The following is a 121,321-nucleotide window of genomic DNA, read 5'->3' as shown; positions in this document are numbered from 1 at the left end:
TTTCACCTTTTTTTTGTTTCTATTCCAACAAGTTATAGCTACAGGTGATGGTCTAATCTCACAGTTAAAAGCAACTTGCTCAACTGAAAAGGCAGCTTATTGGCAGCAAAATGAGCTTTCATGCTTAGAATCCTTAGTCTTAGCTTTTAGCAATAAAGATTTTGTCACATGAAAAGAAAAAAAAAAAGATGTTATTACTGCATTATACTTTGGGCAATGTTCTGATTGTCGAAACTGGAGTCTAAGTTTGTGCCAACTGTCTCAAGTTGTGAAAATATCCGAAGAGTTATAAGTGTCGTGCAAGCTTATCACTTGAGTACTAATACGTATGACTTGACATATAGCTTTTTTACTTATTATTATTATTTAATTTTTTATCACTTTATATTGTCTTTTGTTTGAATATATTGTGATGTTTATGGATCTATGCAATGAGATTCGGATCGTGATGAGATCATGATAATAAGTCCGATTCATCTTTAAACATAGATCCTAAATAATTCTGGTCATAAGTTAGTCGAGAGGGACATTAAGATGACTGGACAGATTAGTGTTCTGTATACCCGTACATATGATGGATGCAGCAAATCTCATAGCTGCTCGTGTGGGGATACTAGGGATACAATATAAATGCTCATTGGATAATGAGTTAACTGATTGATCTGCTTACGGAATGCTGGATGGTTGATGATGTCTTATTATCAGATAGTGATTCGGTAGTCCTAGTGGTATATCTGGTCCTTAGACTTGAGACACCAAAGATGTCCTGTATGAATATTTTATTCTTTGATACTAGACTTATAGATTTGGAGGTTCCAAATCTAGCACAATTGGTCATCGGGAGTGGTAGCCAATCCTATGAGGACTATTGAGTGTCGATAGAAGATCATCCACTTTTGGTATCATGAGAGGAATATCCCATATTTTCTTGCTCAAACAAATCTCTAGCTAGGGTTATTCTGATTAAGAGAGAAAGAGTTCTTCGGGAGAATCTGATTAAAGCTTGACTCGAGCAAAAACCGTATGAGTCTGACAACACTATGACCGGTATATGGTCTCTGAGATATTAGATGTATGAGGGACTATAGGTACACGGTAACTAAGGATAGACATGTCCAATGGATTGGATTCCCTTATATCGTTTGGGGACTACGGTGTAGTGGCCTAATATGTCCATAGTCGATGAGTCGAGCGAATTATTAAGGAGATAATAATTCAATAAGCCAGAAGGAGTTCTGATAGGTATGACTCATAGCCAGCTCGATATTGGGCCTAGAGGGTCACACACATATGGTAGGTATTGCGATGAGTAAATGTTCAAATATGAGATATCCATCGGAGCTCCTATCTTGTTAGATATCCAATATGCCCATGAATTATTGGATCCTATGAATGAGATCTAATAAGAGCCAATGAGAGATTATTTGATAGAGATCCATTAATATAAGAAACTTGGGTAGTTGGATGGAGATCCAATACCCAATAGGGTAAGATCCATTAGGGTTAAGCTGACAAGGAACCTCTATAAATATGAGGGAACTAATGGTGGTTCATAGGCTTGCTGTGTGGATCACCACTAGAGAGGAGGATACTTGACCTCCTTCACCCTATCCTAGATATCTATAGGGATTCAGGAATATACGATCTTCTTAGGTAACACAATCTTTCATATATATTATTTTATGTTTTACGATTTTTGCGGATCAATCTTCACACGACGACGTACACATCTTTGGAAAATTAAAAATTTTATTTTTAATATTCTTTTAGTGCGCATGTGATGTCGTCCTTAGATTTTCCTACATCCCTTTATAGTGGGTCATGGGGATCGTTACTCTCGAGATCGTCGATAATTATAAAGAATAATTTCATAAAGAATGAGTGTGAGACACACATTGATTGGATCGTTACTTTCGAGGTGTTGACGACGTGATTTCAAACTATTGATGTATCGAACACGTCGTCCACATAGCATTATGATGTTAGCTACATGTCGGGCATGTCACCTGCACGACACTATACTATCGACTACATGTCACTAGCAGGTGATCAATTTCATATCACAAGGTAAAAAAAATGTTTTAGAAAAAAATAGATTAATATCATATTTAAGAAATTATTTCTTGTGTGATTAGTAAATTTCGTATAAGATAGTATGAAAAGACTTTACGTCCAATTTGACCCCCCGGGATTCATGACATGCTTTTCATGATAGGAGATATGTAGGAGAAGAGTTGCAAGATAGACTTGCAATGAAGTTAGAATTTAGGTGTTAGGTTTGACTCCGAATGAGCATGCAATTCTGGCAATCACTGAAAAATGGGTTTGGATAGATAAACTTGATTTGAAATCGGACTTCAAATTGAAAGTCAATAGACTTGGATTAATTAGGTAGTGTAGCTTAAATCAGATAACTAAACGATGACTTTGAATTAAGAGATAGTCAAAATCAAGACTTGGATTTAGATTCCAAGTCTCACTAGTGGATGATCATGAGCGTGTATATTCATAAGATGATGTCACCAACCTTGACGACATCCATTAAACTCAGCTATCATCCAAAGGTATGTGGTTGATCTTATCCACTTTGAGTTTGGAATCCACATCCAAGAAAAAACTTGAGCTACCAGCAAACTATTGAGATTGATGAATGTAGAAAAGCGCAGTATACATCAAAGCCTTACACTTGTTAATTCAAACAAGGACAAGTTGGCCCTGTTCTAAAATTGACACAAGAAGAGAGCCATGAAAGCAACACGATACATAATTTTCCTTCTTTTTAAGTTTTTTCTCTCTATTTATTAGCTTTTCATTAATGATTTGTTGATGACGAAATAGATCTTGTTTTTATAGAAGACAAAATGATGTTAGAGACACTAATCTCACTTTTTTTTCCTATCATCTGAAGGTCTCCTCCGCATTACATAACATTGTACAACATATCGTGTTTATGAGAGTCTTATACGTTACGCTAAGGTATTTTATTTTTTAAAAGTATTCTTAATTTTTTTTTTCACTTTTTTACAATATTCATAATGCGATATTTTTATATATTTTATATTTTAAATATTGGTATCAGATTCATTATGAATTTAAAATCTTATCTAACATATTTTTGTACTTAAAATATTAGTTTAATAGTGATGTACCAAATTCATTGACCAAATGTTAAGGGTTCAAAACTTAATCTGACATATTTTTAAGATGCTGACTAGCCTTAGCTACTCAAGGCCTCGATCGATTATGATAAGGTCAAGTTTGAGTTGATAAAGAATTTGATAAATTATCGGAAGGTCTACTTATCTTTTATAAAAAAATATGTATAAAAATAATTCACATTATATATATATATATATATATATATATATATATATATATATCGTATTAAATTTTATTAAAAAATATAATAAATACTCTTTAGTAAATATCCCAAATGAGCATGATAAACATACTTAGAAACACTTTACATATAAACTTGGGATCTAGTGGAGCTATGTTGAGGGTAGTCAATACACACGATTATTTGGGGGAAACAAACATAGAAACTTAGAAAAAGAAGACATTATGAGGAGCGAACATCCGAAATTGATATTAAGATGAATGATCAACCCTTAGTGTGAGAGACACTACGAGGACAAATGAATTGGGTAAAACACAGTGCATAAAAGGTTGAGATGGTTGAGTTTGAACTATGACTTGATGTTGCTCAAGATAAACGAGGCGCTTAGCAAAGGATGAGACCGTGCAAGGTGGGATGAGTTACTCAACAATCAATAGAATTATATAAAACTCACAAAGGTGAGGAAAATTGCTAATTTAAAGAATCTGATACTAATGTAAGGGCTTGTATATGGACAATAGACTATCCGTGGTCATCCCAAAACGACCAAAACTCAACGCCGTGGAGCATTAAAACTTTTTTTTTTTAGTATGAAAAGGATACATCCGTATGAGGTTGAAGTGTGTAGCAACTTTAGCATATAACTAAGCTTTGAGAGATGCAACGAGGGTACTATATTGATGAAGAGTTGTAATCTAGCAAGTGCATTCATGAGAACAGAATAATACATAGTTTGTTCAGCAAGACAAAATAGTCTAAGGGGATGGTGATCTTTGAAACTTCTAGAGGGAAGGATGTGAAAAGAAAAGTTATTCCAATGAGAGATATCTAGGAGAGATAAGTCCTATTTATCTAGAGGAAGAACCATGTGTAATTGACTACATATGTTGAGGAAGAATACCTCAAGATAATAATTCCATAAAGCTCAATAAATTGAACGAACGAACAACGAGGAGTCATCGTATAATCTCATATGAGATAATACGATAATAGATGCATTATTAGATCAAGTAGGGAAGCGACGTAAGATAATACCAAATGAAGGTATACTTATAGTCGATATGGAGATCAGACTTAACGGAGGACGGACATATGGAATGGTGAGTGCAAGAGCCACCATCAACCGAATACAAATCAAGGAGTGGAGTAACTTCGATGAAATTTGTTGCAGTACACAAATTGTATGAAGGAGGTCAACATAAAAGAAAGAACATGGAGCAGAGGCATTTGATAGAGGAACTAAGCCAACTCAACTTGCAGAGGCAAAGTTACGGTTAGAATGCCTTGACACGGGCCAAGAGGATGTGAAGGCTGATACTCTTGAAAATTATGTCGTAGTGCTGTCATTTGAGTTGCCACGAAGAAAGTGATACGCAACGGAAATTGTGCTAAGAGGCAGAGGTATAAGATCCAAACAATTGCGCACAAATTTCAACGAAGTCAATAGATTTGGAGAGTTATTAGACAACAGACTATCATAGAGTTGTGCTTTATTCGGGTGTGACTCGATAGCGAGTGGACAAAAGTCAATTGTCAAAAAAAGCGAACACAAGAGGAGGTGGCAAAGGCCTGCAATGTGCTAGTAGAGGCAACATATGAAAAAATCGCAGTCCGAATTCATTCTACAAAGATCAAAATACAATAAAGATGTCATTAGGAGACAACATGATGCAGCGGATCATGATGGAATAGTTTGAGATAATGTGACACTATGATAAGAAGAACAACACCATGATAAGAAGAGTTATGGATTCAATGAGTAAATATCATGATATTATAGAGGTGGACTTCTGTACGTGCATCAAATTTTATATCAGATGAAAGTCTTATTCATTAGCATACGAGAGCTGTATATCACTAAGAAGAAATTTTGAGTGTAAATATGCTGGACAGAACGATTAGAGAGCTAGGCTGCTCCAAAACTTATATTTATTTTATAGAGTCCAACAAGTTAGAGGAGACAGTAAACCGATGTTATTACCACTGAAGCAAATCAACGTGAATCCTATAATATAAATAGCGATGGCCGAGTGAGTTATAACATGAAAACTGTTTGAATAACATGAAAGTACTGAAGTAGATGATTGAAAGGAACTCAACTATCCAAAATCAAACATTGAACTCGAAGAGATACTACTGATCTATCGATTCTGGAACTAGCGACGCAAGAACGATACAAATTCCCCAGTTCATTCTTCTTCGTTATAGTAAGAGTTTGCGATAACGCAAATAGATGTTCTTCCCTGAAAGTCGTTGCATTTTCGAGCTCGATCCCATCCCCCCTCTTTCTATTTCTTCGATCCCTCTGTTGGATTCCTTCCCATCTCCAAGAAAGTTCTCTTCTTCTCTTCTCTGTTTTAAACCCCTAATCTAGGCATTCGGCGGTTGGTCCGGTCCTCCCCTTCCAAATCGCTTTTTTTTCCGGCCTGGAATTTTGGTTCTTGTGGGACCGTTCGATGTCTTTCCACCACCCGCTGCCGGGCTCGGCGTCCGGATTGGCGTCGAGCTCCAGCTCCGGGCCCCACCACCTGAGTTCCCCTTTTGGGGACACGGACGTATAGGAAGGTCTTCGTGGGGGGCCTCGCGTGGGAGACGAAGAGCGAGACGCTGCGCCGCCACTTCGAGCAGTTCGGCGAGATCCTTGAGGCCGTCGTGATCGCCGACAAGAAGGCCGGGAGGTGGAAGGGTTATCGTTTCGTGAGTATTGCTCACCTTAGCGCTTCTTGCGGGTTCTTTGGTAGGATGGAGATTTTGAGGAGAGATTTGACTTGTCAGTGTTTTTCTCTGTTATGGCCGACTTCTACATTGGATGTGACGATGTTTATTTGCTTGGAGGAATTAGGTAACTTTTCGAGATCCGGAATCTGCAAGAAGAGCATGTGCAGACCCAAGCCCAGTTATCGATGGCAGACGGGCAAATTGTAACTTGGCTTCACTTGGGCGGCTTGGCACTTTTCCAACATTTGGTGGTATAACTCCGAATCTCTGATTATGGTAGTATTTCTGAAAGCTGCATTTCAATCTTTCCTTGAGATCTGTGATCTAAAAATCACTAAACGCCAAAAGACACCAAGGTCCAAAAATGTCCGAGGCGTAAGGCGCTCGCCCGAGCGAAGCGAGACGCTAAAATATAAAAATATATAATATAATTAATAAATATAATTATTTAAAATTTTAAATTAAAATATATTATTAAATTAAAAAAATCTATTAACAGTATTGAAAATTAATAATTTCAAATAAACCGAACAATATTAACAGTATACAGTATACTGTTAACAGAAGGAGAAGAAGGAAGTGTAAGGGGGTGCTGAGCCTGCTGACTGAGAAAAGAGGAAGCGGCGAGCGACGACAGCGGCGAGCAGTGGCAGCGGGAGTAGGAGCGGGAGCAAGAGCGGCGAGCAGCGGGAGGCGCGAGCGGCGACAGAGGCAGCGTTTGTGAGCAGCGACAGCGGCGAGCAACGACAGCAGGAGCAGGAGCGACGAGCAGCGAGATCGGGATCGGGATCGGGAGCGACAGCGGTAGCGGTGAGGGTTAGGGTTGGGTTCTCACTTATATCGATTTTAGTTGGTTCGATTGAACCAACTAACCATCAGAGACCGAACCAGGACCGAACCAGACCTAAAATCCTGGTTCGGTCGCCTTGGTTAACCCAGGCGCTCGCCCGAAGCGCCCAGCGCCTGGGCTCGGGCGAGCGCCCAGGCGGCGCCTGTTTGATGCGCGTCGCCTGGGAGATTAGCGAGGCGCTCGGGCCTCGCCTCGCCTCACCCGAGCGCCTAGGCGAGCGCTCGAGCGCCTTTTTAAATCACTGCTTGAGATTGATAAGTTGCATCTGAAAATCTGTTGAATTGCTCCATATAAGTTATCCAATTTATTGTTTCTCATCACTACTTGTTGCTGCCCTTAACGGCAGTAACAAGACTCTGGCCCTGGTTATGATGATATAGTAACCATGACCCAATGCATTGTTTTCTTTTCGCATTTGGCTGTTTATTATTGGATAATTTCATTAATGTGGAGGTGTCAACATATTTTGTCTTACAAAAGTGGTACCTCCTGCTCATATAATATATGTTGAGTACACCAAGTCACTTAATTGTGCTAATTAAGTCAATCATAAAGTCATTGGCTCTAGAGGGCACATCTTTTATATTAAGGTGGCATTTAATTTATTTTTGTGTGCCACAATCTTTTTTCAAGTTACATTGGAGTGTGCTGTCTGCTAATTCCACCTCTATCTTCTGTGACCTTTCCATGGTCCTAAAGTTCCTTTGCCCTAGGTCACTCGTTTAGTGATAGTCTCAGAGTGCATTATGGTAAGTATATCAAGCAAACTGGACTCATAATTTTTTTTCTTTTTCAATCGTCATCACCAGGTAAATCTACTCCATTTGGAAGAGGTCCTTGACCTGTCCAATCAAGATGCTCATGGAAGATATTACTGTATTCAATACTCTTGAGGGTGCAATTCTTGAGTTCATTAATATACATGTTGCTTTCGCACAGGTAAATATGATAGTAGGTTGACTAGCTTATGATCTGGGAAATGCTGAATGATGGTTCAAAACTATGCTATGGGAAATGCTGAATTATGTTTCAAAAATGAATTACATCATTCTTTATGTTTTCACTCTTCTTCCTTAGTCATATATGCATAACATGTTAGACACTTTTTAACATAAACATTGTTTTGTTTGTTGGATCTCTATTTTAGTGCGCCCAAGGTGAGACCTCTACATTGGAGCTGTCTCACTTCCATGCGGTTCATATGTTGGAAGCGCTGCTCCTCAACAGTCAGTTCCATTCAGCGACCATGAAGGGTTACCATATCTGCCATATAGGTTAGTTTATCTCCTTTGTGTTTTTTTTTAACAGTAGTTGTTTTTTGTTAAAGAAACAGAGTACTGAACCTTGGATTGGGTATCTACAACTGTTATCATATACCTAAGTTGATTTCTGTATCTGGGGAACTAATCACTTGGATGAATGAGCGCAAGAAGCACTGGAACTAAGAATTGTGGAACAGAAAATAAAAAATTCTGATCTTGTTGTCTGTTTGTAGTTTTGCATCTTAAATGATATGATCATAAAGCCCTAACCTTTTAGAAGAAATCCATCAGTGGGAGTTCTCTTCTGATTTACATTCTAACTTAAGATTTTGGCATACTCGAAAAGAAAGAAAGAAAGATTTATATTTTTTAGGTTTTTTGAAGTGTGTATGATGATACGGGTTATCCTAGAGCTACGTTTCGTCTGTGTGTGATCCGAGAGTGGATGGACGAATGTTAATTGCTAACGGAGTGAACACAATCAAAGATGACGGAGGTACTATAATATGCTGGCGAGGGTCACACATAGAGAGATCGTAGTCTGAGTTCATCCCACAAATATCATAATATAATAGAGATGTCACCAAGAGGTGATATAGTATAGTGGATTATGGTAGAATAGTTCGAGGTGATGTGAAACACACGAGGAAAGTCTTGTGAGGGACTTGATTATATAGAGGTATGATCAGGAACTACTGGTAGTTCCACTTCAGTGAAAATCATGATGACAAGAAGGACTATGGTTTCAAGGAGTGAATGTCATGGTTCCATAGAGGTGCATCTTCCATGCATGCACCAAATTTTACATTGGATGAAAGCTTTAGTCATAAGCATATGAGGGCTGTGTACTATGTACCACTGAGACGGATTTCGAATGTAAGTACCAATGAATCACATGGAGGAGACTCGATCATACAGAAATATGATCGAAGTAGTTGGAGAGTTAAACTTCTCCAGAGCTCATATTTGTTTGAGGGAGCTCGACAAGTCAGAGGACAAGGTCCTTATGGACCATAAGAGGTTTCAAGGAGGTTGGCCCCTTGTAGACGGACATGCAAGGGAGTCATACAACTTAGGTAATACAAGCTAAGTCCATTATAGGTCTTACTCCATGATTCTTGATGCCTTTCTGAACTAACTGAGATTGGAATTTGTTCTTTTCAATTGATACCCTCAACTTGCATCAGGACTAAGAACCACAGTGTTTCCATATTTTTGGCACACATTCTTGCCCTGAAAGTTATCATCTACACATTATAGTGGTTAGTTCTACTTAACATCCAATTATATATGTGATTCTCTTAATGAATTTCTTACTTATGATGTTTTATTCTTAGTGAGCATTGAGTAGTTGACGAAAAGGGTATATCCATGTAGCTTATCCTAATTGAGTAGTTTTGGATTTTAATTCTATATGCATGTGCACTCAAGGATTTGGTTGTTATTTACTGTTCCTATGCCAAGCAGTTAATAAGGAGGAAGACACAACATGTTGGCATGCATTGATGTGTTTGATTTAGCTGCTATGCATGTCTCTTCTACATGCTGATGTATCTTACATACAATCATTAGTTCTTTGAAGTAAACCGAGCTTTTAAAGTTTTATGATGTTTTAGTTATTTGTTATTTTAAAATCCTTCAACCATTTTGTCCCGTTCTGAACTGTTCTTTGATCTTTGAATTCTCAGTTTGATCTTCGTGCTCACGTCTATATAAGAGTTGAAACTTTTTTGTCTCTTTTTGTTTCCAGTCCTAAAATACATTCAAACCATGATCTTTGTGGAATGATAATTATCTTTCGTACAAGTCAAAAATATTTAGAAGCTTTTAAAGGATGGTTCACTATTTTGTTTGGAGATTCCCTCCAGATATTGCAGAATTGATTATTTGTAATATGACAAGTACCAGGAAGCAGGGTCATTTTTGGGGTTCCTACTTCAAGTTCTTGATCAAGTCATTGCAGCAAAAGTGATTCCTACTTCATAATCCCCTTGGTCTTGCTTTCATGCCAGTTTTTGGTGTTCATGCATCTAAAACTCATATCTTAAGTTCCTGAAAGTGTACTTAATGTATTCTGTGCTTTACACAAGGGATCTTGAGGGTTCCCTGTTTATGTTTGTTTGTATCAACATCAGGACTTGTTCTTGTATTAGCAAGACTGCATTTTCACTCCGAATAGGATATTCTATATAAATCAAGCATACTCATGTTGTTTCTTTCTATGCTTTGTTTTAATGTAAGAAAATCTGGTATTACAGATGCCATATTGCTGTTCTTTTTGTTGTTCATGATAATAGGATATCGGATTAAGAGATGGATCCTATTTTGCAGCTTGTTCTGGTTGTGGTCTATAAATTCTGTTTCTCCCATGGAGTGAGCTGAAAGCACAAGAGCTTGGATCACTCTTTGTTGCAGTGCGGTCTATAAATTCTGTTGCCCTGCTGGAATCTGCAGGTGCTTGTGGAACAAGAACAGATGGTAATCCCAAATCATGTCCAACAATCTGTAGGATAGATTATGGATGTCAGCATTGGAGTCCAACAACCCAAGTTGGGAAACTTAGTTGCAAGATGGGATTCAAATGAGGTGGATATATTCTGGCATTCCTATGGAAAGTTCATCGTCAATACAACAGTGGATATGCAGATTCACCACATCAGTTTCCGACAGAGTCCATCAGGTGGATCTAATGATATCAAACAGTATGCAGAGGCATGGAGACCTATCTATGTTCAGACTCATTTCTAATCTGCAAATATCATATCTTAAGTACAAGCAAGCATTTCAAGATCAGAGGTTTCTGATCATCTGCACGAGAGAATTATCACATGATCGTACATTCTTTGCCAAACCCCAAACCCTTGCGAGTGGGCATGTTGAGTTTAGCATATTCAAAACAAAAGGAGCTCAATTACTATACACCTGGTATGAGTTGTCTGCAGAGGCACACTAGCATCTCAATTACTATTCCCCTGGTATGAGTTGTCTCAACAACTTTTCAAGCTCATTCTTATCCAAAGATTTTAAATGGATGTATCGCCACAATGCAGCAAAGATGATCAATCATCCATGTTGAAGAAAAGGAAAAATAAAATCATACTTTGGAGTTGGAAAATTTGTGGCCATTGCTCTGTAAGATCCTCTCATATCAAGCAGGCTGCAATTCATAGATAACATGTACTCTGCAGTGGGTGGCAAGAATGAATAAGTTGTTGGCTGAACTATCTATTTCAGCAAACTAAACAACACCTGTTGAAAGCCAGAAGTCATGTCCAGAAAAAATACCACATCTGTGAGAAAAAGGTGTAGACTTCCCTCCTGTATCCCCTTATTACCAGCATTACTGACACATTCTCATCTAAGAAGTCCATGTACCTCCATGTAGGAGTAAGATGGTTGGTTCAAAGGAGGGAATGGCGACGGCGGGAGGCTGACAAGCCTTCTGCTGCCATCTAAGGTTCTGTTGCTCATGTTGTTGAATTCTCATTTGGTAGGATCAACTGAAATAAGGGAATTTGACTCTGATATCCACCAGGCCAACCTTTATGCAAGTTCAAGGAGGTATTTCTCTTTATTTTAGTAAATTTTATTGTGTTTTTTTATTGTGTCTTTCCTCTACTATGATTGATAATTTTGAATAATTGGTGCTTTAATGATTGCAGAGTCTTTGAAGGGTAATAAACAAATGGTCCTTATATGTATATATATCATATCCAAGTTTAGAAATGCTAATAGTCAATTGGCATAATTTAATTACCATAATATGAGAGTAAAATGTTGAATGTTATGGAGATATATACAGAACTTATATTGAAGGGGTTAAATATTAAAATCATTAGTTTTGAAGTGATATTTATGTGTGTGTGTGTGGAATTCAGCTTAAACAAATCATGGTCTTTTTCTTCTACAACAAGCAATCTACCAATATTCATCTACGAGTCTAAGGAAATGATGTGTTATGTAATCTTACTGGATCAAATAGTCAACAGATGGAATATCAAATTCAGTGACAGCTGTGTTCATTTATTGTGCCCAACAAGTAGATTTTTTTTCTTTCTCCTCTGAGCAGAGTGTCACTATCTTATTGTTAATTAAAGCTGCTTCTTAATGCTGGAAACTTGCACTTGCATGACTGCTTATGTATATGTACATAGTCTATCGAGTGCTGATCTCATCCAGACAAGGTGATATCTTGCAGTGTTGTCCCCAGGCAATCTCCCAAGCCTCCAGGAGTGGCAGCAGAGAAAAGTTCCATATCAAGCTTTGTAGGGTGATCATGGATGCCAAAAGATTAATAATCTTCATATTATGAATATTTTAAGAGGGGTATAGATACAAACCAAATTTGTCATGGATATGGGTTGAGATGGATTCTAGATAGGTATAGAAGTAATTGTTATTTGGATTTAAGATAATACCAAACTGATTAGAAGCTATGAAGCACAATGTTTAGGTAAGATAAATCAGACAATTCATCTATGTTCTTCTCAATTGTGTTTACTGCACAGGCAAGAACATTTCACATCAGACATGGACTATTTAGGTTTCCATAACAGTTGATAAGAAGGGTCCAGGTGCCTTCTCTCCTCTGAAAACGTCTTGTGAGCTAGACACATTTGGCTCCTCTGATCATTTGCTGGCGCTGACCATTCTTCATCTATTGCACTGACTCGTAGCTGATCCATCCAAGAAAGAAGAACCACCGATGAGGTTGGCAGCCATCGGCTGAAGACAAGTTCTACTCGACTGCAGGTAACTAAGCTTAAATTTCTCTGCCTGCTTGTTCCAGGAACAAACCGGAGAAGAAAAAGCCAAGTTATCAATCTTCGGCAGCGAAGACGACGGCCCTTCTCCCATTGGTTGAACCGTGGATCCGATCACGTCAGATGCCCCGCGCAGCGACGTCTTGGTGGGACGCATTCGAACACCCCACACGTGCGCTACTCGGGTACCGTGCTCGATGATTAGTGGGCGAGTCCATGTCTGTTGTTCGTGCCCTTTCCCCGGATCATGTCAGTACGTATTTATTTAGATATTGGAGATCTTCGGCATCTACCTCGGAATCTTGGTTTCGAGTTCCTCGCTTCGTGTTCGAACATGTCAACGGTGGGCTGTCATAACTGCTTCTCTTCTGCTGCTGTCGTGCCACTCTGACCGATCCTGAAGCTGGTGTCGTGTTCTTGGGACCGAGCAAGATGGCCTTGAAGGTGCTCACCGCGCTGGATCACGCGAGGACGCAGTACTACCACTTCAAGGCCATCATTATCGCCGGCATGGGGCTGTTCACCGATTCCTACGACCTCTTCTGCATCGCCCCCGTGATGAAGCTGATCGGCCGGATCTACTACGGCGACGCGCAGGCAGACAAGCCCGGCGTGACGCCGCCGGCGGTGGCCTCTGCGATGGTCGCGGTGGCGCTGGCGGGCACCGTCATCGGTCAGCTCGTCTTCGGCTTCCTCGGCGACCGCATCGGCCGGCGGCGCATGTACGGCCTTTCGCTGCTCCTGATGGTGGCCAGCTCCTTCGCCAGCGGATTCTCCATCTGCCGCACCCGCGGCTGCGTGCTGACCAGCCTCTGCCTCTTCCGCTTCCTGCTGGGCATCGGCATCGGGGGCGACTACCCACTGTCGGCCACCATCATGTCGGAGTTCGCCAACAAGCGGACGAGGGGTTCGTTCATCGCCGCCGTGTTCTCGATGCAGGGGTTCGGGATCCTCGCGAGCTCTGCGGTGACCATGGCGATAACGGCGGCGTTCAACAGGGCGACGGAGAGGGGCGACGCCGGGCCGCTGCAGACGCCGGAGTCGGCCGACTTGGCGTGGCGGATCATACTGATGGTGGGCGCCATTCCGGCAGGGTTGACGTTCTACTGGAGGATAGCGATGCCAGAGACGGCCAGGTATGAACACCCTCCCTCCGTGGTCACCATGGTAATCATACGATCACATCGACTCTTCCGCTGCAGATTCACAGCACTGGTAGAACAGAACGTGATGAAGGCGACCGCCGACATGGGGAAGGTGTTGGGGGGCTTGGACGTGCACAACTTCGCGGAAGACGCCGAAGCCCTGCGCAGGTCACCCCAGCCTCGTCCTCCCTCCTACGGCCTCCTCTCGCGGCAGTTCCTGCGCCGGCACGGCTGGAACCTCTTCGCCTGCGCCATGGCGTGGTTCCTCGTCGACATCCCCTACTACAGCAGCACCCTCTTCCAGTCCCAGATCTACCAGCCCTTCTTCCCCCGCCCCGAACACGTGAACGCCTACCAGGACGCCTACAACGTGGCCAAGTTCCAGGCCATCATCGCCGCGGCCTCCACCATCCCCGGCTACTTCGCCACCGTCTACTTCATCGAACGCGTCGGCAGGCGCAGGATTCAGATGATGGGGTTCTTCTTCATGGGCCTCTTCCTCTTCGCCTTGGCAGGCCCCTACGACAATTACTGGAACCACCACACCAACGCCGGCTACATCGTCCTCTACGCCCTGACCTTCTTCTTCTCAAACTTCGGACCCAACACCACGACCTTCATCGTGCCCGCCGAGCTGTTCCCGACGCGGTTCCGCTCCACGTGCCACGGCATCTCCGGGGCCGCCGGCAAGGTGGGCGCCATCATCGGAGCAATCGGATTCCTCTGGGCCTCTCAGGCGAGGAACAAAGAGGACGTGGCCAGCGGGTGGAAGCCGGGAATTGGAATGATGAACGCCTTAATAATCTTGGCTGGTGTTTGCATGATAGGAGCAGTACACACCTATCTCTTCACGCCGGAAACGAAGATGAGGTCTTTGGAGGAGAACGAGGGAGGGGGAAGCCAAGATGGAGACAGCCATGAGGACGTCGATGGAGAGGAGAACAAGTACAGTACACCAAGCCCTCTCAGTGTTCAACCTCTAGTCGGGCAATCTCCATTGCAGTCTCCTGGATAGTTACTGTGTATCAGATTAAGAATGTCATTTCCACACATCGAGATCAAAGAATTGGGTCATTTATAGGATCTGTGGCATAGGAGACAGTTTTATGTTCCTTTTTATATTGAAGACAACACTAGAGAACCTGTTTACTAAACAACAATAAAAATAAACTTAATGTATTGCCATCATGCTTGGCATCATTTGAGCATGTAATGGTTTGCATTGGGGCATGTACTTAAGTTCGTAAAATACGAAGGCTGTGATGATTAGAACATCAAAATGAAGGCTCCATACATTGGTTGGTGACGAGGATGACGAGGATAGTAATTATGATAAGACTCGACTGATGTCAGATGACGCCTCACGTAACAGCACCTGGTTAATGTAGACCGGAACATCGATCGAGGCGCATTAACATTCTGCCAAAGCTCAATTCTTCACGTCACGCTAACACAAACTCAGACGCTACCAACTTGCCCCCTGCAAGCGGGCAGCTTAGGAAGCAGTAAGCTTCCCTATAAATACTCTCTCGTTCATCAGAGAGAGGGGAGGAGAAACAGACACACAAAAACATTTCTTCATCTGAAACCCCCTCCACATATGCTAACTTGATCGTCGGAGGGGTCGGGCCAAGCGCCTCGGCTCGACCTTTGTGCAGGTGCGAAGCCGAAGGACCCCTCCGGACGTACAAGCAAGGAGTTCCTACCCGGAGGAGACGGCTACTCCGTCCCGATCAGACACCGCACCCGACCGCCTTAGCGGGCTCGAGGAATGCTCCAGGGAGGTCCCCGTCGTCCGGACCCGAACCGAGCCGCGTCGGTCCCGAGGCCACGACTCAAAGTTGTTTACATCAGTTGGTACATGAAGAACCTCAAGACAATAACGATGCATCCTCTCGACAACATAAAACCAAAGATTAATTATGTAAAATCAAATCAATTCCAACATACGCACTCATAAAATCATACCTGCAATTCCAGAATAAATGCATCTGAATTTTGGGTAGTGCAACTCTCACACTTGGTTTCAAGTTTCTCTCCCCACTTTTTTGCACGTATTATATATATATATATATATATATATATATATATATATATTCCAACTCTGCTGCCTCTTTTGTCAGACCTGAACACCCAACACTTCACCCCTCGTCATCTTCTTCCTTTCCTGCTTTCCATTCTATAAGAACTCGCCACAGTCCCATTGCCAGTGCACCAAAACAAGTTAACACCCCCCCCCTCTCTCTCTCTCTCTCGATGCCAAGCGCAAAGGCCCTATTGCCACAGCCGACGACGCTCTTGAGAGCAAGAAGGCCCAAGTCTATCGATGCAACCGCTGCGGCGAGGAGTTCCGGTCGTTCCAAGCTCTCGGCGGGCATCGCAACGCCACCGCAAGCTGAAGCTTCTGCTCGGCATGGCAAACGATGGGCCGCCGACCAACAGGGACAGTCCGCCCGCTGCAGAAGTCATCTTCCTCCCTCGTCAGTTCCACCATTCTGAAACCCTAGACGCGTGGACCATCATTAACGTGCATGCGGCAAAGGTTGAGGGAAAACGTAGCTGGCCGGCGGAGAAGGAAGCGGAGGCTGATCTCAAGTTGCAGCTGAACACTTATGGGACCGACGTGGTGCGGTCGAAGAATGAGAACGAGGAAGAAGACGAGGATGATCGATGGGTGCACGCCATAATTGTAGATCCGGAGCAGCAGTGTCCTCAAGTTCATCGACATGTTGCAGCTCCGGAGGAGGAGGATGATGATGAATGAACTCGACTTGACTCTTCACCTCTAAAAGAAGTTATAAATAAGTGATGTGTTTTCTAAAATAAAATTTTATAAAATAAAAAAATAGGATGAATTTTTTTTACTGAAAATAAGTATTTACCAACTAAGCTAATCAGCAGATGAGACTTCGAACCCTAAATATAAGTAAGAAGATCTAATAATACATTGTCACCAAATAAATTAAATATTATATAAAGTTAAAAGAAATATGCACAAGAATTAAATCCAAAACCTTTGGAATACAATGAAAAAGCATTTTATAATAAAAATTTAAGGTATTTCATCCTTTTATAACATAAACATTAATTAGTAGTTGAGGCTCTGCTTCCAGTTTTTCTTATTTGATCAGTTAGTTCCATCTGAATTCAATAACTATGAACATATGTATTTTCTAATTTGAATTCTTTCTTAATCCATCATATATATATATATATATATATATATATATATATATATATATATATATATATATATATATATATATATATATATAAGATTGCACATAAAAGAAAGAAAGACAGTTAATGGTTCAGAAGTAACCCTTTTGAATGCTCATCACACTCGTCTCTCCCAGATATCTTACTTTTCTTAGGAAATAATAATAATAATAATAATAACAATAATAATAATAATATGGGAAGAAGGCAAAAATTAGTCTCATATTACGAAAAGAGAAAAAAAAGAGGAAATATATAAATTAACAGCATATCTTTATACATAACATTAATCTAGTGGTTCTTTCTTTAGAAATCTAAATCCAAATCATTTGGTATACATTCTTACAAATCTTACGAAGAATATTTCCCAAGAATAATTCTTCGAAGGAAAATGTTCTCGATCAGAGAAAAAAGTGTTTCTTGACACCATGTGAATCAAACTCTCGGCCATTAGTGAACAGCAGAACCAGAAAACATTTCAGACATGCATTTCTGTTCACGACACGCATGAACGAGAGATTCTTCGACGGTCTACGAATAATCGATCAACGTAATACCACAACAAAATGAAAGGGTTTTAAGGATATGCTCAACTCGTCAACAACATCTCAAAAACGACCTGTATCAAGGGAACAAGATCCGATGTAACCTCTAAAGATGTCACAGGCTGAACAACCACTTATCTCTAATGAAACCTAAAAAGAAACTGCAATAATGGTTTTATTTAGAATCTAACACAACGAGATTTATAAATGGAAATCATCGAGGAGGAAAAAAGAAAAATCAACTGGCGAACTTTAGCGTCTCTTCTGCTGATCAGGCTTCAGCCTCCATATTAAGAAATTTGGATGCCGACTAAAGTGTCGACCAGTTGGCCATTCCTCAATGAACTACGAACCTGATTAAATCAGTTTTGTGACGATCCATGGTTTAGCCTTGATAAAGAAAACTAATTTTCTGCCTTCCTCTCATAGTGTGGCCTTTAATTTGGACTTCTGTTTCTTTAAGTCCAAAGAAGCCAAAGATGTCCCCAATCCAACAGGAACTTGATCTCCGTGATTTGATCCATTGGCAACACTGGCTCCAGCAGAGCCATCAGACACGGGCCCACTGCTGGGTTCCGTCTTGGGTTCATGTGCTTGATCACTGGTTGGAGCCACGGGCCCACTGCTGGGTTCCGTCTTGGGTTCATGTGCTTGATCACTGGTTGGAGCCTCGGGTGTAGAACCTGAATTGATGATGTTGAGAAGTTGTGACAGTGGGGGCAGCCGTTGGACAGGATTTACATTCTGGCGTACAAGAATGCCTCTGGCCACAGCTTTCTTACGCACTTCTGCCGCTGCTCGAGCTGCTCTCTCATCAACTCTCCTTCCACGAGGAAGGAGAGCCTCACCAGCAACAGATTTATTTATTGTTGTGCTCGCATTCCCAGATCTGGCTGCAACTTGGAAAGCTTGTAGCAGTTCAGGATATGCCTGTTGAAGCAAAAGAAAAGGTATGTTAAATTCCAAACTTTTTTGTGGTAGAGGTGCATCATTTATGTGGGGGCTGAATATTGAGACTAGGAAATGCATGAACTGCAGGAAAAAAAGAGAAGGTTCTAGCTCATCTTTTATAGCTTAAAGAAAACCAGTAGGAAGAAGCTTCGAGAAATGCAAATTACTGTCATTTAGGCATGCATCTATCACTTCATCGTTTACAAGCAACTAACCAACAGCATACCGATGGTCATCCATGGATCTCAATTGATCCGAAAAAGGCATCGTCTTCTACTGACTCAACAACAGTGTAGGTGCGGAATGGTGCAAATGTAGACAAGGAGCCATTATGAACCTACCTACTCTTAGAATCATAAAACAGAATGAGCTAATATTTACCAATTGTTGTTATTAAACTTTAAAACTGTTTGTAAAGACTGCATAAATATATAAGGAGATAATTGGTTTAATTCCTAAATTGCAGCACACTATGAAAAGATGCACTTAGGCAATTACAATATTGCCATAGGTTGTGCACTAACGGCGCTAGTCTTTTAACCTATATATTTATAGCATTACTTTCAAGAAAACTAATGCATCAATCAATAACACAGGCATGAAGCCCAAAGTACCTGCATTACTATCAGGACATTAAAGCAAAACAAGAGTAAACATGTCATTCAATAGGAAAGGGCTAGTTTGACATTTGGGCAGTTGCCTTATCCATATTTCCGCCTATTTATAAACTTGGCATACACATTATGAAGACAGGCGTACTTAAGATAGTCGTCTGTAACTAAAATGAAACATATAAAAAGAACACTGCAAAATCATATTGCTCTAACTCAAATGACTGACTAGAGATTTATCGAACAAATCTGAGCAAAAAAGCCAAGTATTCTGACGCATTTTTAGCACTGCAGAGCATAAAGTCTTGGTGGTAGATGATATTGTCTGCACTTCTCCATATCAGGGAACATATCGAATGGTGAAATAACTCAGCATAAGCATAATGTTTATAAAGAAACTCTAATATAGGAGATTAAAATTATATGGACCTTTAAAATATTAAAAGCCATTAGGGCAGAAGCTGAATCCAGAGCTTGTCTTTTTTGCTTTTGTGCATTCACCTGGCTCAAAAAAAGTGTTACAATCAAATCATCTAAACATGAGAGTGAAAATGCAACAGAATGTAAAGTAAACACTGAGTGGGTTCACATGCCGATCAAAACCTACCATAATCTTTGAAAGAACTGATGGTGATATTTAACAAAATATAGGTCTAAGAACACTTAACTGATCTAAACTGTTCCATAAACTTTAAATGTTCATTTATACTATTAGAAAAAGAATGGAGATTTACCTTGATCACTGCTAATTTCCCTATTTGCTAGGTCTTATAAGGGTTTGCTTCTAATTTCCCTACTTGCTAAGTGTCACAAGGATTTGCTTCACTAATAGAAGGGGCTAGAACCACCTCTCATGTCTTTGTTATTGTAAAGTTTCAACAACACAGAGAGGTAACCTCTCTTCTACTCCCTCTTTGGCATGCTAAGTTAGTGCCAGTCAAATAGTATGCTAACTTGAGGCCCACATCAAAAGCAATTTTTCATTGAATTGTGCAAAAGAAAAGGTAAACCTTCTAGCCAATACTATCTAAATATATAGATCCTAATTAGTATTCTCTCAGTTGTATAGTATTCTGATGCCGACCACTAGCAGCAGCAGTATTTTTTTACTCATGAAGCAGACAAGAAAATAATCATTACAGTATCACCGATGCATTGAAACTTGCATTTACCTGTCGCTGACGCAATTTAAATGTCTTTATCCAATTTTCTGAGTCTTGTGTTCTTGAGTCTTCCTCTCCAAGCTGCTTAACAAGTATACCATGAGTTTTCTTTTCATGCTGCCATCAGAAAAACCAGTTAGCAGCAAATACTAGCATCATCTTTTAAGCTAAATCAATGAGTATTTCTCAAGATACATGCCTGAACAGAAAGCTTGTAGGCACCCATAGAGTTAAATGCAATAGCAAGAGCATGATAACACACTGCAGTTTGAATATGTTCAGGACCGAGAAGCCGTTCATTCTTTTTAAGAGCTTCTTGTAAGTAACGGAGAGCGGTTTTCGTATTTCCAATATCCTGGTACATCATAGCAACATTTATGAAGGTTGCAGCAACATCAGGATGATCAGGACCAGATGATAAACTAAGTAGAAGCAGTGTTCGAGACATATGCCGCAGAGCAAGTTCTGTCTGATTTAGACCATGGTAGAAAAGGGCCATGTTACCATAGCTGAAATTCCCAAACACCAAACTATCAGTTTCAAATTGGGAGCAATGGTGAAGGACATTAATATATCAAATAAAACACCAAAGAAGACAAGTTAATACCTATGAGCAGTATCAGGGTGATCTAGACCAAGACATCGCTCATTTATGATCAGTTCCTTATGCTGCTGCACAATTGCTGCTGGCACATCACCTGCATGATATAGAACCATTGCAAGATACCTGAGAAAAAAAGAAACAAGCATCATCAAGAAGAGCATGTCATAAAAATTAACATACATCAAAAATAACAAACACAAATGCGGTTTAATTTCAGGATCAATGACTAACAGAGAATACATGGTAAAATATCGGATCATACCGGCAACAGCTAGCCACATCTTGGTGCAAAGGACCTGTAATCTGTAACATGTAACTAAAATTTAGAACTCCGAATGATAGTACAAGTAAGAAACATGAAAGAAAAGAGCCTACCTGCTGAAGTATGGAAAAGGCTTCAGAAAAAAGGGTGTAGGCCTCACTAAGCAGTCCCTGAAACAAAATAGCATCATTTGTTAGTTTAACAATGACAGTAGTACATCATAAATGCAAGCAAACACACAGAAAAAAGTTCTTTTTATTAGTGCCTCATGGTATGTACCTCAGCTAACCTAGCTTTCCCTGATTCCATGAGATTCTCTGCTTCTGAACATATTGGAACAGAATGCTTTACAACGGGTTGAAGATTCAATATATCTGAGGTTTGAAATGGAAGTGAAGCATCAAGATCATACTTTCGTGCTGCAATCGTTATCCCTACCTGTTGCAAGCACAAAAATCTGATAAATAATCTTGACATCCTATTACCATAGGCAATAGCAAGCATAGACAATTCAATAACACTAGTCTGCGACTAGTAAAGAACCACCACACAAACACCAAGGTTTATCATGAATAACTAAACTTAGTTGCTTTTATAAACATATACCTCATAGTAGACAACTAAGAAAAAATAGAGATTATTCTAATTGTATGCTTAAGAAAATTGTACAAATAAATAAAACCATAACAATTCATGAAATAGGCAAAAGATCAATCAATAAAGAACCAGAAAGTATATTGCCATCCCAATCGGACAACAAAAATATAAAAAAAAAATTCTTACTGAGCAGGTATATAGAAAAATATCTGTTTATAACAGGAGAAAAGATGTATAACCTTTAGGCACAGATTGCGAATAACTGCAATAGTTTTTACCCGGGTCCTTGCATCATCTGGTAATTCAAACTTCAAAAAGGACAAGTCAAAACTATTAGATCGACAATTTTAACTGTGAATAGAAATGGTGAGTGATTGATGATACCTGATATTTAAATCTTGCAAATTCCTGAATGCGGGACCATAGTCCTTCAGAGGTTAAACGCATATGTGCTAAGTGATCCTTTATAGAAAATTCTCCATGGCTCCAACTCATTTGACCCTTTATGAGCTTACGAGGAGATTGGTGGTTTTCTTCGGCCTGATGGAGATTATGTAGAAGGATAATGGAATTTAATCATAAACAAAACATTCTAGTATCAGAAAGGAATACTAAAATACAATCCCAAGGGTGCATTTCCTTTTGTTTGTAATAGGCATGGAAACAATATCATGACAAGTTGCATAAACAAAGAGTGTTTTCTGAAAATCTTAGAACCATAACCGAAACCAAGAATGACAAGTTTTTTTTTTAATTAGCATAACCGAAACCAAGTATAACTATAGAGCCTTTTATAATAATTAAGATATCCAATAAACCTCAAAGCACATGAACTGTAAGGTGGACTGACCCTACACCATTAGGCAAGAATGGTTCTCGCTTTCCCCAATTGTTGGAACTTTTTCCATCAGGAAAAGCCGCCACGACTCATGATAACATTTACAGAGGCAAGAAACAAGCTCGATAAGGAAATTACAGGTATCAAATTATCTATTTCGAGATTTAAACTCATGCAAAGGCTGAAAAGTGGAAGATTAAATGTTGTACAAATGGTTCACACTATAACAGGTTTCAAGCTGGATCGTGGAGAAGCCTACGTTACAGCCAAAACAACCTAGACACCTTAAAACATCTTCATGTTCAAGTTTCACTTTGTTTATGAAACACATTAGTGCACAAAGAATCAAATTTATAATATCTAGAAGAGAGATAAGTGCACAGGTAGTGGTGTGTATTAGCTAATTATCTAAATGTCCTCTTAACATTTTTCTACCATACCTCAATTTACAATCCAAAAGACATTAAACCTTCCAAGAGGCACAGGAATATTCAGTGGACTGAAAGAAATCAGAAAGAGGAGCTTTCAAATAATATATTTTTTCTTTAGAAATATCTACATTGGATCAGTCAATTGATATAGAGATTGCTGACACAAAGTATGCTAACAGATGATCATCATGGGGAATGCTTATGAGATTTGATGTTTGGTTTCAAGGATTGTCATATCATGTATCAGACCCATAATGGTTGTTGGCCGGACCAGTATGTACTGACACATGACACACCGGGACATACCAGTGTTTCAAAGACGAAGGAGAAGAGGAATGCACAATGGGGGAGGAGGAAGGTAGAGAAAAAAAGAAGCAAAAGAGGAAGGAGGCCGTGGAGCAAGAGAAGGGAAAAGGGGAGGAGGTGGTGGAAGAGGAAGAATGAGGGAAAAAAAGCAGTGGAGGAGAAGGAAGAAGAGGAGCGAGCATAGAAGAGAGATAGGTGGCATCGAACGACAATGGCGACGACAGCGATGGCATCAGTTCCACATGCCTCGCGAGAAGAGGAATCAACTCGATGCCATCTACATATTGAAACCTATTACTTTACTTCAATATGATGACAGTATATAGACATCCAAGTGCTTAAGAGATCAATAAGAATAGGCATAATAAAATGAAGGAAAAAACAAAAATATATCATGTATGAGAAGTACAATTTCAACAGAAAATTTTGCAATAGATGCAAACAAGAGGAGGTGGGATTTTTTGTACCTTCTTTTGGGCTTTTGACTGAATATTGTCTGAACTATCTTCTGCACCAACAGGTGAAACATGCCCAGTAAAACAATTAAAGAAATGTGTGATGGCTGGTCCAAGATCATGATCCTCAGACTCCCTTAGCAAATCCTACAAACAAAAGAAATAATAATTAATCCAGTGAACAAATGAGTGAATTAGCAATATATAATGAGGAAACATAGAAAAGTATTTTAGAATAAGAAACTTTATTTATTAGCATCATTCCTATGCAAGTAGCATGGGAGGCTCATTATATCAACACCTATTAGCAAACGAGGAATCAGCTAAAGAAATGATAGGTATCTAATGCCTATCATAACTCAAGTACTTGAAAACAGGATATTGTTCTTTATTAGACAAAACATATGACTAACATCTAATATCACCACTACAGGTATCTACAGTCAACAAACTATCAAGCTAATTGAACTGGAGAGCATCAAATGAATATCAAAATGCTTGCAAAAGTAGGGGAATATGAATACAAAGTATCCTGAAAGCCATAACTGCAACTACACTGGTAATCTCCAATAAAATAGACATAAACACATTAATACACATAAAGATAAAATATACACAGAATTTGTGCATTAACATGTGCATATTTAAGTATGACCAGCACAAATTCTGACTTTCCAGATTCCTCTTATGAGGGCCAGGACTAGGAACTAATTTCAATAAGATATGTTGTTGATTGCCCTATTTCTTAAAATAAGCAAAACAGAATAAGAACATAATTTTCTTTGGCACGATTAATAAATCAAAATCAGATATGTGCAACATCACTTAACTGCTGAATCATATTTGAAAATATTAGATTGTACTCTTAACATATTACTCATAACTGATAACATAAGGAATGCAGCATCTCCTCAAAGGTTTTGACCAAGGATTGAAATATCGTACCGTACCAAAGTTTCGACATTCGCTCGGTACTGTACGATACTGTATATCAAGCGGTATATATATATATATATATATATATATATATACCGTCCGGTAATGGACGGTCCGTGTACCGGTTTGCTAACAGACCGATACGTACTGCCCGTACCGAATGATATTATTCGAAATTGAAGACCTTGGTTTTGACTACACCATCCTTTAGAACTTCTATACATCCATGTAGCTTATGAATCAAGATATACAGAAAGAAATTAGATGGCACAAAAGAAAGTACCTTTAGGATGTGCTTTGTTGACCTAACAACAATCTCAGTGGAACACATATCCCATAGATGAGGCAAATGCTTTACCATATTAGCTACCTGGTCACCAAAACGGTGGGATTTAGCACATGAAAAGCTTGTGACAGACACAAACTATACAACGAAGCATACTTTTCCGAGATAGCGAATATTTATTCCGTGAGCATGAAATGCATCTGCTAAAGTTTTGCCATCCATGGGTGAGACCTCAAGAGAGCAAAGATCTTGAACAAATTTTGGGAGAACCACATCCACAAGATGAGAACCAGCTTTTCTAACAATTGCTTCATCTGCAGCAATTTCCTAATAATAGAAAGGAAAAAAAAAAGCAAGATATAGTTTATGCCAAGAAAAATAAGTATGATAAGACCTACAGTAAACTATCAGTTAAGCTAGATTACCTCTGGATTGCCTGCCAGTTTAAATTCAGTAAATACATTCGGATTCAAAAGTATTTCCTCAGATGAAATACTATGCACAGAAGGTGCAGAGGCACATTCTTCATCTGCTTTGATGTGGACATCTGTACTATCCTACAAAGATATAATTTTCCGGATTTAGAACCATAACAAGATCTTTTTCATCGTTTTCACATAAAAAATTAATAGAAATGTTTTCCTTGCAATAATAAAAATGATTTTCCTTGTCAGGACAACTGCAGTGCTGATGACCTGTCAAAATAGCACAGACAACATGCCTTGCCACAGGCGCATGTCACGGCTAATGCCTGGTATGTGCACCCAACATTGTATGTCAGTCCTATGCGCACACAATCAAGAACTTGGCATGATACACCTATTTATCTGGAATAATAGCATGTGGTGGCATAGCCAGTATGATCAATCCATGCTTTGTTTGTACATATAGTACTTGTGGTGCAAGGACCATTGAAGTGGACATTTTTATGACCTTACAACAGTTATCTCAACCAAATTTAGGCAAATATTTTTGAGCAAACAATAGGAGAAGTACCACAATAAAAACAGTGGCACTTCTCTCAGAAGAGAAAGCAGCCTACCCGTTTCTTAACTTTTTACTATACTGTAATTCTAAAAGTGAAGTGGTTTTTACCATAAACACAATTTTACAAGTAAATGGTCCCACAGGGCAATACTAGTGAATGCATTCTCATGCTAACAAAAATAAATGCCATGCACAGAATATATTCAACATGAAAAATTTACTCAACACAAATAATTTGTCACCACAGGGAAAAAAAGGTCTGATAGCACTAACTGTTACATCAGCACCAGTAGAATCTTGATTTGGTGCTTCTGGGACCTTTTCTGTGGTTCTAGCACTAGACTGTGACATCTCTGCTACTTCAGCCTGGATAATGTAAGTGATGATAGACTTGATAATGAATCTCTGCTTCCAATCATGAAAATTTTTTTTCTTAACGAAGATGATTTTACCTCACAAAATGAAGCAACAAGCTCCGGCCTCAAGACACAAAACCGGTGCACAGGGCCAATATAATTTACATCACGAGGAGTCACTCTCATCAAATCCAAAAGATAGTGCCTAAGGATATAGCAAAATATCATAGAAACAACATGAAATTTTAAATTTTAACTATGCTAGTCTAGTCTGAACTCCGCTGATCAATTCATATGACTATGCGAATTGATCAGTGTATTTTATCTCAACATTTAGTCTATGTAACCATAAACCTTCAAAACAATTCAAAGAATACAAAATAAATCAGCCTTTCATAAATATAAAACATATAATACACATCAATAATGAAGCATATGATAGTGGCAAAAGCCTTCCAATTTCACCTAGAAGACCTACCTTTTCATATTTAAGGCCTTCCAAGAACATACAATTGAATTTTTTTTGGTGAACTAAGAAGTTAACTAGCTAAAAAATATAAATGAACCACATTTTCACAACTCAAGAAACACCCTAAGACTCGTTAAAAGAAAAAAGTAGAGTAAAAGAAAAACATCTTCTAGCTTGTCTTTCCTAAGATTATTGCAAAATCCTAGTAGGTTGTTTTAGAAGTACTGCTTGGCCCACAAAAGACAAAAGAATGCAATGATGCAAAAAGAAAAAAATCATGTTAGATCTAGTGTGTCTTGAAAAACTTCAATCGGAAAATAAAATGAAACTAGACCAATCACTGTTAAAAACCATGTAGTCCAACAAAACAATCACAATGATTTGGTGAACCAGGGGATTTAAAAAATTGTGTATCCCATGTATCTTAATATAAAAGTTTGCAACGTTGCATGGTTAAAATGTAACAAAGTTCCAGAAATAAAGGCATAGAATTAGAAAGCCCAAGCATGCACACATAATGCAAAGCACAAGGGCATATCTTATCAAATACTTGAAAATACACATTTTTTTTCAAATGTATATAACTATTTACATGCATCAAATGCATCTATAAGGTGTACACTAAATGTATGTATTTGCTTTGTGCCTGTGTTTGTGTTTGTTCTATGCATGAGTGTCTCTAGAAATGTATACACACAAAAAAGATAAGAGGGTCCAATTTATACTCAAAATTTTTATAAAACTCCTAAAAAGAAAGAAATTGATATCTGCCATCCAGTTTTGGAAGGAAATGATCAAAAAACACTCCTTTTCTCAGTTTTGAAATATATATATATATATATATATATATATATATAATAAAATAAGGTGTGCTTGTATCAAAACCAGTATGGTAAATAATACTGCCAGAGTAACTAACTTCATTGAGATAAGCAAGAGGCCAAAATTTGTTACCTGTCATCACTACCTACAATACCCTTGCATTCTATTGGAGCAGCTAATTTGACAGCATTGCCAGAACCATCTAAGACTGTGTGTTCCTTCAAGTGGAGCCGTTTAGCCGCCTCTACAACCTACAAAACATCATTAAATGATAAGTCACAAGATTGTTCATGGAACAATGGTGTCAAGTGAAGTTAAATTAAGAGATGGAAATACTAAAAGAAACTAGTAGTTTGAGCAGACCACAAGAATACACAAACTATGCCAAAATCCTGTATATGTAACCATTACATCAGCGGCATCAACAACCTTATATCTTTAAGATATGCTTATGTTGTGAGAAGAATGAGGTAGACTGATGAAAATATCTATAGATCCTTATTATTCAAGAATACTATAATGAATTGCAAAAGTCCATCCCTCCATCAGGAACGTGCACTTATCTTGAACCAGGAGGTCCTTCTATTTTATCAAACCAACCTCACCTGTCACTATCTCAGGGGAGCTAAACTAGATAGCTAAGCAATTTGATATCTAAAAGTGCAGGAAAATGTAATTACAGAGTGACCTTAGCATCATGTGGTTGCTTTAGAAACTAAATGCAGGTAATAAGCTATCATTATAGAAGCCATAATTGCTGGGCATTGTTTTTCTAGTTGCCACAAAATTCTCTAAGCAAAAGGCCAGATTTTGAATTTTCATAAATTTGTTGGCAAGCAAATTGCAAATTATAAAAGAGACTAATTTGAGTAATCAAGTTCATAAAAAAAAAAAAAAAATATATGATGGTTGCCTTTGACTTCCACATGGAGTCAACAGGACGTCCAAAAAGTTTCAAAATCCAATGATACAAATAACAACATATTTATCACAAATTCAATAAAAAACAAAAAATAGGCCAAAAAGCAAAGAAATGTTATTATTCTAAGAAGCTATTACAAGTGACTCACCTTGGAATGAAATGACTCGTTCCAACAGATCTTCTTGCCGTTATCAACGGAACCATACAGTAGCGAATTTGATTTATCTCCTTGAAGGATACCAGGAATGATGCTCTGGAATAAGAGTGTATATAAGATCCAGAAAACACTGAGACTTACCCAATTTCCATTAAAAAAGATTCAAAACTTGGGTGCTGTTAAGAGTGATAAAACATTGATGACAATAGACAAAAGCATCTCAGGCAAACACTGTCGTCAATTATACCACTGAGAATCAGAATAAAAAACCTCCACCTTCATGCTATCTATGGGAGAAACTACATATGTTGGCATGCCAAGACTTTCCAATGAACCTAGATGTACAGTAAAACATGGAAAATATGAAGATTATAAGATCAATAACTCTCAATTCCCTTTGAACTTTCAGAAGGCACAGCATTATATTATGATGTAGTGCCTTTTATACACTTTGTTAGCCTGTGGCTCTTCTTTCTTAGATATAGACATCCTTCGGTTGATATTTTTCTTTAATTAAATGGTGAAGTAAAAGGCTCCTAAGGGATGAATTACTAGATGGACACACCACAACCAAGTTCAAAACTAGCAAAATAGTGCTTTGGAAACTTTCAGATGTATGAGCCAACCACCCAGAAAGAAAAGCAAAAGAAAACTCGTATCAATGATTTTCCCAGAATACCTGTCTATTCTACTATCATGAGCAATGAACTGATAAATTAACAAACAATGAACGGATAAACATCACAAGCAATTTGGACATGCAATACACAAATATTTTTCAGCAGTGAACTACAAATATAGCTAATACTAAGATGGTGAGTAAAGCCATCATATGCATTACAGTCCATTGAGAATTAACTTTCAAATAAAACAAAAAAGAGAATATTAAATAATGATTTTAAGATAAAGAGCTCCCAAGACAAAAAGGAGGAGCAAAAGGTGACTAATAAAAAAGAAGGGTCTCCAAGATCACCTGTGCTACCACCCTATGACCTCTGTAATCGATGATAGCCATTGCAAGATTATAAAGTCCAGGGACATCAGCTTCCTGGTAGGCTTTGGTTCCTTTCAGATCATTATTTGCTGAAGCATATGTGGCCTGCTCACTATCAGTAATCTGTACCTCAGCAGATGCATCAGTTGTAAGATCTGGAACATCTTGTTTTTGTTCCTTGTCTGAGTTTGTCGACGTACACAAACCAGAGTTTCCAGTGGCCCCAGGCAACTTATTGCTAGAGGTACTTCTTAAAGAATTACAGAGAACTTTGTCTTCACAGTTCCCAGCAGCATCTCGAGAGTTAGCCAGAAGATTTGGTTCTAGAGTTTTGGATATATATCCAAGGTCCGCATCCACAGCAAAACTAAAGAATATGTTATTATGCACGTACCTATAAAAGACAGAGCAGATGAGTTTGTTAAGAAAGACCTAGTGTTGTGTAGAAACATGTACAAGAAGATTTTACATGGGACATAGCACAAATATACAATTCCATGTAAATATGTAAAAATAAAGGAAAACTGGAGGATGTGTGTGATACAAGGAGCAAATGCTAAATGGCACACTTTGCAGCAAAAGACGGCATTCATCAGAAGGAAGACTAGCAAATGATATTTAAAAAATATTTTATTCGTTCAGGCACCACCAAGGTTGAGGAAAAGAAGTCATGCAGACCCTTTTTGAACATATGCTGGCATAGACATAACAAAACATTTGCACTTGAGAATTTATAATAATAATAATAGTAATAATAACACTGAGTCATGATCCCTAACTTCCCAGAAAATGGTAGGTCAGTACCAAAAAACTCCATGGTATAACCCAGTTACACAAAACACTGAAGGTTGACAACCAACACAATCTGATATATTAACTAAATGAACAATAAGAATGGGACAAGTATAAAGTTTCTCTCACCAAGTGAATCAGCTCCAATCCTGCTGACTACTTGCCAATACAACAGAAGTTCTAAGACATGCTATCACATAATAGCAGAAAATATCACAATATATCTAAAGGAACTCAAATGGTGGCAAATTCACATTAACCTTCAAAATCAGGTTAGATAGCCAATCCATGATCCTTGGGTTAATTATAGCCCAAACAGAGATTTCTCCATCTTCCATGTCGATCTAAAGGCCATCTATATATAGTTGTCTCTCCATCCATCTATCTATATATAAGGATTATATAAATTACTGCATAATTCCTCCATGTTATATTATATTAGTTGTTTGCCCATCATCTATCTACTAGTTATATTGCTTATCTACTGTAAAATAACTGCATCATTACTCCACATCACATTACATGCTCAGATTTGGTAGAGGAACAAACAACATCTGAAACACAACGTTTGAATCAGAAAATATTTTAAATATAATAAAGTGAACATATTTGTGCAAAAATGTAAAACTACATCTTCATGTCATCGAGTTTATCTTCAATCAAACTGCATTTGATCCACAATGCAAGTGCATCATGGTGATGTTTCATCTACAGATATATTTTTTTCCATAGAGATATTACTAATACTACCAAGTACTTATTGATCAACGACACACATTCACAAACTTACAAAACACATTAGCAATACATACTTCTCTAGTTTAACTTACATATGAAAACACTCTGGATCAGTTGGATTAATAGGGGGAATACATCTGCTAATGACTCCTATTGCACCTTTAATTGCTGCATCAATAAAATCACATGTCACTTTATAAAGAGCCCTTCCTCGCAATATCCTGAAACAAAATAGTAACTTTAAGTCAGAAAACTGTAACTTGTTATACGACTCCTTGGAAAAACAGTTCTCAGCAGAAGACTAACAAAAGAAGTTAGACAGCGGAAAGTGACGAAGAAATCAGGAAAGAGTTCAAACCTAATCACATATACAATTATAAAAACAAACCTTTCTTGGAGAGTCTTATGAGGAAACTCTCGACATGATTGTAATTCTTCATTCCAATCTCTCTGCATACCAATAAGCTCAGTTCCAAATGAAAGAGCAAGAGCATCCTCTGATCTAGCTGGGTCTCTCTTATGATCTGCAAAAAAATTATTGAGTTCATAAAAAAAAAATAAAGGGTAAAATTTAATCTACTGACTGAATATAGACAGCTGAGCATTTTGGAAGATAGAGGCACCAAAAGTTAAAACAATTTCTGATTCCCTTATGAAACCATGACATATGAAAGTATGAAGTCCGACAAAGAGGACATAAGTTTGACCGATTGAGAGTGAAAATGAAGCTAAGAACAAAGTTGTGCATGTTACATACAACTACAAAGTTTCAAATAAAGTTGTATATGATTAGGGGCCTCAAGGATGTATCTCTCAACAAATTGACCATATTTTAGTAGTAGCTTCACTGCTTCAGCAACTGAGAACTTGCTTTATTTTCCTATCTTTTACCAGAGTCTTTAAAAAGTTCCTAAATCTCCTTTTGACCTATGGTTTAATAAAATGAGTGTATCCTAGCTTTATTATATCTAAATAAGCAAGTTGCTAGCAGTTGCATTGGGAAACAACTCAAGGAGTCAGACTAATTACTAAAGATTCGAGATTATCCTAAGGGTGGTCAGAACAAGGTGCCAAGAAAGCAATAGCACCAGAATTTCTTTGAGAAAACAATTTAACATATAGGGAAAAAGAAAACTGCACAATAGCTGACGATCATGTATTAGGACACATGGTGACCAGGTTATATAAAAATATATGGAAAATGAGAACAAATTAATAATTGTCCTCATCTAGACATCAGAAAGCGGCTGGTCTCCCTTAAGCTCATGAGAACTGTAAAACACAAACCCTTAGTTGTCTGCTGATATGTAGCTAATTAACCAGGTGTAACAATGACTGTAAAATTAAATATCTGGAAGAAATACCGAACAATATATGTATATATATATGGTAAATATAGACATAAAAATCAATGCAGCCAATGATAGAGAAAAGCTGTAAAATGAATAGGAATTTAAACACTCAGTAACATAACACATTATTAATACCTGGAACAGGATATAATCCCAGCCATGTATTTGGTGGCAAAAGAGACTGGACACTTTCAAAAGGGTGTGCAGATGCTTTCTGTTCTAAAATTTCATGAAAACCTGCAACAATCTAGTTCAGTTGAGAATTGAGAACAATGAAAGAATATTATTTTAATGCTTCAACACAAACAAGTTAACAAAAATACAAAAACTTGAGCTACCTTGCTTGAACTTGGGGCTAATCTTTTGCAACAAACCAATTAGGGTGCTTGCCTCACGGGCAGGTTTAGATGGGCTTGGATCCAGACTACTTCTTGTGCTACAATTCACATAAAAGCCTCTAGTGGTTCCTGTGATGCAATACTTTTTTCCTTCTAGTGACACTACATCCATATAAATCAGATCTCCAACCAATCTACAAAACGTAGCAAAATGGATCGAGGTTATAAGTGGCGACAGATACATACTGAATATCTAATAGATATGATTAAAACAAGATTTCCATATTGCATAAAAGCAAAAACAAGCACACAATTCTTTACACGATCAACACCGCAGATGTATGAAAACGATAGTTTGTGCAACAGACAACAGGCCTGTCATATTAAATACAATAGACCTACGTATCTTGGGATACTATTCCTAAAGAGAGCCAACAGAATAAATCCATTTTCTCTTCTCAAAGATAGCCAACAAAACAAATCAATTATCTCTCATCTGCTCTTTTTGGTTAGTTGGTGAGAAATATGTATACAAGATGAAAATGGATCAACAGAAGCAAATAGCAGGGTGCAATTACTATCAATAGCTAGAGTATATCAAAGTGAAAGGCAACAGCACGCAACCAAGAATGGGAAGTTTTTTCTTATTATTGAAATGATAGAACATTCCCATCTTGCACCAGAGAATAAAACATATCTTGGCACACAACTAATGCATAAATCACCAGAATATAGCACAACAAATCTGAAATAATACATAGAAGCTAGGTAGTAAAATGAGTCCACTTATTTTTATTTAGATCTGTCTTTCTTATCTGTGCCTGAGAAGCATGAAATAGCATATGTACCCTTGAACTATGAGCTTAACTTATAATCCCATCATGAGTATACATTTAGAAATAAAATTTTTGAAGTTTGTATGTATGCCCTGAGAAAGCATATAAGATAGAGTTCAACTTTACGAAGGATTTGCATCTAGGTAACCTCACGTTTTGCAGGAAGTATAATGCAATTCTGGAATTTTTCCGGGGTTAAGAATGAAAATTTTGGTCTTTTGTCTTTTAATTCCTTTTAGATGGGAAGTTCATGAGACAGCATGAAATTACATCTTAAGAAGCAATTATCATGAGTTAAATTAACAACTAAGTAAAGATCAATGAACAATTAATACGGGGAGATTAAAAACAAATATCAGAAATACTGAAATAGAACAAAGAAATTTATACAAAAACATAATTTACCTCCTGTAACTTGGAGGTGGGTTAAAAGTGGAATAAACAATGCTTTCAACACATTTAATTTCCTGAGATGAAGGTGATGTCACTAAATCAGAAAGGGTGCCAGTAATATCCTCCATGAAACCTAATCCATCATGCTCTGCAGAATCCACTTTTACAGCATCTGTATAGTGGAGAATCCATAATCAGAATGCACGAGTAATGAAGAAAATGAAGCATGATTGCATTGCAAAAGACATCATTTGCACATAAGATATGCTAAAAAGTAACAAGCATAAAACAGATACTAAAATGTAAAAACATCAAACAAAACTAATTATGACAGAAACAACTATGGACTTCTTAGTATAGTAGTTAAACATGATGACCAGACATGTAGTGAAAAAACAACTGCTGGACAGCATGTAGCATAGAGAGACCTGCAGTTTTACGCTGTGCACTTTCATGCTGCAAAGCCAGAAATGTTGACAAGGATGTTTGCATATTTGAGAGGGATAGTAATTCCCGGCCACGGCGAATATGAGACCTGATAGATCTGTCATCATATAGTGCTGCAAAATAAAGTCAAATGTTGCTAATTAGGCTGATAAAATTCACAAAAACCAATAGATAAAAATCAGCAGTAACTAAGTCTACACACCTGCAACCATCTCTAAGGAGCAACCTCTAATAGTAATATCTGCAACTTCAGAAATTTCATTGTAGTCTTCTAAATGATAAACAGAACCATCTTTAGTATGCAGCCTCAAATCATAGCATGTAAAGAAACATGTCTCTGGAGCATCAAGAAGGAACTGTCTGATATCCATCACAGAATCCCCTGGGCTTAGCTGAAATTCAAAACCAAAACTGACACATGATTACTTGATTACAAACAAAAATTAATTTGCTATGCAATCGAAAAGGCTTATCAATAACTTGAACTTTATCATGGAAAGAAACTTAAGAGATTAAATGACATCAGCAAGGAAAACACAAGACTGAGAAACAATAACCTACTCTTGTTGCTACAATCATTCTGATGTAAAGACGCAGTGGAAAAGCTAAATGGCTGAGCCACAGGCCACTTTACATCTTCTATCAATTTCTGTAACAGAGGAGAGAAATATCCCACATAGACAACTACACAAGTCAAAAAACTGAGCAACACCCTATAGAGATTCAACAAACAGAGGTAGAGGGGAACCAACTAGACCAAGGGCAAGTGAGTTTTAAGACAGGTTAAATCAACTACACAAGACAATAAAGATTTAGCATAATCTCACAACTAGTGATGTCAAGCCTCTAATAGGTTCCAAATCCTTACCAAAACCGAGTACAGAAAGGAGCTTGCCATATCACCTGTACGACTAGTTTGAAAGTAGTACAATCTAACATCATTGTAGCAGTTGTGAGTTCATGTAAACATGCAAAAGATAACACCACAAGAACTTCATGTGTCTCGAAGTTCAAAGTTAAATTCAATTGAAACTGACATGGGAAAAATGAAAAAGGGGTCTCACTTGTTATAGCAAGAGCAAAGCCTCCACAAGCTATTTATCATAATGTACACATGTCCATGCCCAAAGGCAATGAGAAATCCAACCATGCACGTACAAGACTGAGAACATGAATGTTCATATGATTGTATGTGTAAAGTAACTACAAGTGTCAATTAGAATCCAAAGGCAGCAAAAAGAAGTGAAGTTGTATAGTAGATTAAAAGTTCCCTTCACTAATTCCATGCCATTCCAAAAATGTGATTATATAGCCACAGAAAAAAGGTGTCACCAGCATCTATATTTGAGCAACTAACCTGTAACTCCAGTTTCTCACCAGAAAGTGTCTTGACTGGGACAGGGTAGAGATGAAGCTCACCTGCTTAGCAGCAAAGAGAAAAGGAAGATAATGTTTGCTAGCTTTAGTTGCAAAGCTCCAACAAGAAATTAATTGCAGTAGCATTTAGATACCTTAAAAGACATATACAATACATGTTATGAATATTACAAACAAGCTCAATAACAAGGAGTATAGCAAGGATCAAAATCTTGCTCTTGTACAATATCAGCCGTGGTAAAGTATTGGCAATATATAGTGTACTGAGAGTTGGTACAAGTTGATACTGCTTGGTACCAAAGAATCTGCTACAAGTAGAGAAAGCAGAGAGTGAGCAACAGGAAGAGGAGGAGGGTATGATACTGTAGAATGGAGGAGAGACGGCAACCCAACCACATGAGGAGAGGGAGGAGGACGAGGAGCAATGACATTAATGTGGAGAAGACAATGCAGAAAGAGAATAAATAGCAATGGGAGAAGAGAAGAACAAGAGGAAAAAATAGATTTCAAAAAAGTATAATAGGTACTGGTACCAGATGATAAATACAGTTCAATGATGGTCAGCTTATCACCCAGAAAGTCAGTGCAGTAAGCTTACAAGGTAAACAGCTTTACTTTGGATAGAACCAAGTGAAATTGTCTAATTCGCATACTAGTTAGCCATCAGACTGGCACACACTGATCCATAACGACCAGGACAGTTGCAACTTAAATTCTTATACAATCATAAACTTTAATCCAAACTACAATGTTTGGCAATTAGAACACTTCTCTTCACAAAGGACATAAAGAAGCCAATCGAAACACAAATCCATTCAAGAAACAGAAATGAGAAAAAAAAGGAAAATTAATACAACAACAAGAGAACAATAAAGCAGGATATCTGATAAAAGGTCCAAGGATAAATGATTGGAGTGTTACGTGCAACAAAATCAATTGAGGATTTTGATTATATAACTTTTTTGTGGAGACGGCATTTAGTTTTTATTGAACCAACTACACTTTTTAGCTTGTAATAAGTCACGAGATGTCCAACATCGATGAGCAAAAAAATGAACATGCATAAATTGTTATTTTGGGGCAAAAACTCATTTGATTCCAAAAGAGGCAAACAAAGCATGATGGAAAGTACAACATCAAATGAAGGACAAGAAGTGCACCTTCTGCCTGATCGGTGGTTGTTGCTGGAGCATCTGAATTCTGTGCCTTGTCACCAGCACTCCTATCCGCTGCAGGAGATTTATTCCTTGCCTCTTCAACTCCATTGGCATTACCATTAGATACTTTTGCAGCTTCAGAACCATCGTTGGGTGATGTCAATGGATCAAGAGGCTTTGATTGTGATTCTGAGGAAGTAACAGGAGTGGAATTCAATGCTCTCCACTTGTTCTTTCCCTTGTTAGATTTTCCACCCATCTGTTAAAGATAATGTCATTTAAAGAATATACACTAGTTCAAGCACTAAAACTCCCACTCCATTGTGACTCTTTATAAGACAAAAAGGCAATAAAAAGCTTTGCCATGAAAATAAAAGTTCAATGCAACTCATTCAAAGAGTTTTAAACAGAATGAGAAAATAAAACTATAATTAAAAATTAACGAAAAAGGAAAGGAAAGAATTCACGACAACTTCTGCATCCATATGAAGGTAATGGCGACAGTACTACCATCGGTCATATTTCAGCATGCCGAAAGCAACAACAAATAGATCGAAACAAGAGAGAAGATAACACAGCAGCAGACGCTTTCACACAAAAAAAAGAAGAAGAAAGAAAACAGAGGCCAAAAGCGTTCTTGATCGAGATTTCATCAACAGAAACAACCGTTTGGCAATCACAACACCCCTTCACAAACGACACGAAGAAAGGAAAGATAAGAAATTAGCAAATAACAAGAGCACAATCCGGCTACCAATTCGCAAAAGCATATAGAAAGACCTTACGGAAATCGGAACTCTTCCGATTGAGCTACCAAGAGAACGATCGGCGAGGGAACCTCCTCGAGAAGAGAGAGGCGCCAAGGGGAGCGAGAGGATTACCAGAAACCCGAGGAGGCGGCGATCAGAAGGACGAAGGAATGGGAGAAAAAGGGACGGGGAGGAAGAAGCGGCGGCGCCCGAGTGAGAGACGATGATTGGAGAGGCCTTCCTCTACCTTTGGACGGTTTCGGAGTTTTAGCCCTCTTTTTTTTATTCTCGGCAAACAGCGAGTGGCTTTCCAAATTCGCAATAATATAAGTTGTTACAGAAGAAACCCACCACATAACTGAGCCAAGTTATGGCCCCACAGGCGGACCCGACGGGACCAAATTACTTTCGCCACTGAACTGTGGGATAAGCTATCTATGTATATTTGAAGGGGTGGGAGAAGTGTTGCAGGATATTTGTGTTATTTTTCTGCGAAGGGTTTTGTGTGTGTGGCCTTAGTGGCTGTGCGAGGGCATGCGTGGCGATAAAAATGCTATTTCGGTTTGACTGAATCACCCCTGAAACTTCCCCGAGCCGATGATGGGCCAGATCACCCCTGGAAACGCTGTGAGTTTGTGCAATTAATCTGCAGAGGTCTTTGAGCATTGAATGGAAGCACAAGTCTTTGAGCTTCTTGTGCCTGTTAGAGAAAGTTCATAAATCTTGATGTTGAGTCTAAGTACTAATGATGTACCAATCGAAAAGAAGAAGATATTAACAAAGTCAAAATAGGTTTAAAGTCAGACCGAAGGAAAATTCACTGGTTCAGATCATCTTTTTGATCCAACCGGTAAATAATACCCACTAGCATTGTGTATAATACACATATTTGGCTCATGAATTAGCTTTGCTCTCTTATCCCCATTGTGTTGAGCAAAAACTTCAAGCTAATGCACTCTTGGTTGAGCTTTTGTCCACTCTGATTCCAATTTAAACCCAACGAACTCAAAAGACTTGGATGCTAATGAAATGCCACATTCACATGATCATGCACTAATGGTTAATGGTTACCTCAGACACAATTGTATTAGAGGAATTATGTACTCAAATCCTCTGAATAGAAAGAAAAGGGGAAGAAATCGAGGGAACTAAACCTGGTTTTCATGTTTTCAGTTAGTTGGCAAAGGGTAACTTTTAAGTACATGGGTAAGACTAGAAACTGAGGTTGAGAAACATGACAATATGCAAATGAAACATGATCATTGAGTTCCTAGATCAATTCATCTTTAAGGAAGCAAATAGAAGGTGCCTCAAACATATAGAGAATGAAATACCTTACCAATGCTGGAATTCTGCTGCTGTAGACAAATGCAACAATTATGCATTTCTACCAAAAGAATTAAGTGTTTTTCCCAATCACATAGCATACCACACCAGAAAATTTGTTAGGATATGCCAACTCAAGTTCAATGAAATACAAATTGTAAGATACAAGTCGCATACAAGTGGGCTGAAGTTGAAGAACGAGGCAACTCAATTCTGAGCTGCTTGAACTCATCATATGAGAACAAATTACTCCAACCCATGCTAGAAGTTTACAGTTGATAGTGCATTTTGTGCAAGTTTAGTGATCTTATACTGAATTTGAAATTTTTTTTAAGCACTTTACATGACATTTTTCATGGAATCTCTATCAATCAACTATTTGCTTGGCTGATAAAAAAAAAGAAAAAAAAAAGGAAACCAAATCATTTAGCAAATGTATCAAAAATGAACTTGAGCAACTTCTCTTTTTTACCTTCTGAAAATTGAAACTCTATTTAGGTGGAATTCTCAAGACCAGACTTCCTGTTGAGGTTCTCCCCTGGCAACGGCTGCAACACACATCTTGGGAGGAAAGCAACAGCACAAAGTGTTAGTGTGATGGAAAGTCACTTCTACTTACAAGTATACAAGAAAATATTACAAAGGGCAGCAACACATTGCAAATCACTCACTCGTGTTCTAATTGGAAATAAAAATTATAGCACATCGTACATTTAGACCAATACATCATCAATCAGAAGTGTCCTTCAAACATATCACCAAGGGCCTGAGGCATCCCAATGTAGAAAACAAGCACAGAGTCATATGAACTTATGCCAGGAATGCCTGGAGGTCGATCCAAACACAAGAACAGGTTGCGTGTTCATGACAACTTAGTCTGATCCAATCCAGGTTCTAATTTCACAAGAGCTTATGGTCATATAACGCCATCTGAAGCTGCTTTACCAAGTTGAGCCAAGCACCGATGTTCTGCCCGTCAATGGTAACCCAGTCAACAGCTGTTGCTGCTGGTTGTTCCCACCATTCGTCGACCTGCAAAAAGAGTCCTTTATGAACACTTGTGCAATGAATCCATGCATAGATCAAGATCAATACACTGAACTCACATAGTTCAAGCAGTGCATAGTTGAAATGTTGAAAGCAATCTAAATGTGCAACATGAAAATTTTTCCAGTGTAATGTGATATCACCATATGGGATTAAATATCTTAAAAATATATGCTACCAACACAGGAGTAAAATAACAAATTTCAAAGTACGATCACTAACAAAGATTTACTACTTTCTACAGACACAATAGCACACAGCAAGTAGATGAATACGACAGTTGAGATCGTGAAAACATCAAGGAACAACCAAAAATGCAGATATCATGTGTCTGCAAATGTCAAGCTAAGAAGCACGGACATGGCGATACATCATTTAAAAAAAAAATTTAGGGCATGGACACGGTGAGAATATGTGTATTATATATGTGTGTGTGTATATATATATATATATATATATATTAGTTTATATAAGTTTTTTAGTACTAACACTAATAACATTCCTCATTATAAAGTTCAAGAATTCCATCCGAGCCTAACATCTCTGGAACAGAAAAAGAAAATAATAAAAGAACACAATAAAAAAATCAGAAATCAAACCATATAATATGAGCTCAGGAAAAATTGGACAAGGAAATGATCCCTACCATATGAAAACATATAACATCAAGTAAAGCATATGGTATGTGGTTTCTTGATAACAACAAAATACAATTACGAAATATATGCTCATAAAATCTGAACAATGTGTTAAACTGTAGTGGAAGTCTAAGTAGAACTAACAGTTCTTTAGGTGGATTAGTATGTTAATAAGAAGTCAGATACCATTGATATCAATATACCAAGACACTAGTGTGGAACAGAATCCAGAAAACCTTTAGGCATTCGTCTGTGTGAAAAATAAACCAGAATCTTGTTTTAGTTAAGAATTTGCAGAAAGCAAAGAGCTCAGACAATAGTTAAACCACAATCAAAGAATCTGCAGAAACCAAAGAATCAGTGCCCTCTAACTTCTTATTTATGAGAGGAACAGATTCTAAGCATCTTGCTTCTCAAATTTAGCACTATTCCATGTGAACCATACCGATGATTATTCACAGTTGAACCGGAAGACTTTTCTTATGAAAGAATTTGAGACCATCTTTGTTCTTCTGTGCACCCAAATTCATGCAGGGAAAGCAAAAACAAGTGACACCCGATCTCAAACCAGATAGTGTTACTTTCTAGATTCAAATTCCAAGGTGACCAAGAGGGCTTACAAAAGAAACCCTGCGATAAATCAAGATCCGGAAAGAAGAAGGGCGGGAAATCTGGAACCAAACCCAAAGATCAAACCAGAAATGGGAAATCTGGGTCCTCAGAAGCAGAAAGAGAGGATCGCACTGGGTTTGGTACAGTAGAAGCAGGTGAACTGTAAAGGATGGGTCAGCATGGTCCGTTGCGACGTAGCGGTAGAAGGTGAGGAAGAAGGCTTCGTTGGGCCCCGATGAGGTTGCGAGGGCCATGTCGTGGTGGTCTGATGGATGCAGGTAGGTTGAGGCGAGAGCAGAGCCTCTTCCACAGTCCACGCCAGTGAGGAAGAAGGCTTCGGGACACAGGTGGTGGAGGCAGGTGGTCGAGATTTAACGCCGACCGACAATCCTATTCATAACGTAACAAGCAAGAACTCCTCAAAGAATCCATCAACAAAGAGATTTCACGCATGCGATGCCGAGCCCAACAAAATAGATAAAAATAAATAAATAAGACAATTGGACACGCGTCCGGCCGTGTCAACAACGTATCCTTGTCCGACACATGTCCAACACAATGTGCTCGCAAGATCGGCATGTCAGTGCTTGATAGATGTCAAGTCCATTAACATATTGAAAACAAAGCCAAATAATTCCAATTCTAATTATGATCCAGCTAATAACTAAACATTGATAGGAAGTAGTTTCTTACCAAGCCTCTGACATGTTGGCAACTATCCAAGCATCTTTGTCCATCCAAGACAGCTTTTCTGAGTTCCGACAACCATCTCTCTGCAACAATTTTTTCGTGTTCACCAGCCAACTTTAAGCAATAATTAGCCATCCTGCAAGTTCTCGACCAAGAAATAGCAGTTCTGCATTATCCACATGCTCAATCCGCATAAAACTTACTCTAAATAGCATAAAGCCCTAAAGAAGTACTCTTGTAACTTCAAAAATTGAAACAAAAACAAAGAACACTATAATTCATGCTTTGACTAGCAGAGAGCTTATATCATGGAAGCTTCTATCTAGCAAAAATATAACAGAAGAACATTGTTCTAGTAAGGCTGATGTTAATTGATAAACTTTCTTTTTTCAAAGTTAATTGATACACTTGGAAACATTCCTTTGTATGGCAGATCTTCCAAAGTCTCAGGTATTCATGCATGTTCCATCCTTCTAATCTATATCCTGACATGTAAAGTGATTTTCAATTAGTCATTCATTGGATAGATTGTCGCAGAGTTGACTCGACAAACAAACTACTTGCTTTCCAATATTTAATGATATGTCTTGTTGGTTAGTTATGATCATCACTGATCCACCAAAAAAAGTCAAAAAGTAGGCAGAAGATAAGATCTAAGAGTGCAGAATAAATGTCTGATCCACCACAAACAAACCAAATTTCTTGTAAATACCTGAATTAAGGTGATAACCCAAATCTGTGGAACAAAAAGAGAGTTATAATTTGACATCATCTAGCATATTCCATCGTTCCACTAATGTTTACGACCTTTAAGGATTAAAATAATAAATCAGCAGAACTTTACCTTTCATAATCTCGTTGCACACGATGCGCATGATTTAGTAAAATGCGATCATTCTCAACGAGGTTCCGCCTAGTATGAACCAAATTAATTGCCTTGGACAAATCCTCCAATATGCTAGCTTCAGAACCCCGGAGCTTTAGACAGAACTCCAATGACTCCAAAACAGATGCTAAGCCAGCATCTAAATTTTCCACACCTATTTACAAATAGAAGTCATCAAACCAATAAATTGTAATTTCAAGTCAAAAACAAGATGAATATGATAAGGGCAAATAAAATTGAAGTTATAAAAAAGCTATAGCATACAAATATACTCCAATAAAGAAGTACATAGGTTGAACAACAAGAGAAACATATAGTTCTAATCAAGAGTACCAGACCCATATTGTTCCCAGGTTGAACTGGTACGTATCATTCGGTACCGGTGAATTGACACATGGTACATTCTGATGACTCGAAGAGGAAGGATGAGGAGAAGAGGATGGGCCTGTGGAGGAAGGAGGAGGAAGAGGAAAGAAGAAGTAAGACGAGAGGAGGAAGGGGCAGAAGGAGGAAGAAAAAGGAGATAGAGAAAGGGAGAAGAGGACGCAGTGGAGGAAGAGGAGGAAGATGAAGAAGGAAAGGAGTGGAGAAAAAGGAGGAAGAAGAGGAGGTGGTGGAGGAAGAGATGGAGGAGAAGAGGAGGAGGAGGAACCATACCGGACAGGTGGTGGACAGCAACGGACAGTAGCAAGAGGCAAGCGTGTCGAGGGCTCACGTTTAGGTGACCGGTGGCAGCTAAAGAGTATTAATTAAAAAAATCTTTCTTTTCATGGGTCGGAGCTACCACCCGAAACGGGGGCAGTCCGTGTATCAGTTCAACACCAGACTGGTATGTAACGCCTGTTTCATACCAAACCAGGCAAAACGGCAGCCCATGGTTCTAATTGCATATTACAAACTCAGAATGACAGGACCAAGAAACACAAAGGTTGTAACAACAAAAAATAATTATCTTTGTTACACAAAGAAACCTGCAAGTCATAATAGGAATGCTCTAAACGTGAAACATACATTGATTGATTGAGTAATATATTGATACATTACTACAAGTGTGTTGTGGTTTCTCTCCAAAAGTGTGAGCATTAATTGAGAAAAAAATTGATAAATAACTATAACTGTCCTGTAATTTCCCAAGCTAACAGTGAGACATAGGAAAAAACAGAAGATCTAGACAAGGAGCTTAAAGCTTATTCTCATGTATGAGACAGCATGAAGCCAGTGGTTACTATGTAGACCAAGATGTAAAATGGTGTAAATAACCATGCCTAAAAAATGAATGAAACACTAACAATGCAACTTCTGTCTACAAATTGACATGCACTAGATAAGTAAATGTGTTTTAAACAAAAACTGCATGACAGTAAGGTCACATTCTGATATCTGAGCCAGGACAAGGCTTAGTATCATTAGCCTCCAAGCCTTGCACTGGCAGACTAAAATGAACTTAAATGACCAGCCTTTCAGCCTCAGCCCTTCTTGGCTTCTATTTGACTGATCTCAAAATAGCCAGAGTCCTTTCAAAGTCAGCAAGTTTCCTTTAAACCAACTTGCCAGCATCGTCAGCGTTGCTGTCCCCCACACGATGGTAGCCTTGAGGGTCTGTCTATTTACTGTCTTTTATCTGTACTCCTATTAACAGTTGAGGTACTTGAAAACAACCACAATGATGTACAGAAGTCAGACTGGGCCAGGGACTTCTTCTATTTGGGTCAAGCTGCCAAGCTAGATACCTGGAGATTTTAAGATCAAGCTAAGATGAGCCTTAAAGCTAGTGAGGTCAACCCAGGCTTAGTGGCAATCATGCTTGGTTCGACCCATTAAAAACCTTACCATAGGACAAGCAATAGACCATGATGTGACAAGGTGTAAAAAAAGATATAAACTTCAACATCACATTCTTATGAAACATCAAGCAAATTTGTAACACTGTCATCTCTAAATTGACATGCATTTTAGTGGTTCTAATTTTAATGAATACTTCACCTTAGGCTGTGTGATAGTCCAAGATGTAGAAAAAGCAAGAAGCTGTAAGGTCCAATCTATTGAGGCCAGCTACATGAGTCTTTTCTGCCACTGAGTTTCATTGAGGATAGTATCATCAGCCAAAATCAGAGCCATCAACTATCTTATTTTTTCAAACAAATTCTTCTCGCTTTTCTCACATCACTAGTCCTAATACATCATCTGTCACTGCATCCAACAATCTATAACTCTCATTTGATTACATGATACTTAAATGATTTGTGTATTTTATCCCCGATTGAGACTAACCCACAGTTCATAAATGTGAATACTTCTTAATCTTTTCTAATAACCCCACACATTCATCTCAGACTCAGCATCGCAGCAGAACTTTTCTTTACTGCATATATGTAATTTCCAATCTACCTAACATTCTATTTAAAAAGTAGAGCTGGCCTTACAACTAATTGTTCTATGATAGTCCAAGATAGAGCATGGTCTAAGTAACCACAACTCCACAACTATATAAACCTTGGGAAACAACTGTTGTAAATTTAAATGCACTAAAGTAAATGATTATTTTTAATGACAATTGCATTGTTGGAGAAGTGTCTAACATAAGCCGGCTCGAGTCCACTAAAAGTGAAAAATGAACCACTCTGCAAATTATTAAAATTTACAACATTATAGCATACAAATCAACAGTCCAATTTGTAAAACCATGCTTCTTTCCAAAATTGTTGAGAACAGGCAATAAACTGGGAGGACAAAATTGGAAAACTTAACTGACAAAAAAACTGTGTTTGTTTATTGCAGGGTTTTTAATACCGTTCCGTACCACCTACTATGGGTGGTATGTACCGGTCTGCCAGCTGACCAGCACGCGGACCACCCGCTATCAGGCGGTAATGGCTTAGCTGTGACAAGGCGAGGCAAGGAAGAAGAGGGCATTTGAAGAAGAGGGAGAAGCATCAAAGAAGAAGGAGAAGCATCAAGAAAGAGGGAGAAGCGTTGAGAAAGAGTGTCGCGGAGGCACCAATGCACCGTCCCCGGCATCTCGATGAACCTGAGCCCGTCGGCGCAAACTTGTCTTCCACGCCCTTTCTTGATCCTGATCCGGTGCCGCCCTCCCTCGATGATCTCGATCTAGTAGGTAACGATGAGAAGAGTCGTACCTCTTTGGAGGGGGAGCTGGAGGCGCAAGGATCAAGGGAGGCGATAGTGAGAGCAACGAAAGAGGCGATTGCGAGGAAGGCAGCAAAGACCCCAGCCTTCTTAATCTCCAAACGGTCTCCTTCGTCCACTGTCGCCGCACGAAGAACCTTCCGATGTCGATGTTGTCTTTCTTCTCCCCAGCTCCTTGATGTCGAAGGCCGCAGACGAGGAGACAATGAGAACAAGAACGAGGCGACGAGACGACCGCTTAGTACGCCATCTTCTTTATATCTTTATATATTGATTTTTTTATTTTTATATCTTTTTTATATAAAAAAGATATATATTTTATATCTTTTTTATATATTAATTTTTATATATTTTTATATTTGTATATATTTAGTACCGCTCAGTATGCACTAACGTACCGTTGCTCAGTACAGTACAAAATTTCAATCCTTGGTTTATTGTCCAACTGCATAACTAAAAGTGAAAAATGAACCATTCTGCAATTATTACAACATTATAGCATACAAATCAATATTCCATTTTGTAAAACCGAGCTTGTTTCCAAAATGTTGAGAACAGGATGATAAACTGGGAGGACAAAATTGGAAAACTTTACTGATGATAAAAGAATAAGATGGCATTAGAAAGGCCATACAATATAATGTGGATAAATTGCAGCCCTATGGAAATGTTATATTCCTTTGGAAGAAGAAATTTAAACTATGCATAATATAATTCATAGAAATCCACAATTTATGTCAGTGTGCAGTATTTGCATAAAGCTGTCAGGGAAGATGTCTTTATTAAAGCTTACCAGAACGATACTGGAGAGCAGCAGAGACACGACATATGGATGGAATTGCAGATGGATCTCTAGCACCAGCTCGTGCTGTTAACATAGCAGCATTTTTTTCTGCAACTGCAAGTGCTTCTGGACCTATTGCACCAGGGGCACTGAAGCACTCCACAAGAGCCTGATCAAAGAGAAGAGAAAACTTCAACAAAAATGAGGAACAAAAGACTAAACACACAAACAGTAGATCTCTTTTTTTTTTGGCAACGGATTTATGCCAAAATACATAAATATCACAATGACCATAATGGTTAAAAAAAATTAATAGAATTAGCTTTATCATCTAATTCTAGGGATAGAAAAAAGCATATCACATTTTCAAAAACCACATATTTCTATTATCTGATTCTATGTAAAGTAAAATCTAGATGAAACATTCATCACTTAACAATAATTAATGCACCATTAACAACACAGAAGACTTCACAATAAGAAAACATATATCAACCTGAACTCATTATCACAGCAATGAAAATCTTCAAGATCACCAACCTGTGGGGTTGCAGGAAGCATGTAGATGGTATTGTCCAAACTTTGATAGAAGCAAGACAACTCTCTCTCTATGAGATCCTTCGCACTGTTTGAAATGTTCACTACAGTAGTGCATGCTGGAATAATTGTCCTTGCTGCATGTTCTCGAGCAGCCAATGGTTGTTGTTCCCAGAATGCTGATGCTTCCTAATGCATAGCAGAGATAAAAACAAATTAATTCTTTATACTGGTATATATGCACTTATTTAAGACCAAAGAACCACAACTTCCATGAGGGTTTAACAAAAAATGTAATCAGCTGTCATACATCAACAAATAACCATCTGGTGTTTATTATCAGAAAATATCAGAAATCATCTGGAGTACAATTGTAGCATGGTATTAAAAAGGTGCAGCAATTTAATGATGTCATTGTACTTTTTTCTGAATGATGTAAACATACAATAATTCAGTTTACTTCACTAAATGTTCGAAAGAACAAAATTAAAAATGAGTTTTTGGTCAGGTACATAGTTTATTACTGAGACTCGGTACCAAGCAAAAAAATGTCTTCGGAAGAAAATGTGCATACAAGTAATATATCAAGATTCTCAAGCATCCATAGAATGCCTGCATGTTCAGTGTAAGAATTAGTCATAACTAAAATTCACAAATACAACCAAATAGCTTGCACAAGAAATTCTGTTTATGGATGACTAATATATTCAGGAGTGTAAAATAGATTAAGCAAATTTGATGTATTGAAAGAACTGGAAATAAGACTGTTGACCGCTTAAATTGAGATTCACCAGATAATCATTTCCAACTAATTAACAGTTGGAACTTCAAAGCAATGGCATGTCAGCAACATAAAATATTAATATACCACTGTTGTTTGTTTGAATATTAAGTTATACCTTTTAATGACAAACAATATGCATCTTTCACTGTACATTTCTCAACCTAATTTGCATATGGAATATGTCTTCATATTACCAATTAAAACTTGAAATAGTTTACAATGATCCCACAAAATAATTGCTGTAAAAGATGCAAGAAGATGATGATTAAAATGCTTTTCTAACCAAGTTAGCCCTGAGAAGAGCAGTATAAATTGTCTCTAGTTCTGATCTACGGGTGTCAAACCCTTCTATTTTTTTCCATTTCTTCTTCAAAGAAACTTCTGCTTCTTTCCACTCTGCACACAACTTGTTTAAACGTTGCACCTCAGACGTCAACGTACTCAAGCTTGCTCGAAGTCCAGCAACTTCTCTTTCTCTGGATAAGACTTCTAACTGCGTAGTAACCAAAAAAACACAATGATGAGATAATAACAAAATTAATTGAAAAGCATAATCCAGTATCTATATGTGAATGACATTTGTAAAAATTAATGTGGAGCAGAAGAGAAGATAAACCAAGATAGCTCAAAATTGATGCTGGATGTTAAAAGAATATTGAGCAATCTGGGGCACATAATGATCCACCAGTAGAAAAGTACTACATTTACAGCTGTCTCATACAATTTCCCTGTTAATCTAAGGGGCATGCTATGATCATAAAGAACTCCTGATGTTTCTCTCCACCTTGACCATTACACATTAACTTAATAAATATTGTCTTTGTTAATATCTACAGTACTTTAAAAAGTTTGCTTCTAGGAACTTTTTGCCTAAAAATCTAAACTACATTCTCAATTTTTCTCGGCACTGCTTAAATTATACTTTGCATTTGGCTTTATACTACTTAGTAGATAAACCTTAGTTTCTAGCATTTGTCTCCATTGCTCAATCAAACCCTTAGCTTCAAATTAATTCTAACCAAAATCTTGTGAATCAAAATAATTTTTCATAGATTACTAGAAAGTTCATTTATAACTAAATTAATCAAGGACCCAGCAGACCTTTGAGCTAAACCTATAGCTATAAGAAACTCGATAGACACTCTTCTTATAGTCCTAAAACCATGGTTCTAAATACCACCTGAACCGATCCATACCAGGTGGTGTTACCACTATGATGGCACACAAGCATAGCCTTTTATAGGCAGTACAGTCCGGTTAAACCTTTATTCTTCTTTTTTTCTTGCTTTAGGGTTAAAAAACCTCTCTCTGATGTTCGGTAGCTGCCCAACACCCACCTACCCACCATCATTTCCTCCTCCTCTCCCACCATTGGTGTCAGCACTCCGGTATGAACCTGAACCAGATGCGTACTGGCTGCTGGCATACAGAAGTAATAGAAGTAATATACATGAGATGCTTCCTAGAACCTTACATTTCTAGTTTTCAAAAATAAGCATTCTCTAAAGGCATAACGCACTTTGCATATATAGAATATATCATACATGTGACATCAGCAAGACAAACATATAAAACATGGTGGTCACAATGCTTTAAAATATAAAACAATTATATACCATAACTGATATATATAACAAATAAAACCTTCGCATATGGTAAAACAATACAGTAACTCCACCAGTCACAAGGCCATCCAATTCTGTCTGCTAAAAACTTAACAAACAGATAAATGGAAAAGCAAGAATAGTAACAATGTTCAATATGATATCATAATTATAATTCATAAACAATTCAAGAACCTCAAAATGCCGTGTGCTTGCTACATTCTGTGAGGTATCTCCAGTAGGAAGCATCTGTAATGCACTCACATCACTGCTCCCAGGTAATCGTATTAGAAGCTTATGAGATAAGGCTTTAGCTTCTGCAGCCTTGTTTGATGCATCTTCAGTGGCCACAAATTGTTGTACATGTGCTTTCTGCAAGGCAAGAGAGCTGTCAGGTAATTTCGAGAAATGAAAAGGACTACCACTGAAATTTTCATAACAGTCTATCATGTAGGGGAAGGATCTGGTCTCACTCTTCATTAAACTTGTGATTAATATAAAAATACATCTTTTACAAAATCATAGAACTAATGCAATTTCTCCGAAGGAATGGCATTGCTAGTATTTCTACCTCACCATCACCAAGTCCTATCAAGATTTTAGTTATGTGTATTCATCTGAAGCTAGTGCAGATTTGTGTATCATAATTATTTATCAACAAGCTCCCCTCCGTTTAAGGCACAGTGTATCTCAAGATATATACTACAATTTTCTGCCCACCCAAATCAGCACTTTAGAAGGTCATGAGCATAATAACATCACTAATGTGCTGCATATGGATGAATACATACCATAATATAAATTGTTTTTGCTTACTTTAAACTGAATAACTTTTGGTTGCCAAGTAGATATCAGTACATTATGGGAACAAAAGACATCAACAGTATATATTTGGATCATGAGGAGTACCTGTCTTTCAAGAAGTTGATCATAATTTCCATTGCTGGATAATTCTGTTCCGGTCTTACCATTACCATATGCTTGATATGGAAAGGGTGAGCCTGAATCAGGAGAAGCAGCATCTGATACTTTGTCATTCTCATACTTGTATCTAAATAAAAAATCAGGTGACTTAGTTAAGCTGGCAATGTATAGACGAAAGCATAACAATGGAAGTGAAAGTGATTGAAGTACAAGGCTTCCAAAATTTATCAATATGATATGACACCAAAAGATATCAGGCATGGAGCCAATAAAAGTCTATATTTGTCGAAAGCATGAATCATTAAACATAATGACATAATCAATCAAAAGCATATACATGGCATACACTGAAGCAGTATACAGCGGCCAGAAAGTATCACATCTACCATCACAGACAGGTATCATGAAATGATGAAAAATTAAACTCTTTCATGATTGTGGTGCCAATAATTTGATAGCTAAACTAAGTCAACATAGTGATCCAATGAAAAATTTAAAAGAAAAAAAGAACTCAATGCAACTAAACAAACTGAAAGTTCACTAAAGCACCTCAAGGATTCTGCAACAGCTCTAATTTCAATCTTCTCGGTTTCTCTATGAATGAGTGCACTGCTCCGCAAAGCATATGTAGTAATTGACTGAAGCAGAAGGGGAGGATTTTTAAGTGCATCCCTTATGATTACTTTAATATCTTCTGGTATCTCGCCGTCTAAATCAAGGCTTAATTTGGCAGCATCTATCTGGGAATTCATGCTGATACCACTTCCTTCATATGCTGGAAAAGTAGTTTGGATCTTTTCAGTCATATGAGCAGCAAGAGTTTCACAAGCCTTCCGAGTATTTTTCTCTCTTGACATTTCAATGAGAACACTATCATCTGATGATCTGAGGCCCTTTATAGCTGAATAAACAGCTTTCTCACCAGGAGCATGGAGATCATCAACTACATCATTAGCACTACCAGTTATCAACCTGCGGATGTCCCTTGCTTGATCAACATACTGATGAATTCGTCTTTGGTACTCGGCAAATATCTTTGCTGCCTCATCACATTGTTGATCATATGCCTCCAAAATCACCTGCTTGTGCCTAACATATTGGAACATGGAAAATTGACAAGATAAATAAAGAATTTGGTCAAATTATAAATCTTTAAAGCTACTATTCTGTGAGTATACACAAACAACTAAGAGAAGTATGTGTTTGAATATATAGATGAATTTAAAAAAAAGAAGAAGAACGATAACCAAAAGAGGGGTTTCAGCAATCTGACCCCTTCTTTGCTTCAATTTCCACAGTTATCTTATGGAAAAAATTAAATAAGAAAGAATTGCCATTAATTCTTTCCAGTCTTTCCAAGTCTCTGACTCGTTGGAAATCTTCTTGTTTAGAAACAGAAAGCCAAGATGCAAAATTCCAGTAGTACATCTGATTTGTTAATTTCTCGATTCCAATTAAAGTTGTTTGCTAGTAAGATAAGAATGTAAGAAGGAAGGACAAGAAACACTGAACCAAAGACGACTTTCACCTTGCATTCGACCTCTCATCGAGCATTCTCTTCCGCTCCGATTCCTCCCGAGCGACCTCGACCATCCGAGCCTTCAACTCCTTCCGCTGCCGCCTCACCACGTTCCTCAATCTATCAGCCTCCTCCTCGGCTAATTCCCTCTCCCGAACAGCGACCTCCCTAGCCTCCGCGGAGGAACCATCCTTAAACGCCGCCCGCCCCTTCTCCTCCTCCCTCCGCCTACCCCTCCCCGCTTCCCCCGCCGCCACTCCGTGGACCATCATATTCCTCCGGACCGTCGCCACCGTCCGCTCCGACCGCACCCTCTGCAGGAGGAAGCTCCACACGGGCAACATGTTCCCGCGGCAGATCTTGCGAAGCTGGTCGGGGGACGGCGGCGGCGAAGGGTAGCCCATCTCCTTCTGGAGCCACTCCAGGATCGCCTCCGGCCGGGGGGCAGCACTCCCCTGGGCCTGCATTGCCACGACGGGATCTCGGCGGCCACCGCCGATCGTGGACGAGAAGATTCAGGACCCTCCCGCCCTCGATTCAGATCTCAATGGAACAAGGAAGAAGGTTCGGGTCCGGGGACCCGAGCGATGAGATCTCGCGGGCAGGACTAGGGTTCATGAACGAGAGGCGGAGAGAGGGAACATGGGGTTCTCTTCAACCGTGTCGTTCTTTGTACCGCGGTCGGGGTTTTAGTTAAACTGTTCCTTCTTAAAGTTAATTGACCACCAAAGGAAGTTAAAGAACAGAGCTGGTGTCGATGATGATGATGATGATGTGTAACCTTTTACAACGGAGCTCGATAACAACAGGACAATAATGGTAATAATAATATTATTATTAAGATAAATTTTTGAAAAAAAAATAGTTTTCATCCGCAGTAAATCCTCATATTTTTTTTCAAAAAAAAATTAATTTGTCACTACCCTCGTCTCACATATCATTTGGGCTGATGGGATAAATAAAATATTAAATAGGTAAAATTATCACAACTTGATGATTAATTCATTAATTTTATCGAAACTATTTGTTCAAAATATTTAAATTAAATTATTGATAAATCCATTTTATTACACTCTTTCTCACTTAGACGTTTATGTATCAACTCAAATGTGGTGTTACAGAAATTCTTTAAGGTAAATATTCAAAATAAGAAAAAAAGCATGAGATCGAGCCAACAAAATATTCGATTCTTGTTCCAACTCAATTCGACCGAATCCGGTTCGATATGGACCGATTCATAGTCCAATCGGACCAAACCGGAACTAGAGCGGGCCGGACCGGTTACTTGTGGGCGCTGGTGTTTAAAGACTCCACGCAGGCCATCTCTGCGGAGGACTCGCAGCCTATCGTTCCCTCCTATTCTGTCTCACTCCGTCTCTCTGTCGCCGCTCTCGTGCCCGAAAAACTAACTCTTGCAAAACCCTAAGTTTCCTTTGCCGTTAGATTTATAATTTAATCCTTGCATTAGATATCGTCTGGTTCTCAAAAGTTGCAGTCTTTTCGGATTCACAAATTCTATTTTTACCTGTTTATCGCCTGTTTCTCGGTTGAAGATGGCGATTTGATTGTACGATTCGTTAGGGGAAGACAAAGGTTCTGTCTTTCTTGCTTGATTTGCGCGTGCAAGGTCAATAAATCTGGAAAAGGTTGTTTTCTATGCCTGCCCGCAATCTGTTTGTTGTTTTGTTCTATGGACACATGACGGTCTGATGAGTTTTGTGATTCATCTTTGACTTCTGCCTGCAACGAAATATAGGATTCCTTTTCAAGGGGATAGGAAGATAGGAAGGGATCATGCTATCTGTTCATACCATTCGTCGAATTTGTGCTGCGATTGATGCCTTTAGTGTGACTTTTATAGCTGCCACTCTCTCGAGGTCAAGAAAGAAAACCGATCTTTCAGTTTTGGCTAACGAGTCTAACAATCCTGAAAATTTCCCTACTATCGCTGCTTGCAAAGCTGCCGTTTTGAATAAGCATCACAAGCTGAAGCCTCAAGTCGAGATAGAGTCCTCGTCAACCAACACTGTTTCTGATCCCTTACCCATCAGTGAGCCTGCCATCGTGAAGCTTAAGGCAGAGAAGGATCCAGAGAAGCTCTTCCACCTCTTCAAATCAAATGCACATAACCGTCTTGTAGTCGAAAATCGTTTTGCATTTGAGGACACAGTATCCCGCCTTGCTGGAGCTCGCCGATATGACCTCATCGAACACTTGCTCGAGCACCAGAAGACTCTTCCCCAGGGTCTTCGCGAAGGATTCAATGTTCGGATCATAATGCTATATGGGAAAGCTGGTATGCCTGATCACGCCTTGCAGACATTCCATCAAATGCATCTATTTGGATGTCCCCGCACCGTCAAATCATTCAATGCCACACTTCAGGTCCTGTCACAAGCCCGCAGATTTGACGATGTCCATACGTTTTTCATTCAGTGTGCTAACAAGTATGGGATTGTGCTCGATGAGATTTCATATAATATTGTCATCAAGTCAATGTGTGAAATGGGTCGTTTGGATTCTGCTTACTTGGTAATGGTGGAGATGGAGAAGGCTGGGCTGAAACCAGATGTTGTCACATACACGACGCTGATGTCTGCATTCTACAAGCATGGACGTCGTGAGATTGGTGATGGGTTATGGAATCTCATGGTGCTTCGGGGTTGTTCACCGAATTTAGCTACTTTTAATGTTAGAATACAGTTCTTGATCAACCGAAGGAGGGCTTGGAAAGGCAATGACTTAACACACTTAATGTGTAATGCTGGTATACAACCAGATGAAATGACATATAACTTGATCATCAAAGGTTTTTGCATGATTGGTGAGCTTGAGATGGCCAAGCGGGTTTTCTATGCTATGCATGGAAGAGGATGCAAACCAAACAGTAAAATTTATCAAACCATGGTTCATTACCTCTGTGAAGGAGGGAACTTTGATTTGGCATTCAGGTTGTGTAAGGATAGCATGGAAAAGAATTGGTTTCCAAGTGTTGGCACCATTGATAAGCTGCTAAAAGGCCTTATGAGTACCTCAAAAGACCGAAATGCCAGGGAAATCATGAAGTTGGTTAAGGCAAGAATACCTTCATATTCAATTAATGAAATTAAAAATTTTCAAGGCATATTGTATCAAAGTAGGTAACAAGCCAATGAAGATTTGGAATAATGTTGATGTCACACGTTGGTTAGAAGACCATGGTTTCTTTTCAACCTATTTATTTAATTTATAACTGGACAGCAGAAATCATCCTGGATTGGCTGCTGAGGCTTGGGCTCTTTGGGTTCAGTGTCAGAATCATCTGATTGTGAGAATGCCAGACGGTTGAATTTCAGGTTACTGCTAGTTATAATGAACTTTCTCATGAATTATTTGTATTTTTCATTTAAAAATTTGTTACTTGGCACAACAGGTTAATGGAAGTAAATCTTTCTTGTTGTTACTTTCATTACTGACTGATTTTTTTTTACATTCTAGTCCCATGGATAAATTTTGAAATTTGTTGTTCTTGACTTCTGATTATTCTCGGAAGATCTGCAATGTTTTCTTTGTATCAGCAACTTAGGAGCAAGTAGGGAGTAGTATACTTCATTAATGTATTCTTTTTTTTCTGGTCCCTTTAAACATTCAACATATCAGTTTGAGTCTGTGAATAGGGCAAATAATTTCATCTACTCTAAATTTGTGTTAATAGGTTATTTGTCACGATCTACTAATTTGGTGAGTCAATGCAAGATTCTCATCACAAAATAGTGTCAGTTGAGCTTGGATCATGATACGAATGGAATCAAGTGTGGTTTCCATGTCACAAGATCCATGACTTCCTCAAGAAGCACAGGAAACTTCAGACTCAAGTAGAAAAATAAAAACTGGACAGCTTATACTTATGCATACATGTCAATATATCATGCAGCAAGAGTAAAGAAGAATTTTTGGCAAAAAGTGATAAAAATTGAGAAAAGCATCTTACATGAGATCACTTCTGCTGAAAAATGGTCACAGATGTGCAATATTTTAAAATTAAAAAATCTTGTATTATGCATCTTACTTGAGTTTTATTAAAATGTTGTAGCTGCCCCATAAAGTCTCCCACATAAGAATCTTTTAGTTTGTCACACAAGCAATTTTTTAATTAAAAATGGAAAGTTCATTCTGTGATATGATGGTGGAAGAATCATTTTCCTGTATGATTTCTTGTTGGTTTCTTTTTATTTGTTATTTTTGTTGGTCGAATATATTATTAGACTCGTTTTACACTCTCAAGGTGGCAACTGTGAAAATTCTCCAGTAGGCTTCTTTCATTTTCCAATGCTTGCAAGTTTGGCCTGAGTTAAGTAGATAATGCTGATATAATCTGCTTAGCTAAGGTCGTCTGTTTGTTGCTTTATGGGCACATTAAGGTGAGTTGAAATTGTTGTTCCTTATATAAATCAAGGTTCGCAATACCGTATCGTACCAGTATTTCGACCTGGGCTCGGTACCGGTACGGTACGGTATACCGAGTGGTATACCCAGGTGTACCGAGCGGTACACTCAGGTGTGCCGAGTACTGTAGCACTGCTACAGTGCAACAGTGCACTCGGACCGGTAACAGGCGGTCCGCGTACCGGCAACCTGTCGGACCGGTACGTACCGCCCATACCGGGCGGTACAGTTCGGTACTGCAGACCCTGATATAAATCATTATCATGATCCTTAACTCTTAGCTTGAGTTAACATGGTTATTCAGGTGACCTGAATGGTCAGGAACAAGTTTTTAGTTACTTCAGGTAATTGGATCAAATAGGTCTCTCTTCTTGACAGAGTTGTTTGACAGGGTCTGATGTGTAGCATGTTGTCAAGAATCTTTTACCATAATTCTTGTTCAATGATCGGGAGAAATATCTTACCAGCAGGGTGGGGTTGTATCACTTCAAAGAGACCTAGTGCAACTGCAACCTATAAATACTTTTGTTGGTAGCCAACTGAGGCTGGTTCACTACTTACGGTCATACAATTGGGTTCTATTGAAATGCAGATAAGGGTTCATAGTCATCTCACCATCCATTGATTGAAATAGACCTCCAATAGATCATTTTTAAAAACAAGGAAGAATTATTGAAAAATTGCATGACTATTTTCCGGATTAAGAATGTAGCATTCTAGGATTCATTACCTGGCGGAAGGCACAAGTAGTAGATGTCGCTGCATCTAAAGCACATTGTCCCTGATCCTGCTGCCTCTCGCCACTGGGTGCATGGTTGCATGCCACATTCACAGCTCATTCCTAAGTCAGGCACTAAGTCATGGTATCTAGCATTTCTGTTTCTTGATACCACATGATTCAAAGATCCACAAAATGCATTTTTTAAAAGTGAGATTTTTTACGTAAGTACTTCAAGTAGGCAGTACTTTCATAATATTCTTCATGACAATGATTCTTTGGTTATAAAATTGAGTAGTTGAATCTTGTTATATGAAATTGAGAAGCTACACCATGTCCTTTTCAAAGTTAGTTCTGCAATTTAAGGTGCTATATATTTAGGCAATTCATGAAAGTATGTCTTATTGCTATGAGTATGACTGAATTGATGCCATGCGGGCCAATGTTGAGCAGTTCAAGAATTGCTTTGTTTAACTAATACATTTAGCCTTTCACCTACCACAATCTTGATCATTTACATGAAGGGACACATTCATGTTATTTTCTGTGTAAAGTGTCTCTTTAAGTAATAATTCTTAAATTCACACATATAATAGGTACGGGCAACAGTTTAAGACAATTTACATGCAAATATATGGATCAGATGTGCTTTTGAATTTATGAGAGGTTCTTGGAGCATTTACAAGCAATAGATTCTTGTTTAATAAATTAGGTTATCTTATGCTGAAAGGTGTTATGTTACAAATTTACAATATGTAAACCTTCATCCTATGTTATTAATCTTAAAAACTAGGTGACTCTTTAGCAAAGTCTTGGCTTTGGAAATGATGTTTGGACTTGAAGTGCATGAACTTTAAGATAAGAATATTCTTCCAAGAAAAAGATGACCACACATAAATTACACGAGTTGCATTAGATGCGAGATGAATGTCTTTGTTGGACTATAACTTTCATGTACTAGTTTATAAAATGGTATCTGTTCGCTTCTTTTATGTGACTGATGATGTTAGTTTTGCATCTCTGTTGAGGTATATGTTGTGCATTTGTATCAAGCATAATTGCTCGTCAATTTCTTTTGTCGCTACCACCACGGTTTCTAGGGTATAGATATAGATATTGATATGTAATTCCACCAATACTAGAAGGATCGAGTTATTATTTTGAAACCTAATTAATAGGATCAGGTTCAAGGTCCTTTAATTTCCATAGCCCCTGTGGTATTTAGCTTCCGTTGCTCACCGATTTATGCAAGACTTACTGTTTTGTGATATCATCTAATTCTAATATGCTCTGGATGAAACATTATGGTATAATAAGAAAAAGGCCTCTTCTATTACACTGTTTTCAGGATTTAGTTCTTGTTGCTGCTTTTGTGGCTTACAAAATCTTTTATTTCTCTTTATCACCCCTCACTGCCATCTGTTCTATTTCACAGGTCTCGAGATGAAACAGAGAGGTTCGCTGTTGAACAGATTAAATAGCAAGATTTGTGCATCCAGTTGCTGAAAGAAATTCATGAGTGTCATTCAGTTAATTAACCAGATGGTGTATCTTACAGAAGGTGACTTCTCAAAATTCTCCTTACAGGATGATTCCTTCAATTGCATTCCTTGCAAATGATTGCAAGGAACTGAGAGAAAGTCTGAGAATGGTAGAGCCACTGCATTTAATTGCACTGGTAGTATTCTGCAGCACGCCCGATCGAAAATGTCTTCTGGATTAGGAATCAACCAGCTTCATATGGTCCATGAGGGTTAGCAACAACCTGGAGGCCGAAATGTTCGTCTTCATGACTTCAAAAATTGCCCCTTGGTTACAATTCTAATATGGTCCAGAAAATGATCTTGTCACAAATTGGAATGTTTTTGCCACTATGGAAGCAGGAGCCAGAGGGACAGAAACCAATTAAATAGACATGTAGTATCTCAATGCTCCTCATGTCCAAGTCTAAATTTTTATCAGTTAGGTTTTACTTGAGATGTTTTGGACTTGGATTTAGGATACTTTAAGAGATTTCTCTTCATTGTAGTTTATTTTTCTCACATGAATAATCTGGACTTTTCTTTATGGATATAGATAAAGGGGATCGAACTATCATGTAAATCTTGGGTGGACTTTTTGGGTTTGTGAATTTTCTTATTGATTCTGGTGACTATTCTTTTGATATCATGGCCTTCTTCCCCATGTGGAAGAATAAAGTGACCTGGAATTACAGCGAACTGCCGCTGGCTTCAAGATTATAGGGTTTAAAAGGAGCAACCAAATCAACAAAGATTGGACTCATCAGGATTTAGTCGAGAGAAGAATGAGCTTTAAAATAAACTGGTTGGAGAATAATACCTTATTGCATCTGAAAGGAATGTGAATCAACATCAATTTTTCTCTTCAACACAAATATTAGCTTTCCTGTCACTGACAATAAGAGGGCATGATTTGCTTACATGCAAAGATTATGAGAGTTTACACAAAGCCAGTAAACCCGGAACGGGTGAGAGATCGGTCTTTGTCGCAGATTCTTACAGCACTGAACAAATTATCAGCAACTCTTTCTCAACTATGCTAGATTTCATCAATAGCAAAGCATCTGTGCACAGCATAAGCTGATTTTTTTGATCAAGATATAAAGGTTGGATATGGATCATAAACAACAATGTGTATGACAGACTTGTACAAGATGTTTGTTCCAACTTCCAACTATGCCGAGAACAACAGAGAGCCTGCCTTCTAATGTTGGATTCGACATGTGTTACAGATAAAATCTAATTTTGAAAACCAAACATCATATTTTTGTTTCCAATGCTCCTCAACGAAGAAATCGTATTGAAGTAGGCCAGAATTTGAAGGAACCAATGGGTCCCCCTTCAAGTGTAAAAGAAGAGGCATAATATTCTCGCATTGCGTCTAAATTTATACATAGTAATAACAGGTGGAAAGAGACAATATGAAACCCAAAATTTTTTCAGAATATATGTTATTTGTGATATGCTTCCTTTTCCCTTTCCTCTTTCTACACCCTCTTCCCCTGATTTGATGCCATAAACAATCTGCTCATAACAATTCGCATGCAGTTTAGTCAAAGTAAAAGAAAAGAAAACGTGAAGAATGGTAGAAAGCATTCTCTTTGCTGCAGACCTTATAAATGTTTCATCGATGTACAGCTATTCTTCTTCAGATATCAACAAAATTTCCCCTGCAAAGAAATAGAAAGTCAAGCTCGTTAGGATTAGTTTTAGTTTTCTGCCAAATAGCCAATACCAGAACTGCAATTTCACTAGTAACAAAATTTTAACTGCAAAACACACAGACTGACAAAGTATTCAAAGTGATGGATATTGAAATCCTGTTGTAGTAAATAGAGTATTATGCCTATACCAAAGAGCAAAGTTGAATGACAACTTATAAAGGTAATGCATATCTTACTCCACAGAAATCGATCAGTTTCAATCAAGGATATTTCTCTATTATAAAAATGACTAAGAATAAAGTTTGACCAAGTAGCTAAGATTGTAATAATGAAAAATCAAAAGAGAATATCTGTATTCTCAAATATGGAGCTTGCCGGATGAATCCTAGTCATAACCACAACACATCAGGTCACTGCAGGATCATCATGTTCTGTCCCACAGTCCCACCATATGATCAAATAGTCTCCTTCCAAGCTTGTGGATTCTTCCTTTTCGGGTATCAACGCAGTTGTAGCTCTTCATTCAATACCAATTTAACATCTTACAACTTCTCTGATCTTACCAGAATTGGCATGACTTCCAACTTCATGAAAGAAATCATTTCTCTTGTTTCTCTTCTTACAGTGTCACTTATCTGTCCCATTCTTCTTATCCCAATTGCAGTCATTTCTTGAATATGTCAATCTTATATATAGCACATGATCCATTACGTATCATCAGAATTCTACACAAGGAACAGCACTGTTCAGATTTCACACAGAACACCAAATACACTTGCTGTTTTAACCATCTCGCCCCTTCTTCATAAGAAATATCTCTTAGACTAACAAATCTAATATGCCCTTGATTTTATCTTTTAGTACTTTCTGATAAAATGTTTTAAATATCTCCACTGCTCATCTTAATTTCACTAAAATAATGAATTAATGATAACAAAAACTGTCAAATATCGATGCAAGTATATTGGAACTTGGAAGCAAGGAGACTCCAGCAATTTTAACTTGACAGACGAACAGGATGTCAAGTTTCTGAGAAATCCAAAAATATATTAAGATGCTTGACTTGTGAGATCCAAGCATAATGATTCATTGTGTGTACTTATCTTACCAATAGTTTGCTTTACCAACAAGACCAGCATTCATACGCTCAAAGTACTCTCAAGAAATAAAAGAAGAATTCGGGCAAGATGATCTAAACAAAACTAGAAAATTAAATTGACAGTTGAATAATTTGAACCGTACTACATATCTAAGAAACTCCAAATTTGATGTCTTGTAAGCTGTTTTCACTAAAATGAAAAAAGGAAATTAGATCTACATATTAAAGCTGAAGCATTTAGCAGAAAGAAGCCATGCAAACTCACCAGAAGCAATAATGAGATTCACTTTTTGAAAAAAAAATTAAAATCATCTAAGTTTTTCTAAAGAAAAATGGATTTGAGGTATTAACAAAAAGTTAGGAATTTTGCCAACTGCATAAAGTATTTTTAGCACAAACTTCATATGAATTATTTCCTCTAGTCTGCTTTTAGCTTACCCTAATATTGGAGTCTTTTAGGGCTTCCAAGGTTGCTTCGATCTCTGTTTGCTTCATCACAGCCGCTTGCAGTACCTGATGATGAAAATGATATTAAAACAAAGTGTAAAAGACACAAGAAATCAAGTTCATTTGGAAATACAAGCATAAGGAAACAGAAAGTTTAGATATTGCGTGGTAGAGCAGGCAATGCCTGCATGTGATCCAGACATATATTGACTAGAAAAAAAAATGTTGCTGGGTTGATCAAAGTCTGTTAGCAGCCATAGCTGATTTTTCTCTAAAACTAAAACAGCATTTACGTATTTAAAGATTAACAACAGGACAATATACAAAAAGATAACAAAGAAAGGCATAAAAAGTATTGTTTGATGAGGGAAACAAATCAGTTTTAACTTTTAACAACCCAAACCTAATAAAGATTTTATAGAAATGAAGGTCACTCTCCCAGGCCTGATTGATTATGCCATCTGTGACTTGACATAATGTTTTAACAGCAGATAGATTATGTGCTTTTGACCGGCCTAGTACTTGCACTATAGCATTGAAAGCATCTAGTGAACTTCATGAATCAAGATTTTCAGAAAATTACAAGCACTCATCCAAAATGCTTAGAGTAATGTGCAAAACCAAACTATATCCGATTGAATCACCAGAAAACATATGTGGTTATCTCACATAACCAAAACATTCTGATGGAATTACCATATAGTATTATCTGTGGTCATCATCTGACATGAGAGAAGACTTACTTTATTTGTCTTGTGAAGATCATACTCTACACACTTTATCCTGTCTATTGAATCCAGGATCATGTGTTCTTTTTCTTGAGGAATCTCTGCAGGCTTGTTGCTAAGCTCATTCATGATCAACTCAAGCTTTTGAAGACGTTCCACGTAAGAAGTGATGCAGTTTTCATTGATGGTTTCCATAGTTGAATTATTATTGTATGTCAAGTCCAATGCATCTGATGGATGAACATTCTCTAACCTCCTATCTTGTCTAGACCGTAAGATACGCAAGAAGGATAGCATTTTTACAAGGAACGATACCAATGCTCTTGCAAAAGAACGCAACTTTCCTTCTCCTGCATCTTTTCCGATGTTACTGTGCCTATCAGCAACAGGGTAACCTGAAACCATCAAGGTGAAACAAATTTTGACCATTATAAAATATTACAAAGCACAAACAAATAGGACTATCTTGATCATAAAAGAAACATCTGATACACATTTTGGTGCAAGTTATCACTAAATCCTTGGCAAACAAGTAGCACATTTATTTCTTCAATATAAGGCAATGCTCCTGAAATTGTAGTTTGAGGGGAAAACAACCATATTAAAAAACAGCCAACTTTTCCTTTTTTTGGTAGCTTGAATGCCAACAGAGTCTGCAGCATGACCAAAATGGAACCGTCACAGAGAGATCTTTGCTCTTCTTAGTGTCACCATGGTAAACTACTCTTTCCTTATCAGGAGAACCTAATACAGAGATAAACCATTTTTTCCTGTAATTTTAACCTTCAAATTTTCAACAACGAGCACTTAGGCTACAGCCTGCATGGATTGAAAATTGAAATGGCAAATGAAGAAATTATGGAGCAACTAACTGGATAATTCTATTATTCAAGGAGAATTTGCATTGGGAATTGAAGAATGAGAAATTAATTTATATGAGACTGAAGAAATGGCCACAACCACTGTGTATTTGATCCAAGTGGACAAAAGCTAAAAAGAAGACTAAGGTAGCAAACTTTTGATGTTGTCTTTAACAGTTCGAAGTTCAAACATATATAAGCGAATAAAGAGAAATAACGCTAGCTTAATTCACCATGGAGTTCAAAAGTAAAAGAAATTGCCCTTGGATGTAGCAAAACAAAATTGCAACTTATTGAAGTACAAAAGGATTCCAATAAAGTTTAGCAAAACAATGCAGAAGAGTTGAAACCATGGTTCTGGTTCTTAAGATGTATCACATCAAAGTCATCATTGTCCTGTCTATTACCAGTGACAAGTTAATCAACCATTGAACTATTCTGTCTTTTGTGCTCTTATTTGCATAGTGATATGTCTGTAGTTCTACCAGACTACAAAGCTCACAAAACACAGATCATGATAAATGCCATGTATAAGTGCCAAGAATTTCTGATTTATCAACAAGAGCATATCCAGGTGATTAGAAGAAGATTGCCCTAAAAGCACAACAGCTCATCAGGATTTCACCAGCAGTACACATGATTCCCTTTTCATGACAAGTACCACAACCAGAAAGACTCATCAATTAAGAGGCCTGTAATGCTGCAGTTGAATATATTAAATGTCATACCAAGCGAATGCAATGCTGCAGTTGAGGAGGCAAGGTCAGGATCTTTTAGTTCTTCGGTTGTCCTAACAGAAAACCTGGATCCTCTTCTGCCAATATCAACATCTTTATCAACCATTACAAAATGGTCATCATGCGGTGTAAAATCTGCTGCTCCGACCTGCCAATTTGATGATGTAGAATGAGTTGCAGAAAGTTTTTCTAGTAAGGGTTTACTTGCACTTTACAGTTCGATTGTTGTTATTAACAACTTTCAACCATCAAGATACATCATCACAAAGGAATTATGAAAGTTCTGACAATGGAATGATCCAAACCGGCAGATAGAACTAAAGCATAAGTAAAGAAATTTTTGTAATAAGCATAGACAGTATACTATTGATGTAGGCCAGACATTTTTCATTTATTTTGCAATTAGATGTGGAACTTAGTGGTCGGATTCATAGGTTTTTTTTTAATTATTCATTGGCTTTTTATTATTCTCGACAGTTCAATGATATATTGTGGATTTTCAGACAATGAGCTCCGGTCTCTTTGTTATACTGATAATAACCGATATGGCAACCAGAAAACTTACGAGCACTCAATATCTGAGAATATATCATTTTTTTGTGAGCTTATTCATTTCATTAGTTACGAATTAAATGATAATACCACACTATAAGAAAATGATCTACAAAGTAATGTGGTGCCCTGTAGATGGGATTGATACCATGTTATGATATAGCTTTCTACATATTCTGTTTTCTGCTATCCAATTAAAATTAAAATAATTATACTTAGCACCATACATCTGTGAGCATCACTAAAGCATAACCCCTACTCAAGAACATAAGCTAAGAAAATTTGAAAAATAATAATATGAGGTACTGTTGTTAGGATTCCTTAATTTTAAGGATTTGATATTAATTTTATTTTTTTATTTAGTTTTTCTTAGTTATGGTAGGAATCCTTTGATATAGCAAATTGGGAATTGTTATTTTTATTTTTGTTAGAAATCCTAGGCCTAGTTGGCTAAGGATTAATAACTCTCTCTATATATAATGCCTTTGGCTACTTTTCTTAAGCAATCAAATATAACTCAAAGCCTTTGGCCAACTTGGAGGTTGATCGTCTCGAAGCGATCAAAAAGAGATTGATCCCCTTGAAGCGATCAAATCGCTATCTACTTTCTTAGATAAAATCCTAGGGTTTTATTATCTAGTATCAGAGTAGCATGTCCTTGGCCTTCATAAAGTTATTGCGGTGTGTCCTTGGCGTTTCCTTAGTGTTCCTAAAGTTCTTGCGGTGCTTCTTCAGCGTTCCCTCAATCTCCTCTCCGATGCTGCCACAAGCCCCGACGTCCACATCGCCAACAGCGACTTCACCTTCAACGCCAAGTAAGCAGTGCTCATGCCCTTGACCCGAAATAAAAAACAAAACTTAGGAATTACATATCTACAATCATACGCAATGACTACTAACAATTCTATAAAAGCCCAATTTGAAGCATTGGAAGCAAAAATTAAGAGCAGGTTAGAAGAAACTCTCAATGATTTCAAAATGAGTTTGTTTGAGAGTTTTAGCAAAATTCAACAAGATGGAAGTTCGACTTCTACAAGTAAACAAACATCGATCTGAATTCACAGGAAGAGGTTACCAAGAGCATGATAATGGCTACTCTTGCATGAAAGTAGAATTTCCTAGATGGGAAGATGGAGATCTGACCAGCTGGATTTTTAGAGCAGAAAATGTTTTCGCTTTCATAATACTCAAGAAGATTCTAAAGTGGAAAAAGCTTCCATTTAACTAGATGGGGATACTATTCAATCGTATGATTGATATGAAACCTGCCATGGAGTTTTCTCATGGGAGCAGTTCAAAAAATGGTTTCTTGTTCGTTTTGGATCATCCGAATATAAGAATGTTGATAAGCAGCTTGCCAAGATTTGCCAGACTTCTACTGTGCTAAAGTATCAAAGTCGATTTGAACGACTATCAAATCAAGCTCAAGATTGATCTAAAAGACAATGGGTGGTAACATTCATTAAAGGTCTTAATCCAGACATTCGTTGTGAAGTTAAGGCTCGCCAACCTCGCACTATGACAACTGCAATTTCTTTTGCTCGATTACATGAAGAAAAAATTAATACGGAAAATCACTGAACCAAGAGTGTTAATAAACAGGTGACTAGCAGGTCAACTACTCCAACTATTCCTAATTGAAATCCTAATATTAGAAGACTGACCCAAGAGAAACTCAAAGAACGAATAACAAAGGGTTTGTGCTGGCATTGTGATGAAATGTGGAGTAGGGAGCATCGATACAAGCAAGAAAAACTTTTGATGATTGAATCAATTGAGGAGGAACCAGAGGATAAGGCTATAGACTCTGATCATGAAGGTACTGATAATGATGAGATTATTAAACTTGTCACACATACTGTTCATGCATTAGTTGGCTACTCTAATCCTTAAACTATGTAAGTTGAAGGGCTTTTGAAACATCAGTCTATTACTATTTTAATTGATATTGGTAGCACCAACAATTTTATGGATAATAAGGTTGCTGCACGATTGACCTATCGCATTGAACATTATGATACGTTCGAGGTAAAGGTTGCTGATAGGCGAATTTTAATTTGCGATAGTAAGTGTTCCAAAGTAAAGTTTGTTATGCAAGGTCAAGAATTGTTCGTAGATTTTTTCTTACTACCATTGGAGGACTATGAGATTATGCTTGGAATTAAGTGGTTATTAACTCTGGGCGATATCTCTTGAAATTTTTCTAAATTAATTATGAATTTTTTTATCAATGGAAAGCAAGTGATCCTAAAGGGAAAGCATGGTAGTAGGGTCACAACCGTTACTAGCCATAGAATGGAAATGGTTCTTCGAAAGGCACACCATGGATTTTTGGTATAATTACGGAGCATTAATGAGGAAGCTGCAGTACCTGAACAAGATGAAAATGTTCACTCATTACTCGAAGAATTTATGAATATATTTGCAGAACCACAAGAACTTCCACCTCTTCGATCACATGATCACCAAATTTCTTTACTGCTTGGGAGTGCACTAACTAATGTTCGGTCCTATTGATATCCACACTTTCAAAAGACAAAGATAAAGAAAATCGTTAAAGAGATGCTTGAAGCAAGGGTCATAAAGGCTAGTGTTAGTCCATACTCCTCTCCAATCTTATTAGTAAGAAAGAAAGATGGTTCTTGATATATGTGTGTAGATTATTGAGCACTCGATAATATTACAGTGAAAGACAAGTATCCTATTCCAATGGTGGATGAGTTACTTGACGAATTGGGAGGTGCACAAGTTTTCACTGAACTGGATTTACGGTTGGGCTATCACCAAATTCGTGTGGATGAAGATGATATTCAAAAAACCGCTTTAGAAAGCATGATGATCACTATGAATTTTTAGTAATGCATTTTGGGTTAACCAATTGGGAGGTGCACAAGTTTTCACTAAACTGGATTTACGATCGGGCTATCACCAAATTTATGTGGATGAAGATGATATTCAAAAAACCGCTTTTAGAAAGCATGATGGTCACTATGAATTTCTGGTAATGCATTTTGGATTAATCAATGCGTTGTCTACTTTTCAGAGTCTAATGAATGATATCGTTCGAGTTCATCTTCGTAAGTTTGTTCTGATTTTATTTGATGATATTTTGATATATAGTCCATCTTCAGAAAGTCATTTATTATATTTGCGGGTTGTTTTTACCCTTCTTCATGAGCATTGTCTTTTTGTTAAGAAATCGAAATGCAGTTTTGCATACTCAGAGATAGAGTATCTTGGCCATGTTGTTTCTCGAGAGGGCGTTGCAATTGATCTTTCCAAAATCCAGACAATGAAAGATTGGCCAATTCCAAAATCAATTAAGGCTCTGTGAGAATTCTTGGGATTCATTAATTACTGTTGAAACTCGAAAGTTTGTGAAGAACTATGGCAAAATCAGTGCTCCTTTGACATCACTTTTAAAGAAAAATACATTTAAGTGAACAGAAAAAGCTACTTAAGCTTTTATTTCTCTAAAGTATGCAATAACTACTATGCTAGTTCTCGTTTTACCATATTTTAACTAGTTATTCGTGATTAAATCTGATGCTTTTGGAGCGAGTATTGGAGTTGTACTAATGCAAGAAGACCGTCTAATTGCTTATACTAGTAAGACATTTTTCCCATCTCATTTAAGTTTATCTGTTTATGACAAGGAGATGTTGGCCATTGTTCATGCAGTTACTCAACGGAGACCTCATTGAATTGGTCGACGGTTTCAAATACGCACCGATCACAAAAGCTTGAAATATTTTTTTGTGCAAAAAGTTTCTTCTTTAGAACAACAAAAATGAGTCACTAAGCTATTGGGTTTTGACTGTGAGATTATTTTTCTCACCTTTTAAAACAAGTTAAACTTATTAGGAGTGAATGGTTATATCATCCTGAAATTCAAGTTGTTATTAAAAAGCTAAAAGAAGATCCAACTTCTATTCCTAATTATAGTTGGGATCTCATAGATTTGCGCTACAAGAGCAAAATTGTCTTGGCACCAAATTCTTTTTGCCAGAATATAATTTTGAAGGAGTTTCATTCATCACCAACTGCGGGTCATTCTGGATTTCTTCGTACATATAAATGCATTTGTCAACTTTTTTATTAGAAGGATATGAAGAAAGCCATCAAGAAGTTTGTTACAGAACGTGATGTTTGCCAATGCCACAAAGGTGAGACAATTGCTACCCCTAGTTTGCTTCAGCCTCTTCCTATTCCTGATGATGCTTGGACCGATATATCCATGGATTTTATTGACGGACTTCCACCATCTTAAGGTAAAACCACCATCTTTGTGGTTGTGGATCGCCTTATAAAATATGCTCATTTTTGTATGTTGTACGACATCCTTATATTGCTACAAGTGTTGCTCGCACTTTTGTTAAGAATATAGTGAAGTTGCATGGAATTCCACGTTCCATTGTTAGTGATCGAGATAAAGTTTTTACTAGCACCTTTTGAAAGTAGCTCTTTTGCTTGCAGTGTATCTAATTAAATATAAGTACTGCTTATCACCCGCAAACAGATGGGCAAACTGAAGTGGTGAACAGATGTCTAGAAAACTATCTCAGATATTTTACCAGTGATAAACCAAAGGAGTGGATGAAATGGCTTTCTTGGGCAGCAGAATGGTGGTATAGTGCCACTTATCACTCTTCTACTAAAATGACTCCTTTTGAAGCGATTCATGGTCAACCTCCTCCCATGATTACAAAATGCATGCTTGGTTCTTCTAAGATTGATCAAGTAGATAAGAAATTGCTTAACAAGAATAAGATTATTTAACTTCTAAGAGATAATCTTGCAGTCTCACAAGCTAGAATGAAGCAACAAACAGATAAGCATCGTAGTGAGCGAGAATTTGCAATGGATGATTGGGTTTTTCTTTAACTTCAGCCTTACAAGCAAACTTGTATAAAGGTTCAATCTTCTATGAAGCTATCTCCTCGATTCTTTGGGCCTTATAAGGTGTTGGAATGTATTGGCCCAGTTGCTTATCGCTTAGACTTGCCGACAAGCTCTAAGATACATCCAATTTTTCATGTTTCTTGCCTTACAAAGAAATTAGGTGAGGATGATGTGGTGTAACACCAGCTAGATATTTCTTTTAGTGTTGAGGTTCAAATCCTACCTCAAGCCATACTTGATCGACGTGTTGTGATGCATCATAGATATCCTATCACTAAGGTGCTTGTTCAACGGGCCAACTTACTAATTAAAGATGCCACCTGGGATTCTTGCAAAACATTGAAGGAGAAGTTTCCAGAATTCGTTGTTGCTCAGCTTTGAGGACAAGGCTATTTTACAGAGGCGAGAAATGTTAGGATTCCTTAATTTTAGGGATTTGATATTAATCTTTATTTTCCTATTTAGTTTTTCCTAGTTATGGTAGGAGTTTTTAAGTTTTAGGAGCCCTTTGATATAGCAAATTAGGAATTAATATTTTTATTTTTGTTAGAAATCCTAGTATTAGTTGGCTAATAATTATTAACTCAATATATATGTAATGCCTTTGGTTACTTTTCTCAAACAATCAAATACAATTCAAAGCCTTTGGCCAACTTGGAGGTTGATCTCCTCGGAACAAACAAAAAGAAGTTGATCCCCTCAAAACGATCAAATCCCTATCTACTTTCTTAGATAAAACCCTAGGGTTTTATCAACTGTATTCAGGTATTAGGAACTTACTTCTTTATGTATTGGAGACAGAGGAGCATACTCGGCAATGGACGGCTCGGGAGAATAAAGGTCATCAGCATCTGATACTGATTCAGCTGCAGATGTGTCACAACTTCTTCCCTGCCATCGAAAGAAGCAAAGTAAAATGAAAATTTGGGAGAGAACATTTGTAATCAACTAGGTCAAAAGGTTTGAGTGTTAAGAATCTTGCCTTCGACAAGTACAGTCTAGCACAAGAGTGACCTCTTTTTTCTCCATCTATTACATACCCACTCTCCCCTAGGAATGCTGCATCAACACCTTGTACTAGCTGTAGGTCAAAATGACATCATTAATCACTATATCTTCCTCAATTGATAAAGACATTGCCATTAGTTGACCATAGCTTGAGTAAGTTTTAATAGATCTTGCCCAATTAGACATGAGATGTATACCTTCATGATGACTGGGTCATTCCAAGGTCCTTTATTAGATCTAAGACAACCTCCCTCATGATAGCATGCACATGAACCACCAAGGAAATCTGGTAGTTGGCTGTGGATGTGGACAAATGCATATTACTAAGATGAGGAATGAACCCATATAAAGTAGAGGAAGAAAATATAAGACATTGTATGCCGGATAAAGGAATACACACAAACCTTGAGTCTATTGCCTCCAGAAGTCTACTCTGATATTTTGTTCCAAGAACCTGCACAAAACTTCATGACATCGTCCATAGTTGGGAATCAAGAAACAAAAAATCATGGTATTTCTTGTATGGCTATCTTACTTACATGTATCTTTGAAGTAGTTTTGGGATCCAGAAATCCTTTTACAGTGTTCCAGAGAAGCTTAAAACCATGGCCAGCATTAACTATAAACAATTGATGTAGTGTCTGTCCAAACAAAAAAAAGTTCAAAAAAAATCTGAGCACCAAGAGCCACACGAGAAATATCTTAGACAATTGTACCTCGGGGTAATAATCACCATCTATTTTCTGCATATTGAGCAACAGGTCCCTTGCTGTCTTGCCGAAATTCTTCAAGCCCTGCATTTGAGATGATGATGTCAACCTTCAATGCATGCTACTGACAATTTGCGAAAAAATATCAAACCCAGAATATAGCAGGGTTAATAAGAAATTATAAATTGTGCTTCTATGTGCATCATAATGTGTCAATGTGACAGAAGCAAGCAAAATACCACGCCTTGTACATCCAATATTGTAGTGGATGAACCAATATGTCTTTTGGAAGCAATGGAGCATGCAGGAAATTTCTCATTCAGGGCTCTCTCAAATTCTTGTACATGGTACTTCAAATAGCGCTCTATCGTAGTTATGTTCATAAGCTTATTTGGCTCAGCTTTCCCAAGCCTCTCGATGTAGACTGGCCTTCCCTCCTTGTCAACTCCATGGTAACCTTGGGGATAATAGTGCACAACATCCTCCAGTTCATCGAATTCAAAGTCCTACAGTCAATGGATTATATCGTCATGGTATGTCATATACCATCCATTAAAAATGTATTTGAATTAAAGAAAATAACAATTCTTTGATATCCGACCATGACAACAGCTGACAATAGACATTCACAACTAATCAGTCTGTCCCATGCCAAACACCTCCGTAGATTACATGGAGAAGTACACAGATCATGGAATTCTACATGGAACACCATTGAAATCCATGACATGCTACATATGATTCAATAATTCAAAGATTTTGACATAATCATTCTTACTGAAAAACAAATTGATTGAAAGAATTGAAATATAGCAATTAAGTCAAGTTGAATGGTAGATTGCATTTTCAATGATAGGAAAAGGCATTTGATAGATGGTCTGACATTATATCTTTCATATCCACTGCAAATTTAGAACACTGATTTACTTTGTGGGCAGATAGGGTATGCGGCATTTCAGTTAGGTATTAAAGTAATTGCTTTCTACTGATTACTTGGATGATGACTAGGATTATATAGACAACATAAAGCTAATGTTTGAGTGTTACTTGTGAATGGAAAATAGTAAAAAAAAAATTTTATGAGATGAATAATAAATGCAAAGATAATATAATGTAGGAAGCTTGAAGTGTAAGTGAAACAATATCAAAAGGGAACTAGCGCAATTAGACTCAAAGTGCAGTAAATATTGAGCATTGAGGTTTTGATTAATCTTTATAAAAGTTTGACTTCTCAAACTGCAGGGTGTTAAAACCAAAATTGGCCACATATTGACCGATACAACTAGTTAAAGTACCATGTTTGTCTTCCATAAAGGCTTCAGGACAAAAACTAACTAAAGTCTCCATCTATTTCTCTGGTTATTCAAGGTACACCAGGTGACCTGATCCTAGGTATTGCTTTTCCATGTGTCGGATTGCAGCATGAAATTTAACAATGAACTTACCTCCATAATTGTATCTGTCCCAAATTCTTTTCTCCACTGAAGCATCTCAGCCCACATCTGGGTTGCTCTCTCGAAGTCGAACTTTCTAGCCTTGAGGAATCTGATTGAAGTAAACAAAGTTTAGCAAATCCCGTCTAGCCCAATGATAAGAATGTGAAGTCAATGCTCGTACAGGAATGCCGAAGCTATTGGATCAAAATAAGAGCAAATTTCCATTTCATTCTAACCTGAGCAACGTGTGATAGTCATCATGTTTGTTAGGCAACAATTTCTTTGCAATGAGCTGTTGCCGAAATGAATAGACTGCTCGCTCCTCATCAGCATCCCTGAAATCCTCTATTGAAAGAGGAGGAACCCTGAAATCTACCCTACTTCCTCGTTTCCTTAAAGAGTGGGTAAATCTAGTGGAAGCATTCAACGCTTTTTTCTTGAGAGATCCGATTCTTGTTCTTCTTCGCTCGTCCTCAGAGTTCTCCACTTCAGATCTCCTTTCCTTTCTCTCCTCATAATTGAATGACCCTTCAAGACCTTCTCCATGGAACACTGCTATGACGCGTTGCATCATTACGGAAGTTAGAAAGAAAAAACAATCAATGCCACATTTTCGTTTTGTTGGTCTTGTGAGAATCAAGCATACTAGTATACAACTACCTGACATTTTTCTTCCAAGGCACAAGAAGAACTTTTGCCAGGACCTCAGGTGTCAAAAGCGACAAGCTGCGACTGGCACCAGCAATAAGAAACCAGATAAATTCATCTACCCATCTACATTCTCGATATCCAGAAGAAAGACACAAGAGAGACTAAACTCACCTGAACGAGCGATCCCGGAATGCAGCAGCAAAGATCCACAGAACTCAACAACCGAAGGAGATTCCAGCAAACTGATGAAGGCCAAAGAGGAATTTTTAAACATCAAGTTTTTCTCTTCGAATCATCTTCTTTACAGCTAAAAACAAGTTGTCTTTTCTGAGTCGTCCTCTTTTCAGCTCAACAGTCTAACCCCAAAACCATCGCGGCTAACTTCTAAATATAATATATCCAAGAAAAAGGGAAAAAAAAACATAGAATCTAAGATCGCAATACACACGAAAAAAACGTAATATTTGCTAAGATAGGACTTCCAGGACCTGCATTGGTTCAGTTGGTTTCCTTTTGATGAAAAGAGGTTATGCCTCGAACCAACAGATGGTTCAACATTTATCGAATCCCATCAATAAAATTCCCCACTCCAAACGAAATCCGTCATCAAAAAGATCGATTATTGGTCACCCCTCTATTTTCGAGAACAAATCTTCCCAAAAAAATAAACAACATTCTTTTCGAGAGACCCATCCAATAAAAGCGAGGACTTCAAAATCCAATCCTGCAAAGCCCAAACCCGAACGAAGCAATCAAAACCGGAACACCAGGAAACAGAAGGGAACCAACTCCGCGAAACCGAGACCGCAGCTCAAATCACCAAACCAACGAGGGCAACACGGCGAAATCCAGCATCTACCTCGTCCAACCCCTCAACAAGCCGCGATCCGGGAGCTAACGCCGGGAGAAAGCGTGAGGAACCCTGCGTGTTACCGTCAACAGCGACGAATGACGAAGATTTCGGATCGATTCTTCGGCGTCTCCTTCTCTTCCGTGCTTCGTTTTGCTGTTTATAATGGGTTTCGTCTTCTGTGGTGTCCTTCTTTTTGCTTCGAAGATAGGGAAGATGGAAATCAGAGGATTCGAGGAAGGTAGAGAAGTCGAGCGCTGCGACGCTCGCCTCTCTCTTTCACGCTTTCTTCACTGCACTGCTACTTCTCCTCCTCTACGTATTCTTTTTTTCCCTCTCTTAATATTTTGGGTGGCTATATACATATGTATATATATATATATATATATATATATATATATATATATATATATATATATATATATATATATATATATATATACACACACACCTTTTTAAAGGATTTATACATATATACTATATATATATATATATATATATATATCCCTTAAAAAGGAGTTATATATTCTTTGAAGGTTCTATATTTTAATATAACATATATAAATCTTTGAATTATTATATTTAAACCCTTCATAAATTATAATGCTGTAAGCATCCATCTGATAAAATTCATCACTAATAAGTGTAGCTACCAATGAATTTTAAATACCTAAAATGTCTCATATTAATTTAATTCATTATTAGATTTTTTATTTCCTAAGCCTAAGAATTATTATTTTAGGGGTATATATATGCACTATAATTAGTGTATTAACTTAATTAAAAAAATTAATGACCATTGTCATATTTGTAAGTTATGCATATATAACAACTGCAAAAATCATAACTTTAAAGGAATATACATATAATTTTAGAAATTAAGATAAATTAGTTGAGTTTTAAAATGCCTAAAATATTATTAATAATCCTACCTTCATAAATGGTTATAATAAAATTAATGTTAATTAAAGCTGCAAGTAACGGTCAAATAAAAGTCAGGTTGGTCGAACAATTTAAATTTAGATGAATAAATACTTACACAATTTGGAGCGATATGCATTTAATTTTACTTGATTTGTGAGTATTTTATGTGTAGATATATAAATAATAATATTTACTGTTTCAAGTTCTCTAAAAATACAAGTGTTCACAAAACATTAATACGTTCTCTTTTCGGAGACGGGCGGACGTCACGTGATTTGAGAACGGGGGCCGCACAGATTGGACGGTGCTCACGAGGCGGTCTGTCGATCCTACGGCTGCGGGCGGGGGCGCAAGTTAGTTGTCCGCCCCGAGCGCGTTAATAGTCGCGCCGCCTATTTGGCGCCGCCCTCGCAAACGCACATACTGCCCGCTACGTGTCGACCTCGGAGCCGTCGTAACATCTTAGGGCCTTCACCGATTCCATCGCGGGGCCGAATGCTTTGGGATGCACGTAGATCCTTGATCGCGGCCGCCAAGATTCGTGCCGCAGAGGATTTGGAGTCCACTTCAGCTTCCGTGAGCTGCGTTATGACTCAGAGCTCTGATGACATGGCGACAGCAACAGCTTTTTCGACTATATATGGGTTATTAATATGTAGAAGGGCAACCACGTAATTTCAAAAAGGTTTGCGATAATAGAAGGGCAACCCGTGGTAAAACTGTGATTACCTGGAAGATGTAGGGGTAAGTACGGATCGCCCGCTCTCTAGCCTTAGCGACTGCCAAGAAGAGCTCGTGCCTTGTGTCGTGTCCTTGCAAGACTTTAACAAAGTTCAAAAAAGCATATAAATAACATTGTAAGAATAATGGTTATATTAATAGTGAAAGAGAATGATAAGAATAGAACAAATATGTGGAGAGGATGAAAGAGTTAGAGCTATAAGAAGAGTTTTCTTCCTTTTCATTCTGACAATGAGAAGATTTAGATTTCCGAGAAAAATAAATAAGATGAGCGTGGTTTAAATTTTCTTGATTCAGATGAAGTTTGGTGCCTGAAAACAGTGGGAATGATCAAAGAGAGCATACTGATAAAGAGATTTCATCTGCATCTCACTACATAATTGAGAGGTGGAGCCAAGAAAAGGGGTGAGGGAGACACCTTCAGCAAGCTTACAAAACAAAGTTAATCATGCGGTGAGCAGTCCATCCTTATCATAATAAATGGTCAGTGTACTTACTCATCAGTTCCCTTCAGGCACTTACAGGTACAAACCATACAGGCCAGCTCTGATATTCTTGGTGCAGAGTCCCCAACATTCCTCAAGTGGACAATCATCAAAGGGGATGGATGAGAGCTTGTCACTCAGCAGTGGCTTACTTTAGGGCACAAAACCATGTCAACAGCTCATTGCTCCACCAGAGGGATCCCGGAGACAGATGGTTGATGGAACAAATGCTATTATGTCATTTCCACTGCCCATACTGTCTGTACATTATGAATTCTTAAATTCATAGAGAAATCAGATAGTAGAATGTGAAATTTGTCACTCAGACATGACTTACTTTTGGGTACAAAACCATGTTCAGAGCACATTGCTCAACAAATACTAGCTGTCATGTCCAATGTCCATATTCCATACATTATTAATTCTTCTATCCATGATGAAAAGCCAGAGAAAACAATATGAAGGAAGATAGGCCTCCTGCTCCATCAAAAGGTGATTCATGTCACAGACCCAAATGGTCAGTAGGTTACCTTTTTTTTACCTTTAGCCTGGCTTTTAAAGGTGTTGGGAAGTGGGAAAGAGATGGGAAATGGCCATTGAGAAGGAGCACAGAGGTTGCAACAGAGGGTACATTGGGGTGCAGTAAAAAGCAGGTGGCATGAGCTAGTATGCAAACAGTGTAGGGTACATGGAAAGATGGAAATTGACACTTACCATACGGTCCTATAAACAAATGACTCACATCTGTTGAACAAAATATAAACTTCCCTGGCTCTTTGGCACCACATGAATCAATAAAGTATGTGAGATACTATTTGTCTCACATTTGGCCCCTAGGAACATGAGGGCTCACATGTATGCCCCCCCTGCACCTACAACCACCATTTAGGAAGGTCAGATTGTTGAGGTGCTTGCAATTCCACATAGATAGAGAGAGAGAGAGAGAGAGAGAGAGAGAGAGAGAGAGTGCCACACTTCATTTGTTGTATGCAGTGCTTTTTAATTCCACATGGGGAGAGCACAATGGCAACTTGTCACTCTTTTATTTATTGTGTGTAATGCTTTCAGTTCAAAGTGGAGAGAGCCCAATGGCCTCTTGTCAAGCTTCATTAATTGTATGTTGGCCAACTCAAGCTTCTTGCCTAACTCAAACTTTTCCTGTGAACCCCTGAGAGGTGGGGACAGAACAACAGTAACTACAACACTGTGAGAGCATGAAGAGGATGTAGATTGCCTCCATCATGTGTTTCATCCCTTTTCTCCTTTAAGAAGTTATGTCCCGCATGAGACAGAAAACTTTAAATGCTTGTCTCGGGTAGAATAGTATATCTACTTCTTGAAAGGGTCAAAGCTCCTCTAAAGATTTGTTGGGATTGGAGAAATTTTGTAGTACTTTGTGGCACATGGGTGCCAGTGCCAACATTTGGTAACAAGGACTCTTGGGAAGAGTGAGTAGCAGGCTTGTGCTTGCACAATTTACCCACTTGATGTGACAAGTTATAGAGAGGCCCCAACCTGTATAAACAGGTGGAGAGAGAGAGAGAGAATAAAAATAAAATTTATGGGACAAAGGAAAACAGTGGGTTTGTTCTTCTATAGGGTTGGGGGAATTATAACTTGCTGATTACCAGGAATGTGGTGTCGGAATGACATGTAATTATTATGAATATGACTTGTATCTTTGACTGATGGATATTGCAGAGAAGGCAAAGGCAACATTATCATGATGGTTGGGATCATAGTGTGTACCTTTGGACAACCACCTCATTGTGTTCAGAGCTTAAGTGACATCCAGTATTGACACACCTGCAGAGATTAGGTAGGTCTGAGATGAAACATGTCCATTATGCATTTATATTCTCCACTCAAATGATTAATGACAGTATATTTAAATCTAAAATGTACATATAGTTGATGCTAAACAAAATGTTCTAGAGAACCATAGCAGATAGAGTGACTATCATCTCAGGATCAGTGTCAGTCAATTTAAACTTAAAATATTTTCCCTCCAAAACTTTGTTGACCTATTTATATCGTAAAAATGTAAAAAACTAATTACAATTAGTATACATTAAGTTCGTTCTGGTGATTTTATGGACAAGAAATCTAAATACATGTTAATGGAAAATATCTTGGTGTAGCAAAGTAGTGTTGCTTACCCAACTATGAGTTGCAGGATGTACCTATTGGCAGTTTCTTATGGCCAGCTCTATTTTCTTGCAAGAATTTGGAGATGCATAACAGTGACAGTGTCATCATGAGAAGAATAAGCAAAATGGAAAAACATTTTTAGTTTTGTTTGACATGCAAAGCTAAATGTTGAAAAATATACATATTGACTGATTTCTCTTCTAGATGAATATGACTGTTTAACAAGCAGGATGTACCTGTGGGCAGTTTCTTATGGCCAGCTCTATTTTCTTGCAAGAATTTGGAGATGCATAATAGTGACAAAGTGACATCATGAGAAGAATAAGCAAAATGGAAAAACATTTTTAGTTTTGTTTGACATGCAAAGCTAAATGTTGAAAAATATATATATTGACTAAGTTCTCTTCTAGATGAATATGACTATTTAACAAGCAGGATGTACCTGTGGGAAGTTTCTTATGGCCAGCTCTATTTTGTTGCAAGAATTTGGAGAGAAGATGCATAACAGTGACAGTGTCATCATGAGAAGAATAAGCAAAATGGAAAAACATTTTTAGTTTTGTTTGACATGCAAAGCTAAATGTTGAAATATATATATATATATATATATTGATTGATTTCTCTTCTAGATGAATATGACTGTTTAACAAAATAGTTGGCATCCAATTTAGAGACTCCAGATGGTCAAATTGATCATGGAGTGAGTGCCAGTTCCAACTGCACAGTTGAGAGGGCTTAAGGTATGAGGAAAGTAGTTTACCACAGAAATGAAGGCTCCTTCTATCCTTGTTTCATCCACATGAGAGAAGGGAAAAAGTACAGAGATTAAATTAGATACCAAAGCAAAACGAAACATGGTCAGCTCAATGAAAGACTTAATTCCATCTCGATCATTAATCCAATCTGGCTTCTTGTTTCGGTGCTTCAATTCCACCATCCTATTTATTGCCTATGAATAATTTTCTTTTTATCTTTTGTTTTGTTTACAATGTCATCATTTTTCCTGCTCTTATTCCTCCCTACTGTTGCTCATGAACTATTCTACTCTCAACTCACGAAAACAAGAGGGGTAACACAAAAATGACCCATAATAACAATTCTTATTTTGTTTACTCGGGATCTGCTTTCAACTAGAATGGTCTACAGATACAACAGTCAGCCTTTACATAATCTAGTAAAAGATAGATCAAAATGTATACTCTCGGAAAAGCAAGGAGCATTTCATGATAACAACAGTGGGAGATTACAAATGTAATTTTCTCTAAAGATTTTTCAATGCTTGGTTGTCACCTCAGTATCCCACACAGGAATATAAAACAAGTTCAAAATCTTGCACACTTATTTGTACTTGAAGTGTGCCAAGAAAAAATTCAAAGGGGTTGCTTAAATATAGAATTTCCTTAATACTAGAAAAAAAAAAGGCATAAAAAGAGTACAAGAAAGAAAGAACCAAACACATCAGCTTGACCAAACAACAGGCCTGATAACCTTGATGATACCTTTAAAATGTCTGTACTGAGACTCCCACGAACATCGCTGGATTTTAAGCATGTAAAGCCCCCAGTGCTAACTGAACCGAAATGACAAGAAAATGATTGTTCGCAAAGCATCATCAGCAAAAAGACAAAACGTAAATTTGGCAGAACTTGATTGATTAATATATAAAGTAGACATCAAGAATTATCATACACTCTGCCAACACGAATCAAAAGGTAGCATAGCATAAGGTAATATGTGGACTCATGCTGGCAACCTCAACATATGGTTAGGACAATTTTTTTTGTCTCTGCCAACTAGTAGTTTGACATGAGATCATATAGTGCCAGAAACTAATTGGCACACCCTCATGCCACAACATGACAATACTTGGTAGACATGCCAAACTTAGCGCAAATCTAATCTTCATTTATTATGTCAAAAGCAACGGATAAAGGACTATTCGGGTTAGAAAATATAGCAGCTAGCTCAAAGTCCAATTGCAAATTAGTCAAACTAAGTCTATACATGTTCAGAACTATCTAATTATCACTCAATTCCTTTATAATGAATCCTGACACAACAATGGATTTATATGTTCCTCGTAATATGAAAAGATTTACTCTAAATAAAAACCACAAGGTCAAGGTTTTAGCCATAACCTTCTCTTATTTAGCTCATCTCACTAATCATTCTCCAAGTATCGATGAGCATTTAATAACACAGCTAGAGCTTGTTGTCTTATGTTGTCTTCTTACATAGTGTCATCTTATATGAAGACGAAGTGGCTTTTATAATTCAATGACATGTTAAAATGCTCGCCAGATCTGTCTTCTTTTGTGATAAGCACATTCTGAATATGATGAACCTGAGGCAGTCTTTTCAGGCCTGTAGTAGCCGTTTGTTCATTTCTCCATCTTGTGAATTCTAACAAAGCTAATCTTTATCCAGAAACAAAGAAAGAGCTCTAGCTGATAACAAAAACACATAGTAATTCTGATATCAGACACGGCAAAGAAAGACAAAGTCATATTTCTAAAGAGCTAACTTTTGAGAAGAAGAACATATTTCTGAAAAGGAAAAACAAAGTCATTAAGGCAATGATCAAAAAACTAGTGCTTGCAATAGACAAGTTTCTTCAGAAGGACAGAGTCCTTGTAAAACAAGTATAGTGACCGAAGCACGGAAGAGCATAAACCACAACAACACAATCAAATTAGCACCTTTGAACATTCTATGAAGATCACGATAACCTAAAGAAAATAGAAATAATTATAATGCTTCCAAAGGGAAGTTTAGCATCTTCTTTCATAGGAGAAAAGGTCGAATAAAGCATGTCGTCCTCTCCAATAAACCAAAAATAGGTTTCCTTTCGATAGAGAAACAACAGTACAAAAGAATCCTAATCGACTTCAACAAATGATTCCTACAACACGCTAATAATCAAACTCAAGATTGCGTGACACTTTCCCTACCCACGAAGAAGAAACAAAGGTCAAAACTTGGATAATTTACCGTCTTCATGCCCTAAGAAGGGCCAAATTCTCCAGGAAGGCCCGAGGCGAGCACGATCGGGTACGCAAATCAGAGTCCTATGGAACAAAAGCAAAATCGTTCGCAATTAGACGGAAAACGAAGCAATTTTAACCTACGAGTCGATGTTCCCTCCAAACTTGTGCGGCGAATCGAGTGAACTCGTCGACTACCGCGGCTTCGCTTCGCCCGTCGTGCATACTACATGGTTGCGATACAACCGAGTATAATTGGTAGGAAAACGAAACCAATCCGGTCTGCAATCGAACCGGACCAGATCAAATCATGCTCTTCTCCCTTGTCATTTAATGTGAAAATAACATTTAATGTAATATCAATAAGAAAAATAAAAATGTACAACGAGTTTGGCATTTGAGTTTGGTGATAGTTGAAATTTAATGTCTTAGCTATCTGTGTCTATAGAGACAAGAATCCATCTTATTTCTAAGGCGAATTCCTTGAATTCATCAAGATAGGAGTTTTCATCTGGACACAATATGAGAAAATGATAGAACTTATTTCTGGATAATAATTAGACTCCAAAAAAGATGAAGCCTAAGCAATTTAATGTGCAATCACATGAATCTCAACCCAAAGCAATGTGGTTGAGCCACAACAAGAAGCTTCAGCATTCACCTCTACAGAGGACACTGCAGAAGAGCCATTAAAGGTAGCCTGGCAGAGTGAACTGTGATTTCTCTGTCTTGGACTCTCTTTTATTACGGCTTGCTATAAATACTTCGCCTTGTGTTGTTGTCACTGTGCTCTCTCTCCCCTCCTCGCCCACTCTACCAGCCGATCCTGGACCGCCGCAGGGCATCGAGATCGCGCCGGGATCCCTGTCGCCGAAGACCCGAACCTGGCCGGAATCCGCTGCCGATCGCGCCGGAACCATGGCTTCCGGCAGATACATGGCCTACTCCCCTTCCCCCTCCACCGCCCCGCACTCCCCTCACATCCCTGGCATCCGCTCCGCCCTCGGCGCCCTCGCTGAGCAGGAGAAGTAAGACGCCCCGTTTCCCTCTCAAAAACCTGATTTTTGTTGGAAATGATTGATTCTGGCGTTCTTCGATCTCCGACCGTCTTGCTTCTCTTTGTTTCGTTTGAATATCGATCTAAGACGCCTCGCTTTCCTATCAAAACCCGACTTTTGTAGGAAATGGTTGATTCTGGCGTTCTTGGATCTCCGACCGTCTTACTTCTCTTTGTTTCATTTGAATATCGATCTAAAGTCTCGAACTTGCGCTCTTTTTGACTGTACTTATTCTTCTGGACGATTGGATGCTGGTTCGGTTTGTGTGTTACTCCTATATGTCGACTATTTTCCAGGTTTCTTCGATGTAAAGTTTAGATTTTTCGGATCTTTTCGTCCTCTGCTTGTTGGATGGATTTGGGATTAGTGTCAAATCTGATATGTGACCTGTTCTATTTTCCTAGAGTTATTGTTGTGACCATCAGTACGTGGGTTGTTCTGTCTGCGAAACTTGGAGTATTGGAACTCCAAGATTGTCATAAAGGATAATTGTTTTGCAGGTATCTCTCGGAGTTACTGGCTGAGCGTCACAAGCTGAGTCCTTTTATGCCTGTCCTTCCACATTGTTATCGTCTACTGAACCAGGGTGAGATTCGGATGTACTTGTAATTGAGTTAATTCTGATGCATTATCATGTTGGATTTGTCCATTGAGAGACCTTCCATACTTGTTTCAATAGTGCCTTGCTTTGTGCTACTAAAAGGATTCTAACCTAATATTCTTTTTGAGGATGATGTCTCTCCTATGCACAAATGCTTAGGTCTCTCTATTTTCTTGCCCTGATTCAAGGAGAGCATGAGCTTTTCTTGCCCTCTATTTTCTATTGTCATATTGATCATTGTTGTACTTTACAAGCCATGGTAAAACCCTTGAAACACGTACATCTACTGTTTGGTGAAAGCTCTGTGGCAAATATACTTCCTAGAGATTTCTCCTTTTCTGGGTTTGGTTCATTATGTCATTTGAGTTTGTGGCATTAAACGAGACATATTTTGCACTGATCTTTATCTTAGCAAATAAACATGCAACTTTAAGCGGCCAGCAGACAAGTTTCAGCCTAAGTATTTCCGGGCACGCAAAGATACGAAGGTCAGGCATTCACTTTTGAGATAAAAATCAAGAATGGTAGTTGCTACACAGCAATAAAAGAAAAGAAATTCTTGACATCCAAAACCTTCACCTTTGAGATAAAAATTAGGAATAGTAGTTGTGATACAACAATAAAAGAAAAAAAAAATTCTTGACATTCAAAACCTGCTTTGCTTTACTCTAACTCTGCATGCGTAACTCATGTCATTTGACAAAAATAAAAGGTGGAAGCATAAAAGAAGACCAGCTTAAGTATCGACCCTTTATTCAAATAAATGAGATGGCTTTAATCATCTCAGTTTGTTGACAAAAATAAAAGGAGGAAGAATAAAAGACTAGCTTAACCATCAATCCTTTGTTCCAATTATTGGATTCCTTTACTAATTGTATTTTGTAATTCTTCTTAATGTTTCTGTAATTGACACTACATGTTGGCTTGTCTTATGGAGCCTTTTAACAAAAACTTATGGTAACTTACGTGGAGTAACTTGTACTTGTCTAATACTAAGAATTTGTTACATGAAACTGATTTTATTGTTCCAATGACATACTGATTGAAACTGATTGTTGGTTTGACCCATATCTGTGTTTTTACTGATTGCTAATTTCTTAATGAATGCTAACCTGTACATTTTATGTTTGAAATTGAAATTTGAAACAGAGATAATACGTGTTACAATGCTCTTGGGAAATGCATCTCTTTTAGATCAAAGTGAACATGGTAGCCCGATGACTACTGGAGGAATATTTCCGAATGGAGGAGCAATTGACATGAATGGTTGGGCATTGGCGTCTCAATCTGAAGTATGGATACTAACCATTAACATAATTCCTCCTTTTGACTAAATTTACTGTTCAAAGAAGCATTTTTAATGTTTCATGCTAACTTGAACTTATAGTTTGACTTTTAAATCCTGACTTCTAGTTTGACTTTTACATTCTGATCTGTTCTAGCAATTTATGCTAAAATTTAATGCCTGTTTTTGGTTCTTTGTCTCTTCCAGAGCCATATTTACATTTTTTGTGTTTTGACTGTTGCAAACTTGTGTGACTACCATGACCCCACCACATTATGTGTCTTGATGCTTTCTCACTTTAGGATTGCTAATTCGGAAGCAAGTTGAATTTGTTTGCCTAATGTTGCTTTGGATTGTCATTTACTTAATGATGCTAGAATTGATCAATAGCCTAAACTCTTAAGCATCCTGAGTTTTCATAATGCATAATGGATGCTCCTGATCGATAATCTCCATAGTATGCTTAAGGCTTTTTTATTTTACGTCAATGGCAATTGCATGGTTCATAATTTTACATTTATGTTAGTTTCATACTTCCTAAACTGCATTTAGTAGAAAAATTTTCAACAGGGAGGAACTCTAATCTGCATTTGTTTGTTTTGTGCTAGACCTTATAGAAGTAGAAGTTTCCATTTGAATTTGAACATCTTTTTATCTGTAACTTTGATTTTCATGCCTGTCCATCTCAAAATCTTTCAATGTAAAATAAAATTTCTAAATACACAATGCATCTCAAAATCTGTTATTTCATGTTTATTATAATTTCTTTCACTAAAACAATTAGCTGTTATATGCAGAGGTTGGGATCAATGCAGCCTTCATCTACGCATGGTTGGCTTGGCTCTCAAAGTAGCTCTTCAGGTCTCATTGTTAAAAAAACTATCAGGGTTGATATTCCTATAGACAAATTCCCTAATGTAAGTTCTTGCTCTTTGTTTAAGTCTGAGCTTTATTACTACTCAGACTCACAAGGTAGTTTTATTTAATTCTTCTGTTGATATAGTATAATTTTGTTGGCCGGCTTCTTGGTCCTCGAGGAAACTCCCTAAAGCGAGTGGAGGCAAATACCGACTGCCACATACTAATAAGAGGGAGGGGAAGCATCAAAGATTCAGCCAAGGTAAACTTCATGCTTTGCTGATCTTGCAATCATCCATGTGTACAAAAATTTATGGGTATACCTCATCAACTTATCAAAGTCCAACCATATGAAAAGGGAAAATCCATGTATGAAAAAGATTTCCCTAGTCAGTTTTGACTTGGAGATCATGTTTAATTATTCTTTCAGATTATTCGTGTAATTATTGTCTCCAAACAAGTTTATGTAGTATTGGTTATTTCAGAGCTCTGGCTGATTCACTCATCATATGTGGTGAATACTAAAATTAGATTCCATATGATTTAACTTCCAGAGGTTAATTGCACATTTGCAGCTTTATCTGGTGACCTTTTATTCCTTATCTTTTGCCGCTGTTTGTCACAGAGATTGAGATGCTACACCACATTCTGCATCCTCTTAATCTGCTCTAATATCAATTTCAAGTTTGTCTGTATACTCTTTTATTCTGGCTATACCAATTACCTTGGACTCAGTATCTCCTGTATGGTCAAGGTCATGTCCTTGCAAATTTGAAGCAACTTGAATTTTGACACGACTGTCAAGTTTTTTGTTTTTTTTTTTTCTACTCTTCTGGTGATGATTTTCTGTAAGAGAAGGTGAAGAGCAGGAAAACAGCATAAGGATAGTTGAATGTCTCCTTGAATCTGGAATTTGCAAAACTTGACTGTGCAGCTTTCCGTGTACCTTTTGCAGGAGGAGATGATGAGAGGGAAACCAGGGTACGAACACTTGAATGAACCACTTCATATACTGGTAGAGGCTGAACTGCCAGTTGAAATTGTTGATGCTCGTCTGATGCAAGTTCGTGAGATCCTTGAAGATATGCTCAAACCTGTGGTATCTTGTTCCCCTTTCAAATCCCAAGATTTTTGACATTCTAAGTTCATGTCTCTCATCCTTTCGTTCATTCAGGAGGAATCACAAGATTTCTTTAAGAAGCAGCAGCTTCGAGAGCTTGCCATGATCAATGGCACACTCCGTGAGGATGGGGCACATATGTCCGGTTCTGTCTCCCCCTTCCATAATAGTCTCAGTATGAAGAGAGCCAAGACAAGGGAGTGAAGTGTTTGCCGGTTTAATAGGCCCGCCATCAAAGCCGACACTTGATCTGCCTGTGGCAGCTACATATACATTGGAATCGCTTGCCAGCAGCCAATGCATCACAATGGGAGTGCTGGCACCAACAACAGTCCCATTTCACTTTGTCGGTGTACTTTTCTTGAATCAGTGGATATGGTGATGTTATGCAAATTCCTAATGCGAGATCATGTCTCTTAACAAGCTGGAGAACTAGGGTATGAGCATGTGTTTTTCTGCTGTTCTTCAATAATTAAGGGGTGTTTCAGAAAGATACTCTTGTAGTATTCTGTATGCTTGGATTTTATTCTATTTAGGACTCTGGTGATGACATTATATATTCTTTTGGTGGAAAACTTGTCTTAGTTTGAATATATGATATTCAATACTATGTTGGCTTGATCTATCATCGATAGATAGAGCAAGTCCACATTAAGAATCTCTCTCTAAAAAACAAAAAAAGTTTGTTTCATTTGATTATTTGCCCAAGTGTTAGAGATCATTGTCATAAACATGTAGTGTATGTTTGCAGGAATCTGATGCCCATTGGGGTCCATATTGTTTTGACCATTTAATCATGAACACCATTGTTCAACAAATGGAAGGTTCCACAGATGCATAACATCATTACATGAATTATGCTATGCATGGTTTTAGTTTAGATTAATATTTTATGCCTGCTACATTCAGTTTATGATTTTTGAAGAATGCAATTAAATTGAAATTATTCAACCTCAGCACAGTTCAGAGCAATCAAAGCCCATAATCAACCATATATATATATATATATATATATATTAGATACAAAGACATATTTAGAAAATTAAAAACCATGGTAAATCATTAAATAAAATTTTGGGTAAAGAATATATAATATCACATTGTGGAGATTAATCAAATAAAAAAGGGAAAATTACAAATACATCCCCTGAAACAAGTGATTTTTGCATATATTCCTCTAAATTTTTATGTACCACACATATCCTTGCAAAATCTAAAATCCTGGATATATACACCATACAATTTGACTTTTAATTGAGACCCTAAATAACATTAATATAATGTAAAAAATCATTATGATTTTAAAAACATTAGAAACTATTTTAGGTATTTAAATATTTTTAATTCAAATTAATCATTCACTATAGCTAGACATGTTAAATCTGATTTTTTTTTTATTTTTATGGATGTTAAAAATAGGAAATATATGTGAAAATTATTAATATTTGAAGTCATATATATATATATATATATATATATATATGTAAAAGGGAAAAAAATTAACGGATAAATATATTAAAACAGCTCAGAAGAATTCCACACAAATTAATCAACGGTTCGGATTCTCTGATTTCTTCACCAATCATCCAATCCGCCAAAATCGGACGGTGGAGGAGAGGAGGAACAGAAGCGTTGCTTGCTTGTACCCACGCTCGAGGGTTTGAACACCCGCTTCCACGAGCTTGGCCATTCGCTTCTTTTGGAGCCCTAACTCGCTGTTCTCTTCCGCTCTGTGGCATCGCCATCTCCTCGATCCAGGATGAAGCTCGTCAGGTGATCGATCTATTCCCCTCCATCCCGCTTCCTCTTTCTCGTCGCTGTTGCTTATCTGATGCTGACGCATCTGCTTGTGAAAACTCTTCTTCTAGGTTCTTGATGAAGCTTAACAACGAGACCGTCTCGATCGAGCTCAAGAACGGCACCGTCGTCCATGGAACCATCACAGGTATGCCTCTCCCGTTCTGGTTTGAACCAGGGTTTTGGTGAAATCCAAGCTGTGCGTGGATGTTCTGCCTTCGGTTTAGGGTTTTTATATCATGTGATCTTGTAGTTTTCTCCTCCGGTAGGGAGAGGGGGATTTATGAGTCATACGAGTTTCTCTTGTGACGTTGAATCTGGGATGCTTAAGACTGGCGTGTTCAGTTTTTGCTGTGGTGGCTGAATGGGTCCAAATCTTGGTGTTATTTGCATGATTACGGAGGAATTCATCTATACACATTGTGGATGGCTGATTTGGAATTCACATGGGATAAATGATCACTGATCTATGCTCATGATGCTTGTGGCTTTTCCTTCTGAAAAGGGGTGATACTGAAGTGGAAACAGTTATGTTTTGACTTGGACATTCTTCTGATTGTCCTCAGAAACTGATCTTCCTCTTCTCCCCAGAGGGCGAAGAATCTAGTTGTTTTTTTTTTTAATTCTTGTCATATGAATGCAGTGGGTGGTAGCGCATGGAAAGAATCTTGATTCAGGTGCCACAATTGTGGATTTTCCCGGTTTATGAGTAGGCATCAATTACAAGTATATTGTTATTATTCAAGATTCAGTTAATTTCAACTTGGATTTTGCTGCTTCTGTCCCTTTTCTTAAAGATAAATTTAGGAACTAAAATTGGAGTTGGCATATGCCAAGTCAACCTATAAGGTTTTCTGGGAACAAATCTGGAGGCTACAAGAGGTAGTTTCTTAGATTGGATTATGAACCTTAGGAGGTCGAGTTTGACTTTTTAGTTTACATTCACTTAGCAGTTCTTATCCTAGTTATGTATTTTTGGAGAATAATTGTATCATTAGTGGTTAGTCAACCTTGTGAGTTATGTGACCACCTGGCACGGGAAGCCTGTAATATGTTGGTCTCATGACTACCATGTTGAGTTGGTTCTTGACAAGAAGATTCTTTCCCAGTTGACTTATGATCTTTTTTTCCTTAGATTGATAACATCTGCTATTCTTCCCTTTGAATTTGCATTGTGATTTATGGAAAGACAGTCGAGAAATCACAATTTCATTTAAGATTGGAAGTGTACCAATTTAATGGTTGTTGGGGGTATATGAAGTAAGAAAATTGGATACACTGGAATTTGGAGGCAATTTGTCATTATTGTTGAAATAGTAAGTGAATTAACTGCTGGAGTACATAAAATGCTGCCCAATCCTATCCATTTTTTGCTGCCTTATCTTTTTGGCATCTGTGCAGTTGTTGTTTTGTAACCATCCTGCATATTCTTAAAGCTGCTGAAGTGCTTAAGACCACTTCACAAGTCTAAAATCTAGAAATATAAAACTTATTACCACTTCCAAACTTGTTCATTTTTGTTATAGGGGCTACATATGAGTGAGTATTTTGCATGTTATTACACTTTTGTGGGAGTTTGCTGTCCTTTTAAAGCTTGTCTAATGTTAATAGCCTTGTCACTTCTAATTTCATGTATTCATTCTTTCCTCTTAACTCTCTACAGTCTCTTAACCATACTCATCTGAACGTGCCATGGTCCCCCACTTTTACTTCGGCTATGAACCTTGTTTCTCTTTAACGAGGACATCTAATTGGAGCAAGAATTTGTATTGCGCTTGATAGATTTAATGAATGCTTAAATAGACTACTGGGTAGTGTATCTGGTGCATATGTTTTTTTATGTTTGTCATTCTTGTTATTGGTTTACTACCTTGTTGTCCCAAAGTTAAAGAATAAACACCAAAGACAAATAAACCTGAGGAGGAAATGTACATTTTAGGTTGTTAGGTTGACTCGAAGACTCCTTTACGAAAGGTTGGTAGGGAACATAAAAAAAATGGTAAAGCATTTAATTGTTGGCAACAAAATCAAAGTTAATTGTTTTTGGTTCAAATATAGTATTCAAAAGTGAATTTTATGTTCTAATACATCGGCACCAGTGGTCAAATTCCAAGTATTGCTTCTGTTGATTCTTTTATGTAGATGTTTGATACTTGTATGTGATGTTTTTCCATTTTCCTTGAGAATAATTTTCTGAGAGGTATTGTTTAAGTTTTGTATATTTTTCGAATCTTATGACTGTGCATGCAAGGATTAATTCCTATCCTGAGGCACAAAGTTGACTTCACGAGATGTTACATTTTTGTCACAGACAAAGCCCTGAACTATGTGGTTGATATGATTACTGTAGCATGATCGTATCTAGAAAGCTATTTATTACTTGAATTAAGATATTTTAGGTATAGCAGATGGTTAATCGTATGACTGATAGATGCAAATTCCTAATCTGGTTGCTTTGCTGTCTTGATTGTTGATTTTATTTTTGCGATCCAGCCTACCTAATGCCTTGGTGGTTCTTAATAGGTGTGGATATTAGCATGAACACACACTTGAAGACCGTGAAACTTACCGTGAAAGGGAAAAATCCAGTTACCCTTGATCACCTAAGCGTGAGAGGTAACAATATACGGTATTACATCTTGCCGGACAGCTTGAACCTTGAGACATTATTGGTCGAGGAAACACCTCGGGTAAAGCCCAAAAAGCCTACTGCAGGTATGTTATAATTTTTACCTGTTACCTGCATAATCAATCTGTCATCAAATCCATGGTCAAACTTTTATTTTAATGTGCTTTGTTGATCTCAAACAGGGAGACCAGTGGGACGTGGTCGTGGACGCGGCCGTGGTCGTGGACGAGGTCGGGGCCGTTAACAATGTCATGCTCATGGTAATTTTTGCATCATCTGTTTTTGTACAAATAGCCTGCTCTTACTCTTGAGTAGTTTCGTTTGAAAGCTTGTCTTCTCAAAACAGCAAGCAGGACTATCTGTTTTTAGCTTAAATAGCATAAGTGTTATCATCTGCGATGAAGCTTTAGAAGCAACTAAAAGAAATACTGGCTTATGTTATCATTTCTTGTTGTTGTCTGAGTGTTGTCTAGTGGGGGTCCTGCATTAGAATTACTTCTATTCCTGCTTCTTTAGTTCATCGCGGTTGTTGATAAACTGAGATTTCTCTTTTTGCTTCAATTTTTCTTCACTCAAATTTTGTCCATCTTCTAAAATTCTAGAAGTCATTCTAGACAAAAGTGTTTGTAATTTAGACAAAATCACATGGCTAAAATGAAAACGGAGAGCCATGATGACGAAGTATGCAGACCTTTAGAACTAGAACCTCGTTCTTCTGTCCCTAATAGATCCCGTAGCAACATTTTTTAATAATAATCTTGATGTTTTCGTGTTGTGCATTCATCTAAACAGCAAAATGTCATTTTTGTTTGCCAATAAGAACGTTGTATTAATGAATACATGCACAATCTCAAGTTTATGCCTCGTCTTTGGTTCTTTGTTACACGATCATGTCCTTTTGTTGTCAATAAAACCGTCGTTCAATGACTTTATGCTTGGAAGAGTGGCAATAATTGGTGTGCAGGTGTTTGGCGCACAGGGAAAGCCATCCTTCATGTGTTATATAGGAGGGTCCAAACTAACGGGTACGAGGCACTTATGCTGCCTTTAATCCCTCGCCTTGCATTACTAACGAGAAGTGTCATTGGAGTAGGACGCCAACCAATCCTTGCAATGCTAACCAAAAGACCATATCTTATTCCTTTCTCTCCAAACTTCTCCTTCAAGATTGAAGAAGATGAGAAGGAACAAAACAAAAGCCAACTCAGTATAATTCACATAAAACATGCCAGGATGTGCATCTGCGTGTCACGTGCTGCCCTGATGAGACCAACATCCAGCCCAATTCTATAAACCATACATACTTCCACTCTTCCCCTCTGCATTCTGTTTCTTGCTTTTTTCTTCCTTCCCCCTTCCCCCTCTGTTACTTGACTACAAGATCCAAAGACTTCTCATCCATCTATCTGCAGGCAGCCGCAGGCGATGTGCTGCCCTACGCGGTTGTGCTGCCTGTGCCTCCTGCTGCTCGCGGCGGTGATCGCCGTCGGGTTCATCTTCGGTTTTGGCGTCTTCACCCATGGCTTCCACAAGCTCAAGGACACCTTGCGCTTGGAACCCTCCCCTCCTTAGTGATGCCCACCTTGCATACAAGAATCGAGAGGTTCCTCTCCTTCTCTGAAGTTTTAGGTTGTGTGGTGAGGTGTCTTTTGCATTCCAGAAGGCATTTTGGAACTTGAGGTACATTATATACAAATTAAATGTTAGGAATTCTGTTTGTTATGTAACATCTGAATGAAATGAGGAAATTCTTTAGGAAAATTAACTAATCCAGCGTTGTTATTAAGCTGCTTTTGGTGGTTTATAAATAACTAATGTTGGGTTCTTGTGGGAGCATTTTAGCCTCCTCCCATTGGTCTAAGAGCATCTTAACACAGAAAAAGTTAGAAGGAATCAAACCAGTCACCTCTTTAAACAGCATATAATGGATACAATGAACATCGAACAGAGAATAATGGGTCAAAATTATATGCTTTTCGTTGATAGAAATCCAACTACAAGCCACCAATGAATGCTAAAGCCATTTATGATGCATATTTGTGTCTTAGAATGGGTGCACAAGTAATAATAGATTGATATAAATACCACCAAAACTAATCAAAATGATAGTCACCAAACTGATGAACGAGTGGAGCAATGAAATCAAGGCAACAGTTCAAATATCTCAATGAGAATAAATGAGCAGAATTTAAGTGCTACCCCGGAGGATGTACAAAAGTATGTACAAATGTATTTAAAAGACTATACATTGTATCTACTTTTGTGCATGCCGTAATTCTACACCTAGGAACTGGATGTTAGATGACATGATGAGATTAACACTGGGAATGAGAATTAGGGAACAGTAGCAGAAGGCTCTTCTGTGGTTGTAGCTCAGCTACAGCAAGAATCATATCTAGAAGAAGAGAGACTCCTTTCCCCACATGGATGTTGTGTTCCTCCCTCGCCAATTTTGATTCCACAAGACTGCAAGAACCATGAAAGGAACCAGACAATGTCAGAAACCACACTTTCCTGGTAAAGAAACTTAATGAGGAGCGGTTTCATCAATTGGAATTTATGAGGGACAAGCGCTAAATTTGACTGGGAATGTTGTCCTAGAAAGAGCTTAATGACTATCCATGAAGTTAGTTGACCCCAAATAGTTGGTAAAATATAAGAGATATAAGACATCATATCTTGTGACAGCAAGAAATCCGAGAGTATCTGTTGATGGAAGTATGCTTTCTTCTCTTTTCAGATTAGTTTTCATGTGTATATATATATATATATCTATCTTCTTCCATGGAGCTTAGATTCAAATCAACAGAAAATACCTCATTTGAAACATCATATTGTCCATCCCGGATTCTCTTGTATATTATTTCTGCAGTGCTAAGAAATGCCTGACATAAACAGAAAATAGTATAAGCAGAACATAGAACTCAAAACAATTAGCAGAACAACAACAACGCCGCAGTCACTCACCTCCTCAACATTCTCTCCACTCCTTGCAGAGGCTTCCATGAACATCAAGCCATGATCTTTGGCAAACTGTTCTCCTTCCTCAGTGCTGACTGCTCTTTTTCGAGCCAGGTCACTTTTGTTGCCAATCAGCATAATTGTCATATCAGCATTGGCATGTCGCCTTGCATCTTCCAGCCAGTCCGCGAGATGGTCAAATGTCCTCCTTCTGATGAACCCACAAATGATCTAAGCACCTCAAATCCCTATCATAGATTAGGACATCAAAAGTTCGAATCAGTACCTTGTGATGTCATAAACAAGCAGGGCAGCAACAGCACCTCTGTAGTAGGATCTCGTAATCGACCTGAAAGTTTCTTGGCCAGCCTGAGATGTTCCAAAAAGCTTTGCATCAGATGCATTGTCATCGTGAGTGGCATTGCACTCGAACATGAAAAGGGGGCAACTTAAACAGAACCCTTCTTGGATTTCTGTCCATACTATAAATCTATCCTGTTCCATTTATTTACAAGGATGATGGCACCAATCCAAGAATTAATTGGATTGTTGAAACTACACATTCATCTTGTGCACACTCATGTCTGCCCAGGATGTCAACCTCAGCACCCATTCTACAAACAATGCTAAATGCAGGTTGACCTAGTTCCCAAAGAGATGCCTGCTGTCACTAGTGCCAAAGGGAGCTTAACCATTGAGCTCTATGACCTTTCATTTGGCTAGTAGGATTGCATCAGTTACTAGACATGACATGCAAAACAAGATTTATGCATTAGTTGTACACATTTCATGTGGAAAACCACAATATTGGTGAGAGAAAACACAAAGAAGACTCACAGTGTCCCATATGCACAGCTTGATTAGCTTGTCCTCGATGCTTATCATTTTAGCTCCATAATCCACACCAATAGTCAGGTCATGGATAGCTTGGAAACGCTTGTCAGTGAACTGCAAAAGAATGCATGACTTCCCCACACCTTCTCAGGATCAAAGCATCATTTTTGGTGGCGCCATCCATCACCAGCATCAATAGAACAAACCAAATTTAGTGATGCATACATACATCTTCATCATCAAAACAAACAATGGAAAGAACTAATGCTTTGGTGTTCATCAAGTTATCGAAAGTACTCAGAGGAGATCATACTACCAAAGGAAATATAAGACTCTCCAAGCATCAATGTTCAAGTAATATCGAGCAAAAATAGCGTTCAGAAATCTATCCAGGTTCGATGTAGTTGACAGCATGTGGCATTAAAATGACTCCAGAAATAGCTTGCAAAGAAGCTTCGCGGGTGCAGTATGCTCCAACGAGAAGCAAACTTTAACTTGAATGCCACAAACAAAACATCGAACAGATCATCGACGCTCGGAACGTTTTGCTAGCAATCAAGCCCTAGGGAGACGGGAAGCAGATCCAAAGACGGTGGAGACTTACATGTGTCACCGATGATGATGTACTTGAAGAGGTAGTCGTACGACATCCTCGCTAGGACCTAAAGACACGGGAGAGGGGCGACAAAGAGGCAGAGGAATCTGTGTTCGCGGCGTAATCTGCTCTGGGATGGGTATTTATTTAAGGCCGATGACTAAATAGGAGACGGATTAATCTCGATCAGCGCGCTCGGAGGCTTCTACCAAACACGAACTCCTTCCAAGTCTCCAGCTTTTTCCATATCTGACTCGACATGCGTATGTAGCTGGAAGCGGCAGATGATGTTCTACTCCCACCAGTCGTCGTGGGATCCAACACGTCCCCCCGGCTCTCCCACTGCCGCTCTCGTCTCGGAAGCCGGTGGCGGCGAAGCGGAGAAGATTCACTTACTAAGGCGGAGAGGGGGAGCAGAACCCTAGAGATAAGGAAACCAGTGGAGGAATCTGGACCCGAATCAGAGTAGAATCTTTGCGATGGGATTGGGAGGGAGGAAGAGCGCGCGCGCGAACGAAGAAAGCGGAGGTCGATAGAGACGTAGAAGCGTTGGAGTTTTACGTACTGCTCTTCTTATACTTTTACATATTTATCATTATAACATTCGAAAATTACGTTTATGTCTTTGCCAAATATTTGTTCTTTTACAAATATATATATATATATATATATATGATTTTTCCAAATTAATTTGTACTATTTATAGTAAAATACTTGTTTTTCTTATTTATTCTTATAGAACACACACGTTATGTTCTAAAAACCTCGTTCTCTCATACCTTTGATATTCGAGTTTAAGTGTTTGATTCCTATTTCTCCTAATTTGATTCATCGTTATTTTTATCATCATCTTTCTTCTTTTTTTCATCGAGGTGCTTTGAAAAAAATTAGAGATGTTTTATGAGAATAAAATAGAAAAGGACGGTATGTGATAAAAATAAAAACAAAGATTTTTTTTTAGAAATATACCCTATAAAAAGTATATATTACTTCAATAAATGTATACTAATCAAAAGCATAAAAAAAAAAGTAATAGCCTGTTTTACATATGGCAACAAAATTATTTTTACACAGGTAGATTTTATGATTATAAAACAAACAAGCTTGAAATCAATCACATGAATGAATGGATTGCTATAGGATTGTATGTTATTGTGGGAAAGAGCAACTAAATTACAGCATCAGATTCCAGTGTATTTGTTCTACAATTTCATTTAATAGCTTCCCATGCTAAATTGTCTTCTCTCTTCACATAATAAGAATCTATAGTACCCCTCATGTCAAGATCCATTTCCTCATTTGTGCCTCATCCTCCATAATTCTACTTCTTTTGACACCCACAAAATATTTCAAGAAAAAAAGAAAAAGAAGAAATAACTCAGGTTAACTTGTAATTCCCAAGTATTTAATTTAATTTAATTTAATTTAATTTTATCTATTTCCTGAAATTAAATTTCTATAGTTAGAATTTGACCATCATAGGTTGAACTGATACCATTGCATGTGCAACCTAATCAGGAGAATTAACTAGTAACCAAAATATATTACCTGGTATGTGTAGGTAAGCTAGGAATAAAATAAATACAAATTAAAATTATTTCCTTCCTTTGAAGGAAACCTCTCTCTCTCTCTCTCTCTCTCTCTCTCTCTCTCTCTCTGTGTGTGCTTTTCTGTTTAATGATGAGCAGACCCCTCTTGGAAGGTGATTGGTTCTCCCTTTTTTCTCCTTGTTATTTTATTTATTATTTTTTGAATAATAGTTTTATAGTCTCGCGGTCTCATAATTATTTATAATTGGTGTATGATTTCTAGTATTAAAAACTATGTTATTCATGCATGATTTTGAATATTAAATTTCTAGGATTAAATTTGTATGATTTCTAGTATTAAAAACTAAGCCAGTTTGAATTTGTTTCAAGTGGGTTGTAGTTGAATGTCTAATTGATTAAGGTCAAATAAACTAACTTAACTCCGAGTCAATTATGAGTGATAGTGATATTTACACCTCATGATTTTGAGATTTTTTGAATTTAAAATATTTACATGACACCTTTGGAGTGACATTTGTATGAAATTAATGAAATTTTAAGTTTCGATAGTTTATATGACTAGAATAAATAATATGATGATGAGATAATGTACGATGATTTTGTTTTCCTATCAACGACAAGTAGACAAGTATCCATAAGGTGATTTTGTTCGAGGGTTAACGAACTATCGAATACGATGACTAGCTAGTTTTTGTATTAGTTATTAGGAATAACGTATTTTGAGCTGATATTAAGTTCTCTTTATTTATTTTTTTAAATAAAATGAATAATATTTCTCCAATTTGTCATTGGGTGAGTACACCATCGATTTGACCTATGCCATCGTATGAGGGTTAAGATAACCATGATAGTCATATATAGTATGATTCGACTGATACATACTTATGTTCAATCGGATTTGAGATTTCTACTCAGTATGTTTTGTTGATACGTTTGTCATTTTTCTTGCAGCGTTAAATCTATTCTTACATGGAAAAAACATTTCTTTATTGCTACTTAGCGATTTCATTCTGATTTGGAGTTTTAATTAATAAATAAAAGAAATATGAAGTTTTAATGATTAAAAAAAATGTTAATTCTTATATTTGCATTGTGTTGCGTTGTAAAAAAAAAAAAGAGATGTGACATAATTACTATTAACTATAGTTTAAATTGAGAATTGGATCAAAAAATACAAAGAAAAGTCTCAAAATTGCTAAGTTTGCTTTAAAGATCTAATAAAGTCCAAGTTACATATTAACAATGTCATATGTGCATTTTTAGGTTTGACAAAAATTTATATGCCAAATAGAACGATTTTGATGGAAAAGTCTCTTATTTATTTATTTATAATTATTTTGCAGAAAATCTGTCTCTTCCAATTTAAAGCCTCTTTTCTAAAATATCACCAAAGAGAAAGATATATTATTCATTCATTCCCCTTTTTTCAATCCATCATTTCCCTTCACTTTCTTTAGTTTGTCTCTTATTCCCTTCACTTTCTTTAGTTTGTCTCTTAGTTTTTAGATGTGTTAGAGAAAACAATTCGTTTCGCATATTTTGTATAAATTATTGATATATTTTTGTTCTGAAAAAAAAACATAACTCTCTGATGTAAATCAATTATATAATAACATACTAAAATATGGTACATTCCACAAGTCAACACAAACATGTTCTAGAAATAATATGTAATTAACCACATCTTTAAATGTGTAGTCACCAACAAGCACCGAACAAAAGGATTTACATGAGATCCAAAGCAGGTATTTCATCAGATTCTCTCTAGGGAATATGTATAGTTACATAAAAGTCATTCCCAAATATTGATTGAATGTTCAGCTTAATGCTGGGCAATGTCAATTATGCTGTCTGGCTCAAAATGCCGGCTTTGAATTGCCTGGCACAAGTTCGAAACACAAAAAGAGGCCGGCGGGGAGTTACTCCTCGATCTCCACTTCAACTCTTCGTCAAAATCACCTTGTGTGTTCTCAAGTGAGAATGCACCTGAAAGTAAGATTGATTCTAACAGAATCTGCTTTCATGCGCTTGGGCACCGAATGAACCCAATCTCGTTGGGTGTAGCCTTTCATCAGTAACAAAGATCCATGCTTTAGAACAAAAGCATGCTGTTCTGTATTGCCCTTGTGTTGTTTCCCATTTGATTGATGTGCACTTCTGGAGGCTGGCACACGCATTACAACAAAGTGAAATGGTCGCTGCAGTCAATCAGGATATAATTTTTCTTTTAAATGAATACTGGAAACAGCTAAATTGTTTCTTTGATTCTCAGCTGCTGAATACCTGGTTTTTTTGAAGGTTTCTTTCGCAGCAAGAATTCCCGTTCACATCCAAATGATACAGAAGCTATCTCTGGAGTTGAGCCATACAACTTATCCTCATCCGAGTGCCATGCCACATAGTCTGAGCCACTTTTATATCTATTCAACAGCACAGTATTAAATTTACTCCCAGGAAGTGCTTCATAAACCTAAAGCAAATAAAAATCAACATTTAACCATGTGGAATGATAAATCAGCATTATGCAACACAAGAAAATTAGAAGATGCATATCCTTAATATGATGATAATGAAACCCATTTTATTTTAGCATGGGCTGACTATCATACCACACTGGAAGTAGGAACTACCATGCTATACTTTCGATATATAACTTTTTCACATATACACTGGATAAAAGGTAAAAAAGCAACATTGCAAGGGTATAAATGCAAAAAATCCTTTATACGGAGGACGTTTTCAGTACATGTAAACTTGCATGTGTACGGTTCTTACTGCCTTCAAGATGTCTTTGATGATAAGGTAATCATCCCAAGAATATACATGTAAACCTGCATGTGTATGGTTCTTACTGCCTTCAAGATGTCTTTGAGGATAGGGTAATCATCCCAAGAATATGCATTTGGCTGATACCCACTGTACCGCATAGCTGCTAGCCCTTCATCTGCAATATAGCATGTCTCCCTTGGCTGCAGAAAAGAGTAATATTCAAATTAAGATATCGCATTCTGCTATTAGCTTTATCCATAAGTAAACCTTTGAGGTAGCAACATATTGTGCATGTATAAATTCTAAAAATTATTTACTTGTTCAATAGCTTAGATGAAGGGTGATTCTACTTCAACTTTCTTGCCTAGTTGCATTGCTAAAGCAGATCATCATACATCACTTCCTCATTTGAAACCTTAAAAGAGTTAGTAGGTATTAACTGTACAATAGGAAGCAACCCCAATCCCCATATATCTTGAAATGTATCAACCATGTTCTCCTATCCAGTTTTATGAAAAACATTGAAATATTACAAAATGATGAATATTTGGAATACTAGTACATTACATTAATGAAAAATGGACACACCAACAGCACTTGTCATCTAGCTTTTACAAATCAAGTGAAACAGTGCTCGCTACTACCACATCGCATTAAGAATGCCAGAATCTCATGATCATAGAGTCACTAAGGGTATGGTAAAAGCCCAGGGATATGCTTCTGAGGCTACAACTAACCACAACCCCATGGCCTTTTGCAAAGGTGCTTATATATCTAATAAATAAGTGACCCTAGACATGAACCATGGTACTTCTAAAAATTACTCTTTAATTCACAGAGGAATTTAGGTCTGAAATCAGAATACAAAGGTCCATCTGGTGAACAAAGATTTTATCCGTGGATGACCTAGAATTAGTTGGAAGATCCTTTTCAAGAGGTAGTAACTACGGAAGAATTAAGGCCTCAGGCGGGATCCTCAAATATTTCTGACATGCCAAGTTCTCATCCTAGGTGATTTATGCTTAAAAAGAAAGGAAGCAATCACATGTTCAAATCAACTCATTCTTTTGACCCCACTCCATTACTTAAAAAGAAAAATGCCACACGCACTGTTAACCATTTGATAGACAGTGCCTTTCAGCATAAGATCCTAGCTAGTTACATCTATGTTGCTCCAGAAGTAGCAGTTGACATATCAGCAACAAAGAACCAATTGAAAAACGAGAACTTCAATGGAGTTTTGTGGTAGTTTGACACTAGCCAACAAAAGGTGGTTCCAGATTCCTCGGGGAAAATTTAGGCAATAGATAAATAAACCCTATTAGAGTTTAGCTCTTGTGATCAGGGAGTTAATCCTTCAAGCTTGACCTGAACATGTTTCAAATATAAAAAAGTGATACAACAATATAACGTAGATTTTTCAGGTATATTTCAAAAACACATTTAACATCATTATGGAATATAACATCATTGTCATAAGGTAATACGAGCTTAAATTTTAGAAAGGTTAAACCTAGGCTGTTTAGGTCAAAACACGTTGGGTACAAGGTTGCAGAAGCAAGTAGTTTTATTTAATCCTTTCAGGCTTAGAGAAAAGGTTGAGTTAGTCATTTTGTGGATCTTAAATTAGCAAAGAACCATGAGAAGATGACACAGATCATCTGTATATTCAACAGATAACAAACTTGATCAATCATATTGAAACAAGAACACTAAGACAATTTTTGAAATGTAACTTCTTGGTTTTGGAGGATCATAAATAGAGGTTTCTTCAACTAGAATTTGTATCCGTGTTTCCAATTGCATAATATATAGATTAAAGTTTCTTCAACTAGAATTCAGATCCATGTTTCCAATTACATCCATGCTTCCAATTACATAATATATAGATTAAAGCAACAAACAGAGCGACTCAGACCAATCAACACGGATGCCTAGGCCATAATAAATTTTACCAACACGAAAAGCTTTGGGATTTCACCTATAAGTCATGTTGTACTCAAAAGGGTTCCTCCATCATGGAGCTAAATAACCCAGTCATACCAAAACTCGAGAAGCTATCCACAGAATATTCCAGTTTAAATTGTCTAAGACAAGAAATTACAACGATTCTTAAACGTTATCACCACACACTCGCTCATTCTCAATTATAACACCTAATTTAAGGATAAACAAATCAACGACAAGGGAGCCAACCGGCAACACTGAAGAAGTTGAAGTGCTAAAAAATCAAAACTTTATAAACAAGAACGACACGTCAGATAACAAAAGATCAGAGATAAAGTAACCCAATCGGCAAAAGAATCGAATTTTTCTAGAGATTGAAAGAAAAAAAAAAGAAGATGGAGCGGGTATACCTGGAGGCAAGACCTCCCAAAGACGTGGATCGAGGGTCTCGTCCACGGGATCTCTTTGTCGAGATACTCGCACCATTCCCACGCCTGATCGCGGGAAATAAATCGAGGTATGTAGACGACCTCGCTGCCGTCGCCGAGATCGATCACTTGCTTATCTCTGCTACCGCTAGGGTTAGGGTTAGCGTCCGCGATTTCGACGAATCGAATCCTCGAACTCATGGCGAGATAAAAGCGGAAATTTTTCTGCAGAGTAGAAAGATTTAGGGCACATGAAAAATGCAAGCGGCTATTGAAGGTCAAGAGAAAAAGGAAATCTTAAATATAATTAGTGATAACAATATTAATATTTTTTAGTTAATTTTAAAATATTTTTAAAATTAATATTAATAATTATTATTGTTAATTCAATATTATGGAGGAGAGGCTCGTTTTAATGTCACATCCAACCAAGTGTTGTAAAGCTTAAGTCGGCATGATCGATCTATATAGAGTGCAATTTGTGTTTGTGTGAGATAGATTAGTGTGGTAAAGCTTGAGACCTTTTATACTTTAGTAGCACGGAAAGATCTAATTTAAGTGGAAGAGAATTAGAAAATATTATTATTATTATTATTCCTTTCAGAGTTCATAAATTCTAAAACAGATATAGAATATTTTGTTGGTCAATATAAATGCTTCAAAGTTATTTTCATGTTTCAATACTTCAATTTCTTTACAAAAAGATTTGCTTATCTCATTTCTCACCATAATTACCTCATCTTTTTGTACCTCTATAATTACCTCTACATCATTGCTCATTGCTTATGGAATGAAACTTCATCACCAACAGGCTCTTTAACAAAATATGACACACTGCAACACAAAATTTTGGCATATTAATTCTCCAATATATAGCTAGCAGATGGCATGATTAAGGATTTGGACATTCCTGACTGAAAAATAAGATTTAGACCAATTACTGTAATTCTGCAACCTTAGCAGAATGTATATTTAGAACAATTGTGCTTCATAATTGTATGGCAAACCTTTGGCTACAACCAATCACTCAATTCTGAAAAAAGATCTAAAACAAACACTTTTGTCAATTGTGATTCATACATAATAGCAAGTTCACTTGTCAAACAAGAGAGAATGATCTCCATTGTCAGATACAACATGCATGTCATAAATGAAGCATTTTGTCAATCCTGCATGAAAAACAAGACTTAATCTGTCATTGCAACTAAGCAACCTCATAAAAATATAATTGCAATTGTCACTTTCAGTTTTGTGGTTACATCTGGAACCTCTGAGGTATATACATATACATACATGCATATATATCCTACTAATTGCTGAATATTGTGCTTCCTCTTTGACAATAGCAGTTTGGCAGAGTAGATGAAGTGCAGGGACTCACTCTTACAAGTAGACAGTGTAACAGTGTGATACTGTCTAGCCAGGCAAGTTAACACCATCATGTAACCAAATTTTGTGCAAATGATAAGCTCAATATCTTTAGACTTGTTCAATTGAAACTTAGAGAAAACTTTGCATGTATAGAAATATAAAGGACAGGCAGATAAAAACTATTTCGGCACCTTTAACAGTGATATAAACTATTAAGATCCATGGAATATAGCAAAAAAGCATTAGGCAGGAAGAAATGATAGTTGATAATTCTAATGAAATAGTAACTGCCCTAAAGTGACAGCAAGTGATTCTCAAATGAGAGTGTCAGAAGTAAAAAAAAACATAACTAGAAGACATTAGTGGTACATATATTATTCATAAACTACATCACGGCACATGTTAGAAGAATTATTCATTTCCATAATAGTAACATAATAACATTTTTCACAAGATGAAAAAAGATTAGTTCCTGCGCATAGGCAAGCAGGCTCTGCAATTTTTTTGCAGGTTAATGAACTGATGAAACAAGCAAGCAATGAGTTGAACAAACATAGCTAGACAAATAACAGGAATGGGAGAGACAATTAATCAAGTCAATATCAACTTTGACAGTAAAATGAAAGATGACATTGTTGAATTATGCCTCATGTCACATCCAATAACGGCCCTTCAAGTGGATGAGTTTTACGTTCTTTTAACAAGCAGAACATGTATATGTGTGAATCAGATCATCTTGTAAGACTAGAAGCTAGTGCAATTACTGATGATTAAGTCTACATATCTCATCTTCACAACAAAGTAAAGCAGAATGCAATATCACTGAAGGACAAAAATAATGGTCTTCTAGGCCATAATTTACAACTCGAAAATAGATTGCTAGAGTAAACACAAATCCTATGTTTACATCTGATGATCTAGTTTGATTAAAAGGCTTAGTACCTATACCGCTGCTATGTTTATTATCAAAGTGTTCCTACCAATTCTGAAAGTTGACCATGATTCACCAAATACAGAATGGAGAACTCTTATCTAAACAATGGAAATAGAATGATTATACAACATATAGGCATGACAAAAACAACCGACTCAATAAGAATAAACGAATAACCTCAACTAAATTTGGGTCGAGATTGTGATCACTGTGCTTCCTTCAATGTCAGAGACAATCTCTTTCATGCTGAAAGAGGCAGCTGAAGTAAACATGAGGAGTGGTTTCTTCTTAGGCACAGCCATGGGCTCTGCCTCACGGTTGAGAATCTGAAGTACCCTCCTCATGGTAGGCCTTTCGGCACAGTTTGGGTTTGCACAGCTCAAACCCACGAGCAGAAGTCCCAGCATTTCTCCCTCGTCGAACTCCCCATTCAATTTACTGTCTGCAGCTTCAATAAGCCTATCCTCAGAGTACAATCTCCAAACCCAATCCACCAAATTGACCAACTTGTGTTCTTTGTTGTCTTTAGAATCAATTGGCCTCCTGCCACAACAGATCTCTAGTATCACAACTCCATAACTAAACACATCAGTCTTCTCAGTAGCTTTTCCATACTGGAGGTATTCAGGTGCAAGGTAGCCCATCGTTCCAGCGGTTAGAGTCGACACAGGGCTCTCATTGTGATCCATCAACCTTGCCAGGCCAAAATCTCCCAGTCTCGGATTGAAGTTGGCATCCAGCATTATGTTGCTGGTCTTTATGTCTCTATGAATCACTTGCTGTTCACATTCTTGATGCAAGTATGTCAGAACCGAGGCAATCCCGATCGCCGCATTGTACCTCTGGGACCATTTGAACATCGAGCTGGTCCCTGATTCTTGTCCTCGGTAAAGGATCTTGTCGAGGCTGCCGTTGGTCATGAACTCGTATACCAGCAGCAACTCATTCTTCTCTGTACACCAACCTTCAAGCTGAACTAGATTCTTGTGTCTCAGGCGAGCTATGATCGATAGCTCGCCCATGAATTCCTTCTTGCTCTGGTGGGCTTGCTTGGACCGCTTCACCGCATACGTTAAACCTGATCCAGGAAGGGTTGCTTTGTAGACTGTCCCGAAGGCTCCGTTCCCGACGATTCTGCTGCTGTGGAATCCTCGGGTAGCTGAGCTCAGCTCCTTGTAAGAGAACTTCCTTGGGCCTTTCAAGAACTCGGACTTGAATACCTCCTTGCTTGCCTTCTTCTCCAGCCACTTCTTGGCTGAGACCCAAACAAGCACAGCAAAGGCCACAGCAAATGTCGCGGGGCCAATGATTGCTAGTCCTAGGCCGAGCATCCTGTGAGGACTGTCGCGAGCATCGGCGATGGGTATCGCCGGAATCGCGCTCCACGAACCACCAGAAGCATTGCGAGGAACACTGGGGGTGGTGTTTGCGACGGCGGGGGAACTGAAGGCCTGGAAGATCCAACCCTCGATTGTGTGCACCTCCGTGCTGCCCTCGGTGGACGCCGAGAAACCAACGTACATGTACTCCGCGAAATGCTTGGAGAGATCGATTGTGGTGATCAAAACTGGATCTTTGGGCTTCACGTCGGTGTATCCCAGCCAAACCTTGAGCATAGTCACGTTTTGGTGGTAGTCGACCCAAGCGGTGATTAGCTTCCCACTCTTGAGATCGATGCCGTACGGAGTCAGATCGACCGAGGCCTTGGAAATGGGGCTGTCGACATCAAGACCAACATGATTGCCGCTTGGATCACCCAACCCCACATCCAATCGAGCATCGAATTCGATCGCGATGATCGACCCGTTGCCGCCGCCGCTGCCGTTCCCGGACGGGTTGAACAAGCCCAAGTAGCCTCCGGTGCTCCCGATGGTGGCGTTGCCGGGGGAGACGAAGAACGTGAGCCCATCCCCGTAGGAGTCGGGATTAGGATTCGTGACGGAGAAGGAGAACTTGGTGGCGAAGGAGGCGGCGCCGGCGTCGGTCTCCGGGTCGAGGAACCGGATGGGGAGAGTGCAGATAGCGGACCCGGCGCTAGAGGAGGGCACATCGGTCTCCCTGGTGAGGCCAATGGTACCGTTCCTGAGGTAGGAGTCGCCGAGGAGGGTGAGATTGAGGAAGGAGAAGGAGGCGAAGTCGAATCTCACATCCACGCAAGAGGCTGATGGTGGTAGCAGCAACAGCAGAGGCGCGAGGAGGACAACAAACGCAATGGCCATCGAAACCGAGCGAGGAATGGTGTCGAAGACTGCCAACGATCTCAAGAAGAGAGAGATGTACCAACGAATGGAAGAAAGGGAGGAGCGGAGAGATATTGCAGATGAAGTGTTCGAGACAAAGAAGCCGACATGAATAGTACAAAGTACACAGAGAGATAGAGATGGAGATGTAACGTTATGGAGATTGGGAATGGGCGCGGGGGACAGTTTAAGTAATAATAATAGAAAGCCGGTAGGGTTTCCAACGGTCGGGAAGGGCATTTAAGATAACAGTCAAAGATGGAGGCTGCTATAACACGTGGAAGAATCCTTTCAGATCAAGTCATGCACGAATCTACAAGTTGTTCAGAAAACACCGTTGGCCGACTCCCTTCTATTTCCTCTCTTCTTTTGCTGGTGTCGAAATCATGATCTAAAAATTAGATTAGTTTGTTGCATGACAAGATCTCTATGCTTAGCCATGATCCAAAAAATTAGATTGACATGATAAATTGGGCAACTCCATATAGTCTTTTGCCTTCTCTACTTTAAATTCCCAGATCATGAAACAACAGTGCAACTCCAATTTGGATTATATACCACAAAAAAACATGTTCTTTGATTTTGTATAATGTTCCCTTCTTATACTTGAAATTTAGGAACAACATCCAACTACAATGTGGAGGGGGAAAGAATCCAATACTTCTTTGTGAAGCTTACATGAATGAGTACATAATGGTAGAACAAGCAAACCATCGAGGAACTGCTTCATATCCAACACTGTCTGAATCAAGCGAGATCATACAATGTCACAATGGCTGCCGCCGTACAACAGAAAGGTATAGAACTGCAAAAAGAAAAGAATAAGATGGCACCAGTTAGATACGGTTGACGTACACCAAGCATTGGTTCAGAAAGAATGCTCTTGTTGCACAAGGTCTGTATCATTACCGTCACTTAGGTTGAATGAACTCTTACGGCAAAAAATATCTGATGGATCTTGATGTTGCTGTGATAGCAGAAGTTGGTCCAAGCACTCTCTCCTGTGACTCAGTTTGTCATAACATCAGCAAGCCAATCAAACAAAAATATATGTATATATTATACATGAAATTTCTGAAAATTGATAATGCGATTTGGAGCAGCCTGCGTGGACCATTTTCCAAACACTTAGTTATCTTCTGCTAGGAATATCAATAAAAAAGGTACTCACCTAGTCCACAAAGGAATGTACTTTCTTCTGCGCATGTTTTCCTCCTCCCCATCCTCATCATCAGAGTCTTTGTATGGAGATATCTCATATGATTGAAAATCTTGATTGTCTTTAGTGGTAGGCATCCTATCTTGAACTATTCCTTTCATACCATCTGAGCTGATTACCACCTAGAGTAACACCATTTAAATAAAAGAAATAGAAATATTAGAAACGTTAATGGTACAAAGTCTAATGCCAGAATTCAAGAAACCAGAGATTATACAATCAGGTGCTAGAAACTTCCATGAATCAAAGTAGCCGAAGTAGCCAAATTTTTCTAAGCCACAAAATATTAAAAAACACTGAAACACTGTGATTGTTGATGTGAAACAGCAATTTTCACAGCCTTATTGACCCAAATCATATGCAAATAGTTCTAACAACTAGTACTCATTTACTTTGATAAAACCTTGAGAACATATCCATCATGTTAAAAAACCTTTGACCTCTCAAAAGAAGAAGCAAGTAATCCAAAAGTGTTGCAAACTACACAAAAATCACTAGAATAGGTAAACATTATCTAGACAGTGTAATAGCTAGCAAAGCTTCAAAAGAATTAATGGTTAGCAAACACGTTAATCTTGGCATACAAGTCATTTAATAAATCATGATAATGGCAGCAAGTCTCCACCCATCATTACCTTGGTGGCACCTGGTTCCACTTCCTCTGCTTTTCTAGACCCAGCAACTACCCCTCCTTTTTCTAGTTTCAGTTGCTGCTTTGCCTCTTGCACAAGACCTTTTTTCCTTCCATCATCATCCTATGTCCATTATCATTTTATGTCAACAAAAGAACATGTCCAGAGACCTGGATAACTGATGTATATTGCAAATAGGAACTTACAACATCTTTGGATAGAAGCCCTTTATCCTCTTTTTTTGCTTGCAACCTTTCCTCTTGTTCTCTGTGCAATTTCCGAGCTTCTTCAATGCATCTTCGTTTTCTTTCTTTCTCTTTCCTTTCTTCTTCTTCTCTCTGTCTCTTCCTAGCAGCAATATCTGCTGCCTTCCTTCTTTTTTCCTCCTCCAACTGTTTTTGCTTGAGTTGTTTCTCCTGCTCTAATCTTTCACGCTCAAGCTTTGATGCTGCTTTCCGCATCTCACGTGCATTTTGTTTCTTTTCTTCAAGACGTTTTGCAGCCTCAGCTGCCTCTAGTGCTTTTACTTTGATGTCTTTCTTACCTACAGGTAACAGCATCATCGTGGTAAAGGACTGAAGCTATAACAAGCAGTGAGCCATTGTCACCAACAATTTGTGAGATAACAGCTACAACTGGACAAGACCACTAATATCTGCACATCTAAATAAACATGGAACATACTGTGCAAATATGTTTGCTTTGCAGAATGATATTGCATAATCCACCATAGATACAAGTCAGTGATTACAATAGGCGCTTGGGCACTCGCCTAGGCGCTCGGGCGCTCACCTATTGCTACTTTCATATACTCCAAAAACCAAAAGCAATTTTTCAAATTAATATAATAGTTATTAGGAAGCTACATAGAAATTTTGAGGTAAAATCGAAACATAAGACATAATACTTAGCTAACTTTGTAAGATTGTCTGCATGGCCCAGAACCCCAAAAGCAGTGACTAAAGAGTATACAAATGCAATCATGATTTATATGCACCAAGAAAGCAAGTACTAGATCAATGAAACATGGTTAAGTAGTATAAAAGTGTTATTAGCAGGATGAGATCTCCATATGCATAGTGTAAATTGTAAAATCTCTCTGAGGTTCAGTTTCATTAACTTTAGAAAAGTATAAGAGAATAATCAATAAATTGGCTATCATAAGCTTCCACAATCACAACTCACACTTATACATTTAAAGAATATAGTTAATGGGTAAATTTAATAAGATTAGTTTTAACTCCTACATCATCCAAATCATTTGAGACTATCTGGATTGCTCCATGGGATAAAAGTTCAAGACTGATTATACAAAAATCAGATAATAACATCTAACTATGGCACACTTCTAGTATGTACGGGGCAGAAGCTATTAACTGCACAGGGATGAACATATATAATTCCAGCAGAATAAATGCCAATCAGCATTAGTTTCCACACCAACCAGAATGGACTCTTTGCCAAGTAGGTCATGGCAGGCACCGGGCATCATTGGTTTCCTGATATTATACCAGCACACTGGCTAGTGCAGCATGGTAGTAAAGTACATGTTCATCAGCATCCACCAATATCTAGTATAACTCTAGTTACTCTACTAATGGTTTTATCCGTTTGAATCTATGGTGTAATTACACTAATTCATTGGTTTACATATTAACTTGTGTTGCTCCTTTTTTAAGCGAAATTTGTAACAGGCCGATCCTGTTTTAGTTGCCTAATTTAAATGAAGTAGATGCACCTTTAAATACGGACCTACATAAACCACATTTAAAACTATTTCATAAGGGACAGAATTCAGATTTGCACAATTGAGGCATGGGCAAATGAAGAAAACAATCAAGAGTTTGAGAGGAGCTCAACATTTTGAGGATGTTCTCTTATTATTTTTGTTAAACTATTTGGTTTTGTTAATTCATAGTTAAAAGAAAATTTTGGCCAGAAAGGATGTTTAAAGAGACTTCTGGATGGGTGTCACATATTTTCTCCCATCAAAATATAGTATAGAAGACATTTAAATAGGCACTCAACAAATCACAACCTACTATTAACCATGCACACAAGTAAAGTTCATCCTACTGTTAATAATGCAAAAATTCTATAGCAAGCAAAATATAAAAGGGTTAGAAAAACCCAAAATTCTAGAGAAAGCAAAATAAAGAAAGGAGAAGAAAAAGATCACCTTTAGTGGCTGTTGCTTGCTGCTTTTTCCGGACCATTGGGATGAAAGAAGATATGTTGGAGATGATATTGTTAGGCTTACATCCTTTTCGGGTGCTTGCTTGGCTTCTATTTCCATCAACTGTTTTCACATTTATTTCTGGCTTACTAGATCTGCTACATAAAAATTTAACCGCTTTCCCTTCTTTGTTTCCATTTATTGAAAGACATTGGTTCTCCTTATCTCCTATCTGATCTGTATCGACAGTATAAGCACATCCCAATTCTAGATCACGTCTATCAAGAAGCATCTTGGTAGGAGGGACCAAAGTTGGTGCATTTTCATATTTTGAAGTGACATCTTTAAGTGGTTCCCTATTATCCAGAACTTTAAAACCTCTTGAGCGAGTACCCTCTTTGGAGGTGCCTGATTTATCAAGAATGTCTTCCATGGTGCTAGAATTTTCATCAATTCGGAAGCACACAAGTTCAGGGTTAGTTCCCACTGTCTGTGAACTGGCACCACTTTTTCCTGAAATCTTTCTCAAGCTGGACTTTTCTATTGGAGGAGTCAAAGGAGCTTTATGAGCTGCCCACCCAAATCTAGCACCAGAAGGTGTGCTATGAGAATAAGACCTTTCATCAAACGAACAGTCAAAAACAGATCCCAAGCTACAGCAAAGACCAGACATTTTATCATGTTCACTTGTCCTATATTGTCCTGAATAATCACCAGAGAGGGAATAATTTAAGTTCATCTGCTCCAAGAGGCCATTAGGTAATGACTGAAAAACATCAGCAATTTTGTTGATTTTATAGTTTTCGAAAGGACGAGTCTTGGGCGTAACCAAGTCTGTGGAACAGCCTTGCTTTGAATCCAAAGAAACATGTTCCTCCCTAAAATATAGGTAATTAGAATCATAGCAGATATCATTTCTCTTAATAGGAGATACGCCAACGCTAAAACCCTCAAACTCCGGCATGGAGTCATCACAATCCACAACATCATCCTGATAATTTGGCAATAAAGATGCACCATATGTGCTCAAACTTTTCTCTGCATCAAAAACTTCCTTCTCCTCTACAGACTGTATATCATAACAATAACCTTTAGATACCACATGATTCAATCTCTTATCAGAATCATCTCCAAAAGTGCCAGGTTCTTTTAATTGAGAAAGAGTAAATTCAAAGTCACCAATTTCATTCAGTACACAGGTCGTAGAGTTCCTATCTGCCAAATTGGAAGAATGCACACCTTTTGTGTGTTGAATTGGCAAGGAAACATCCATGATTTGGTCTTTATTTTTCAAGCATAAGATATCCTGCCAAGTAATTACAAATTATGTCAAAGAATAAGATAAATGAAAAGCAAAAGTGAAACAGAAAACCTTCAGATAGGCTTGTACACCACAGAAAGACAGTCATAATTAATTGCTTCAATTCAATTGCTTCTGAAGGACCATCACGAGAACAAGATATATAGAACCCAAAAGAGCAAACAGAAAACTATTGCATAGGCTTATAGATTATGGAAATAAAGTCATGATAAATTGATCTTATATGCTCATATGATGCTTCTACAGACTACTAGACACAATCCACCCACATAAGATTCAGGAAATTCATTATGGGGGAATGAAGTGAGGAAGTGGAGAGAGAGAGAGAGAGAGAGAGAGAGAGAGAGAGAGAGAGCGAGTTTCAAGCATGCAATTATTTTATAAGTTAAAAAAGCAATTCCGTTGGAATTGAATCATAGAAGATCACACTTATCCAAGTGACTATCAATATCTCTGATTTGATTTGAGGTATAGAATTGCATGCTGAATCAACTCATAATCATGGAGCTGTATCTATATCTTTATTCATTAGACTATCAGAATAGCAAGCTGTATCTGTCCACGCATGCACATTTGCAGATAGCAACCTAGACTATCAGAATATTAGTCCTAAGTGAATTCCTGCAGTATATGCATGATAAAAGGACCCCTTTTAGTACCTCTCTCACACATTGTTTTTTGCTTTGATGATAAACTTCTGAATGGCTCCTCCGGTCAGCATCTGCTGTATCACTGTTCAACAAGGTTCCAGAGGGAGATGGTGAGATCTGCATTTCCTCGAATGGAGTAATTTGTGAACTTCGCTTGCTACTACAGCAAGTGTCTTCCTGAGTATATTGAAGCTGATGAAACCTTATTCTTGGAGTAGTAAGGATTCTATCCGAGAAGCAATTCAACTTTCTTCTTTTAGGCCATGATATTTCACATGCATTAGTCATTAATCTTCTTAATTGTTTTGAACTAGTTTCATTACTTGTCCTATTTAGTTCTGAATAACAAAAAGTCTTTCCATGCCTCTTCAAGCTTCTTGTTAGGTATTGAGGTCCCGATGAATGATTCTGATTACTGTCAATGTATGGTAGCTGATTGATGGTTTTTTCTTTAGTGTCCATTACACTTTCACAGTTCTCATCCTTCTTGGTTTCTGATACCAGAGTTTTCCCTAGAGAAGGTGAAATATAAGCATTCTCCTCATAAAGATTGACATCCTGTATAGTCCTAATAGAGCTCCTTATAGACTTTGTTAGCTTATTCTCCATTTCAGCAACATCTGGTGATTTCTCAATGAGGATCTCCTCAGAGACATCTCTATTTGTGGTATAGAAAACACTTTCTTTAGCCGACAAAGCCATGTGATGATCTTCTGAACAAAGTGGTTCCATACCATCAGATCCAGAATCATCAAAAATTCCAGCTGAACTTCTTAAAAGTTGACTCCCTAATCCTGCAGAATCACTTTCAGTAGTGTCTACATTCAATGTGGACCCAGAAACCGTAACAAATTCAGCTTCTTCAGTTTCTAGGCAAATATTACCTGTCCGTGACACAGAACTACCAATTTGAACATCATGTGTCAGTTGATCTAGGTTGCAAACTGATCTTTCTATGAGTTTCCCCTTAAAAATCCCTTTCATTTTGTGCACCGCTAAGCTTCCATATGGCTGTTCCTTACAAGAATCAGTTGTGAATTCCATCTCCAATGGTTCCATGGCAGAAACATGTGAAGATATCTCTCCACATAGTTTAGACTTCACTGTTTCCACCATGTTAAGTAACTCATATCTTCCCTCCACATGACTTTTACCACTATCCTTTGTATATTCCTCTCTCATAACTTCCGCAGCAGGCACGATGTTGTCCAGTTGAAGCTGCTTTTTCCCTGATGAAATAAGCATGCTTTTAGAATTTCTGTGTGATTCTTCATCTTTAGTATACTGAAGAGATTCTGAAAAAGAAACCTCAGCATGATGGCCCGTAGTCTCTCTTTCTGAAGTGATACTATCCTTAGTAATATCACAAGGCTTAATGTTCTCAGATAAATCAGGCATGGGTTTGACATAAGAAATTGTCCGAGGTCGCTTGGTGGATGCAATGCTTGCCTGTCTGCTTGTCTTAGTTTCACCACTTTGCTGCTTCTCTGACTGTTCTATCAGGTTTCCTGATAGACTTCCTTGAATACCTGAAGTGTACAAACAAGATCTTAACATTGAGGTACAAGATGTATGACTTGGTGCACTGCTCAAGCTCGAACTATTAGTTTCCCCATTCCGAAGTTTTTTATGAAGCATATTGTATGAAGCAGAGGGCAGATAACATTCAAATTCTATTCTTTCCTTTGCAGTTGAATCACTAACACCTACCTCTGCACTTTTTATAACTTTAGCATGCAAGGCGTCTTCCTCGGGTTGAACTGTGCCAGAGCTAGGCACAGGATCTTTGCAAAGAGAATCCTCTATTGACAATCTTACTGACTGAAACTTCTTAAAGGCATCCTCTGAAGAACAACAAAGATTTTCTATTTGAGAAAATGAATCATAAGGATTTCCATCCGGACTGCAAACTTCAATACCATCAAAACTAATTTTCTTCATAACAACCAAAGACTGGTCGTGAGAAAGCCTTGATGATGCAGAGGGTGTTGTCCTTAATCCAGGATCAATGAAATTGGAACCGTCTGGAGCACACTCCTTTCCTACAGCCCCAGTATAACATCCCAGGACAGAAGCATCATGAGCAGTGCTGACAACAAGATTGCAAGCTTTCTGTGACATGGTTAGCCTTAGAATTGCTCGATTTGCAGTTGCTTTATTATTTATCAACTCTGAATGACTTGATGGTTCTGATATGTTGCCAAGGCAATCAACTCTTTTAGTAGTCATTCTAGATGGAACAGTTCCATCACCAACTTTATTACAAGCCAATGATTGTTCTGCAATACTCCCATCCCTAAAGTTTTCTGCATTTGACTTTTCATTAGGATGATTCTCAAGGTTCCTTTGTCTTGACCTGTAGCATTGAGCATTTGCAAGCAGGTCAAAAACACTTGAATCCTCGACAACTTTGGAGCTTATCATGTCATAATCTCCTTTGTCATCTTTGCGGTGACCATTAGTTATTGTTCCACAAGTGTGCTCAGGATAAATTTGTTCACTAGGAATGCAAATGTCACTTATATAGCTACTGTACTGGGACATGTTGGTACTCTTGAAAGCAGGAAGGGTATAGAGAGTGTTGTGATTTGTCGAAGGAGTTGTAGCCCATGGAACAGGGAATAAAATCTCTTCAATAAGCTGCTCCTTGCTCAACTCTGCATAGAAACATACTAATTAAAAAACAAAACTGCAAGCAGCAAACTAAATGTTGCAAAACCAATAGCCAGTTAGACATGAAGCAGTTCCATAATTTCCATGGAGGTAAATAAAATCTGGAGTGGCTCTTATTTATAAGTGAACTTTTGAAAGACACCGATCTCCACAACCAGCAGATTCACAACAATTAAGAAAATCGTACTTTCTTAGGATTCTTGGAAAATAAATCATAATGTCTTCTTAATTGCCCGTGTAAAATCCATAAAGTTTGCTTCTGCCTCCATTATATTGTTAAGCAGAAGGTAACCATGAGATTTCCAAATGACTGTTTTCTCCAACTTAGTTAAAATGCATGATATAACAGCATTAACTTAGCATGCAGCAATGTGAAGACTTTCCAGGTTCAGTCTTGGTGAAGTGTTTCTGAGAATATCTTGCACGAGTGTCTCTTCAGGAAACTAAACATCATATATCAATCTAAGATCCATAAACATACAGAAGAAAAAGAAAAGTGGCAATTTCATCTTGCATGCAATGTCTTAGATTTTACCACGGCAGCTCCACAATAATGAATATATTGCATCCAGATAACCACCGAAGCCAAAAACAATCTAAAAAGACAATTAAAACAGAATACAGGAAGTTACTTGTGACTGTAGGATTTGATGACTTGAGTGCAATGCATCGACAACTTAGCCAATAAAAAGGAGGCAGACAGTTCGTCTTAATAACAAAACATGGAAACTCCAAGCAACAAACAGAACCAAATAATTCAAAGATTTTGACAGAAAATCTTTCGTTTCGTCGAAGCCAAGAAGAAAAAGGAAACAGGAAGAGCAGCAGAGCAATGATGCGAGGAAAAAAAAATGTAAGGGCCTCAAAACGCTACCCGAAACTCCAATTGCTCACTTCGACGGCATTCAATACGAAAAATAAGAATCCTGGTTGCATTCTACAGCTCAAAAGATTAAAGAAACTGAATCTAATCGAAACATTGGAGAACCGTGCGGAGATGAAGGGAAAGAGGGTACCTCCCGGGGCAGCGCAGCCAGGCGCGTCCAACCCCGCGTTCCAGAGCCAGGGTGGAGGCCGTCCGCCGTCGGCGAGAAGGTTGTAAGCGAGGGATTGGCCGTACGACCCGGCCTGCTGCCGCATTTGGCCCTCGATCCAGGCCTTCCGGTCGAAGATCTGCATGAAAAGGTGCTCCATCGTCGTCATCGCCGCCCTGGGTCGGCCCGATCTGGGTCGAAAAGGGCGGGCTTCGGAACCCTAATTTTCCCGAGTGGGCGAACGACAACACGGTTCGGGGTGTCGGGGAGGGATTTGAAGTTTTTGAAACCGGAGAAGGTGGCGAAGCTTATGATTAAAGTGTACCGCAGGTGAAACTTATGCGCAGCAACGTACCGTTGACAAATAAGAATAACATAAAAAGAAAAATACCGTAAGAAGTTGTGATGTACGTCTTAAAAAATAAAAGAAAAAAAGAAAATTCAACAAAATTTCGATAATTTTTATTTGTTGAAAATGATGTTGTGTTTACTTTACGTAGCACCTCAGATTAATCTGAGCCAATTATATATTATCTCTGGTAGTTAGATCTCTTTTAACATCTCGTTTTTTGGATTTAAAAAATTTAGAATCCCTATAATCATCGGTACTTCTAGTTCTATTTATCTACCGTCGTTAGTTTTACTAATAGAAGCACAAAAATAATTGATAAAAAAATAACTTCAACGTTCTAGTTGATGATCGCGAGTTGTTGTTGTGAATGAGAAGAGCAGCTACAAAATTATCTCTTTCCTACAATCATTTCGAAATCCATCATGATCTCCTCCAATGGAGAGAGGGAGAGAGAGAGAGAGATGAAACCTTAGAGGCTTCCTTCTCTTTGCTGCTCACTCCTCTACCTCAACTTATCCTCTAGACCGCCATAACCTTTCATCATCAGCGTGGCTCGTCAAAGCAATAGGAGCTACTATCTTCATTCTCATCATCGTTGCGGATCGTCTTCTCCAATGGGTTCACATTCGACATCCTCGTCCCCGCCTCAGTTTCCTACAATATCATCATAGCCACCATAGCAAGACCCTCAACTTTGGGTGTTGCATCTAGCATTGTCTTCCATTTCTTTTCTTGGTTGTGGTATAAGAGGATAGAAGGCAATTAAGAAGCAATGGACGGAAGTGCCACCTGAGGAGGATGAAGGCATGGAGGGCGCACGGTTGATGACGTGCTTGAGACTGTGATGCTTACTTCCTCGACCTCCTTATGCCAATTTCGAAGGAGATCATGTAGATGTCGAGCAACCATTTCGTCGCTCGACAATGACGTCAACATCGATGCATATGCAGAGTGATCCTCATATCTCATCACCACTTTCTTCATCAACATAGTCACCCGCAACACTCAATAACGTTATCGTCTGTCACCATCAACTGAAATATTTTAAAAAAAAATTATCTATTATTTTTATGCTTTCATCAATAAAATTGATAGCGTTAGGATAAATTGAACTATATGTTTCACTTTTATAATTTTAGATATTTCAATATAATTTTTTTAAGTTTACGATAAGAATAATATATAATTAACCCATTTAATCACATGGGATTAGATTGGATGGCTCAACCATAATGATGTTAGTTTTGTCTAAATTAAAAGATCAATTATCTCACTAAATCGATTTGTGATATACTAAGTATTCAACATCGAAAGGGATCAAAGTTAAAAATTGCTACTACTCATGGATAGGATTTTAGACATTATGAAACCAACCATCAGACTAAATTTCATGTATATTATACTATTGATTATGAGTTACACTTGGACTAAGTCAACTATCACTTGTAGTTTGACAACGGATGAGAATTTATTATTGTTAAACCATGATTATCTATTGCATTGATGACTTAGTCCAATGGGTTAACAAAAATATCTCCAAAATATTTTTGCTAACCCATTGGCCGAGCGATACGGAGGAGAATCCGAATCGAGTTTATCCCAAGCTAATTTGGCATCTAATAAGTTGTATTTATTCTAAAAGGAAATAAAAATAATCGTAGTTAAATCCATTGTATGTATGCACTGTGGTGATGTCATGAAACGAGGTTTGGATCGGATCCAAAATGAGGATCTCTGCCCAATCTTTTAGATCAGATCCGAAATGGGCATCTAATTTATACGTGGCATCGCTATAGATGCGATAAACATGAATGATCCGATGACATCCCCTATACGCTCCTTTTTATGCTTGGGTGCATCAATCGATGCTAAATCGATAAGGACGCGCCATGTGGACATTGTGATTATCATCACTAGTTTTAGTGAGTAATTATATATTAAAATTAATTTCTATATGTTACATAAATATATTGTATTTTTAGTTTATATTAGTCATGCTTAAAAATTGATAACATTTGTTTACTATATATATATATATGATTTATGATAATTTAAAATTTATTTATTAAAATGCGAGAGATATATATATGTAAAAAAATGCCCCATTCATTTATTAAAGACGGAGAATTGCTCCCAAATTAATTTGGACAAATCCAATTGAAACTTTAGAAAGCCAAGACGGCCACCAGAACGGCGGAGAGTGCGCCGAAGGCGGTGCCGGCTGCCAAAGAAGCTCCAGCGCTGCTAGTCGTCGCCGTCGGGCTCAGATCATCCTCCGGGGAAGCGGCAACGGACGGTTCTGGGGGGCTTCCGGGGATGGGGCCATCAGTCGGGATGTCATCTTCGTCATCCAAGGTATTGGGGCCCGGAGCCGCGGCGGGTGAGGACGATGGCGAGGTGGTGGTCGTTGGTGCCGCAGCAGCGGGGCCCTGGGCCGTCGCGGGACCCGGAGCATTCGCGGGCGCCGCGGTTGCGGGAGCGGGAGCGTTGGCGGGGCCGGAGACCGCGGAGGTAGCCGGGGAGCTGGCGGGGGTGGGAGCCGTGGTGGGGGATTTCGCTGGAGAATGGATCGGCGCCGTTTGCTCAGTCTTGGCGTTGGGTCCGGGTGCCGGGGCGTCGGCAGCGGCTGCGAAGCCGGCCGCGGCCACGAAGAGGACGACGAGAGCGGTGGCGCGATACATTTTCCAGCGAAATCGAAGCTGTAGGATCGGGGATAGGTGAATGGGGCAGTGTGGTGGAAGAAAACGGGGAATGAGGCCTTGCTTTATAGGGAAGGAAGAGGGAAGGGTCCGCAACCCGGGGGGAGGAAGAGGGCCGAGGTCGCCGGCGGAGCCGCAACGTGTCGGGCGAGGCCAGTGGCGTTGCGGTTCAAACGGAGCAGAGTGTCGACCTGGGGCCAGCGGAGGCAACGGCGCCCGCATTAACCGCCGGGGTGGGATCCAGCGGGGCTAGATGGGGCCCAACAGGGCCCATCTTGCTTCTCGATTCGGGACGTGGGTAGGTGTGGAGGGACGAACCGCAATGGGTCGGCACATACCTACAAAAATATCGATGGGGCTTGAATTGGGTACTCCGAATGGATCACATTCTACTCCTAAGTAAGTGTGGCATGGCTTTACATGGCAAGCTTTTAATTTATTTATTTTTTAAATTTTTTATTTCACAAAAAATATAAATTGTTATTATTGGGAATTTCTTGCACTTTGACAGGAAAATCCATAGTTCATCTCCTGAGAATTTTGTCTCAAAATCAGCACCTATGAAAAATAATATTTTATTTAATCATTGTTCCAAGTTAATTCTAAACACACATTTGATATTTATTTAATTATGTTTTAACATGATTAAATATTTTAGCTTTTTAATTAATCATCATAACTGTCTCAATTACTCAGTGAATGTTTAATTTCATCACCTTTACGGTTGTTTTATTTTATTTTATTTTATTTCCCCTTATAAGAAGAGCCCTCACCACTTGAGATTTGGGGTGAAAACAACACTAATTCTTTTCTAATTCAATTTATATGAATTTTATTTTACTATTTGCTGTTCTTTATTCTGAGAAATAAGAAAAATCCCCATAATATATTATTATTATTATGAAAATCCGTTTCTAATCACATTAAGTTTTGTACAATGCATCCACCATTATTTGTAGTGTATCAAATCTCAACTGAAAAATTAAATTAGAATAACAACAAAAGGAAATAATTATTATCAAGAACAATGAAAAAGGATGTTAATTTTTGACACACAATACTCTTTTTTTTCCCTAAATTTCTTATATACTCTTATTGTTATGAAGCAAATCAACTTTAAAGCGACAGTAAAATTGAAAAATATCATTTACATTTTAATAAAATATTTGAATCATAAGGTTGATAAGATTTGAGACATAAATCGCCCAAAGAAATGAAATGAATGTTAGCCGTCTTGTCCACGTACGGGGTGATGCTTCCACGTGGCACTTTTTTTTGACGTCGATTTACAGCGACAGCAGACCGAAGGTTAAAAATCCAAACCTAGATT

General features: G+C 38.0%; 12 protein-coding genes, 1 long non-coding RNA gene and 1 pseudogene across 28 annotated transcripts; 5 read left to right on the top strand and 9 right to left on the bottom strand.

Annotated features, from left to right (window-relative positions):
* Positions 1-5,403: 5,403 nt before the first annotated feature.
* Positions 5,404-11,848, top strand: LOC135611395 (glycine-rich RNA-binding protein 4, mitochondrial-like; annotated as a pseudogene).
* Positions 11,849-12,724: 876 nt separating this feature from the next.
* Positions 12,725-15,278, top strand: LOC135609781 (probable inorganic phosphate transporter 1-10). 2 transcript variants are annotated; one of them, XM_065103417.1, is made up of 4 exons: positions 12,725-12,880; positions 12,960-13,118; positions 13,203-14,069; positions 14,136-15,278. In XM_065103417.1, the coding sequence occupies exons 3-4, from the start codon at positions 13,366-13,368 to the stop codon at positions 15,091-15,093; spliced, it is 1,662 nt and encodes a 553-aa protein (XP_064959489.1). In that variant the 5' UTR covers positions 12,725-12,880; positions 12,960-13,118; positions 13,203-13,365; the 3' UTR covers positions 15,094-15,278. The 2 variants fall into 2 exon arrangements, with proteins under 2 accessions (XP_064959489.1, XP_064959488.1); XM_065103416.1 differs by having other exon boundaries at positions 12,742-13,118.
* A 2,643-nt stretch (positions 15,279-17,921) lies between these two features.
* On the bottom strand, positions 17,922-38,440 carry LOC135582855 (clustered mitochondria protein-like). 4 transcript variants are annotated; one of them, XM_065103414.1, is made up of 29 exons: positions 38,301-38,440; positions 37,423-37,678; positions 36,243-36,304; positions 35,088-35,277; positions 34,867-34,998; positions 34,451-34,610; positions 33,210-33,403; positions 33,007-33,108; positions 31,908-32,043; positions 31,612-31,740; positions 29,969-30,383; positions 28,987-29,091; positions 28,049-28,167; positions 26,722-26,830; positions 26,543-26,635; positions 25,708-25,839; positions 25,439-25,609; positions 25,280-25,366; positions 24,073-24,207; positions 22,415-22,570; positions 22,270-22,338; positions 21,713-21,871; positions 21,547-21,603; positions 21,434-21,474; positions 21,175-21,294; positions 20,767-21,076; positions 20,577-20,684; positions 19,834-19,905; positions 17,922-18,772 (listed from the first exon to the last, which is right to left on the bottom strand). In XM_065103414.1, the coding sequence occupies exons 2-29, from the start codon at positions 37,676-37,678 to the stop codon at positions 18,266-18,268; spliced, it is 4,326 nt and encodes a 1,441-aa protein (XP_064959486.1). In that variant the 5' UTR covers positions 38,301-38,440; the 3' UTR covers positions 17,922-18,265. The 4 variants fall into 4 exon arrangements, with proteins under 4 accessions (XP_064959486.1, XP_064959484.1, XP_064959485.1 ...); XM_065103412.1 differs by having other exon boundaries at positions 21,434-21,603; XM_065103413.1 differs by having other exon boundaries at positions 21,434-21,603; positions 26,549-26,635.
* Positions 38,441-40,081: 1,641 nt separating this feature from the next.
* Positions 40,082-53,326, bottom strand: LOC103981044 (AUGMIN subunit 5). The gene is made up of 10 exons (XM_009397626.3): positions 52,676-53,326; positions 51,697-52,236; positions 51,133-51,274; positions 50,419-50,595; positions 48,903-49,112; positions 47,839-48,024; positions 47,308-47,467; positions 43,326-43,521; positions 42,485-42,617; positions 40,082-40,526 (listed from the first exon to the last, which is right to left on the bottom strand). Exons 1-10 carry the CDS (start codon positions 53,131-53,133, stop codon positions 40,395-40,397), a joined length of 2,334 nt encoding a protein of 777 aa, XP_009395901.2. The 5' UTR covers positions 53,134-53,326; the 3' UTR covers positions 40,082-40,394.
* A 681-nt stretch (positions 53,327-54,007) lies between these two features.
* Positions 54,008-59,973, top strand: LOC103981043 (pentatricopeptide repeat-containing protein At1g80150, mitochondrial). The gene is made up of 2 exons (XM_065103410.1): positions 54,008-56,001; positions 59,245-59,973. The coding sequence occupies exon 1, from the start codon at positions 54,461-54,463 to the stop codon at positions 55,808-55,810; it is 1,350 nt and encodes a 449-aa protein (XP_064959482.1). The 5' UTR covers positions 54,008-54,460; the 3' UTR covers positions 55,811-56,001; positions 59,245-59,973.
* Positions 59,974-60,459: 486 nt separating this feature from the next.
* Positions 60,460-75,300, bottom strand: LOC135582830 (phosphatidylinositol/phosphatidylcholine transfer protein SFH6-like). Of its 6 annotated transcripts, none has more exons than XM_065103408.1 (17): positions 74,983-75,300; positions 74,295-74,365; positions 74,130-74,204; positions 73,709-74,024; positions 73,482-73,581; positions 72,276-72,542; positions 72,043-72,120; positions 71,866-71,967; positions 71,731-71,780; positions 71,524-71,623; positions 71,301-71,399; positions 71,099-71,209; positions 64,856-65,012; positions 63,583-63,662; positions 62,531-62,605; positions 60,942-60,999; positions 60,460-60,853 (listed from the first exon to the last, which is right to left on the bottom strand). In XM_065103408.1, exons 3-16 carry the CDS (start codon positions 74,137-74,139, stop codon positions 60,985-60,987), a joined length of 1,560 nt encoding a protein of 519 aa, XP_064959480.1. In that variant the 5' UTR covers positions 74,140-74,204; positions 74,295-74,365; positions 74,983-75,300; the 3' UTR covers positions 60,460-60,853; positions 60,942-60,984. The 6 variants fall into 6 exon arrangements, with proteins under 6 accessions (XP_064959480.1, XP_064959476.1, XP_064959477.1 ...); XM_065103404.1 differs by having other exon boundaries at positions 60,461-60,853; positions 63,283-63,662; XM_065103405.1 differs by having other exon boundaries at positions 60,461-60,853; positions 63,283-63,662; positions 74,133-74,204.
* A 791-nt stretch (positions 75,301-76,091) lies between these two features.
* LOC135609780 (uncharacterized) lies at positions 76,092-82,591 on the bottom strand. Of its 5 annotated transcripts, XR_010485900.1 has the most exons (7): positions 82,266-82,591; positions 80,774-80,844; positions 78,873-78,929; positions 77,461-77,995; positions 76,984-77,383; positions 76,627-76,718; positions 76,092-76,478 (listed from the first exon to the last, which is right to left on the bottom strand). It is a non-coding gene; the product is annotated as an uncharacterized LOC135609780 (long non-coding RNA). The 5 variants fall into 5 exon arrangements; XR_010485898.1 differs by having other exon boundaries at positions 76,092-76,531; positions 76,984-77,995; XR_010485896.1 differs by having other exon boundaries at positions 76,984-77,995; positions 82,266-82,590.
* A 414-nt stretch (positions 82,592-83,005) lies between these two features.
* On the top strand, positions 83,006-87,737 carry LOC103981041 (KH domain-containing protein At5g56140). Of its 2 annotated transcripts, none has more exons than XM_009397616.3 (7): positions 83,006-83,286; positions 83,817-83,902; positions 85,067-85,209; positions 86,000-86,119; positions 86,206-86,322; positions 87,016-87,159; positions 87,235-87,737. In XM_009397616.3, the coding sequence occupies exons 1-7, from the start codon at positions 83,177-83,179 to the stop codon at positions 87,382-87,384; spliced, it is 870 nt and encodes a 289-aa protein (XP_009395891.1). In that variant the 5' UTR covers positions 83,006-83,176; the 3' UTR covers positions 87,385-87,737. The 2 variants fall into 2 exon arrangements, with proteins under 2 accessions (XP_009395891.1, XP_064959474.1); XM_065103402.1 differs by having other exon boundaries at positions 83,035-83,286; positions 85,112-85,209; positions 87,235-87,573.
* A 1,082-nt stretch (positions 87,738-88,819) lies between these two features.
* LOC135582822 (small nuclear ribonucleoprotein SmD1a) lies at positions 88,820-92,050 on the top strand. The gene is made up of 4 exons (XM_065103401.1): positions 88,820-88,953; positions 89,049-89,125; positions 91,501-91,692; positions 91,789-92,050. Exons 1-4 carry the CDS (start codon positions 88,940-88,942, stop codon positions 91,848-91,850), a joined length of 345 nt encoding a protein of 114 aa, XP_064959473.1. The 5' UTR covers positions 88,820-88,939; the 3' UTR covers positions 91,851-92,050.
* Positions 92,051-93,774: 1,724 nt separating this feature from the next.
* LOC103981643 (ras-related protein RABB1c-like) lies at positions 93,775-96,516 on the bottom strand. Its single transcript, XM_009398388.3, has 6 exons — positions 96,006-96,516; positions 95,405-95,544; positions 94,854-94,936; positions 94,574-94,778; positions 94,423-94,491; positions 93,775-94,072 (listed from the first exon to the last, which is right to left on the bottom strand). The coding sequence occupies exons 1-6, from the start codon at positions 96,049-96,051 to the stop codon at positions 93,980-93,982; spliced, it is 636 nt and encodes a 211-aa protein (XP_009396663.2). The 5' UTR covers positions 96,052-96,516; the 3' UTR covers positions 93,775-93,979.
* A 2,611-nt stretch (positions 96,517-99,127) lies between these two features.
* LOC135609779 (DNA oxidative demethylase ALKBH2-like) lies at positions 99,128-102,979 on the bottom strand. Of its 2 annotated transcripts, none has more exons than XM_065103399.1 (4): positions 102,673-102,979; positions 100,378-100,515; positions 99,830-100,016; positions 99,128-99,710 (listed from the first exon to the last, which is right to left on the bottom strand). In XM_065103399.1, the coding sequence occupies exons 1-4, from the start codon at positions 102,889-102,891 to the stop codon at positions 99,517-99,519; spliced, it is 738 nt and encodes a 245-aa protein (XP_064959471.1). In that variant the 5' UTR covers positions 102,892-102,979; the 3' UTR covers positions 99,128-99,516. The 2 variants fall into 2 exon arrangements, with proteins under 2 accessions (XP_064959471.1, XP_064959472.1); XM_065103400.1 differs by having other exon boundaries at positions 100,399-100,515.
* Positions 102,980-104,704: 1,725 nt separating this feature from the next.
* Positions 104,705-107,386, bottom strand: LOC135609778 (probable L-type lectin-domain containing receptor kinase S.7). Its single transcript, XM_065103397.1, has one exon. It carries the CDS (start codon positions 107,212-107,214, stop codon positions 105,178-105,180), a length of 2,037 nt encoding a protein of 678 aa, XP_064959469.1. The 5' UTR covers positions 107,215-107,386; the 3' UTR covers positions 104,705-105,177.
* A 485-nt stretch (positions 107,387-107,871) lies between these two features.
* Positions 107,872-117,181, bottom strand: LOC135609777 (uncharacterized). Its single transcript, XM_065103396.1, has 8 exons — positions 116,923-117,181; positions 113,243-115,890; positions 111,266-112,568; positions 109,293-109,630; positions 109,090-109,209; positions 108,407-108,576; positions 108,145-108,236; positions 107,872-108,040 (listed from the first exon to the last, which is right to left on the bottom strand). The coding sequence occupies exons 1-8, from the start codon at positions 117,107-117,109 to the stop codon at positions 108,003-108,005; spliced, it is 4,896 nt and encodes a 1,631-aa protein (XP_064959468.1). The 5' UTR covers positions 117,110-117,181; the 3' UTR covers positions 107,872-108,002.
* A 2,276-nt stretch (positions 117,182-119,457) lies between these two features.
* LOC135611394 (classical arabinogalactan protein 4-like) lies at positions 119,458-120,213 on the bottom strand. The gene has a single exon (XM_065107144.1). The coding sequence runs from the start codon at positions 120,211-120,213 to the stop codon at positions 119,458-119,460; it is 756 nt and encodes a 251-aa protein (XP_064963216.1).
* Positions 120,214-121,321: the final 1,108 nt, after the last annotated feature.

The sequence above is a fragment of the Musa acuminata genome, chromosome BXJ2-4 (assembly GCF_036884655.1).
Source record: "Musa acuminata AAA Group cultivar baxijiao chromosome BXJ2-4, Cavendish_Baxijiao_AAA, whole genome shotgun sequence".
NCBI lineage: Eukaryota > Viridiplantae > Streptophyta > Magnoliopsida > Zingiberales > Musaceae > Musa > Musa acuminata.
This window is presented reverse-complemented; position numbering and strand designations above follow the sequence as displayed.

Coding starts and splice junctions, on each gene's coding strand:
- LOC135609781 (XM_065103417.1), top strand. CDS start 13,366: ATGGCCTTGAAGGTGCTCACCGCGCTGGATCACGCGAGGACGCAGTAC. Junction 14,070..14,135: donor GCGATGCCAGAGACGGCCAG/GTATGAACACCC, acceptor CTTCCGCTGCAG/ATTCACAGCACTGGTAGAAC.
- LOC135582855 (XM_065103412.1), bottom strand. CDS start 37,678: ATGGGTGGAAAATCTAACAAGGGAAAGAACAAGTGGAGAGCATTGAAT. Junction 35,278..36,242: donor GTGAGAAACTGGAGTTACAG/GTTAGTTGCTCA, acceptor TTTGAATTTCAG/CTAAGCCCAGGGGATTCTGT. Junction 34,611..34,866: donor TGCACAGCGTAAAACTGCAG/GTCTCTCTATGC, acceptor TCCACTATACAG/ATGCTGTAAAAGTGGATTCT.
- LOC103981044 (XM_009397626.3), bottom strand. CDS start 53,133: ATGCAGGCCCAGGGGAGTGCTGCCCCCCGGCCGGAGGCGATCCTGGAG. Junction 50,596..51,132: donor ATCAACTTCTTGAAAGACAG/GTACTCCTCATG, acceptor CTTGCCTTGCAG/AAAGCACATGTACAACAATT. Junction 40,527..42,484: donor GCCAACATGTCAGAGGCTTG/GTAAGAAACTAC, acceptor CTCTTTTTGCAG/GTCGACGAATGGTGGGAACA.
- LOC103981043 (XM_065103410.1), top strand. CDS start 54,461: ATGCTATCTGTTCATACCATTCGTCGAATTTGTGCTGCGATTGATGCC.
- LOC135582830 (XM_065103404.1), bottom strand. Junction 73,582..73,708: donor GACTATCACACGTTGCTCAG/GTTAGAATGAAA, acceptor TACTTCAATCAG/ATTCCTCAAGGCTAGAAAGT. Junction 72,543..73,481: donor GGACAGATACAATTATGGAG/GTAAGTTCATTG, acceptor CATTGACTGTAG/GACTTTGAATTCGATGAACT.
- LOC103981041 (XM_009397616.3), top strand. CDS start 83,177: ATGGCTTCCGGCAGATACATGGCCTACTCCCCTTCCCCCTCCACCGCC. Junction 83,903..85,066: donor TTATCGTCTACTGAACCAGG/GTGAGATTCGGA, acceptor AATTTGAAACAG/AGATAATACGTGTTACAATG. Junction 87,160..87,234: donor AAGATATGCTCAAACCTGTG/GTATCTTGTTCC, acceptor TCGTTCATTCAG/GAGGAATCACAAGATTTCTT.
- LOC135582822 (XM_065103401.1), top strand. Junction 89,126..91,500: donor CGTCCATGGAACCATCACAG/GTATGCCTCTCC, acceptor GGTTCTTAATAG/GTGTGGATATTAGCATGAAC. Junction 91,693..91,788: donor GCCCAAAAAGCCTACTGCAG/GTATGTTATAAT, acceptor GATCTCAAACAG/GGAGACCAGTGGGACGTGGT.
- LOC103981643 (XM_009398388.3), bottom strand. CDS start 96,051: ATGTCGTACGACTACCTCTTCAAGTACATCATCATCGGTGACACAT. Junction 95,545..96,005: donor CATCATCATCGGTGACACAT/GTAAGTCTCCAC, acceptor GATCCTGAGAAG/GTGTGGGGAAGTCATGCATT. Junction 94,073..94,422: donor AATATGATGTTTCAAATGAG/GTATTTTCTGTT, acceptor TGGTTCTTGCAG/TCTTGTGGAATCAAAATTGG.
- LOC135609779 (XM_065103399.1), bottom strand. CDS start 102,891: ATGAGTTCGAGGATTCGATTCGTCGAAATCGCGGACGCTAACCCTAAC. Junction 100,017..100,377: donor TAAGAACCATACACATGCAG/GTTTACATGTAT, acceptor TATTTGCTTTAG/GTTTATGAAGCACTTCCTGG. Junction 99,711..99,829: donor GAAACCTTCAAAAAAACCAG/GTATTCAGCAGC, acceptor TGCGTGTGCCAG/CCTCCAGAAGTGCACATCAA.
- LOC135609778 (XM_065103397.1), bottom strand. CDS start 107,214: ATGGCCATTGCGTTTGTTGTCCTCCTCGCGCCTCTGCTGTTGCTGCTA.
- LOC135609777 (XM_065103396.1), bottom strand. CDS start 117,109: ATGACGACGATGGAGCACCTTTTCATGCAGATCTTCGACCGGAAGGCC. Junction 115,891..116,922: donor TGGCTGCGCTGCCCCGGGAG/GTACCCTCTTTC, acceptor GTTTCTATGCAG/AGTTGAGCAAGGAGCAGCTT. Junction 109,631..111,265: donor GCAAGCAACAGCCACTAAAG/GTGATCTTTTTC, acceptor TGTTACCTGTAG/GTAAGAAAGACATCAAAGTA.
- LOC135611394 (XM_065107144.1), bottom strand. CDS start 120,213: ATGCGGGCGCCGTTGCCTCCGCTGGCCCCAGGTCGACACTCTGCTCCG.